Source organism: Strongylocentrotus purpuratus, unplaced genomic scaffold (assembly GCF_000002235.5).
Source record: "Strongylocentrotus purpuratus isolate Spur 01 unplaced genomic scaffold, Spur_5.0 spur5_scaffold_11, whole genome shotgun sequence".
Classification (NCBI taxonomy): domain Eukaryota; kingdom Metazoa; phylum Echinodermata; class Echinoidea; order Camarodonta; family Strongylocentrotidae; genus Strongylocentrotus; species Strongylocentrotus purpuratus.
In genome coordinates this window covers 31684130-31828308 of record NW_022145596.1, presented here as the reverse complement: position 1 = coordinate 31828308, position 144179 = coordinate 31684130, and the positions used below count along the sequence as shown (strand labels likewise).

The following is a 144179-nucleotide window of genomic DNA, read 5'->3' as shown; positions in this document are numbered from 1 at the left end:
GGGTACTGATGTTGCAGACAAAGCACTTGCAAAGTGTAGTCATGCAAGCATATAAATGATTCGATCAGAATCGCATGAATGAGAATTGATAATATTGCACCGAGTTACATTGGATGGTCATGGATGAGAATGAACGTGAATAAATGCTGTTAATAAATATAGCTTACGAAAATGGTAGAAATGAAGTCGAAAGTATGAAGATGATGACGGATGAAACGAAGGAAGGGGCTCATGCGATGATGGCGCGGAGGCTTGATGGCGGAGATGTAGCTTCTTTATCGTGGCCCCGGCCCCCCCACTCAGTGTTATTTAGGGTACGCATATGCTCGTATACCCTTTTTTTGAAAGCACCCCCTATCTGAGGACTGCCAACATTTCCGAACCCCCCTTTCGCGGGCTTTTCGCGTGCTTTTCCTGCCTTGGAGACCCCCCTAAATCAGGAAAAATGCTAAATGTACCCCCCCTAAATTCGGAATAATTTCTCAGGAGTCCAAAGAGATGAGAAAAAAAAAAGAAAAACACCCCCTTTTAAAGAAATCTCCGGGTGAAAAGTCAAATACACCCCTTTTTTTACAATTCTCGGGCCGGACTTTGTCGCACGAAAAGTACCCCTTTACCGGACATTTTGGCAACACGCATGCGGTCATTCCGACCTCTGAGTGGGGGGGGGGGGGGGGGCCGGGATCGTGGCTGAAGAGCCGTAAAGAATCTCAACGCTGACGCTCGTGATGATGATAATGATGATGAAACTCTCAGGCGAGAAGAGAAAAGAAGAAATGGGGCGCTCGACGACGAAACAGTGAGTCGTTCGATGTCAGAGGCCAAGGTAGAAATGTAGACATCAAAGCAGGTGATGATTCATCAGGTGCATGGACCAGAATGTCGTCTGACACAATTAGAATTCCTGATATGCCTTCAATTGTCTGTCTTATGGCATTCTGAAAGACTTCACTCGCTGAACAAATGCCAAAGTTCAGTCTTTTGTAGCGCTTCAGACCCACATGTGTTGCAAATGTCAGTGGCGGATCCAGGGGGGGGGGGGGGGGGGACGGAAAAAAGCATGTAAAAACACGTGATTTTTGGCTTTTTTTGGGGGGGGGATAGGCCCCCCCCTGGCGCTCAAGGGGGGGGGGTGCAAATTTTCAAATTTTCGAGGGCCAAAAAAAAAAAAAAAAGTGCTCCCCATCCCCATTTTTCAGCCTCCTGCCTAAAACGTCTACTGAGCAATATTTTCATTGTCTTGTTGGCTAATTAAGCCGTCTGAACAAGATTGTTTCATAGATGACGTTTCTCTTTGGTATGGAATGAGCATCAAGCGCAGCTTTCGCCTTGTCATAGTCATTATCGTCCCCTACATCTAATAGAGTACCACAGACCTTTTGGAGAAACTCACCTTCCTTGGACTCCATGGAAGAACAGAGCCATAAGTTTAATGGCTTTTTTATCACTCAATCATTGTTATATAAGTCTTGGATTTTGTTATATTGTGTTACTGTTTGTTATGATGATTTTCGAGAAAAAAAAAACCTCCGTAATGTAGCAAAAGGGCACGTTTCCTGCGAGCAACAGTGATGTTAAATCCAATCATTGCCCCCTTCAAATCTCTTCACTCAGCTTTCCCATAAGAGATCTGCAAGTTGATTGGAATTAGTGTATATGACGGTTTTGTTCGTGGTACATGGTGTAGCTCTCCGTATATATGGGGTAATAGTCAGATGCTTCCTCTGCTACTGATGGCAGCATGACATTAGGGATACTACAAAAGTTACCTACACAGTTAAATAGTTTATAGTTTCATAGTTTAATGTAAACTGAAACATTGATTAAGCTCGCTGTGTTAATTGACTGACCACTATGGGCAGGCGCGTACTCAGGTGAGGGGGGGGGGGGGTAACCCCCCGATTTTTGTGTTAGTTAAAAAAGAGAAAAAAAATAGAAGATTTAGGCTAAAGGAGGCCTACTAGAAAAATTGTGCTCACCACCCCTACCCCCCCCCCCCCCCCCCCCCCCCCCCTCGACTGAGCGAAATATCGGTCGGCGCGATTTTCAGATTTTAAAACACCCCCCCCCCCATGAAAAAATCATGCGTACGCCACTGACTATGGGACATGGGTGTCGATCCCGGGGGGGATGGGGGGGGGGATATATCCCCCCCCCCAATATTTCAGGCGGGGGGATGGCCTGTACAATCATCCCCCCAATAATTCACCCTCCAAAAAAAAAAAATTAAGAGAAAAATTTATGATGAGAGCCCGATGAGAGTAGTTAATGGTTATTACTCGCAAGATGACCGTCAATATACACATTTTGTTATCTCATTTTCATAATACATACATATATACGAGGTAAATGAGATGAGACAACCGTATATGAGACAAGAATACATTGAATTCTCGCTCATACGGCTTCATCAGGAATTGATGAATTTATTCATATTGTTCAATCAACAGCATCATAGAAATGTAGTGCGCCAAATGCAAAGACGCAGCGTTAAAAAGCAACGAGCTAAATGTTAAGCGCGAAGTGCAAAAGTAGCAATCTGCAACATCAGACAATCCTGGATACTGTAAACATAGATGAACTCTGTGACAAATTCGCGATGAGAACGGAGACAAGGAGAAAGATTTTCGGACATTAGTATGGCTCATAAGATAGTTCATTAGTTGTTATGTTGTTTCCGTTCACCCTTTTAAAAATTCACGTCATTGTATCTTTATTTTTATTTTTTTTACTCATTTTATTTCCTGATATTTCCTTTAAAAAATTCATTTTTGGAGAACGAATATTATGTCACAACTTACTTTTGTTTTATTGAAAAGCTGATGTAGGCCTATGTAACTGGCGTATTTCATACAAGTGATTTATAAATGTTCGTGATATCACATGATTTTCAACAAAATTCGCGTTTCTCCATTTCAGTTGCAAACTGACACATTCCCAAATAGCCAGGAAGAGCATATAATTATTTTGTATAGTCACTAATGGGCCTAATTAGTGGCCGTTAACACTAACAGTAGCATAAAATTTCTTTCCAGAAGCTATTTTGACAAGCGCTGCCGGGAGATAACATGCTACCCACCATTCGGGCTGTGCATGCAAAGATTTGAAAACGAACGTTCCATACGTACATCATGTGGGGAAACAAAGGTTAATATAGAGAACAGTACAACGAATCGTCTTCTTTCTCTAATAATTTAGTGAAACGGCAAAGCGCGCGGGAGAGGGGCAACTGATTTCAGACTAGGATTAAGAGTTATAATTAAATAATTTAATCAAATTACACGATACAACGAATCATCTTCTTTTTCTTATAATTTAATGAAACGGTAAAGCTTCCGCGCTTAGCGCTGGATGGGCGATACAGACAAGCATTAAGAGTAATAGTTTATTGAAACGTGAAAGCTTCCGCGCTTCGCGCGAGAGGGCAGGGGCGAATTGCACTCAGACAAGGACACGGTACAAGGAATCGTCTTCTTTCTCTAATAATTTAATTCAAAGCTTCCGCGTTTCGCGCGGGAGGGGGGAAACTGAATTCAGACAAGGATTAAGAGTCGAGAATGGTACATCGAATCGTCTTCTTTCTTTAATAATCTAATAAACCGTCAGAGCTTCCGCGCTACGCACGGAGGCAGGGAAACTTGATTCAAACAAGGATTAAGGGTCGAGAACGGTCCAACGAATCGTCTTCTTTCTCTAATAAGTTAATGAAACGCCAAAGCTTCCGCACTTCGCGGGGGAGGGGGAAGCTCCCCCTTCCTTGCACCCAACCCCCTAGCTTTGCGTGCTCACTACCGCCCCCCTAAAATGAAATCCTGGCTACGCCCTTGTGGATGGGTGCAACCTGCCACACGCTTCTACCTCTTGGTTGCTTTGATCCATTGCCGAAAATATTTTGGCACCTATCACCCCCCCCCCCCCCAACCACGGATACAAATCGACACCCTTGCTATGGGAGACTAACTAAATAAAAACACTGTTTACTTCTCAGTTTAATATTCGTTAGCTACAACAATATAAACATAGTCATGGCCCTCTCCCGTTTGACACAAATAGCTGTTTGGTTACGGCAAGCTGGAGGCAGTGAACATCAGATGAACTTTTATAAAGCACTGAAAAGATTTAAAGATGAGTTGACGTTTGCTTACCAAATTAAATAGATACAAATCAGCCATTGTGACATCGGCCCAGTATCGATAAAGAGTCCTTTCTATTTCAACGTAACAGCCCGCGTATTTGCCAACCGAGGTTAGAAAACTATGGAAAGCCATAACTGCAAATCAAAAACAGATAGCCATAGTTTGTAGCAATGTTACCCCCAATTTCTAAAAATAGTGTTGAATTTATTGTAAACAAATAAACCAATCATGGAATCATGTCAATCACTGGCGTACTGGTGGGGGGGGGGGGGGCTTGGGGGGGGGGGGCGCCAGCCCTCCCAAATAAAATTGAACCATGACCAAGTAAAGAAAGAGAAGAGAAGAAAGAAGGAGAAAAAATAGAGGAAGGAGAGGAAAGAAAGGTAAAGAAAGAAAAGAAAGAAAAGAAGAAAGAAAAAAAAGGAGAAAGAAAACAAACAAAACAAAACAAAACAAACGAAAGAGAGGAGAGAGAGAGAGAGGGTGGTATTAAGAGCCTAAGAGAAGAGGGGTGGGAGTAAGAGAGCAAAGGGAATGTTGGGTGGAGTCGCCACGTCGAAGGAGCAAGAAAGATACGCATAGATAAATTATGTTGCTGTGTCGGGTCCGCTGTGTCGGTATTCTTGCTCTATCTAGCTCGTGTACTATATCAAGTTAGAAGTTTGAAGTCGGTGAGATGTTTAATGTCAGTCGGCCGGCAATTTTTCTTCTCCCTACGAACTGTGACTTTTTATCGGACAAAGAAAAGAAAAAATTAATTCTGACAATTTCTCTGATAATTTAATGAAACGTCAAAGCTTCCGCGCATCGCGCGGGAGGGAGGGTAACTAAATTCAGACAAAGTGAGTAGAAATCAGTACAAAGAATCGTCTTCTTTCTCTAATAATTTGATTAAACGTAAAAGCTCTCGCGCTTGGCGCGGGAGGGCGAAAACTGAATTCAGACAAGGGTTAAAGGTAAAGACCAGTATTGTAAACGCCCCAATTTCAAAAAATGAAATGGAAGCTCTCATTACCAATCATGTGAAAGAATATATTTTGACTAATTCAATGATGATAACAAATTTGCCGGTAAACCGCCTACTAATTCATATATTTGGTAAATTTGTTTCTCTCGTGGTCTGTGAGAGATATAGGGTAGTCCCATATACATCTTTCTGTGTATAGTGCTTGTAACTTTACGAAGAATGGGCCAAATTTCTTATCATTTTGATGATTGCAGAACCTTGCAGATGCTAGATGCTAGATGATCAACCTTTTTTGATCGATTCCACAACGTTTCTTTCACAATGCAATCGCATAACTGGTCTTTACCTTTAAGTGTCGAAAACAGTACAACGAATCGTCTTCTTTCTCTAATAATTTAATGACACTTTAAAGCTTCCGCGCTATGCGCGGGAGGGGGAAACTCTATTCAGACAAGGATTAAGAGTAGAAATCAGTACAACGAATCGTCTTCATTCTCTAATAATTTAATTAAACGTCAAAGCTCTCGCGCTTTGCGCGGGAGGGAGGAAACTGAATTCGGATAAGGATTGTAAGTCGAAAACAGTACAACGAATCGACCTCTTTCTCTAATAATTTAATGAAACGTAAAAGCTTCCGCGCTAAGCGCGGGATGGGCGAAAATGAATTCAGGCAAGGATTAAGAGTCGAGAACGGTACAATGAATCGTCTTCTTTCTCTAATAAATAAATGAAACGTCATAGCTTCCGCGCTTCGCGCGGGAGGGGCGAAACAAGAATAAAAAGTCTAGAACGGTACAACGGATCGTATTCTTTCTCTAATAATTTAATGAAGTATCAAAGCTTCCGCGCGCGGGAGGGGGAATACTGAAAAATAACTTCGTTCCTGGCCCCGGGTTTACAGGGTTAAATTTGTAGACATTGGGACATTGGCATTAATATATTTGTCGGTAATTGGTGCCTCGTTTTGAAGGTAATCGGTGGCCTCTCCCCCCTCCCCCACTGAAAAAGATCTAGCAACGCCCCTCATAACAACACAGTTTATACACTCGATACAATTTTTAGTACAACTGGTGAAGTACCGGACCACCGTCTTTGTGCATTGTGCGGCAACGAAGCATTATACAACGTCTCACTTCCAGGAAGTGCCGGTGGACATTATTGCGCAAAATGTGGTTCTCAAATTGCAAAAGATTCCTACTCTTGGAGGGGGTAGGAGAAAGCAATTTTATGTCATATTACTCCAGGAAGTGCCTGAAAAGGCGTCTAATGTGGTTCTAAAATTGCAAATGCTTCCTACTCTGGGAGGGGGTCAAAACCCCCTCCCAGACCCACCCCCGCTTGGTCGTTCCGCTCCCTTGTCGCTAAAACCACGCTCTGTCGCTTCATCAGGTTTTACATGTATTTCACCCCCCATGCCACCCCCGTAAGAAACTCCTGGATCCACCACTGATGCCCATACCCATTGAGCTTCGGGGGCTCCGCCCCTGACCCCCTGATGGGGCTTTGCCCCTAGGCCCCACTTTGAAAAACGTTCAGCGGGGCCTGCATGTTAGAGTGGGGTGATGCGGATTTTTTTTTGTCAGCCCACCAAACGTTTTTGCTCATTACGCCACTGTGCTTAGATTAGCAAGTGTGTGCATGTAAAAAATGACACCTGGCTGGAATGCTCCACAGGGAGTTGAGAATGTACACTGTGTGCGGGAAAGCCTGAATCCGATGACCGGGGTAAAAATATAAATATCTTTAAAGCGGATTGAGAGGGCCTTTGGTCCTGAAAAGTGCTATATTAGAACTAGCTATTTTTTACAAATTATTATCCTTTTTTTTAAAGGACTTGATGACGGTTGCACACGAGGCGTTATTTTCTGACGTAGGCTTGCGTCAGCGTTTGGCGCCATTTTGTTTAAAATGACACTGTACAAAATCTGAATGCAAATGGAAACGGTGAAAAACATTACTGCACTACTTATAGCTACTTGCGCCCTCAATATAACAAACCACTGGCGTAAAATTGAACCATGACTTATTTTCAATTCCATATAAGTGATGTATAAATTTTCGTGATATCACATGATTTTCAACAAAATGCGCGTTTCTCCATTTCTGTTGCGAACTTACACATTCCCAAATGGCCAGGAAGGGCAAATGTTTTTTATAGTCACTAAGGGGCCGTGGCCACTAACAGTAACACTAGTAAAAAAAATCCTTTCCAGAAGCAACTGTGACAAGCACTGCCGGGCGTTCCATACCTACATCATGTAACACTGCACATGTACCTTTAAGGGGCCCATTGGGGGAATTGAATTCAGACAAGATTAAGAGTAGTGAACGGTACAACGAATCGTCTTCTTTCTCTAATAATTTAATGAAACGGCACAGCTTCCGCGCTTCGGGGGGGGGGGGGGGAGGCAACTGAATTCAGACTAGGATTAAGAGTCTAGAATGGTACAACGAATCGTCTTCCTTCTTTAATAATTCAATGAAGTGTCAAAGCTTCCGCGCTTTGCGCGGGAGGGAGGTGAACTGAATTCAGACAAAAACACGATACAACGAATCGTCTTCTTTCTCTGATAATTTAATGAAACGTGAAAGCTTCCGCGCTTCGCGCGGGATGGGCGAATATGAATACAGACAAGAACACGATACAATGAATCGTCTTCTTTCTCTAATAATTTAATGAAACGTGAAAGCTTCCGCGCTTCGCGCGGGATGGGCGAAAATGAATTCAGACAGGGATTAAGAGTAATAATTTATTGAAACGTCAAAACTGCCGCGCTTCGGGCGGGAGGGGGCGGGGGGGGGGGGAACTGGAGCAAAACAAGAATTAAGAGTCGATAACGGTACAACGGATCGTCTTCTTTCTCTAATAATTTAATGAAGTGTTTTCAATACTACTGATGAAGTACCGGACCACCGTCTTTGTGCATTGTGCGGTATCAAAGCATTATACAACGTCTCAAGACGTGACTGATCACTTTTCTCTAACTTCTAACCAATCAGAAGGCCTCGATATTTTCCAGGAAGACATTAATGCACCAAATGTGTTTCTCAAAATGCAAAAGATCCCTACTCTTGGAAGGGGGAGGAGAAAGCAATTTTACGTCATATTACTCCAGGAAGTGCCTGAAAATGCGTCTAATTTGGTTCTAAAATTGCAAATGCTTCTTGCTCTGGGAGGGGGCAAGAACCCCCTCCCAGACCAACCCCCGCTTAGTCGCTCCGCTCCCTCGCCGTTAAAGCCTCGTTCTGTCGCTTCATCGTTTTACACATATTTAACCCCATGCCATTTTGTGCCCCCCCCGGTAAGAAATTCCTGGATCCGCCAGTGATGCCCATACCCCTTGAGCTTCAGGGGCTCCGCCCCTTGGCCCCCGCCGGGGCTTTGCCCCTAGACCCCACTATGCGAAACGTTCAGCGGGGCCTGCATGTTAGAGTGGGATGCTGCGATTTTTTTTTGTCAGCCCCCCCCCCCCCCAAACGTTTTTGGTCATTACGCCACTGATGTCAATCATGACATCTTTGACCGAAAATGTTGAATTTCGGCCGTCCATACCAACCGGCGCACTTTTTTTTTTTTATCAACAATGGCAAGGTCTTATTATAACTCGGATAACCTGCGCTATTCTTAGCTCGGGATTAAACGGTGGATTAAAAAGCACGATATTTCACAAAAATTCCATAAAAGCCTCACATACAACATTTAGGCCTATAACTATCTAAATCAGCCTCTAAACTCTATATAAGGGATAACATCCCCCAAAGTTGCACTCACTCTGCTTTTTGCATAATAAATTTTTAAAAATCTACAAGTGATTGGATCATTCTCGTCTTTTCCCTCAAGTCTTGTGTATTACAAAAACAACCATTATTTTGTGTAAGACATAAATGATGTCATAAACCTACAGTTTAAACTGGCATGTGATAAATGCAGATTCATTCGGCCCAGTAAGTGGCACAACTAGGTGAAGGGAAAAAAAATATAAATTGCAGTGAAATCTCACCAGAAATCTAACAGGGGGTGGGGTGTCAATGACATATTTTTTTCTTCTTCAAACCGGTGGGCGGGGGGGGGGGTGCTATTTAATTTATCTAACCATTTATTTAATGTATATTTTGTCCTAAATTATGGGGGGTGGGGTGGGGAAGGAGGGTGGGGGAGGGGGATTCCGGCCCCTGCCTCCCCCTCTCTTGTTACGCCGCTGATGATGTATTTGAACAAATAAATTTGGTTTTGATTGTAATTGTTCCAACTCTCTCTGTTAAACACTGTTCTTATAGTTTGTACGGAGGGCACCACCAGCCGTGCTTGTAGTTGTATACAGCTTGTATACTCACCTCCTGGTCCTCATTCCAACATGAGTGTCCACTCCCGCCCCTCCCATCCCCCCCCCACACTCAGTGAAGGGCCGGGCCGCCCCCCCCCCCACTCCGTGGTCGGAATGACCGCATGCGTGTTACCAAAATGTCCGGTAAAGGGGTACTTTTCGTGCGACAAAGTCCGGCCCGAGAATTGTAAAAAAGGGGTGTATTTGACTTTTCACCCTGAGATTTCTTTTAAAAGGGGTGTTTTTCTTTTTTTCTCTCATCTCTTTGGACTCCTGAGAAATTATTCCGAATTTAGGGGGGTACATTGAGCATTTTTCCGTATTAAGGGGGGTCTCCAAGGCAGGAAAAGCGCGCTAAAAGCCCGCGAAAGGGGGGTTCGGAAATGTTGGCAGTCCTCAGATAGGGGGTGCTTTCAAAAAGAGGGAACGAGCATACGCGTACCCTAAATAACACTGAGTGGGGGGGGGGGGGGGGCGGGGGCCGGGTGTCCAATACATCACTTCGATCCTTGCTCGATCTGCAGTGGAAACAACAGACAAAACATGATTGAAAGTTTTGCTTATATCAAAATGTGTATCAGTCCAGGGGGTGTTTCACACCCGGTTTCACAAAGAGTTAAGTCCTGCGTAAAGTCCTGCGTAAAGCCCAAAGTCCTACGTAAATGGCTAAGTCATGCGTAGATTCGATGGCCATATTCTGTTTCACAAAGGTTTAGGTCATACGTAACTGCACTAAGTCATGCTTAATGCTTAAATCTACATGGAGAATGGCTGCCATGGTGGAGGAAGCTGTCCGTAGAGGTCTCCGGCGAGAGAGAGTTTTTATGGATAGGGCCAATCCCTTGGATGCCTACTGCGACTCCGAGCTTCAAAAGAGGTATCGGTTCTTAAGTATTCAAGTATGTTTGGTAACTTGTGAACCAACTTGTGAAATGTTAATGGCTGGTCGTTTTATTTGTGTTCCTCTGTTGGGGTAAAAAGAAAAATAGTTTATTTTTTTGCCAGGAACTTATGAAAGACACTTTACTTGCATCCTAAGAAAATGATTTTGATTGACTGCAAATTCTATTTTAATTTGTTTTCCTTTTCATCTTGAAAAAAAAACTTACCCCTTTGAGGGGCACCTACTTATTGTTCACTGAAACAAACGAGCAAATATTGATAGACTGATAAAATTGTGCTTCGTTCGCCCCGTGTTGACCAATCACGACCGTGATCACGCTTCGTTCGCCCAAAAGAACAAACGAACGATTTCTGCGCACAGGGAATTCCACTTTGGATGCTCTTTAGCAGTCTAGCTGATGTGGGGGCGTTAATCACTTTCGAAAACTACAACATTTCTGAAATTGTCGGGTAGGCCTATGACTGACAGTATTATTACAAAATTCATTGATAAACGGCTGTATAGTCACTATATTTTTGTTTATCTTGTTTTGATATAGGTAACTCTTCATAAGTTCATGATCGTTTGATAAACTAATCTAATTTAGTAAGAAAGGCATCATCATGTTGATCATGTCGCTGTCTTGTCACATGCACAGTACATTGTCAGTGTCACCATGGCCACGGTGACATGCATGAAGGAAGGGGTCATGCATGGAGGAAGGAATTTCTTCTTCCATGTTGTCACTGACTGAGTGACACTGTGCACTTGAGGAAAATATCGGGTTTATACAGTGAGTACAGTGTCACTGTCACTGTGTCAGTGCATCATGTGCATGGATTGGATGGAGGTAGGAATAGAGGGCAACAAAGACTGCCCTCTAGCCCACCTTGTTGGGCAGTTATGGCTGTCTTTTATTTAGTTTTTAACATCGGTCTCATTTTTCTTATCATAGAAGAGAGCCAAAAAAGACCGACAAGGTGTGCTATAACTGGCGTTCTACGAAGGCTAGTATTGTTACTTTCAAAGTGAAACACTAGTTCACTGTTAATATGTCTTAATACCATTCCTTCCTCCACACCACATGGCCATGCATAGTGTTACTGAGTTTGTGCCACTATCTCTACTGTCAGTTCAAATTTTGTTACGACTGCACTAAAGTAAAACACTTCCATGTGAAAAAGAAACTCTAGACCTACCACTAGTTAATGATTAAGTGCAAAATAAAGAATCAAAATGTGGTACTAGAGAAATAGAGGAGACAGGAAAAAAGAAGAAGAGAAATAGACATCGAGAGCAGAAAAAAGGACTCTAACACGAGATAGATGAATATACATATATGAATTGACCGTCTTTGTGAGTTTATGTGTGGGCGTGTGTGTGTGTGTGCGTGTGGGTGCGTGTGTGTGAGTTTTTCTACATTATATAGCTCAGTATATTCATCCCTTGTATATACAGTTACGTTACATTCTATTTGTTCACCTTATTGTTAATGTATGTATTTTGTTGACTATATAGGGCCCCGCTCACAAGCTTAGCTTCTAAAGGGGTCCTAAAACCATTCATTTTATGATGTTATCGAGTTAATATTATGATGATTAATGTACTATTACCAGTACCAGAAAAAATGACTTGCATCTACGGACCTGATGGTCTCAGTATATTTGTAAATGTTCATGTAAGGAAGTTGTTTGTCTTATGTTTCATCATAAATTTATCATAATTTCATCATAATTTCATTAAGGAAGAAGGGTACAATATTGTGACTGGGGTAGGGACTAGAGTCAACAATTTTAACATGATTAATTTTTTAGCCATGTCTTTAGCCATCGATCTGCTGGCGGGCAAGCAAACTATGAAACTCTTTAAGAAAAACAGAGGGGTGTGCTGGGTATAAGAGACGATGTGAATTACTTTTGTAAAATTCCGAGTCTGTAGTAAAAAGGGACGATTGAGGGTACCCCCACCTTTCCCGGGTATATGAACATGTCCGTGCAGAAACGCCATATCCCTTGATTTCGCCCCTTCTTTACTTTATGTCTGACTACACCCATCTGCATTGTCCTGAAAATAAATAAATGGCTTAGAACAGCTTAGACCCCAATGGCAAATCATGCATTTTAACTGCATTATTTAAAAACTGTAAAAGTTTGTTAAAATTCTTCCTCCTAACATTCCTAACTTGAATAAAAATATTACGAATACGAATGACAGGTGTTAATTTGAATGGTAGAAATTACGTTTCGACAAGTGAATATTAATTTGAATGCTAGTTGAGCAGTTTCTAAATTGAATGATAGATCTATGAAACCCTTCGACCAAAATTCTAAATTAAATACAAAAACTGGAAAATTGAATGATAATTGGCATGGCAAAGCCGATCAGCGCTAACTTAAATGCAAAGTAAATGAATTCGAATGACAAACACGCGAATGTGGCCGGGAAATCCTATACAGTGTGAGTAAAACAAAAGTTTACACCTAGAAAATTGCTAATTATTTTAAAAATCATCTATGAACAGTAAATTATTATAAATCTTATGAAAGAGTGTTTTATCCCAAACCATTTGGTATCATTTTTGTGTGGTATGTGCTCACGCTTGGATGAACAGGTGGCACTGTTTGCGAGAGCGCAAAAATGGAATTGCGCCAAAGTTGCTTATGTGATGTTCAAATAAAACAATTGGGATTTGGTTATTAAATCGGTTTTTGCAGATCCAAATAACTTTCCTAACAAAATTAATCACGCCACACATATCAAATATCGAATATCAACGAACATTTGTGCGTGTGTGACTTTTCTTCTGCAAAAAGCATATGCAATGCATTTCATTTGATACATTGAATTTATTCTCTCACTCCGCTAATCCTAACATAATACATGCTGTAGGCATCACTTTGGCGCAAGTGATTTTTGCATTCTCGCAAACAATGCCTCCTGTTCATCCAAGCGTGAACACATAGCACACAAAAATGATACCAAATGATTCGGGATAAAACACTCTTTCATAACATTTATTATAATTTACTCTTCATATAGATGATTTTTAAAATAATTAGCAATTTTCAAGGTGTAAACTTTTTTTTGACTCACACGGTATACAATATAGCCTAGTGTTGCCTGTTTCTTGGCAAAACTCACTATGAACATGACTGACAAAGAAAGCGGACAAAATATACAGTTCCTCAGGTAGATAAAGGAACATCCCTTCACTGCTATTATGTAAAAAGGTGAATATGCATGTGACACCTGTTTTACATAATAGCAGTGAAGGGATGTTCCTTTGTCTACCTGAGGAACTGTATATTTTGTCCGCTTTCTTTGTCAGTCATATTCATAGTGACTGTTACGGGTCTCATGGCTTTGGTTTTGGCCCCCTAGAGGGTATTTTCTTATGAATCCGAACACACGTTTAAATATCAGGCTCCCCTCATATTCTGCCCCAATGTAAGATTCATTGTACGTCCATTTTGGCCAACCAAAACAGTTACAATCTCAAATCATCTGCATTATCAGTTCGGAAACATGTGACGCAATGAATAAAAAGTTGTATGTCTGTTCGCACACTTGGGGCTCATTTTTGGTTCGGGCCATACAGAGGAGCGAAACCACGAGTCAAATTAATGACAAAGAGTATAATTTCCGTATGCACCCATCACCTGTTAAGTTTCAAAATCTTCAGACAGTTTACCCACTGCAGGCTCTGAGGAATGTCTCAAGTTATATGACCCTCAACATCAGTAATTGACAAAGGAAACCTCTCTAGCCAATGATCATGATGAATATATATATATATGCTAAAAAAGGCAAATATCTCATGTCAATAGCGCCCTCTAGTGACTTATCGGGTTTAAAAAAATAAATTAGCAGATGTTTCTGCATTTATTGATAAATCAAATATAAAACATTCAAATAACATTATAATATATAATATAATTGATTTACATAAAGAAAGACAACTTAAATACACACATATAAAAATGCATATATATATATAAGAATAGAGTGTCACGTATAAAGATTCTGTTCAGAAAATATCAAAATAAAAGGTGGAAAGAAAGTAATGAAAGAAAGAAAAAATTGCAAGTGTGTGCAAGTGGGTGTGTGCAGGTGAATTAAGTGTTCGATTTGTATTGTTAAAGGAGATATTCATTGATTTTAAAAACTAACTTTATTTTCATTATTGCAAAGTTGAAGCTTTGATTCGACAAGGTTATCAAAATTCAATGCTTGAACACATTCGAAGTAATGATTATTATAAATTACAAAACGCTTAAATACAGCCCCGGCATAGCACCTGAAGAGCTCTCCGAACGCTGCTGAGATGTGTGAGATCACAGTATGGACATGATTTGCACAAGCAGACGATGTCCCATGACATCTCACACATTTTCAGTGCCTGTGTATTCATCTTCTCTTGAGTTCTTTCTCTTACTTCACTACCGTCAGGCTAAATGTATAATCTATTGCCTCACTCTAAACCCCGCGCTTGGTTTATTTTGATGACAAATGCAGCGATACAAAAATAAAGGAATCTGTCGCTTGTAAGCAAAATAAGACGCCATTGTATATTCAGCTGCACACTACGCGGTATGTTCGGCGTTTCAAGAGGGAACAAATGCCGTCCTTAATATCATTCCGGGGGGTTTTCAATTTGAAAGTCTGGTTTCTTTGATTGTTAATTAACCCCTATCTTGTGTATTTACAAGCAAAAGATTTTAGTTATCAGAATCGGGTCATATCCCTTTTGAATGGTTTGACATGCCATTACATTTATATACACTAAACTCATTATAATTTGACAAATAATAGCTTTGCAATTATGTTCATTCTTTATGGGATGTCGTCTGCTTGGGCAGTATTGGTCCATATAGTGACGTCATTAAAACATCGTTATTTTTCCGGCGAATCTCTCGTATATTCCAGCTGCTATGGAGGTGGTTGTATTTGTATTTTTATAATTCACCAGATATGTAGTTGACCTAAAACTTGTACGATGGCCGTCTGTTAGCTTACCAGTTTCTAGTGATACATTAGTTGACATATTTGTGATTTTTTTTTAATTTCACCTTTAATGAACTAGTCATCTAAAATTAATTGAAATGAACAAACAATCAAAATCGCTGAGACCCTTATAATGTTTGTGAATATTTAGATATTCAATATTTCTTCATCGATGCTTTGAATGAAAAAAAAATAATCTTATTACTATTGCCCCAAACTATGTTACAATAAGATATGTATACAAAATGAAGGAAAAGTAAAGCATAAATAGTGACTTTTGTGATAGTTAATATTTTAAATTATATAAAATGCCTATACCTCTCGAGACTAGCATGCAAATGTTGTTAATATGATTATTCCAAGTTAGATTCGAATCAATCATTACACCTAAGAATTTGTAAACTTCTTTTTCAATTATGGGCATGTCATCTCTAAAAATATCATAACGAAGTTTAGAGTGTATGTTTTTGAAATAAATACAATTAGTCTTATTAATATTTAGAGAAATTTTATTGGATTTGAACCAAGATGATAATTTATTTAATTCTAAACTGAGGGTTGTAATGAGAATGCTTAAGTCTTTATGTGAATAGAATACGTCAGTACCTTCTGCGAATAAAACGTATGTTAGAAGTGGCGATGCATTAACAATATCCTTCATATATACTAAAAACAGTAGGGGACCTAAAATAGAGCCTTGTGGTACTCTGCATTATACGGTGGAAATATTAGGTGTTGTAGATTTAAAAATAACATATTCGTGTCTATTACGCAAATAGACTTCACACCAAGAAAGCACAATCCCTCTAACTCCATATGCTTTTAATTTACGTATTAATATACTATGGTTCATGGTATCGAATGCCTTCGATAAGTCCATAAAAACACCTACAGTGTGTTCTTCTTTAGAAAGGGAATCAGTTATTTTGTCACATAGTTGTAGAATTGCATAATCAGTAGAGTGATTCTTTCTAAATCCATATTGATTAAGAATTAATAAGTTATTCACATCTAAGAAAGTATGTAATCGTTTATATACTATTTTCTGTAATATTTTTGAAATGCTTGGTAGTAAAGAAATTGGTCGGAAATTTTGAAATTATAGAGTGATCATCCTTTTTTTTTATATCGGAATTGTTTTTGCAACTTTTACTGCATTTTAATGAATGAACAATTTCTAAAATCTCTTGAATATTAGTTGGATTAAAAAATAAGGATTGATTAACGTTATTATGTAAGTATTTCAAAAAATCATTCTTTTCATTGATTATTTTGGAAGCTAAATCCGGTCCAATGTTATATAGTAAAGTATTTATTGAATGCCTCAGCAACATCATTTGGGTCTATGTGATGCCCATTATCATTAAATTCAATAATATTTGGAGTATCCTTTTTCTTCCACACTTTATTACAATAGTATAATTTGCGTGACAAACGAAAAATTGAAGTCAATTTATAACGGTACTTTTTATATCTATTTTGATTTTCATTTGTACGTGATCGAAGTGAGATTTTACATAAACGAATTGGTCGTTTGTTTTTGTTTTTATTTAATTTAATTCTTATGTCGGCACATTTTTATCATAATGACAAAGAAGTTTGTTTAATTTTTTTTCATATGAGCTGTTCACATCTCTTTCAAAATAAATATCATACCAATCTTCTAGACTCAAGTCTATCTTTAAGGATTCAATGTTACGCTTTGTTTCTTTACGTCTTGTTGTATGTTCTTTATTGGGAATTTTTAATAAGTGTTTATCATTCGGACAAAATATCGTAAATATGGGTAAATGGTCAGATATATCATATTATATTATTCCATGCCCATAATCAATGCGTATGGTCATAACGAGGTGTATACATGTGTATGACATCTCCACTTTGGACCATATCCCCAATCCGTGAGTGTGGAACGGACAAATGTCCCCACAAAGAAGGAGTACGCAAATTCCTTCACTGTGGGGGCCATTTGTCGTTACACATCCATGTCCCCACTTTGGACCATTTACCTGTATGCCCAGCCCCCCCCCCCCCCTCAGTGTTATTTAGGGTACGCATATGCGTGTTCCTAGCACCCCCCTTTTCAGCATATTAAGTCCGGTGTGTAAAGTCAATACGGGTAGATCTTTTTCTTTGTTACGAGCCGGAGATTTTGGGAACACGCATGCGGTCCCTCCGTTCCTGGAGTGGGGGAGGGGGACCCTGTATGTGTGTGTGTGTGTGTGTGTGTGTGTGTTTGAGAGAGAGAGAGTGAGAGTGAGAGAGAGAGAGAGAGAGATCGAGCGAGAGAGCTCAGTATCCACTTAACTGCTATTGGCTTAAAACACGTTCATACCCCCTGTGCTACAGCAATTTTGTACTGTACAAAAACCTGACAAAAACTGTCCACTGTACAAAAAAAGCCAGGTTTTTTTTTGTTGTTGTTGGAAAAGCGCCATCTACTGTTCAAGACCTGTATAACATCATTGCAGTGCTAATTACACAGTGGCTATGTATTATGCAGTGCTACAGTCTTGACAGTGCAATGCTCTAAACACGTACGTACGTGGTGCGCACAGGCAGGTGAGAGCGAGACCCACTGACCTCTATCAGTGGCGAGACCACGTATATATACGTGGCACGCAGCCAAGTGGTTTATGCTATGGTCACATTACCCAAAAGTAGCCTGCTCGGCGGCCGAGCGGCGAGTTTTTAACCAATTCTGCCCGGCGGCTGCCCGGCCACCAAACGGCGGCCGCCCAGGCACCGCTCGTTTTTAGGGCATCGCTCGGTCGCCGCTGAAGTTTTAGCGCGTAGTTAAAATTTGGGCGGCGCCTGCTCACTTTTCACTCGCCGCCCAAAATACACTCGGTGGCTGGGCGGTCGCCGCCCGGGCACCGACCTAATCGCTAGGCGATGCCTAAATTCAGTAGCGACCGAGCAGGCTACTGATCGGTCGGTCGCTGCTCTGATTTGTGACCATAGCTTAAATTGAGTGAAATTAATCAACGATTTAGAAATTTACAACAAAAAGTACATAACACTGCCCATTTTTCCGAATAATGATCAGGAAAATTGCCTGATAACTTATAACTTACATTCATTATCTTACAATTTTTGTTAAAGGTTTCTAGACTTTTGATCAAAACATTATAATTCATCATATCTATCTTACTGTGTAACCTGCCAACTGGGTTGCTGATGTTTCGACGTTTTTATAACTGCTAGAGATAATTTTGATACATGTAATATTCATAGAAAAGAGACTGAACACACCATAAAATTAAACAGTGGAAGTACCCGATAAATCACCTGCAGAGTCGATCAGCTTCAAAAACGTGACTGATCCTGTTAATGCACACAGCGTTCAAGTTCAAAAGTTCCTTAAACCACAACACAAATCAATTTGCATACAATTGCCATGTGGGTGATAAAAACATACCGGACTTCCTTGTGTTTTCAAACCAGACGATGATTGTTAACATCTGGTTGGAAAACACAAGGAAGTCCGGGCTTGCGAACTTCACTATCATTAAAATAAATTGTTGTTAAATCATGCCTTTATTTCACAAAAAAGGAATTCATGTGTATATTCAACCTCTTAAACAGCTAAACAAAGTGTTTTGGTACAAATCAGTTTAGAAAAGGTAACAAAACAAAAATAAAAATTCACTACTACAATCGATACTTTAAAAAAATAACAATCACAATAGTAATTCCTTTGTGCACTTCTTAGTAGAGTGGTAAAGTGGTCTTGTCTGACCAGTCCTCTCCATAGATACAGATTTTTCCTTATATTGTACTGCCTAAGGGTATAGAAATAAACCTGCAACCTGAAAGAATATTGAGTGCTCAACACCCGGATAATTGCCATCATTTGAGACTCTATTCAATTAAAAAAAAAAAAAAAATTGTGTGGTGTTGGAACAAACAACAGAAAAAGGGGAAAAACCCGATAAATCTGCAGAGTCGAACATCTTCAAAAACGTGACTGAAACAGTGTTCAAGTTCAAAGTTCCTTAAACCACAACACAAATCAATTTCAATACAATTGCGATGTGGGTGATAAAAACATACCGGACTTCCTTGTGTTTTCAAACCAGACGATGATTGTTAACATCTGGTTGGAAAACACAAGGAAGTCCGGGTTTGCGAACTTCACTCTCATTAAATAAATTGTTGTTAAATCATGCCTTTATTTCATAAAAAAGGAATAGATGTGTATATTCAACCTCTTTAACAACCAAACCAAGTGTTTTGGTACAAATCAGTTTAGAAAACGTAACAAACAAAAAAAAGAATTTACTACTACAATTGATACTTAAAAAAGTAAGAATCACAATAGTAATTCCTTTTTGCATTTCTTGGTAGAGTGGTCAGTATGTTTCTGTACTTTTTGTACTTATCAACTAGATCCTGTCGATGATTTGATTTAATAACTTTTGAATACATTGTATATTTTACACGTATAGATTTCATGATCCCTCGAGATATTCATGTTTTTTCAGCAGCTTCTCTCTTTCCTGATATTACAAAGGATGGAGAAAGAAATACAAAACATGAGATAAGCTGTGTTGACCTTTTTTAAAGATTTATATTTTGTGTAACAACTAACTTCTATATCGATTTGTTTTGTTTGCTAGACTGCAATTTTGTTTTGTAGCATTCTTTATTGCATTCATTCAAGTACAAATTCTAACGAAAATCATACATCTTCATTGACTTACATAACATATCAAAATGTAAAGAAAATTGAACATTGAATTGATTTGATAATGGTTTTATTGAGAATAAAAGAACAACAATGCATCGCGGCCTAAAAGGCCGAATTGGGCAATGTTTTACAAATGTAAAAAAGAATGTATAAAAACATTCATATCAAATAACATCAACATTAATGAACTGAACTTGAATGAGTAAATTGTTGAGAATAATATTTAACTTTAAAATTATTATTTCTTATTATTTGATCTCCCTAACTCATTTCATATAAAAAGGAGATAAAGAAAAATGAAGAAGAACATGATGGTGGTGTAGAGTAAAGAAAGAAAAGAAAAGAGGATGGTAAGATTAAGAAGAGGATGAAGCGGAAGAAGAAGAGAAAAAGTAGCAGAGAACGAGGAAGAAGAAGATTCAAGTGGGGATAGTAAGATGATAGACAGAGGGTAGTGCGAATAGTAACACTATCATAATGTATCGGTATCAATATGCAAGCAATACACATTATAAAACTACAATTGATAGAGGCGAAGTTATGTAGAAAATAAATACCCACATTATACGAATTAAAAATTTACTCTAGGTAATAGCTACTCTAAGGAAAAGGTTATAACATTTCATCCAGACTATAAAAAAGGAGAACCATTAGAAGAAGCAAAAACACAGAAGGAGAAAGAGGTAAAAGAGGATTGAGAAGGAAGGATAAGGGTGAGATGAAGAAAGGAGGTGGGAAAGTAGAAGTGGTAGAGGAAGAGGAGACAACTGTGACATTGGCCATGGAAGATAATTTCAGTTATTTAAACAATTACAAATAAATGGTTAACACAATTTTAACTTCGGTACAGAAGATGAAGTGATTCTATCATAAAGATACAAAGATTAGACCCCAGTACAAATATAAAAGTGGTATATGTAAATTAAAAAGAAAATAATCTGCATAAAAAAACGATTTCATACATTGTGTGTATAAGTAATTGAAACCATAGTTTGCCTTCATGTATTGCACTTATGGGATTACATCACAACTATAATATCGATAGTATTAAAATCTTCCCTCAGAAATACATAATATAGTTTAATACACAGTACATACTGTCTTTAAAATAATTATACTTTATGAATATTATAGATCAGAAGCCTTACGCACAGACAGACAGACACACCACACACGCTCACATACTCAGACACACATACAATCTTACCTTCCCCCCTCCCCCTTCATTCCCAAAGCTTTCTAAGCTCTACAAATCCCACCTCACTTAGCGAGTACACTCACATCTACACAGTAACTGTTGTTGGAAATCAAGTCTCTTCCTTTTCCTAATGACCAAATTATATAAAAAATGTTTGAGTCTGAGAAAGAAATATTTGCCTCGCCGTCCTTAACTGTGGAAGTTCTTGCTATGTTCTTGAAGATTACAAAAACTGTGAAATGATCGGACACATCAGATTGTATTATACCTGAATGAATTTCAGATATATTGATATTTGAATATATATGATCTATAGTAAAGAAGCGGATTCCTTTGTCACCCTTGTTTCTGATTGAATCAATTGATCCAAGCCCATGCATTGTAATGATATCAGAAACTCTTCTACTGTGTCTTATTCACTCAAAGAATTAATATTGAAGTCATCCGAAAGTACACATTCATGTTTACGCAGCCTAACTTCGGCGTAGTCGGTACGCAACGCTACGCAACTCTACGCAGATCCGGTGTGAAAGGGGCTTGAGTTGCTCTTGTGGAGGCAATGAACTGTCAGAAGAAAGCGAACAGAATCTGATGGTTGCATACATTTTTGGTTTGATTTGATTTATTTATTTTCCACTCAAATATCCACAAATTAAATGACATATATAAACCATACAGTAATACAATATATGATAGAACAAATGAATTATACAAGTAACAAAATATTGACAAGTTCGTAATAGAAGTAGGTAATAGATACCGCCCGCCAAATGTCTTTTTGGTTTCCTTCCTTCAAATTGCTTTTAATCACTCATGCGTGATATATGCGTTATCCGAGTAGCATCACGTGAAAGAGGAGACTCTAAACTTTCCAAATATGTATCATTCATTTTTTATAGTTGTGATTAAGTTATGATAGAACATCGATACTTCTTGGTTTCGTTTTTTCTGGGACGCACTGTATAATTGATTGTTGTAAAGCGCATAGAGAATTTATTATTATGCGCTATATAAAAATTACTTTATTATTATTATTATTACTTGATTGTGTTCTATGCACCCATTTATACCGTAAATAAATGCCTTCTGAACCGATTTATCAACGAAATTGTTCTCTACGAGGTATTCAATTAATCGGTTCGCCAAAATTTGGTGAGATACTTTGCTCACGCATGAAGTGAGTGAGATTATTCTGACATTTTCGATAGGGAAGTATCCCCGTCTTCGTGTATAAGGGAAAAACGAGAGACGGACCAATTTATTATCGGGTGGATCCTTACCTTCTAATATTATACGAGTGTACAATGTAGCTAGACAATGGTGAATACAAGGCACATTACGTAACAACCTCTAAGAGTTTTGGATGATTGGTTTTGGATGATAGGTGTTTTAGAGATATATTGGTGAGAGGTTATTTTTATTAGTTTACAAACCCATACATAAAGCAATCCGGACCAGGGGCAGAAAATGCTTTTTTTTCATCTGAATAACTGATTTAACTTGCTTTGGTGTAATTGGATTGAGATTGAATTCACTTTTGGTGGGTTCATTAATGGATACATGAAACCAGTGTGACTGATTAAAGTCCAATGTAACTTTCTGAGAGTACTTGCCAGGATAATACAAGTCTGCCGTCTCTTTTGTGAAAGAAGGTTTCGCAGTCTCCTTGTCCAGACTTCCATTACATACCGCTTTCGTAAAGCTCCAGAAGTCTCCGCAATACCGTTTTTCCTGGTAATGTGATAAAGGCCTAACCGGACTTCCTTGAGAAGAAAGTCTGAATTTGCGAACTTCACTATCATTATTTTTTCCCGAAAACTACAACATTTCTAAAATTATCGGGTATGACTGACTGTAATGTGATAAAGGCCTAACCGGACTTCCTTGTGAAGAAAGTCTGGGTTTGCGAACTTCACTATCATTATTTTTTCCCGAAAACTACAACATTTTTAAAATTATCGGGTATGACTGACTGTATTATTACATAATACATTGATAACCGTCTGTAATCGCTATATTTTATCTTCTTTTGATGTAGGTAAATCTTCAGTTCATGATGGTAAGAATTTAGTAAGAAAAGCATCATCATGTTGATCATATCACTGCCTTGTCACATGCACAGTACATTGTCAGTGTCACCATGGCCACGGTGACATACATGGAGGAAGGGGTCATGCATGGAGGAAGGAATTTCTTTTTCCGTTGTGTCACTGACTGCATGAGTGTCACTGTGCACTGTAGGAAAATTTGCACACATCTCAAGTGAAGTGTATAGAATACTATGATAATTTAAATATTTGAAAAATTCACTCATCTGCATATTTATGGTAATTTATGGAAATAATGTCATAAAAATCACATTTTTACCCATAAATCATATATTATTCATATTAAAGCATTCTTTTTCACTAACTTTATAAGTAACGTTTTTATTATATTATTATAATTATTATACGGTACTATTAGTTTTCGTGCAATGGCATTCGGTGAAAGATGAGACGCTCTATTCAACTCGGCTGCGTCTCGTTGAATATAGCGTCTCTTATCTTTCACCTCGTGCAAAATCTTGTACCATTGCACTCATGGCCATTCACTATTTGTATAATATTCATTAGCCCATTTGGAATAATAATACGACAAAAAATTTGGAAGAGCCAGCTTATCCCTTATGTTATCTCCTGTTTTGATAATTTCTTATGTATTTCATTGTTTTTTAACTTATGTATTTTATTGTTTTTGTTGTTTTATTTCATTTCTAACTACATTTTTTAACTATTTTGACTTCCTAAACAACCACCTAAACTTTAAACAAGACCCAATAACCAATGTTTGATCTATTTTTAGGAAAAATGAAATTTCCATATGTTCTGTACACAATCACGAAAATGAGCGATTTTCGGGCTGACATGCAAGGACAAAAGGTCACGTGTTCTTGTAGCTGTAGGTCCGATTTTCAAAAAAAATCTTTTAAAAGATGCGCAAGAATCGAAAAAAAAGTCAGCGAGTGGCGGGGCGCCATCCATATGCGTTCCCGAACAATCAGACAAATCGTGGAGGGGGGGGGGGGGGGCATAATGCCCCCGGCCTTATTAGGGTTAAACCACAACAATTTGCATACAATTGCCCTGTACGTAAGAAAAACCTAACCGGACTTCTTTGTGTTTTCCAACCAGACTATGATCGTTATCGTCGGGTTGGAAACCACAAGAAATTTCGGGTTTGCGAACTGCAAACCCGAACAGTAATATCTTATATAAACCCAAGTCAACTTACTTAATTCTCAGTGACCTTAGAAAGTCTGAAGTTCAAGATTACAGATCCAGGTAAGTGTCTTATTCTTATGCTTGTTTGTAACCCTACATTGAATTGCACTACCTGTATAGGCTTAAACACTATCATCTGAAAATCAAATCTAATTTAAAAGTAAGCAAGATTATCCACTACCAATGCAAACTTCGACGTTTAGTTCAACTTACAAGATTAACATTATTTTGCGCCAGTTATGCATTAACGTTTGTTGTCGGCAGGGAACTCGGTAAAAAATACAATGGGAAAATGTGAAAGACATTATTTGTACTTTTCGTTGTATTTTGTTCATAAGAGAAAATCTAAACTTAGGCTATGAATTGATTATTATCGCTTAACATAATATTGTAACAAACTTAATTACAAAGAAAAGAGTTATTTGTAAATGCTTTATCGGACAATCTACATGTGACACCTTTGTTTTAACTGTTACAATATCATATAACCTTTCTCTGTGATCTAACTGCTTCGCGAACCAGTCATGATGAATGATATACAGTGGCATGGCGTAAGCAGACATAATTTCTTCCCAAATAAATGGTTCGACATATAAATTGCCCCCTCCCCCAAAAAATTAAAATATGTAAACAATGTCTTTGCCCTCCCTCCTCCTTCCCTTCCTCCCCCATCATTTCCTGGGGAGGGAGGGCAAAGACATCGTTTACATATATATTTTTTTTTTTTGGGGGGGGGGGGAGGGGGCAATTTATAATTATGTCGAACCATTTATTTGGGAAATGTTTGTTAATTATATCTTACTTGGGCAAAATGGGGAGACAAGGGTTCGGGGAGGGGGAAGACTCGTACCGACCCCGCAGTTACGCCATTGATGACGCATTGCTTAATTTGTTTCATGGGATTGAGTCCTTTGTGAATGTTCAGTTATCTTTTCCTGGTTTTCTTGTTTTATATTTGCTTGTTTAATCTTTGCTTGAAAAGATTAGGTGGACAAGACTGGCAACGATTAAGTTTTGTCACAAAAGGCCAGTTTACAATCCACAATTCACTTGTTTCTTTCACAAGCCATTATTAAGGCACTTGAGTATGCATACTCAAGTGTTATGGTAAATAAGCAATTAACTTCTAGATTTCATATAGAAAGAGGCTGTCGCCAAAGGGATCCCCTCTCTCAATACTTATTTCTGATATGTGTTGACATTTTAGGTTGGTTAATTCGTTATTCATATGAAGTGAAAGGAATTTGTGTTAACTCTAAAGAATTAAAATTCTTCAATATGCAAATGAGTTTTATTTTTATTTATTGATGGCTCAAATACTAGTTTTCAGAATGTTATATATATTTTGAATTCTTTTGGTAACTTCTGTGGACTTAGGATGAATATCCAAAAAACAAAAGCAATTTGGATTGGAGCTTCTGTTCAAAAGATAATATTGAATTAGAAGGATCAAATGTAGAGTTTGTTTATAATGTGTTTTTTTTTAGATATCTTGGAACAGAATTTCATGTTGATATTACCAAGATGCCAGATTATAATTATGATAGAATATTTGATAAAGTGAAACGACAAATGATTTCTTGGATCAAGCGAAATATTACTGTTTTGGGGAGAATAACAATTGTTAAGTCATCATTATTACCATAATTTAATCATTTGTTTATGTCAATTCCAAACCCATCTGTTAAAATAATGAAAAATATAAAGAGACATTACTTTAGGTGCATATGGAAAAATAAGCCATATAAAATAAGCAGAAAACAAGTTGTTTGTTCATATGAAAAAGGTGGCTTAGAAATGGTTGACATAGACTGTTTTAGTAAAGCACTAAAGCTAACATGGGTTAGAAGAATAATTTGGAATATGTGTATAAATGTTGGTCATTTAATGCAGTCATTTTTACAAAAAACATTTATGATCAGTTTTGGTGATAATTTTTTCTTTAAATTATCTCATGTAACTGGCAATCCATTTTGGAAAGAAGTTTTGGAGGGCATGTCTTTGTTAGTTAAAGCATGTAAGAATGAATGGTTATCGGAATCTCTATGGATGAATAGCTCAATTGAGTCTATTTAAAAAAAAATCCTGGTGTGAAAAGGGTATAAGATTTTTTAACGTTTTGATGGATAGTAATGGCAACTTAATGTCTCACAAGAAATCTGAAGAGAAGTTTGATTAGAAGCTTAATTATTAGTCTTAATATTCAGTTTGTCAAGTAATAAAGTGCAGATATAATGAATATTATAAAACATGTCAAACAAACTTGGAATAACCTTTAATTCCTTCCCATTTTAAAACGTTTATTCATGAAAAAAAAAAGGATGTAGATACATTTATAAAGTTCTTTTGGGAGAAACCAGTTGTTTGTCTCTGATAAGTTCAAAGTGGGAACGATATTTGAGTTACAATTTACCAGCTGTATTGATACAAAAATATAACGTTATGATATTTCGTTTTACACCAGTTATTAGTCTGAAATACATCCAGTATAAGTTTTAAACAGAATTTTGTCTTTACATAAACAACTATTTAGGATGAAAATTGTAAACAATCAAAAATGTTCAAAAAAGAAATTGAAGATACAGTACATTTCTTGTATGAATGTGAGATCTGGAATGAAACCTCAAACTGGATTTATGAAAGAACTCAAATAAGAATTTTGTTTACTTTACAAAATATAATTTTTGGCTTTGAAGATAAGAGAAACGATGCCCTAAATTGCATTGTTATATTAATTAAACAACAGATGTTTATTTGTAAACTGAAAAGTATGGTTCCACTATTTGATATATTGAAAAAGAAAGTTCTACAATATCATAAAGATGAGAAATATATTGTATGTCTATCTGGAATGGAAAGACATTTTGCTGTAAAGTGGCAGTTGCTACAATTGTGTATATAGAAAGATTATATTTAATGTGTTTAAACATGCACATATATTTGATTTGTTTATTTGTCTGAAGATTATTAATAAATAGCCCGTGGAGGGCTCAAAAATTGAACAGAAATTATTAAGACTCAGTACACATTTGATAATGACTCTACTTATTTGGTAAGAAGTACAGGAGCTTTGGGTAGTATAACGAATTTTGAGAAACTTTTAACTTCGAAGTACTTCGGTTATGGAAAAATATAACACTTTTCATTTCCCCCCAAGTTTGAGTCTGAGAAGCGTTTCTGTCAGAAATGAAATTGTCACAAGTTAGCTTTATTGTATGTACATGTACCTACATTTACATCGGATAAACACAATCACTAGGCTCCAATGACCAAACGTATGCATTAGGAATTATTAATATACGCTAAAGATATAAACTGCTTTACACGAGAAGAACCGTGTTCTTAAGTTGATAATGTTGACGTTATCTTGATGAATCAGTGTATTTGCATAACCAGCTTTTATTTTGGTACGTGCGTAACGAGGGGGGGGGGGGGGGGGGGTAGGGAAGTCAAAAGAAAACAAAAGAGAGAGAGATAGATAGAGAAGAACAAAAATAGGAAAGAAGAAAAGGGAAAGAAAATGTCTGTTTACGTTACTGATTTTGATCGCAGGTTGTTATATTCTTTATCTTCCATGCAAATTTAACATTATATTAAATGATTAAAATTATTGTTGTTGACTTTTCATATTATGTTGTGATTACCCATCACCCTTTGCTCCCACACAGCTCCTGTAGTTAATATAAAAAGAGGTTCGTGTCAATTCTCTTAATTCTATTTCCAGCAGGACAACTATAGGGTGCCTTTAAAAAAACTTTGTACGCAAGTGTCAACTCTTTCAAGCCTGCAAAGATGAGGATTTCCGTTAGTATCGTTGCTCTTTTGATGGCTGGGGTGCTGGTTGTGCCTTCTGATTGTTCTGAACCATCCTGGTTTGATCGCTACGTCAGTAGCCCCATTCGGACAGCAGGCGACTTTGTCAGTGGAGCCTACCATGGAGCGGGCGACATGTGGCGAAGCTACAGGTGGGTATATTAATATAACCCGAACACCGTATAGGAAGAAATTTAGCTCTTCACGTTCATCCATCATTTTCAGACTTATTCAGAATTATAATAACAGATCAGGCACGTAGGAACCGGGACCCGCGGGGGGCATGGCACCTGCCGAAAACATGCGGGGGGGGGGGGCGTGCCCTCCCGAAACAAATAAAATGGCATGTTCATTTTGAGGGAATAGTACTGCAGTCTGTACGCTCGCAACGTACCATTGGGCACCATTCATCTACCAGTGAAATACCATTCAACCTAATAATAATTTTTTGGACGCTCATTTGCGTAATCACCAATGGTAGATGAATGGTACTATTTACACTATTGAAATTTGAATTTGAAATATGCACATTTTGTAACATTAATCTACCATTCACCATTGGCATGGTAGGCCAATGGTGGATGGTGAATAGTAGGCCAATGGTGGATGGTGAATGGTAGGCCAATGGTGGGTGGTGAATGGTAGGCCAATGGTGGATAGTGAATGGTAGGCCAATGGTGAATATTCAAATTTCAATGGTGTAAATAGTACTATTCATCTACCGTTGGTGATTATGCAAATAAGCGTTCAAAAAGATTATTATTAGGTTGAATGGTATTTTACTGGTAGATGAATGGTGCCCAATGGTACGTTGCGTGCGTAATCTCAATGGTATCCGAATGGTATTTAAATGGTGTTTGTGAACGGTATCCGTATGGTATTTTCAGTGGTACTTCCGAATGGTATACCATTGAAAAAAAATTTGTAAGGGCAGCTTCATTAATAATTGTTAATTGTTTACGATGAGATAAATAACTTGATACAATTTCTAAAGGTGTGCCCCTAATACTATAATATTTCAATTTTTGTAATAAAATGAATGATTTATAAGCTGCTTTAATTAACGATAACGGGCTGTTCATGTAAGCAAATGTATAATAATGTACATCACAGAGTCATATGAGTGGGACCACAGGCACAAAACAGCAGTTACTCACGGTAAAGAGACATATATCAGAACCAAAATTACTCCAAATTGAAGAAAAAAACTAAAGATCCACCATTGTTCCTGAGGACTAGGGTATTATTCCTTGCAGTTTGTCAGCTTTGAAACGTTGATCGTGAAGAAAAATTCGCGAAAAATAAAGCAAAATCACAGAGCAAATTGTAGTTCAAAGTATAAGGGACAACCAGTTTTCTCAAAGTCACTACCAGTGAAACACCATTGACCATACAATTCCACCATTGAAACACCAATGACAATACAATTCCACCATTGAAACACCATTCACCATACAGACTCTACCATTGAAACACCATTCACCATACAATTCCACCATTGAAACACCATTCACCATACAATTCCACCATTGAAACACCATTAACCATACAGACTCTATTATTGAAACACCATTGAATTTTTAACGATTTTTGGGGTAAAAGTCCATAGGCTAACGTACATGTTAGGCTGCTAGACTCTGCCGATAGGAGGCGTTCTCAAATGAGACTAAACGGAGCTATATGAAATCTCTCTTTCTTTCCTAACTGTTTCTATTGTCAACGGAAGTGTGATTGACACCCGCCCCCCTTCCTCCACTCAGTGTTATTTAGGGAACGCGTATGCATGTTCCCTCCTTTAGAAATTATAGCATCCCCTAAGTCCGGTGTACGTGTAAAGTCAATACGGGCCGTTTTTTTAAATGTATTACGAGCCGGTCTTTCTTGCCTGAAAAGTACCCCTTTACCGGAGATTCGGGGAACATGAATGCGGTCCCTCCGTTCCCGTAGTGTGTGTGTGTGTGTGTGTGTGTGTGTGTGTGTGGGGGGGGGGGGTGACATCGGGAACTAAAAGAAAAGAAAAGTCATAACTTTGCCAATACATCTCACGACTTACAAGTCATAATTATGACTTCCAAATCAATATAACTTAATTGGACACCGTCTTCTAATGATGAGATATAAGTCGTAATTATGACTTAATTGATGTCCAAGCCCGTACAAGCTTTTTTTTAAGGGGGGGGGGGTTCTTGGGATTGCCAACTTTGAGCCAGACTGTGAATGTGAGACATTGCAAGCTGGAGCGACCTGAGCGACTAATCCCGAGAAGGGTGGTGATCACTTACTTTTTTTGTTTCGTGAGAACATTATAGCGTCGAATCAGCCGGCGAATAACGGGGGGGGGGGGGGGGGGGGGGGGGGGGGGATAGTGAGGACTATTTTTTAAATTTTTTTTTAAGGGGGGGGGGGGGGTTCCCCGAACCCCTAGTTTGTACGGGGGTAATGTCTCATGGTATTACTGTCTTATATTTTTCTCAATATCCCTTTAATATATCGGCAAGGTTGAAACAAGAAATGAATTTGAAACATTTTTATGAAAACGGACAACTGTATATTGCTTCTTTACAAACTCAATAGTGACATGCGTGAGGCCAACTTTAAGACCCCTGGTACCGATAAGTACTTCCACGCTCGGGGCAACTTCGACGCTGCTCAGCGAGGATCAGGAGGTAGATGGGCTGCCAGAGTTATCAGGTAGGGATCAGAACCAAGATAATCAACCTCGCATATGGCTTAAATTTTTAAAAAAGTAACAAATAGACAAACGTTGCCAATATCTAATGTTCGATTCACAATGCAGGGACACCAATAGGTCCCGCTACAAGATATTTATTTGAAATGCTGTTTTTCCAACCACAGTGGCGTAATTATGGGGGGGGGGGGGGTCGAAGCAGGGTTGTGGGAGGTCTCCCCTGCTCGATCACTACCCCCTTTCAAACCCAATTGGGATCGAACAAAATAATGCACAGACGAATGTTTTGTCTTTACCCCTTCCCCTTTGCCCCTTAAATAAGAATGTCTAGTTAAATACACCATTGGACATATATAATTACATTCTCTATTAGTTGTGTGTAACAACAATGTTCTCTGCTTTGTGGTTATTTTCAGCGATGCCCGCGAAGGATATCAGGGAACACTGAGCGGCCATGGTCCTGAAGATACTCAAGCAGACCAGGAAGCCAACAGATGGGGGCGCAATGGCGGTGACCCCAACCGTTACAGACCCGCTGGCCTCCCAGATAGATATTAAACAATCTTTCTCACAACCAAAATATGGAGACAGTTTCCCAGCCGTAAAGTTTAATGTTAACTGAAACATGGATTCCCCCACTGGAAAGCTTTCGTCGGTTATCGGCCTGTTCAAGCTGACTTAATTTTGATCTTTTATTCTTGTATAGTAAGTTGGAAGCTTGGCGAATAAAAATCAAACCATCAATCAAGCTCGCTGTGTCAATTGATTAACCACTATGGTAGACTAACTAAATAAATGCACTGTTTACTTCTCAATTATTCTTAAGCTACAACAATTTAAACATAGTCATGGCCCTCTCCCGTTTGACACAAATAGCTGTTTGGTTACGGCAAGCTGGAGGCAGTGAACATCATATTTCTTCCTTTATACAACTTAGTCTTATGTATTATTCTTTTTTTGTTTGTATAAACGCATCCTAAAATGAGTACAGAATGTAACATGCTAAATGTAATGATGTATTATACAACATGTGAAATATGAAAATTAACTGAAACTGAACTGAACTGAACTGAACTTTTATAAAGCACTAACAAGATTTTAAGATGAATTACTGAGAAATATTACTGTGACAATCACAATTTGCTTACCAAATCAAATTGACACGAATCAGCCATTGTTGGTCAAGTATCGATAAAAAGACCTTTCTATTTCAACGTAACAGCCCGCATAGTTGCCAACCGATGTTGGAAAACTATGGAAAGCCATAAATGCAAATCAAAAACAGATAGCCATAGTTTGTAGCAATGTTACACAAATTTTCCAAAAATAATGTTGAATTTATTGGAAACAAATCAACCAATCATGGAATCAAGTCAATCATGACTCTTTACCGAAAATGTTGATTTTCGGCCGTCCATGCCAACCGGCGCACCTTGTTTATAAACAATGGCAATGTCTTATTATAACTCGGATAACCTGTGCTATTCTTACCTTGGGATTAAACAGGATGATAATTTACAAAACATTCCATAAAAGCCTCATATACAACATATTTATTTGATAGCACAATTTCGACTTAGTTTTCACTAGTTCTACTTCAATTATTTTACAATGTATGCCCAGAACTATCTAAATCAGCTCCTCACTCAATGTAAGGGGTAACATCCCCAAAAGTTGCACTCACTCTGCTTTTTGCATAATAAATATTTAAAAAATCTACAAGTGATTGGATCATTCTCGTCTTTGTCTTGTGTATTATAAAACAACCATTATTTTGTGTCTGTCAACAAAATAATGATGTCATAAACCTACAGTTTAAACTGGCGTGTGATACATATAGATTCATTGGGCCCAGTCAGTGGCGCAACCAGGGGAGGGGCAAAAACATAAATTAAAGTGACGTCTAACAAGAAATATAACAGGGGATGGGGATGTCAATGACAGATTAAAGTTAAGATTGGGACCGGGGGGGGGGGGTGCTATTTACTTTATCGAACCATTAACTAAATGTGCATTTTGTCCGAACTAATAGGGGTGGGGAAGGGGGGTCTCCGGCCCCTGCCTCCCCCACTCTGGTTACGCCGCTGATAATGTATTTGAAAAAATACGTTTGGTTTTCATTGTAATTGTCCCAACTCTCTCTGTTATACAGTGTGTCCCAGAAAAAGCGAAACCGAGAATTGTCGATGTTTTATCATAACTTAAAGGTAATACAAAGTTTTGGTATGGGGTCATGAATTTGGTTCAAATGAACATATTGGAAGCATATGCGATCCTACAATATTCAGTGATCGTTGTCGCGGTTGAAATCGAGTCAAAAGTTATGAAATTGTTAATAATACACTCTTCATGTTGTATAGCTCCCTCTCAAGGTCAAGATTATAATTAGACTATGAAACAATGTTTCTTGACTAATATCGACCGATTAGCTATTCTCGTTTGGAACCTTTTATTTGCACCTACATATTCTGAGATTTTCATGGTCGCAGCTAGTATTAGAGGGCCGTAGGCGCTATTTGAAAATATATATAAATTTACCGGGAGCACGGGTAAATTTTTTAATTCAATTTTTCTCGAAAGCAGAAGTGTTTTAGGTGCTAAATTTTCTAGTGCTTATAATACATCCACAGGGGCATCCAAATATATCAAAATTGTAAAGAATCACTTTCCACCCAATTTCAAAAAATCCCAAAACTTTGTATTACCTTTAATCACAATTATAATTCATAAATGACACATATTTGGAAAGCTTAGAGCCACTTCTTTCATTTGATGCAACTCACATGATGCATATTTCACGCATGCGTGATTAAAAACAGTTTGAAGAGAGGGTACCGAAAAGTCATTTGGCGGGCGGTATCTGAATTTCAAAGAGAAAATCACATTTCTAGAAAGTTTATTTTTTGCCCTTTCATGTGACACCTTAATCAGGAAAACGAGCCAGGAATAACTAAGTTTTGTTTGTTTAAAGTAATGCTTGGATGTCCATACTTTGATTGCGAATTCGTTTTCACTGGCTGCCTGCCGTACCAACAACCAGAGTTGACAAAAGACTTAACCCGTTTTGTTGACGATCAACCATGCAAAAAGAAGACGAGGGACTTGATGTGTGGCTGATCGTCAACGAAACGGAGTTAAGTCTTTTGTCACCTCTGTTTGTTGCTACGGCAGGCAGCCAGTGAAAACGATATTTTGTTCAGAAATGTATGTTTTCAATAAATGTTTTCTACAAATATATTAAAGGCCATGTAGCGACCCTCTCCTCGTAATATGAATAGCGATCCTTTTCTACTATTATGAATAGTGACCCTCTTCTTCCATTAAATAATGACCCTTATGAATAGTGACCTCCGAATTATGAATAGCGACCCTCTTTTCCTAATATTACAAATATATTGTTAAGTTTCATTGTTTTTACTATGTACAATGCAATCCCATGTACTTATTATTTTGTTGGAAATTGAAATAAATGAAATGAAATGAAATGAATTTATGAATAACGACCCTCTCCCCGTATTATGCATAGCGATCCTTTTCTACTATTATGAATAGCGACCCTCTTCTTCCATCATAAATAATGACCCTTATGAATAACGACCCTCATTCCGCATTATGAATAGTGACCCTCTTGTCGCCTTATGAATACCAACCTGGCTACCTGGCTGCCATCGTCAGTTGCTGGCGATTGGCGACCACAACTGCACATCTTCTTCCGGTCTTTCTCCATTGTTTCTTTCCAATATGAATAGCGACCCTCTAGTCGTCTTATGAAAAGCGACCCTCTTCTCCTTTTATGAATAGCGACCCTTTCCTCGTATTTTGAATAGCGATCCTTTTCTAGTTTTATGAATAGGGAACCTAATAATAGCAACCCTCTTCTCATATAATGAATACTGACCCTCTCTTTGATTATGATTAGCGGTCCCTATAAATAATGACCCGTTTCTCAATTATGAATAGCGGTCCCTATGAATAGCGGCCCATATGAATAGCGGTCCTTATGAATAGCAGTCCCTACGAATAGCGACATTGATCCCTTTATGTCTCTCTTATTTTACTTCCTTTTCTCGTTTACCTTGTGTTCTCCCCCTCACCAGGTTGTTAAGTTAACTATACTAGCCATATTTAACATTCTTTTGGTAACCTTTTAACATCCCAATTCTGTCTTCCGTCTGCCCCGTGTTTTGAGAAGAAAAATGATAACTATGCATGTTTCTCTAACTTCCCATACATGTACCTCTTCCCTCGACGGAGCATTTACACCTTTCTTGTTTAATAATGTTTCCAGTTTTAAAAATCTGAGATGTGTTATTGTACCAAATAAATTTACTTCTAAGACTGTCTTGTACAAAATGGTAATCATGGTCTCTGTCATAAAATAGGGGGAGAGGTATAGAGAAGAGAGAGAGAGAGAGAGATAGAAAGAGAGAGAGAGAGAGAGAGAGGGAGAGAGAGAGGGAGAGAAGAGGGAGTGTGGTAAAGAGGAGGAGATAATACATGTAGAGATGGAAGGGGGAGGACATTATCATGGGAAGAGAGAAAGAAAAAGAGAGAGAGAGAGAGAGAGAAAGAAGAGGGAGTGTGGTAAAGAGGGGGAGATATACATGTAGAGATGGAAGGGGGAGGACATAATCATGGGAAGAGAGAGAGAGAGAGAGAAAGAAGAGGGAGTGTGGTAAAGAGGGGGAGATATACATGTAGAGATGGAAGGGGGAGGACATTATCATGGGGAGAGAGATAGAAAGAGAGAGAGAGAGAGAGAGAGAGAAAGAAGAGGGAGTGTGGTAAAGAGGGGGAGATATACATATAGAGATGGAAGGGGGAGGACATTATCATGGGGAGAGAGATAGAAAGAGAGAGAGAGAGAGAGAGAGAGAGAGAGAAGAGGGAGTGTGGTAAAGAGGGGGAGATATACATGTAGAGATGAAAGGGGGAAGACATTATCATGGGGAGAGAGATAGAAAGAGAGAGAGAGAGAGAGAGAGAGGGAGAGAAGAGGGAGTGTGGTAAAGAGGGGGAGATATACATGTAGAGATGGAAGGGGGAGGACATTATCATGGGGAGAGAGATAGAAAGAGAGAGAGAGAGAGAGAGAGAGAGGGAGAGAAGAGGGAGTGTGGTAAAGAGGGGGAGATATACATGTATAGATGGAAGGGGGAGGACATTATCATGGGGAGAGAGATAGAAAGAGAGAGAGAGAGAGAGAGAGAGAGAAAGAAGAGGGAGTGTGGTAAAGAGGGGGAGATATACATATAGAGATGGAAGGGGGAGGACATTATCATGGGGAGAGAGATAGAAAGAGAGAGAGAGAGAGAGAGAGAGAGGGAGAGAAGAGGGAGTGTGGTAAAGAGGGGGAGATATACATGTAGAGATGGAAGGGGGAGGACATTATCATGGGGAGAGAGATAGAAAGAGAGAGAGAGAGAGAGAGAGAGAGGGAGAGAAGAGGGAGTGTGGTAAAGAGGGGGAGATATACATGTAGAGATGGAAGGGGGAGGACATTATCATGGGGAGAGAGATAGAAAGAGAGAGAGAGAGAGAGAGAGAGAGAAAGAAGAGGGAGTGTGGTAAAGAGGGGGAGATATATTATAGAGATGGAAGGGGGAGGACATTATCATGGGGAGAGAGATAGAAAGAGAGAGAGAGAGAGAGAGAGAGGGAGAGAAGAGGGAGTGTGGTAAAGAGGGGGAGATATACATGTAGAGATGGAAGGGGGAGGACATTATCATGGGAAGAGAGAGAGAGAGAGAGAGAGAAAGAGAGAGTGTGGTAAAGAGGGGGAGATATACATGTAGAGATGGAAGGGGGAGGACATTATCTTGGGAAGAGAGAAAGAGAGGGGGTGTACATCTACTTAATAAATTAATAACTCAATTATATAGTCCTGACATGACAGGCACTTTATTCTTTTGGAAGAGAGGGAAAGAGGAAATTGGGGGGGGGGGGGGGGTTCGGAAGGTAAAACTTGTTCCATCCATAATCTTGTATTTACAGCAGGAATCAATAAGAGAGAGAGAGAGAGAGAGAGAGAGAGAGAGAGAGAGAGAGAGAGAGAGGGAGAGAGAGAGAAGAGAGAGACTTGCTGTTGTTTGTTTTGCCTTATTATTAACTATCTAGGGAGAGGGCGTTGTTGATATCCTGATGAAAGAGAGAGAGAGATAGAGAGGAAGAGGGGAAGAAAAAGAGAGAGGGAGGGAGAAAAGGGAGGGGCAGACAGAGGTAGACATAAAAGCAAATTCAAAGATGAAAGAGAGAGAGAGAGAGAGAGAGAGAGGGGAAACTAATCAATAAAAATCTGGAATTGAAGAATAACAACAAATAATATAAGAATAGACAAAAAAATGTTAAACCAGAGAATATAAAAAACATATATTCTAAACTGCAATGAAACTCGGAGAAAAATCAGATAAGATTTGTTGTAATAATTTTATTAATTCGATGCGGTTCATATCATGGTTTTTAATTTTATTTATGTATATTGGCGCATTATATTTGCATTGAACATTGAACAGAGAAAGAGTTCGAGATCGAAGTATATTTCTAAAACAAGTCATTCTCTGTTTTTAGATGAGGATGTTTCCAGGTGGAGTTCCATGATATTTTTTAAAAACTTTTTTTGCCCACAGGGATTTTATTGATTTTTATTTGCAACAATTTAACAAACATATATTCAAGGTAATTTATAATCAATGATATTTGGTTCAGGTTGAATGTCTATCTGCGATCAGCAGGACCCCGGTAACCACGGCATAAATAGCTTTTATCACTCGATCGTTTAACCGGGTTGGTGCCAGTATCAGAGATAGTATCGCTTTGTCGGCAGCGACTTTCAGAGTTTTTTTGCCGCATTATTTCCCGGGAAGTACAACGGTTTTAATTTGGTGGAGTTTGTATGCAATAAATGAACGTCCGCCGTGTATGGTGCTTACGCAGTAGCCAACTTCATTTTCTTCTTCGTGATGAGTTGGTCTCTCCTGGACCGATAACCCTGGTGTGGCCGACTCCATCTCAATATGAAGACTGGGGGGACGCGATTGGTGGAGGGAATGGGATGGGCTCTGACCTATCTAAGAGATCTTGAGCTCTTTCTATCCAGATCTTCAAGGGATTGCGATCGTCCCATGGAATATCCACCATCGGTAGCAGTAACGGTGGCAGAGGTTGTGGTGGTTGTGGTGGTGGTGCAGCAAGTGGTGCTGATAGTACTGATTGTTGTTGCGCTAGAAGAGGTTCCGATGATGAAGCTGGTGGGACTACTAGTTGTGGTGCCTGTAGTTGTTTTGGTTGTGGCACCGGTAGGACTTTTGGTTTTGGATCCGGTAGTGGATCTGGTGGTGGCCTCGGTGGTGATACTGGTGGTGGATCCAGTGCTGGTTCTAAAGGCGGCACCGGTAGTGCTACTGGTGGTGGAGCCAGTAGTTGTTCTGGTGGTGGTGGTGGTTCCAGTAGTGCTACTGGTGGTGGATCCAGTAGTTGTTCTGGTGGTGGTAGTTCCAGTAGTGCTACTGGTGGTGGATCCACTACTGGTTCTGGTGGTGGTGGTTCCAGTAGTGCTACTGGTGGTGGAACCAGTAGTGGTTCTGGTTCTGGCGACGGTAGTTCAAGTGGTGGTGGATCCGGTAGTTGAGCTGGTAATGGTACTGGTGGTGGAGCCAGTAGTTGTTCTGGTGGTGGTGGTGGTTCCAGTAGTGCTGCTGGTGATGGATCCAGTACTGGTTCTGGAGGTGGTGGTTCCGGTAGTGCTACTGGTGGTGGATCCAGTAGTTGTTCTGGTGGTGGTGGTTCCAGTAGTGCTACTGGTGGTGGATCCAGTAGTTGTTCTGGTGGTGGTGGTTCCAGTAGTGCTACTGGTGGTGGATCCACTACTGGTTCTAGTGGTGGTGGTTCCAGTAGTGCTACTGGTGGTGGATCCAGTAGTTGTTCTGGTGGTGGTGGTTCCAGTAGTGCTACTGGTGGTGGATCCACTACTGGTTCTGGTGGTGGTGGTTCCAGTAGTGCTACTGGTGGTGGATCCAGTAGTTGTTCTGGTGCTAGCGACGGTAGTTTAGGTGGTGGTGGATCCGGTAGTTGAGCTGGTAATGGTACTGGTGGTGTAGTCAGCGGCGATGTTGGCGGTGGTGATGACAGATACTTAGCAGTCACATCCTGGGAAGAGGGGAAAGTAAGATTAACAAATTAACTACTATTTAATCGCATTTTCAAATAAATTTCTTATTCTAATGAATAAAAAAGATAAATACAAAAAAATGTACAAAAGTTTAAATTTCATATCTAGAGTTTAAATTTAAACGTTTTTATTTGTTTATCAAAATCTAAAAAATAATATAAATAAAATAATAAGTGATATAAACTTATAACAAAATGAAACTGATGAAAGGAAACACAGATATTTATGTTGTTCAATGTTTAAAAAATCGTAAAGTTAATGCTTTTAGTAAATACCGAGATGCTTACGGCAAGTATGTCGCTGATGTAAAATTCAACCTCTCGATCAAACCTGGCCTCTCGGACGATAGTCTGAAAACAGAAAACATAATATTATAAAAGTGCTGGTTTACGACAATTAAAAGGAAATTATTTTACGTCATTGATTTTACATTTGTACTTTTGTTTTGGTGTTCGCAGATGCGAAGTTGAGATTCATTCTCAGCCAGAAACCATCAAAGTAAGTCAAACGTTTTTTTTCTGCTTTTGTTACTTCTTTCAAAGTTCAATTATCTTTGAATTCATCGATCAGATATGTTAAATTTTCTTTTCTTTTACTTTTTGGTCCTTTTTTTTTTTTAATCTTAAAATTTTATATCTAATCTTCTTTTCGCACCGAAATTATCATGAAATTCTATAATGCCAAAGCGATCCCTCTTTTGCTAATATCATTATTATTTGCAAACTAAATAAGTGGCTGTAATATTATAAATTGTTGAAGCGAGGTTGCATATTTGTTCTTTTTATTGTTCAATGCCTGCTCTTTGTGTTGATATCCGTGGTTAATTGACCATTATAATATATTTGTGTTTCTTAAGGAAACAGTTTCAGACCCTGAACCAGCAATCAAAGACCTTTTTGGCCTTTATTTGTAATAGTCTTAAATTACCCTGTGCATTTCATTTTCATAAATTACTTCCACCAGCCTCTCTATTGTCATTTGCCAATGACATGAGCTATTATGAAAATTCAGCATTTTCATGTTTTCTTAATGGATTTTATTGAATCTGATTTAAATCATTCAGTATAGTTTAGGACTTGAAATGTCTGTGTTTAAGGCATGATGGTTTTAAATATTTAAATTTATATATATATATATATATATATATATATATATATATAATTATAGGTATGCAGCTGAATTACCTATTTATATTTAAGCCAAAAAGACAACAGGAACTCATTCTTGTGTATAATATTTAGTTTACAAAAACATGAATCAATGGTTTATAACCTATTTCTATGTATGAGCCTTTTATAAAAGAAACGAAATTAAATTGAATGAAATAAAATGATTTTTTTTCTTCCAGACCCTAGTCCATGACTTAGCTTACGAGCAGGAAATTGATACTTTCATCAATGACATCTTTGAAGTAAGACTCTTAACATCTTTGTGATATCATTTAAGTCTTAATCTAAATAGTTGTTATACATGTAGTACCAATAAATCAATCTTGTCTAAAAAAAAAGTATCCAGTTTATTTCGTATAAATACATGTAGGCAATTTCCACACGCTTTCCAATTCATCATTCAATAAATATATAATAAATTTAAAATAAAACTGTTGTATGGTGGAATCCTCATGAAATCGAAATTACAGCGGTACGTCAAGTCAAGCTCCGAGCTCATTCATAATTGTTTTCCACCCAAACACAATTAGCAATAAAGAAGAAATACACATTAAAGTAAAGAACTTTCATTTAAATGTTTTCTTGCTTTTTATTTTAGACTGTGACTGAAGATTTGCTCAAAAAAGAACATGATCAAGTCAAGCTTTACATTGCGGTAGGCTTCTCATTATAATTATATTCCTTATTCTTTTAAATAATTATTATCATTATTATCATCATTATTATAATTTTTAAAATTATTTATAATATTTTGTATCGTCATTGTTATTAGATGTAGTAGTAGTATTAGTAATGGTACATTATTATTTTTAAAATGTGTTATGCTTGGATTTCAATCCAAATTAGCTTCTCCTAAATCATCTTACTGCAGAGGAGTGAAAATCCACTTTTTAAGGTGACTAATAGAGATCGCCTCATTTGGGAGAAGAAATCCACGCTAAAAATATTGGGATCCACTCAAAAGTAGTGATTTGGAGCACTCTTTTGAGAATGGATTCCATTTGTTTTTGAGCCATTGATTTTCACTCCAAAGCAAAGTAATCTCTAATATGCCTCTTGTTCATTGTCATAAGGCTGGTTTGTTATTATTCTCTTTGCTACAGACTATAGTCCAAGAGGCTGTTCTTAAAACAGTTTCAGACCCTGAACCAGTAATCAAAGATGTCTCCCAAGCTCAAGCCGTCAACAAGGTAAAACAACATCTGAATATGAATGAATGCCTTCTTCTGTTATTAAATCAATGTAAAACTGAGACATTTAACAAAGCATATTGGTTGCTTCGTGTTACACATGAAAGTAAAACTAATAAAAACAATTAAGAACTTGAAGCTATATATGAAATAGATTGAATCGGAGACCATTTTGTGGAATAACTTTTTCTTTTATCCCTCAGGATGTTTCTGGAGACTTGAATACATTACTTGATATCAAGCAATGACTGTATCCAGGTATCTTTATACAAATAATTGATTCCTCTTTTGGCCTATTTTTGAAATTTAAATTGCCATGTGCAGTTTATTTTCATAAAGTGCTTCAACCAGTCTTGCTTCTCCGAAATCATCTAAGTGCAGAAGAGTGAAAATCCACTCTTTAAGGTGGCATAATAGAGATCACTTCATTTGGGAGAGGAAATCCACGCTAAAAATATTGGGATCCACTCAAAAGTAGGAATTTGGAGCACTCGTTTTAAGGTGGATTCAACTCCTTTTGAGCTGTAATTTCCACTCCAAATCAAATTGATCTCTAATATCACTCCTAAAAGAGTAGATTTTTGTTCTCACTCTTGTTCATTGCCATAAGGCTGGTTTGTTATTTTCTTTTTTTCTACAGACTATCGTCCAAGACGCGGTTCTTGACCTTGAGATAAACGAGTACCTGAAAGCAATTTGTTCCGTAAGCAAACAAAAATAAACTATTTTGATTTTCATTACAAGATTTTTAAGTTCGAGTATTCAAACAAAGTAAATTACATCGCATTTTGATATATCTTTACTTCCATCTTTTGTGTGATTTTGTATTCAAACTTTATTGCAGGAAGGTCGGGGAGGGGGCAGATATATTGATTTTCATTACTTGAATTATATATTACTCCTCTGAATATTCATGGGTATTGTTGATTACAATCTCTACTTTAAAGCATTATCGACCTTTTTATTTTAATAAATAACCAAATCTGAGTAAATATGGAATTTAGCATATACTGAAACCCCGTCTTCAAATATTAGCTATTATTTTTACAACCAAAAACAGGGACTATTTGATCAAAATTGTTAATTTAGGAATTTAAAGCTCACATCTTGTTCTTACTTTCCCTTAGACTGTGTTCGATGAATTGCTGTGCAAAGAACACCAGATCAAGCCATTTATTGAAGTAGCTACATCCTTATTTTTTTTATTCTCAGTCTTGTATCCCAAACTAAATCAGAATACTCTTTTCTATTTCATTATAATAAACCAGCTTTCCTATATTTCTATTTCTATTTCTGCAGACTATTGCCCAAGATGCATTTCTCGAGCATGACATCAAGGAAAATCTCAATGGAATCTTTTCTGTAAGCAAACAAAAAGATTCAACATTTTCTAATTGATTATAAGATTTTAAGGTCGATTATTTAAACATTAAATTTCCATCGCATTTTGATGGATCTTACTTCCATCTTTAGCGGGATTTTGTGGAGCGAGGAGGCAGATAAATTGCTTTTTATTATTCATCCCTCCCATTACGATTCGCGGAAAGCCTAAAGTACATTCATTTTTGTTGAGCCATGTCGACATAAATGTAAATTATTCATTTTTCTTTAAATTAATTGAAATGACAATATTTTGTATATATAATTTCCATTTCGTTGTCGTAAACCAGCACTTTTATAATATTATGTTTTCTGTTTTCAGACTATCGTCCGAGAGGCCAGGTTTGATCGAGAGGCTGAACTTTACATCAGCGATATTTTTGCCGTAAGCATCTCAGTAGTTTCTAAAAACATTAACTTTACGATTTTTTAAACATTGAACAACATAAATATCTTAGTTGTCCTTCTTTGTTTCCTTTCATCAGTTTCATCTTAATTTTGCTTATTTTCATGGAAATATTTTCATGGTAAATTTACATAACTTTTGTTTTATTCATATTATTTTTTAGATATTGATAAACAAATAATAACATTTAAATTTAAACTCTAGATATGAAATTTAAATTAATATACATTTCTTAATATTTTTTTGTTTTTATTCATCAGGACGAAGTTGCCGACTTGGAGCTCACACTGTCTGCCAAGACCATTGTTCAGGTAAGTCCATATAATATCTGCGTTGTGTGTGTGTTTATTTAACAATGCTGATGAAAACCAGCTGTGAACCACTTTTAGTGTGGTATGCATCATGTGCATTGACTAACTCCCGAATAATTTATCATTTCTCTTCAGACTATTACCCAGAAGGCGGCACTTCATTATCATGTTGATGCCTTTTTTAGCGGTATATTTGAGGTAAGCGTGAAAACAAGATGTATGGAGCACAGTGCTTGGTTGCATTTGAATGAACACAATGCTTTTATAATTCACCATTTAAATCCAATCGCTTTATCATAATTCGTTTTGTAGGTTGATGCGTGCCCCGACCCAAAATAAGTTAAAAACATAAATGGTTTCACTTTCAATTTATTTAAGAAATTTATCGGAAAAAGCGATTGAATAGTAGTTAATTTGTTAATCTTAATTTCCCCTCTTCCCAGGATGTGACTGCTAAATATCTGCCATCACCACCGCCAACATTGCCGCTGACTACAACACCAGTACCACTACCAGCTCAACCACCGGAACCACTACGGGCTCCACTGCCTGTAATAATACCGGCGCCTCCACAAAAACCGCTGGTAGCACCACCACCACCACCACCACCAGTAACACTATCAGCGCCACCATCAGAACCACATCAGACACCAACACCAGTAGCACTTCTGGCACAACCACCAAAATCACTACTGGCACGACCACAAGTAGAACTACCGGCGTCACCACCAGAAGCAGTACTACCGACGCCACCAGAGCAATAATTACCGGCTGCACCATTACAAACACTACCGGTTCCACTACCATTGGCACAACCGGTGACTTCACCAGAACCACTACCGGACCCACCACCACCAGAAATACCATCGCCACCATCAGAACCACTTCTGGTTCCCCCACACGTAGCCTTACTGGAACCACCACCACCAGTAGCACTACCAGCGCCGCCTCTAGACCCAGTACTGGATCCACCACCAGTATCACCACCGAGGCCACCACCAGATCCACTACCGGATCCAAAACCAAAAGCCCTACCGGTGCCACAACTACCGATAGTGGATATTCCTTGGGATGATCGCAATCCCTTGAAGATCTGGATTGAAAGGGCTCAAAATCTCTTAGATAGGTCAGAGCCTATCCCATTCCCTCCACCAACCGCGTCCCCCAGTCTTCACATTGAGATGGAGTCGGCCACACCAGGGTTATCGGTCCAGCAGAGACCAACTCATCATGAACAAAAAAAATGAAATTGGCTACTGCGTAAGCACCGTACACGGCGGACGTTCATTTATTCCTTGGGATGATCGCAATCCCTTGAAGATCTGGATTGAAAGGGCTCAAAATCTCTTAGATAGAAACTCCACCAAAACCATTGTACTTCCCGGGAAAGAAAGCGCCAACAGAACTCTGAAAATCGCTGCCGACAAGGCGATACTACCTTTGGTTCTGGCACCAACCCGGTTAGACGATCGAGTGATGAAAGCTATTTACGCCGTGGTTATCGGGGTCCTGCTAATCGCAGATAGACATTTATTTGAAAATATTTATACAGGATGACAATATCAACCAAGGCTGTTTTCATATTGGTCCTGTATATACATACATGGTAAAATACAAACAATGAAATACAAACTATCAATGAAATACAAATATCATTGAAATATGCAAAACATGAATAGATTACATGGATATTGAATAGTTTAACATTTTATAAAATAACCAGCAACTAGACACATAGATTTACATTCAAAGGTTTACCCAGAATCACAAAAAGAATGATTTGAAACAATGTAAGAAAAAACAGAACTAACAAACTTGTATTTATTAAAGTAGGGTAAAAAAGATATATATACTCACATCCATGAAGATATTGGTTATTTAGAACATTAATGAAAGTACAATCTTTTATAAAGGTATTTAAATGAAGAAATAGATATAGAATTTTGTAAGATAATAGGTAATGAGTTCCAGATAACTCCTCCTGAGTACATAAGAATGTTCTTAAAGCATTCTAGATTAGGTTTTGATAATATTACATTTGTTTTGTCAGCGGCTCTAGTATTTAAGTTATGTCTATCGCAGACCATTTCAATAGCATTACACAGATGTGTTGGTGCAATACCATGTACAGATTTATACATTAAAACAGCTAAAAAATAATTTATCCTTTCGTCAAATGATTGCCATTTCATTAATTTTATTAAATCATCACCTCTAACATTTTCATAGTCATAGTTGGATGTAATTATACGTGCTGCTCTCTTTTGTAACCTTAAGAGTAACTCTTTATTTTGCCTTGAGCAATTTTCCCAGGCTGTGCATGAATAGTCAATACATGGTAAAATAATTGTATTATACATGAGCTTTAAGGATTTGACATCTAAATATTGGGACATATTACGTAATGAGAACAGTTTCATAGAGATCAATCTGGTAAGTCTTTTAACATAAATATCCCAGGTAAAGTGTTCATCAATTTCCACCCCTAAATATTTAAAATTATGAACCTGTTCCATTTTCGTTCCATCCATGTATATATTCAAGTTATATGCTTTACGTGTACTTAAAAGCATAATTTTGGTCTTTTCAGCATTAACTTTTAAATTATTTTGAGTATACCATCTATGTATTGAATGAACATCATTTTGTAACAATATGGTTAGTTCATCAATATTCTTATGAGAAGTGTATATAACAACATCATCAGCAAACATATTACAGGTACATGTCTGCAAAGACTGAGCTATATCATTAATAAAAAGTAAAAATAAAATTGGTCCGAGGATACTCCCTCGAGGGATTCCATTTGATAATGTTTTGAGTTCGAGAGTATACCATGACAGAAAACCATTTGTCTCCTTTCAAACAAATAACTACTAAACCATTGTAACTGTTCATCCTTTATACCATAACATTGTAGTTTCTTAAGTAATAATTTATGGTCAATTGAATCAAAACATTTGGAAATATCTAAAAAGCACGCAGCCACTAATTCTTTTTCATTAAAAGATTCCAGCCAATCATCTATAGTTCTATGAATACATGTATAGGCTGAATGGTTGGGTAGGAAAGCTGATTGATCAATAGAAATCAATTTATTCAAGCGAAGATAAGTCAATAATTGTTTTTGAATGACTTTCTCTAAAATTTTAATTACATGACAGGTTACAGATATTGGTCCATAGTTGGTTGGATCATCTTTTTTCCCCTTACCTTTATAAATCGGTGTTACTTTGGATATTTTCCAATCAGACGGAACTGAGCCATTTCTTAGACTTGCATTATATAGTAAAACCAATGGTTTAGATAAAACTGATGCTCCAATACAAAGCAATTTAGAATCTACATTAAATAGGTCAAGATTACTTACATTTCCTAATTTGCATAACAATTCATAAACAACACTTTCCTTTAGTCTTTGAAATTCAAAACTATAAATACATTCTGGATGTTTCCAGCTAAAATCATCATTTTTTGGCTTATTTATTTTTCCAACTGACGCAAACAAATTGTTCAATTTATCAGCACTTAATTCATTAGGCAATACATCATTTTTACGTTTCCTGCTGGTGATCTTATTCAGCTCACGCCATATTTTTTTTTACTATCTTTCTTTCAATCTCGAATAACATCCTTGGTATAATTCCTCTTAGTATCACGTTTTCTTATGCATTTATAGTCTTTTTTTATTGCTGGGTCGATATCAGATTTCCTCTTTAAAAAATCTCTTTTATAAATCAATTGGACTAATTCTTTTAAAATCCAGGGACAATATCTTTGTTTTATACGCCTATTTTTAAGAGGTGCATGTTTATCACATACCTTAGTAAAAGTTGATTTCCATCTAAGCCATTTTTCATCAATATTATACATATCATCTTCAAAATCAAGATTACTGGTATCAAAACTTCTTTCTAAGTCCTGTAAAAAAACATCTCTATCAAATCCTTGATAATCACGAAATGTAACCTCTTTGTGATTATTATGTTTGGTCATTGAAAAATTTATGCATGTATAGATGAGGTAATGGTTACTTAATGAAATCTTTGCAACATTGGTGACAGCCTGTCTTTCAGGTATCGTAGTTAAAATATGATCTAAACATTTTGAAGAATTGCTTGTAACCCTAGTAGGCTTCAACACTAATTGTGTCATGAGAAATAAGTTTTCAATCAAATTAATTGGATTATTACATAAATTATGATCTAAGATGTAATCATAATTAAGATCACCTAATATTATAAGTTCCTTATTTTCTTGTGACACCTTTTCTAATACATCCAAGAGATTATTAAAATATAATACATCAGCATTTGGTGGTCTATAAATACAAGACATCAATACTTGTTCGTGATTAAAAAACATTTCAAACCAAATACCTTCCAATGAATTACTTATTAGATCATGTCGCAATGTGTATGGAAGAGATTTTAAGATATAAACACAAACACCACCACCTCTTTTCTTGTTCATAGTCTTTGGTCTATCCTTACGAATTATTACATAATTGTCTATAAAAACATCATTATCATTTATCAGATCATGTAGCCATGTCTCTGAAATACATAAAACATCAAACTTTATTTTCATAAGTAATAATCGAATCTCATCTATTTTATCTAATAAACTCCTAACATTTAAATGCCCGACTTTAAGGCCATTATGTTTAGATAATTTAAAGTTACATTTGGAATATTCATTACTACGTTTAAGATTGGTGGTATGATGAACATTATCAAAAATATCATTAGCAGTTATAATGGAAACCCGTTTATCATATTCATTCTCCTCTTGAGCAGTTACAGAGTGACCATGATGTACTGTGGCGCTCTCTTCTTGGCCTAATGTTCATATATAACAGTTTTTTTTATCTTGTGACCATACTCGAGACAGTTTCTGCATTGTGGTTTGGTTCTCCACAGTACTCACATCCTGGTCCTTGAAGTACTGATGCATATGTAGGGCGGGGCATGAGCTCCTTTCCACGACCCAAGTCTGTCGATCTGTGCCAAGGTGCTTGACGTTGATAACTTGGTGGGATGAGCGGATCCACATATGGCGGTCCCATGAATTGATTTTAAGAGGATCCATTGGCATAAGTAGTTCCAGCGTGGTAGGCAGGTCCATTCATGGTGGGGTACATGGGGTCTACGCGCTGTCTTCTCCAAGGTTGACTGAGTGGAGGCTGGCCCAATGGTGGTCGGAATGATTGGTTCAGGGGGGTTTGAGCAGAGGTTCCAGGCAAGTACTGATACGGTGGTCTCCGAAGTTGGCTGGGTGGAAGCCGCGGCTGAGTCAATAATGGTTGGGGTGGTGGGCCTTGATGTGTCTGGACCGATCCAGAGATGGATGGAAATACATTCAACCTTAATCAAATATCATGGATTATAAATTACCTTGAATTATGTTTGTTAATTTGTTGCAAATGAAAATCAATAACATCCCTGTGGGGAAAAAAAGTATTAAAAAATATCATGGATGTCCACCTGGAAACATCCTCATCTAAAAACAGAGAATGACTGGTTTTAGAAATATACTTCAATCTCGACCTTCTTTTCTTTTTAATGTTCAATGCAAAAATAATGATATAATGAGCCAATGAATGAAATAAAAAAACATGATATGAACCGCACCGATTTAATAAAGTAATACAACAAATCTTATCTGATGTTCTCCGAGTTTCATTGAAAGTACAGTCTAGAGTATCATTAATTTCGTGCTACTTCTCAATTTCAGTCTTATTTGTTTCCTATATTCTCTGGTTATTCTTCGATTCCAGGTTTGTATTGATAAGTTTCCTCTCTCTCTCTCTCTCTCTCTCTCTCTCTTGTATCTTTAAATTTGCTTGTATGTCTACCTCTGTCTGTCCCTCCCTTTTCCCTCTCTCAAAAGTGACTGTTTGCCAAGCACTTTTCTTCCAGGACATAGGATTCAGATTATTTACTTTCACTTTTAGTTTCACCACACAATTTCTTATTGGGCTTTCCCCTGGTATTGATATCCTGTTCTTTTGGTTAGGAAATTGTCCTTTGCTCTCACACAGCACCTGTAGTTATTTTAGAAAGAGGTATGTGTCATATCTGTTCATTCTATTTCCAGCAGGACAACTATAGGGTGCCTTTAAAAAAAACTTTGTACGCAAGTGTCAACTCTTTCAAGCCTGCAAATATGAGAATTGCCGGTAGTATCATTGCTCTTTTGATGGCTGGGGTGCTGGTTGTGCCTTCTGATTGTTCTGAACCATCCTGGTTTGATCGCTACGTCAGTAGCCCCATTCGGACAGCAGGCGACTTCGTCAGTGGAGCCTACCATGGAGCGGGCGACATGTGGCGAAGCTACAGGTGGGTATATTAATATAACCCGAACACCGTATAGGAAGAAATTTAGCTCTTCACGTTCATCCATCATTTTCAGACTTATTCAGAATTATAATAACAGATCAGGCACGTAGGAACCGGGACCCGCGGGGGGGGCATGGCACCTGCCGAAAACATGCGGGGGTGGGGGGGGGGGGCGTGCCCTCCCGAAACAAATAAAATGGCATGTCCATTTTGAGGGAATAGTACTGCAGTCTGTACGCTCGCAACGTACCATTGGGCACCATTCATCTACCAGTGAAATACCATTCAACCTAATAATAATTTTTTGGACGCTCATTTGCGTAATCACCAAAGGTAGATGAATGGTACTATTTACACTATTGAAATTTGAATTTGAAATATGCAAATTTTGTAACATTAATCTACCATTCACCATTGGCATGGTAGGCCAATGGTGGATGGTGAATAGTAGGCCAATGGTGGATGGTGAATGGTAGGCCAATGGTGGGTGGTGAATGGTAGGCCAATGGTTAATGGTGAATAGTGGGTGGTGAATGGTAGGCCAATGGTGGATAGTGAATGGTAGGCCAATGGTGAATGGTAGATTAATGGTACAAAATTTGCATATTTCATATACAAATTTCAATGGTGTAAATAGTACCATTCATCTACCGTTGGTGATTATGCAAATAAGCGTCCAAAAAGATTATTATTAGGTTGAATGGTATTTTACTGGTAGATGAATGGTGCCCAATGGTACGTTGCGTGCGTAATCTCAATGGTATCCGAATGGTATTTAAATGGTGTTTGTGAACGGTATCCGTATGGTATTTTCAGTGGTACTTCCGAATGGTATACCATTGAACATTTTTTTGTAAGGGCAGCTTCATTAATAATTGTTAATTGTTTACGATGAGATAAATAACTTGATACAATTTCTAAAGGTGTGCCCCTAATACTATAATATTTCAATTTTTGTAATAAAATGAATGATTTATAAGCTGCTTTAATTAACAATAACAGGCTGTTCATGTAAGCAAATGTATAATAATGTACATCACAGAGTCATATGAGTGGGACCACAGGCACAAAACAGCAGTTACTCACGGTAAAGAGACATATATCAGAACCAAAATTACTCCAAATTGAAGAAAAAAAATAAAGATCCACCATTGTTCCTGAGGACTAGGGTATTATTCCTTGCAGTTTGTCAGCTTTGAAACGTTGATCGTGAAGAAAAATTCGCGAAAAATAAAGCAAAATCACAGAGCAAATTGTAGTTCAAAGTATAAGGGACAACCAGTTTTCTCAAAGTCACTACTACCAGTGAAACACCATTGACCATACAATTCCACCATTGAAACACCAATGACAATACAATTCCACCATTGAAACACCATTCACCATACAGACTCTACCATTGAAACACCATTCACCATACAATTCCACCATTGAAACACCATTCACCATACAATTCCACCATTGAAACACCATTAACCATACAGACTCTATTATTGAAACACCATTGAATTTTTAATGATTTTTTGGGTAAAAGTCCATAGGCTAACGTACATGTTAGGCTGCTAGACTCTGCCGATAGGAGGCGTTCTCAAATGAGACTAAACGGAGCTATATGAAATCTCTCTTTCTTTCCTAACTGTTTCTATTGTCAACGGAAGTGTGATTGACACCCGCCCCCTTCCTCCACTCAGTGTTATTTAGGGAACGCGTATGCATGTTCCCTCCTTTAGAAATTATAGCATCCCCTAAGTCCGGTGTACGTGTAAGTCAATACGGGCCGTTTTTTAAATGTATTACGAGCCGGTCTTTCTTGCCTGAAAAGTACCCCTTTACCGGAGATTCGGGGAACATGAATGCGGTCCCTCCGTTCCCGGAGTGTGTGTGTGTGTGTGTGTGTGTGTGTGTGTGTGTGGGGGGGGGGGGGGGTGACATCGGGAACTAAAAGAAAAGAAAAGTCATAACTTTGCCAATACATCTCACGACTTACAAGTCATAATTATGACTTCCAAATCAATATAACTTAAGTGGACACCGTCTTCTAATGATGAGATATAAGTCGTAATTATGACTTAATTGATGTCCAAGCCCGTACAAGCTTTTTTTAAGGGGGGGGGGGGGTTCTTGGGATTGCCAACTTTGAGCCAGACTGTGAATGTGAGACATTGCGAGCTGGAGCGAAGCGACTAATCCCGAGAAGGGTGGTGATCACTTACTTTTTTTGTTTCGTGAGAACATTATAGCGTCGAATCAGCCGGCGAATAACGGGGGGGGGGGGGGGGGGGGGGGGGGGGGGGGGGGGGGGGGGGGGGGAAGTGAGCACTATTTTTTTTTTTTTTTTTTAAAGGGGGGGGGGGGGGGTTAGTTTGTACGGGGGTAATGTCTCATGGTATTACTGTCTTATATTTTTCTCAATATCCCTTTAATATATCGGCAAGGTTGAAACAAGAAATGAATTTGAAACATTTTTATGAAAACGGACAACTGTATATTGCTTCTTTACAAACTCAATAGTGACTTGCGTGAGGCCAACTTTAAGACCCCTGGTACCGATAAGTACTTCAACGCTCGGGGCAACTTCGACGCTGCTCAGCGAGGATCAGGAGGTAGATGGGCTGCCAGAGTTATCAGGTAGGGATCAGAACCAAGATAATCAACCTCGCATATGGCTTAAATTTTAAAAAAAGTAACAAATAGACAAACGTTGCCAATATCTAATGTTCGATTCACAATGCAGGGACACCAATAGGTCCCGCTACAAGATATTTATTTGAAATGCTGTTTTTCCAACCACAGTGGGGGTAATGTCTCATGGTATTACTGTCTTATATTTTTCTCAATATCCCTTTAATATATCGGCAAGGTTGAAACAAGAAATGAATTTGAAACATTTTTATGAAAACGGACAACTGTATATTGCTTCTTTACAAACTCAATAGTGACTTGCGTGAGGCCAACTTTAAGACCCCTGGTACCGATAAGTACTTCCACGCTCGGGGCAACTTCGACGCTGCTCAGCGAGGATCAGGAGGTAGATGGGCTGCCAGAGTTATCAGGTAGGGATCAGAACCAAGATAATCAACCTCGCATATGGCTTAAATTTTTAAAAAAGTAACAAATAGACAAACGTTGCCAATATCTAATGTTCGATTCACAATGCAGGGACACCAATAGGTCCCGCTACAAGATATTTATTTGAAATGCTGTTTTTCCAACCACAGTGGCGTAATTATGGGGGGGGGTGGGGGTGGGGGGGTCGAAGCAGGGTTGTGGGAGGTCTCCCCTGCTCGATCACTACCCCCTTTCAAACCCAATTGGGATCGAAAAAAATAATGCACAGACGAATGTTTTGTCTTTACCCCTCCCCCTTTGCCCCTTAAATAAGAATGTCTAGTTAAATACACCATTGGACATATATAATTACATTCTCTATTAGTTGTGTGTAACAACAATGTTCTCTGCTTTGTGGTTATTTTCAGCGATGCCCGCGAAGGATATCAGGGAACACTGAGCGGCCATGGTCCTGAAGATACTCAAGCAGACCAGGAAGCCAACAGATGGGGGCGCAATGGCGGTGACCCCAACCGTTACAGACCCGCTGGCCTCCCAGATAGATATTAAACAATCTTTCTCACAACCAAAATATGGAGACAGTTTCCCAGCCGTAAAGTTTAATGTTAACTGAAACATGGATTCCCCCACTGGAAAGCTTTCGTCGGTTATCGGCCTGTTCAAGCTGACTTAATTTTGATCTTTTATTCTTGTATAGTAAGTTGGAAGCTTGGCGAATAAAAATCAAACCATCAATCAAGCTCGCTGTGTCAATTGATTAACCACTATGATAGACTAACTAAATAAATGCACTGTTTACTTCTCAGTTATTCTTAAGCTACAACAATTTAAACATAGTCATGGCCCTCTCCCGTTTGACACAAATAGCTGTTTGGTTACGGCAAGCTGGAGGCAGTGAACATCATATTTCTTCCTTTATACAACTTAGTCTTATGTATTATTCTTTTTTTGTTTGTATAAACGCATCCTAAAATGAGTACAGAATGTAACATGCTAAATGTAATGATGTATTATACAACATGTGAAATATGAAAATAAACTGAAACTGAACTGAACTGAACTTTTATAAAGCACTAACAAGATTTTAAGATGAATTACTGAGACATATTACTGTGACAATCACAATTTGCTTACCAAATCAAATTGACACGAATCAGCCATTGTTGGTCAAGTATCGATAAAGACCTTTCTATTTCAACGTAACAGCCCGCATAGTTGCCAACCGATGTTGGAAAACTATGGAAAGCCATAAATGCAAATCAAAAACAGATAGCCATAGTTTGTAGCAATGTTACACAAATTTTCCAAAAATAATGTTGAATTTATTGGAAACAAATCAACCAATCATGGAATCAAGTCAATCATGACTCTTTACCGAAAATGTTGATTTTCGGCCTTCCATGCCAACCGGCGCACCTTGTTTATAAACAATGGCAATGTCTTATTATAACTCGGATTAGCTATGCTATTCTTACCTTGGGATTAAACAGGATGATAATTTACAAAACATTCCATAAAAGCCTCATATACAACATATTTATTTGATTGCACAATTTCGACTTAGTTTTCACTAGTTCTACTTCAATTATTTTACAATGTATGCCCACAACTATCTAAATCAGCTCCTAACTCAATGTAAGGGTTAACATCCCCAAAAGTTGCACTCACTCTGCTTTTTGCATAATAAATATTTTAAAAATCTACAAGTGATCGGATCATTCTCGTCTTTGTCTTGTGTATTATAAAACAACCATTATTTTGTGTCTGTCAACAAAATAATGATGTCATAAACCTACAGTTTAAACTGGCGTATGATACATACAGACTCATTGGGCCCAGTCAGTGGCGCAACCAGGGGAGGGGCAAAAACATAAATTAAAGTGACGTCTAACAAGAAATATAAAGGGATGGGGATGTCAATGACAGATTAAAGTTAAGATTGGGAGCGGGGGGGGGGGGGGGTGCTATTTACTTTATCGAACCATTAACTAAATGTGCATTTTTTCCGAACTTATAAGGGTGGGGAAGGGGGTCTTTGGCCCCTGCCTCCCCCATCACTCTAGTAACGCCGTTAATAATGTATTTGAAAAAATACGTTTGGTTTTCATTGTAATTGTCCCAACTCTCTCTGTTATACAGTGTGTCCCAGAAAAAGCGAAACCGAGAATTGTCGATGTTTTATCATAACTTAATCACAATTATAATTCATAAATGACACATATTTGGAAAGCTTAGAGCCACTTCTTTCATTTGATGCAACTCACATGATGCATATTTCACACATGCGTGATTAAAAACAGTTTGAAGAGAGGGTACCGAAAAGTCATTTGGCGGGCGGTATCTGAATTTCAAAGAGAAAATCACATTTCTAGAAAGTTTATTTTTTGCCCTTTCATGTGACACCTTAATCAGGAAAATGAGCCGGGAATAACAAAGTTCTGTTTGTTAAAAGTAATGCTTGGATGTCCATACTTTGATTGCGAATTCGTTTTCACTGGCTGCCTGCCGTAGCAAAAAACAGAGTTGACAAAAGACTTAACTCCGTTTTGTTGACGATCAACCATGCACAAAGAAGACGAGGGACTTGATGTGTGGCTGATCGTCAACGAAACGGAGTTAAGTCTTTTGTCACCTCTGTTTGTTGCTACGGCAGGCAGCCAGTGAAAACGATATTTTGTTCAGAAATGTATGTTTTCAATAAATGTTTTCTACAAATATATTAAAGGCCATGTGGCGACAATCATTCCGTATTATGAATAGCGACCTTCATTTTCGATTATGAATAGCGACCCTCTCCTCGTAATATGAATAGCGATCCTTTTCTACTATTATGAATAGTGACCCTCTTCTTCCATTAAATAATGACCCTTATGAATAGTGACCTCCGAATTATGAATAGCGACCCTCTTCTTCGATTATGAATAGCGACCCTCTCGTCGTATTATGAATAGCGACCCTCTTTTCCTAATATTACAAATATATTGTGAAGTTTCATTGTTTTTACTATGTACAATGCAATCCCATGTACTTATTATTTTGTTGGAAATGGAAATAAACGAAATGAAATGAAATGAAATGAAATTATGAATAACGACCCTCTCCACGTATTATGCATAGGGACCCTTTTCTCGTTTTTTTGAATAGCGATCCTCTCCTCGTATTATGAATAGCGATCCTTTTCTATTATTATGAATAGTGACCCTCTTCTTCCATTAAATAATGACCCTTATGAATAGTGACCTCCGAATTATGAATAGCGACCCTCTTCTTCGATTATGAATAGCGACCCTCTCGTCGTATTATGAATAGCGACCCTCTTCTTCAATTATAAACAATCGGACCCCTATAAATAGCGACCCTCATTCCGCATTATGAATAGCTACCCTCTTGTCGTCTCATGTGTAGCAACTATCTTGTCATAGTGTGAGTAGTGACCCTCTTGTCGCCTTATGAATACCTACCTGGCTGCCACCGTCAGTTGCTGGCGATTTGCGACCACAACTGCACATCTTCTTCCGGTCTTTCTCCATTGTTTCTTTCCAATATGAATAGCCACCCTCTAGTCGTCTTATGAAAAGCGACCCTCTTCTCCTTTTATGAATAGCGACCCTTTCCTCGTATTATGAATAGCGACCCTTTTCTAGCTTTATGAATAGGGAACCTTCTTAATAGCGACCCTTTTCTCATATTTTGCATGAATACTGACCCTCTTCTTTGATTATGAATGGCGGTCCTTATGAATAATGACCCTTTTCTCAAATTATGAATAGCCATTCTTATGAATAATGACCCGTTTCTCAAATTATGAATAGCGGTCCTTATGAATAGCGACATTGACCCCTTCTGTCTCTCTCATTTTACTTCCTTTCCTCGTTTTTATAATATTTATGAATTTGTGTTCTCCTCCTCACCAGGTCGTTAAGTTAACTACTAGCCATATTTAAAATTCTTTTGGTAATCTTTCAACATCTCAATTCTGTTTTCTGTCCGCCACCTTTTTTGAGAAGAAAAATCATATGCGTGTTTCTCTATCTTACCATAAATTAACCTCTTCCCTCGATCAAAACGCCTTCTTCTTGCACATTTTAATATATTTTTTTTTTGTATATATATCGCTCATACGCGCTCTCTCTCTTTCTTTCTATGTCTGTCTGTCTGTCTCTCTCTATTTTATTTTATTTATTTATTTATTTCTATTCTTTTGACAGGGTAGCCCATTCACCAACAAGTAGTGGTCTTCCATGGGGCCCTGAATGAACATATTTACATCGTTTATAACATTTATACAGAACGGTTACAAAAACAATACTCGTTTGCAAAATAAACATATATCATTAACCTAGTAAACAGTAATGTCAATAGGAAAATATTAATTAAGTCGCAGTTATGTGAATAAGTCATGTTCATATTACAGAACATGCACGTAGTGTATTCCATTCACAAATTACAATTACTTTGTTTAAACAATCTCTTAAATGAATTGACAGAGGAAGCCGTTCTCAACGAATTATCTAGCTTATTCCATTCAAATATGGAAGAAACAATTGGGCTACACTTATAACAATCAGTGTGAAATCTAGGCACACGTAAACATCCACTGTCTATTTGCCTTGTATGATGCTCATGCACATCATAAGGATTGATTAAGCCTACCTGAAGGTAAGAAGGTGCTAAGTTATGAACGCATTTATATATCATCATAACGCGACTTAACTCAAACCGCTTGTCTAGTGTCATTCATTTCAGACTTGTGAACAAATCAGCCGACGGTGTGTCATATGTCTTGTTCAATATTATTCTTGCGGCCCTCTTTTGAATATTTTGCAGCTTAGTTGTATGAGATTGAAATCTGTTCGACCATACAACAGAGCAGTAATCTAATCGTGGTAACACTAGACTGTTATAAAGTAACTTTAAGGATTTTTGAGGCAAAAAACTCTTTGCTCTCTTTATCATGCTAATGTTTTTCTGGGTAAGTTTACTTACGTTTTCGATTTGTTTAGACCATTTCAATTCTTCATCTATCAAGAGTCCTAAGCATTTGGTGAATTGAACTCTTTTGATCAAATTGGCGTTTAATGAAATGGTGAAAGATTCAATTTTCTTGAGATTAGCAGGAGAGCCTATTAACATGACACAAGTTTTTTCAGTGTTAAGAACAAGACGATTTTCCTTAATCCATGCCATGACTCTGTTTAATGCAACAGTTAATTTTTCTTCCACAACAGTTGCATCATTTGCACTGACGGTAAGTGTCGTATCATCAGCATACATATCTATGATACCTTCAGGAGTACATTCAGGTAGACTATTAACATATATCGAAAATAAAAGGGGACCAAGAATTGAACCTTGTGGCACACCTAATTTGATGGTTGATGGATGCGACTTGGCTCCTTTGAATTGGGTCACTTGTTGTCGATCCCCTGAATATGATTTGAACCAATAAATAGTCCTATTACTACAACCTATACAAGCTAGTTTATGTAGAAGTAGCTCATGGTCAACAGTATCAAAAGCCTTACGAAGATCTATGAAGGCAACTCCAGAAATTTCTTTGTTATCAATATTCAACGACCATTGATTTACAAGTTTTGCAAGGGCAGTAGCTGTTGAATGTTTAGGTCTAAAACCAGACTGATTAGGGTGTAATAATTGATTCTCGTCCAAGAATTCACTGAGTTGTTGGTGGACGGCCCTTTCTATAATTTTACTCACGATAGGTAATATTGAAATGGGGCGGTAATTATTCAAAGAAGAAATATCTCCAAATTTGAATATTGGTACTACCCGAGCCTTTTTCCATTCACGTGGAACAACTCCTGTAGACAGGGATTTGTTAATGATATCACAAAGAGACTCTGCGATAACATTCTTCGTCATCTTTAAAAGTTTACAGCTGATGTGATCTTCACCAGTTGCTTTATCTATACTCAAATTATCAATCTGTTTCAATACAAAATCCTCAGTAATCAAATTCAAATTAAATTGCGAATGAGTTGGACCAATATTATTGTCCTCGTCTACTCTCAGTTGAGACGTATTCCTTCGCAGGTCCTTTGTAATCTTAGTAGCATTAGAAATGAAAAAGTCATTAAAAGCTTCAGCAATATTTGCATTATCTGACACATTAGCATCATCAACATTTATGCTATTGGGAGATATAGGTAATGACTTAGGCACAAGGTTTCTCAAACATCTCCACATTTGCTTACTATTGTTATGATTTTGCGAGATCTGGTCTGCATTATCTATAATTGTGTATAATATCATTTTCTAACTCTCTCTCATTTTGATCCATCGTTCTCTCTCTCTTTCTCTCTTTGTATAAATTACGCGCTATTTATACGTATACACATATTTTCTCTTAATTACTTTCTCTTTCTATCCATCTCTCTATCTCTCTCTGTCTTTCACCTCTCCCCCTCTATTTGCCTCTTTTCTGTATATTAAAGGCATTGTTGAACAATGTTCCAGTGTTATAAATCTGAGATGCATGGCCCTACGTGGTTCAGTGTCATTATGGTGTAATATTGAAGCCCTAACATAAAAAAAAATTGCGCTTCAAAATGATCATGAGCTTCAAAGAAAATTCTTTGAGTGACCGGTTTTCATTTTCCCCAAAAAACTGTAGTGTTGAAATTTTGAACGCCAATCATAAATATTTAATCAAACATGCGATGGCTTGTAAAAGTCATTAAATTCATTTCTGACCTAAAGGCTAATCATATGATTGCAGCATGAGCCAAATCCAGGATTTGTTTAGAATCTGAGGCAAAGTTACCCAATCTCTAAAATGAGAACTAATTGGCATTCTACAGTTGAGGCTATTCCCGTTTTTATTTTTTTCTTGTAGGCCTACTTTCATAATTATATGCTATATTTTCTATTTTGGAAACTTTCATACCTTTTAGACGGTTTGCAATATCTCGTGAGCCTATCATTATTGTATTATCATTGTTGTTGTTATTATCAATATCAATATCATCATTATTATAATTACTAGTAGTAATATCATAACCAACATTAAATCTATCATTATTTTGTTTTACTATTGATGATGTTAGTATCATATTTCCTTCATAATGAACAATCGAGAGGATTATTTTAATCATCCTTTAGAAGTATCACAAGTTTTAGAAGGGATCAAGGGGGGTAAAACCATGAACCTACTACAAATTAGGTCCATTGTATAACCAAGTTATCACCTCTACCCCATTAAAAAAGACCTCCTGTTGTAATACGTTGTAATATACAGGTAACGGTACACTCTTTCTCCTTGTGGACAAAAGCATTTTTCTTTTCTGTTTCGTCCTTTTGACGACACGGTAGGGTATTTCCCCGATTTAGCTGAGGTGCTCGCGAGCAGCTGCCACCTGCAAAGGCACTCGCGCCGCCCCGCGGCAGCCGGGCCAGCTCGACGCCCCGGCTCCTCCCCGGTACGGTGAGTGTATGTGAGGTGTTCTGCTTAGCGAAATAGGACGGAAGGTCGGAATCAGTCTGTTTGACTGTCTTCATATATGCACTGGTGAGGAGAGATAGATACAGACAATGTTATTTTATCCGCAGCAGGTAGATCTAGGTAAACCAACTTAAATATGGATAGATTTTGTCTTATTCTTCATATTCTTCTAACTTCATGTCTTCTACAAATCTTGAAACCTGAGTAGGCCTAGCAGTGAGTAGTGAGTGCAGTGCAGTGACTAGTGACAGTGTCTGTAGCTTGTACTGAGGACTGAGAGATGGGACTGAGAGAGTCAGATGTAGATACATTTACATGTAACTGTTAGAAGAAGAAATGATAATGGCCTATAGACCTAGTATAGTAGAGTAAATCAGTAAGACAGTGAACTGTTAATAATGTTAAAGGGGGTGGTTGGGGGTGGGGAGGAGGTAGACCAAAAACTTCAGTCTCTATATCGTCGGTTGTTCCACTGAAACTACGTCTGGCTCCACTAGACCTCCGGATATGGGGAATATCGACAAATATCAGTTTTATTAAAGAATGACCCATACCAGACGGTTATTTCTGTCTAGGGAGGAGGTAGCCTTAAAGCCTAAACTTTACAGAGACGCCAAGTTCAAAGATCGGCAATGCGTGACATTTTCATAATTCAGCGCGCGAGCGAAACCCTTGAAATGCGTGATGTCACGCCTAATGCGTGATACTTGGTAGCTCTGGCCTAAAGGGACTTGGCAAGATTGTTTGGATGAGAGAAAATGGTGCTAAGGTACTGTCATGTACTAACTTCAATGCTAGATGTTTAACTAAAATTAAAGATAATTTAAAAGTAGGAGTGAAAACACACCATTATTAATGATACAAATTCGGAAGAATTGATATGAATGATCAGTGAAAAAAATACACAGGGGCTCGGGGCGAAATAGCCCCCAAATTGCCCAAAAGAGCCGCCCTAATTCTCTCAACTATAACATTACAAATTAAATTTTAGGTGAATGAAAGTCGTCACAAGGCAATAAATTGGCTTTATATATCCACAAAATTGCTCACTACCCCCCCCCCCCCCCTTCCGTTGAGCAAAATAATTGCATGCGATACGGTACGCTGGTTCATTTGACATGTTTGGCAGGTTTTTTTCTTCATAAACCGGGAGATTGCGTTGCGGGAGTAAGGGCGTAGTCTACATCTAAGGTGGTACTGGACAGGACCAATTGGTATATACGTCCAGATTTCTGTGGCATCGCAAACTGTCAACAACGTCACAACTGATGCAGAGTTCAAAAATCAAAAATAATAAGGTGCTCATAAAAATAGAGTGGGTTGCAGACATCATCTAATTTTTAGATGAAGTAGAGCCACATCGATGCTCTATCCCGCCTGTGTACAGCTGGGCTGTAGTGGTGGGAGGCTCCTGCTACGAGCTGGTGGGACGGTAAGAGAATGAGCGTGGTGGCGTGAGACTCCCTCCAAATGCGGGAGGGTTGACAGCCCTGCTTATGGCCTTGTCACACATAGACGATGCACGGCAGGCACATTGAAAATCAGAAAAAATCGTGAGCCCGACTTTTGTCAGGATTTGGGAGAAGCTAGCGAGCTGACAATGAATGCATATCATGTATGTCTGGCGTGGTCTACCGCACTCCACGCATGTCTGGCGTCCTTTAAGTTCATAAGTTAAGGGGTGTTTGACCACTTTGAACACTTAATGCAATATGCTTGTCAGAAAGAATGCTTGGTTTACATGTATGTGCACTGAATCCCTTGGATTTATTTCAGTTGAAGTTTTTTATTCTACTGTTATAATACAGTATCTCTTTTGCAGCCAACATCAGATTCTGTAAAATTTTGTAGGAATTATGAATATGTCATGTATGTCCTATCCGTGAAACTTAAACGTTAGAAGTGTTCCTAGTATTCAAATTATGCAGACTTCTAGACTTCACTGTGAGACACTACTGAGTGACTGACTGACTTCTTTTTTTATTTGGTAATAATATAAATAAAATGAACTGTAGAGGGTACATGAGAATTTGTCTACATCAATAACCCTCTTCTTGTAATGGCCAAAATTAAACTGATTGAATCTTTGCGCAGCACAAAACATTTGACCAATCGGTACACTGTTCTGAAAATCAGACTATTTAATTAAACGAACATGCTCGCTAGATTCGAATTGACAACTAATGATCATTAATTTCCCCAAAAGAAATTGAGGGAAGTTCTAAATTGCCGCTGGAGTTTAACCTTTTAATTTTTGGCCTGTAAATGGGACCGGCATTGTACCTTTATTGTATATAAATGCTCTTAAGAATAAGCCTCATTAAAAATATATAAAAGCAGTAAATATTTTTGTTTGATCTATGGATAAGAATTAAGAATATGGGCTTTGATGTAGCTTGGAAAGAGAAATTATAGATGTTGAATGTTCGGATTTTACATCAAGACTAAGTCCAGATGTATCCTGCAAGAAACCAAGCGAGTTCTTTGAATTAATTTACCATAACCCCAGCAAAAGTAATGTTTTGTTTGTTATTTGCAGCCACTGCCTCATGCAGCCTGCACATATATATTTGCCATTTATGGTTGATTGTACTGGATTCAATTATTGTAGAGCAAAGATAACTGTTAAAAGCTCAACATATTTAGTCTGTTGTTTTCTGGTACATGTATTTCTAAACATAGCAAGGCTACCTGCCATGGTGTCATCACAGGAAGACATTATAACATGAGTGCCTGCATATAATAGTATATATATTAATTATGCAGGTACTTAAATATTGTTGAAGAGGAAAGACAACTTTTAATTGCAAAGATGAAGAAAAAAAATGTTTTTCATCAGAGAGTATGTACTTTTTAACAAAATTGATTGTTTGGCATCACTTTTCTTCCAGAGCATATGATTCAGATTATTTCATTTTCACTTTGAGTTTCAATCACACAATTTCTTATTGGGGCTTTCCCCTGGTATTGATTTCCTGTTCTCTTTGTTAGGATATTGCTGACATCCTGACTGGATCTTCAAATTGGCCACACTAGATGAATGTGCTGGTAGTGCAGCATGCATGGAGACCTGCAAGACTCCACATTCCTTGGCACAGTAGAGATCTAATAGCACAGTTAAGGAGTTTCAGAAGTAAGGTAAGGAGTTATTCTGATAATTATTATAATAATGTTTTAGAGGGTAATATCCAAATTGGATCATTGTTTTTTTGTGAGTCATCAGTCTAAGAATATTGACCGAGGTATGTATTATTGACATGTCCCACTCCATAGTTAACTTATATTCCTGACAAGCCAAGAGATAATTTGTAAAGTGAGAACTACCATTGTTTGATATTGCTTCATGAATTGAATATAACATGTGTTCATTAATTCAGTGTGCTCCTAAAGAATATTCATGACAAAACAAACCATTGCTTTACACATAGTGTGGGAGTATATTGTTATGTTATCTTTGTTTCAGTTTCTTTTTGAGAGTGGTTTAGAATGGATTTTAAAGCAGGGTTCTATAACAATAATGTCATACTGCCTATCAATTAATAATTTTACAGAATGATCATTTTGAGAAATAAAGGAAACACTTCAAACTTGACGATGAATATTAACCAGTGAATCATTTGCCCTTGTCATTTGGTCATGAAATCAGGAACATCCCTAATCTGAGCATTGCATTTAAAGGAAACCGTACCCCAAAGAATAAGTGTAGACAGATGAAATCTATTCCTGTCTATTGATTATCTTTCTTTATATCTCTCATTCTCTCTCATACACTTTGGTGGGGAATCTATTAATGGACAAGAATGTTAATAAATTTCTATGAATAAATTCAGTTATTTTGTAGGGTGAGGTTTCCTTTAAGACTAAGACTCGATTTGGAGAGTTTCTGCTGTGATTTAGATAAACATTTTATTTCAATTCCAATTATATATTATTGTATCCATATTTTGTAAGAGAAAGAAATGTTCTACAAATTTTGCACCTTTAATTTCCAGAGCATTATGGCCAGTCTGAGATGGGCGTTTAAGTGTAGTTCCTGGCAGCCTGATCAATCCCAATGGTTGCTAGCATCATCCAGTATCCAACCAGAGGAAAAACATAGAATCGGTCAGTTTGTCTTCACAAAAGATGCCAAGTCTTCTATGGTATGTAGCTCATTGCCTTTAAACAAAAATATTTACCTAACACCTTTGGAAAATAAAGACAGTCATGAGCTTATATAATCCATAAGATTGAGAATGTGATCTTTTTTGATGTGTTTTAAAAGCAAGTAATTTTGGAAGTTACACAATTAATTTTTGTTGTTAAAAGCAGAGTAGTTTACTAATATATTACTGGTGTATTCCTTGTTTTTTTTTAGCTGTAGGGTCAGTATATATCATTTGGAAGTAAGTATCCTTAATATGAATGTCGCTATTCATAAGGACCGCCATTCATAAGGACCATTATTCATAAGGACCTGCTATCCATAATGTGTGACGAAATGAATAGTGATCCTTTATGAATAGCGGCCCTCATAAATAGCGAGCAAACCATAGACAATTTACCTCGCTATTCATAAGGACCGCCATTCATAAGGACCACTATTCATAAGGACCACTATTCATAAGAGCTGCTATCCATAATGCGTGACTAAATGAATAGCGGACTTTTATAAATAGCGGTCCTTATAAATAGCAAGTAGACCTCGAATGGAGCTCTGAATATTACCATCTACCAAGTGGGTAGAATACTAGAATGCATGATTTTCCAGTATTTTTGTAATTTGTATGATATATTCCTTATGATTATTAGGCAGGGAGGCTGTTGGCACGCAAGGCAATCCATGAAAGTTTGAAGATATCCTGGACAGATATCAACCTAGTCAGGACAGATAGAGGCAAGCCTTACCTCAAGAACATGGATGATATCGACAAGACAACATATCCAAACTTCAACTTTAATGCATCTCATCACGGCGACTTTGCTGTCTTGGCTACGGAGCCTGCCCTCACGTGTGGGGTGGATGTCATGAAAGTTGTCCGCCCAAGTGAGTTTGTAAAATGTTATCATACAAAAGAATTTAATCCAGTAAACTTTTTAGGTCAGTGGACTGAATGGCTCGATATATTTCCAATCATTTCATCACAAAAAGAACTTACAAAAAAAAAGAGTTTGTAAAGTGTTATCATGGATGTACAGTTAACTCAGCATAACTCAAAGTCACACAAGACAAATTTTAAAATTCAAATTCATTTTTCTCCTGACAATCTTCTCTTACTCCTTTTTGATTCATTGTTGTTTTACTAGGTCTAATAAGAGCATCTAATAAGAGCATTCATTTATTGCTAGTGAATATAACTATGTATCATTGTACTTTATTAGTCTGTGAATCTTTACGTAATTTGAAATGTATCTATGTAAGTGTATTATTTTGAAAATTATGTTTTAAACTTTAAAAGTAGGTTATGTAATTTAATAAATTTGTGTTTCAAATTGTTCTTGTCAGATCAGAAAATGGAGGACTTTTTTCGAAACATGAAGAAGCAATTTACCCCTCACGAATGGAACACCATCATGTCTGCAGAGACTCAATATCAACAACTTCATAGGTTTTATAGATACTGGGTAAGTCAGTATCAACAATTTCAACTAGTTTTTTATATTATAATATAATAATATTTGGTTCTTGTGTAGCGCTCATATCTGTCAGACTTGAAACTCCTGGCGCTCCTGATTATTACCCTGGCTTTAGCACGGCTGCCATTACGGCGCTCTAGCATTTCAAGGAATTAATTCCTGCCAGGAACCCATTTACGTCACCTGGGTTGAGTGTGGCCAATGTAGATCAATGTTTCAAAGGACATTAGTGCCGCGGCGGGACTCGAACCGAGGACCTTGCGATCCACAGTCCGGTGACATATCCACTCGATCACGACACCTCTATGTATATCATGCATATGGACATGAACAATAGTGTGACCTGTTTCTGTGGGTACATGGATGTGTCATAATCAATGATCTCTAATCCAATTCATGATTTATCAACCAATCAGTCTTACATAATATGAACATATTCAGTAGTTAAAAGACTTTCCAATATTATTGCTCTGTGAAAAAAGTAAAGTTATTTAATTTCAGAGTCATGATCGGTTGTCATCTTTGTCCATCTTTACCAGCAATGTTTGACTGATTAATCATACCGTGTTTCATTTCTTTTCTAGTGTCTCAAGGAGAGCTACATCAAAGCTCTTGGTATTGGCCTTGGCTTTGACCTCCAGCGAGCTGAGTTCAGACTGAATACCCTGGAGCTATCTACCTCATCCGTTGCCATAGATACAGAACTCTACCTCCGAGACAGGCAGGATAAGAACTGGGTCTTTCAGGAGATGCTCCTAGATGAGGATCACTATGTAGCAGTAGCACTACAGGTAGGTGGATTATGGGGCGTGGTCATCTTAGGTAGTGAGGTGGTCTATCATACCTGCAAATCCTTCCGAATAATCCAGAATATTCTGATTTTCTGAATTTTTAGGACCTGAAAATTCAGAATATTCTAATTTTTCAAAAAAAAATGAGGGCTCACATATTGCGTGCGTTGAATGCCTGCATGATCGAGCAGCCAATTTGTATTTGCTTTTTTGGTACAGATTTGTCGCGTATTGCCAGTAATGCTGCCGCTGCAAGTGCGATTTCGTATTTTCGAAGGCAAATCGCGCTAAAAATTCCTAATTCTTATTTTCAAATGTTGGCAGGTATGGGTTATCGTCTGGTATAAAAACTGATTCAAGTTTGTAGGCAGTCTGATTGGTCAAATGACACCCATGACTGTGAAACATTCTTTCCTGCCATGCCTACCATGCAGAAAAGTTCCCATAAAAAAGTGATAACCCACTGGATAATGAGCTGGACAATGAACTCGACAAGCATTAATTATGCGATTATAACTTGCCCTACATGCAGTGCATATATACACTACACTGGTAGGATTATTCCTTGAAATGCAGTGTGCTCTGATAACGGCTACCGGAGCTAAAGCTAGGGTATTAATTTCCGAAGCTTTTTGCAAGCGCATAGAGACTTTATATCATAATGTGTTATGCGCTATACAAGAACAGACTATTATTATGATTACACTAATACACTCTTAAACATGAATTATTTGTATATCACACATGAACTTGCCTCTTCTGCCAAAAGTGAAAATGATTGCATGTAAGTCCATCATTAACCCATCGTGTATGGGAACTGGGCAGTCCATGTATGAAGCCTGTGGGAATTAGAGAATCCAGTCCTCATTGGGTTAAATGAAGTACACTGGATTACTCTTCCTGAAAGACAACAATACAAAATCTGTATCCTCCATACATCAATTCAATTCAAATCAATTCAAATAATTTCATTTCTATAACTAAATCAAAAAATGCAAACGCACTTACATGAAATTAATATCAAATAACTATTGCAATATATTATAGAATATGAAACTCTTTTGTAATCATACACTTTTAAATGCTGATAATTAATCAAAGCATTTTAGGATACCAGATATATAAGCATAATATTATCATAAATTAAGTTTATCTGGTTTTGTTTTCCAACAACAGAGTACCATATTTACCGAGATCCGATTTACATCCCTCCTTTGTTTCTCCATGTCTTTGGACACAAACTTCCTGAATTTTTACGAAACACTGATTTACTTGACTACTCAGAAAACAATCTGAAATGATGTTTATACGACTCTTCGTCATTTATAGAGATTTAGGACAGTGCCTTAAAAATCTTTGGAGGGCATTGCATTGATCTAATTTTTGTCATACACTTCTTTTAGGGTATTGTGCCACAGTTTCAAGCAGACTGGATTTTGAGATACAATGTATTCCAATCCCCCCCATCCCCTCTCACTCAATGTGAAGAGATGTCAAATACATAAAGGCCACTTTCATGAATTAGACTGCTTGAATATTTGGAGATGTGATAAATCAGCGGTAGAGCAGTCGTCTCATAACCAGGAGTGCCCGGGTTTGAAACCAAGTCGATGCGCTAGTATCCTTGGGTAAGGAACCAATCCTCATTACCAAGTCCCTCAGAGAGGTCTTTGAATCGTTGGTCCCCCACTTGCATACTTACAAGCAAATACCCATGCTTTCTGAGTAGTGAGGTAAAACGAACCATTAAACGAACCATCCATTAACTTTCTGCCTTCTCTTCTCGATGCATGATATATATTTTTGTGATGATAGCAGTTTAAGTTCCAATGTTTTGCTTTGTTTTATTCCAGCTTGGCCCAGATAGGAGTTCACCTTGCTGCCCATCCTTCACCATACTTACACCAGAGCAGCTTCTCTCCTCAACACACCCCATGCATCCTGAAGACATGGATTACTGGACATCTTTTGCTTCCAAACAAGAGGCACCTAACCTACCAAACAGGAAGCCATTAGAGAAAGACTAGTTGTTTGCTGTCCGTTCTTGAAGCAGAACAGCTTCATCCTCGGCAGTCGACACATGCCATGCATCTTGAAGATATCCTGAAAATTCCTCGGCTTCATTTTCTTCCAAACGATAGAAAACATTAAGAGAAAGGCCTGCTCTCTTTGCAAACTACTCAACTTCCTTGCCTCGAAACAAAGTATCCATCAAAGACATTGATGATTGGACTTCCTTGAAGTCAAGGGGATACTCTTGCAGACATGATGATATTTCTGTTTGATGACATTTTTATGTGTTATCTTTAAAAAAGGGCTCAAATCCATAAATTGTAAAGTTAATTACGAGCTATTTGAAAAATATTTTTTTGGGGACAAAAATTGTTTCCTATTTTGTTCATATTTATTTTTTACTAGGGGAGGACTCCCCTTTATTTTTTTGTAATATTGAGAGCAGTTGTAAAAGCCGGAATACTAATGGGAGTTAAGGTATGTGTGTTACATGTAGACATTGATGATGTGTCCAGGGCTGATTTTATTCAGTATATACATGTAGGTCATTTCATGAGGTTGGGGCAAAACATATGATGATATCCATGTGACATTGGTATGAGATCTTCTGCTACTCGTGGAAGATGAAATCATCTGCTGAAGATTTTAATGCAATTAATTTATATAGTAGTGCATTGCCAGAATCATTCCTGTTTCAGTCCTTTCTTTTTCAAAACTTTGCTTTAAATGAATTTCTTTTTTACCAGCATTACATGGACATCACGTTTACAAAACATTGCATAAACTTTGGGTCTTTAATATACAGATATTTACTGGTAAAGCCTCAGTCACAAATGCCATTACAAACTGCTACGAATGGAAATTCGGAAAGACAATGGAAAAACAGAGATTCGTACGAACGATGCGCTGGTACGAACCTTTGTGACCGTAGCTTAAAGATGAAGTTGAGTTCTGGTCATGCAATTGCATATTGAAAGAAACGGTGTAGAATCGACCAGAAAAGGTTGATCATCTAGCATATAAGAATTTGTGTGTATTGCAAGGTTCTGGAATCATCAAAATGATAAGAAATTTGGCCAAGTCTTGGTAAAGTTACAAACACTGTACACAGAAAGATGTATATGGGACTACACAAACACGTGGCGTAAAAAACCTACCCCCGAGTTTTACGATGTTACATGACATATTTAGAATATGAAGGCATTTGAAGAGCCATGCTTTTCAGGGAACATGTCTTATCTGATGTTCTTCCACACTTGCGTAATAAGAATGATAATGCTCACAAATTATTTTTCACCTTTTCCCAGAACATAACCTTCTCTTTAAGGTGTGCAATAAACATTCTTTGGACTGCTGAAGAGAGATATATATCCCAAGGGCTGCGAAGCTGTGCGCTTATGGAAAATATGATAATGAGGAAAAATATATCTCCATTGTGGTCCAAAAGTGGATATTATTCCCCTATCCAGGTAATGTCTGTTATATTAGACAGTCTTGATTACACATGGTTGCATGTGTATGAAATGCAGGGTGAATGCGATTTTCTTTTCATTCAAGCTGTCTAGCCTTCCACGTCAAAAGCGCGCAGCTGAGAAAATACAAACAGTGGGTACGTGTAACTTGGTATGTGTTAATAGTGCGCGCAGGGTTGCCTTGATACAGTATGATGCGAAAATATACTTATTTGACCGGGTGGTCAACATAACATAGAAAAGTTACGTGGAGTAAAATGTGTTTATTACAATCCTCACTATATATATCACATGATGAGTGTGGACCAATCACAACTCTGCAAGAGCTGTCTAATCTTATTGATTCACCATGAAGCTAGAGTACTTCTAAACATAATGGGCTATGCTTTTTATGCTAAACACAATTTGAGCAAACATTGTTATGGTTGTTGATAGGAGACATAGTTTCTCACTTCTGGTCTGTCACAATAATTGCCCCCCCCCCCCATGAAATGACCAATACATATACAGTCAAACTTGCTTTAGTGACCACCTGTCTACAAAGACCACATGTTTTGTTTCCCTTGAAAATTGTTTCTCATTGAAACATGTACTAAAGGAACCTGTCTACAAAGACCACCTGTCTTCAAAGACCACTTTATGTGTTTCCCTTGGGTGGTCGCTATAGACAGGTCTGACTATATATATATATACTGGTATATATATACATAGTGGGTTAATGCAGACATCGATGGCTCATTAGCAAATGGATTGAAATTCAAAAGACATGTGCTTAAATACATGTATACTGTTGTGAGAACAGGGGGTGTTTCACAAAGATCCTGAGTTGAACTTATCTCTCAGTTGGACTTACTATTATGGAAAGCTGTTAGCATCTATGAAAATATTTTGTAACAGTTATTTTAAAAGGCATCAAAAGGTTGATTTAAATCATTCATATTTTCTATTATCAAGGAGATTTTATGTACTTCGTTGCTGTTTTCACGAAGTGACGGTAGTGAAAAAAAATTGCATTCACTTTGACGATTTTCCTCACTACCGTCACTTCGTGAAAACAAGGACGACTTGATGAGGAATTTATCAAAAGTCTAAAATACTTGAATTTTCTCTTTTGAATATATTTGATTTCAAGACTACAAATAGCTCTCCATAATTTTTAATTTCAACTTAGGATCTTTGTGAAACACCCCCCTGTTGTGCCAATGTTTTGAGAAATTATCAACAGTGCAATATACTTGTGTATCTTTATTTTGCTGTGCCTGTGTATGAATGATTGAATTTGTCATTCATGGGATTCGATAAGAATCATAGTTATTGTATGTGAGATTATGCCGATGTTGTTATAGATTCAGTAAAGTTTTGTTTTTTATTGATCAAACAATTAAAACAGTCAAATTAAAAGAAGGATGATATATATGAAGTGATAGTATCTGTATACTAAATAAATTTGACATTTAAGCAGAATGAATACAAATATCTGTCATGTTTTGATAAACAAGGGATATTTGTCTATTTTTTTTTATATGAACAACAATTGCCTTATTTGTAATTAATTTTTCCTTTTCTTGTCCAGCAAAAGTGGATCATTCATTCCAGAATCCGACTATGCTCATTGAAACCTATTTTTCATGTGAAACATGAAAGAGAGTCGCATTGTGAAGTGGTGTTGCCAGTTTGTTGAAGATCACTTTGTGAAAACTCTTGAGTGATATTAAAATATGAATAAATAATACCAATGGCATTGGGAGTCATCTCAATCATGTCGTGCTTATTATGGCTTTGGCTTTTAGCGTATTATGTTGATGTGCTTTGAGTGAGTGAATTTGTTGACCTCCAAAATTCAGCATGCAGTTACTTTCGCTGCCATATTTTAATCAACTACTCTTTGTGATATAATACTCTTTGTGATATAGAATATAAATGTTTAATTTTTAATAAGCTATGAAAATGATGTCCTTGTGCCACATTGCCAGGCTCATGCGATAGTCATACCGATGGATTCAAGATTGTTTAAAGCCCCACTGTCCTACTTGTAGCTACTTGCTCCCTCTATATAGAAAACTTCCCTAATCGGTGCCTGTTGGTCCCCCATGATCCTCTTTTTGTTATGTTAGTTGAGAGCTGAGTTAGTGAGATAGCCAACTGTCAGTGACCTCGCTGTGTGGTCTAATCCCTTCTGGCCCGGTAGTGTTGACGGACTTTAAAGGTGTCCAGCATAGAATTAATCTATACACATCTTAAAAGGGTTGTCGCAAAGCTACATGTAATTAAGCCTCGCAATGGGTAATTTTGCAAAGCTTTTGTGCTACATAAATCGAATCTGTCAGTTGATGCCTACCATTATGTGAAAATCGATACACATGACAAACGAGCAAACATGTCAATAGGCTCTTATGGCATAGGAAATGTTAATGAGATTGAGCTCAACCATGTTAGTTTCTGATAAGGTACATTATTTTTATGGCAGTGTTTTGCGTGAGTGAATACACATCATCTGTTCAGAGTCGGTTCAGTTTTTTTCTTTGCCTCTCTGCATGGTAGCTCTTTTGCCACATGTGCAATTTTGCAAAAAAAACAATAGGCACCAATTGATGGAAGGTTTACTTTGTGCAACACAATGGCTTTGCAAAATAACCCCTATTTCCTATCTTGATTAGCTCCATGACAATCCTTTTGACATGGGTAGAGATTAATCTTGCACTTGGAACAGTTGAATAATCTTGAATTTAGTCTTTTAGCCTTGGTATGTCTATTCCATGACAAATATAGTGAGGCACAGGGAAATAATATGTGTAGCATAAAAAAAGAGTTAAAGTAAAGATATATATATATATACATGTATATATATATATATATATATATATATATGAGTTAGCAGCCTTCTGTCTAAATCCAAAGTGATATTATGTACCATACATATGATACACATGTATCCTTAAGCATGACAGCTAGGGCTGTTTTTATGACATTTTCTTGAGTTGAGTTTTATGAATTTATTTGTTTAAAACAATATGTCCCACATGGCCATCTAGAATTTTTTCTAAGTTCTTTTATATCATTTTACTACAATTTATTTGATAATGATTCATTGATAGTAATCCATCTTTACACGACCTTTAGCAAAACATATACATAAACACAAAGAAACTTTTCATATTGATGTATTTATCCTTAATTTTAATTTCACTTTATTCACAATTTAAATGTTTCTTTTACAGGGTGTTTTCCAGATAACAATTGAACTCGCCTATAACAAACAAAAACGACAACAACAACAGAGCTATCATTAAATGCTTTCCAATATTTTAATTCTCTAATTTGTAAAATCTGCTTATAGTTTTTTGTTTGTTCACCTCTCATACTGCTCTAACCCGTCCTTGAGTATTAAATGTCGTTTGTTAATCTGAGTAAGGAAAAAGTGCTAAACGTGGCACTGTTAACTTATTTCTTTTATTTCCTTGTTTATATTTCATGTAATACCTATTTATAATAAGATTTTCCCCGGTTAGTATCGCCACGTATCATCATAAATCATAAGAAAGGAGTTCAAAGAGAAAAAAGAAGTACATTATATGGTAGATATAATAAAAACGTCACACTTTCTTTGATTATAATTTTTATTACAAAATAATATTTACAGTATTAATCTTCTTAAATAAATATCATATGTTTTATGTGTCCTCAGGTGTGTGTCTGTGCATTCGATTATTGAATAATAATAATAATACTATTTCTCTTCTAAATATTTTGATATTGCTTGAAACACTCGAATTAAATATAATTCCTGCATTGAACACATCATAACTTTCAATCATTCAGCCCGAATATATAGTATACACGTTGGTCAAATCTTGTTAATATCATATCTTTATCTCTATTTACAATACTGTACAAATATATAAAACGCACTAATCCCCAAACTCTTTGGAAGATATAAACACTCACTTTCCTATCAAGCTTAAATCTATGTTTACAACATCATTATCGCAGATATCAGTTGTAGAATCGAGATTAGTATTTGATGTTTGCTGGTCTAAACAGTAGTATAACTCTGTTTTCGCCTACATGTATATACAAAGAGACACTTAAAGACCGGGTTCAAAATCGACACGCCTCACGGTAAATGTGAGTCTTCAGACATAAACTATTAAGATCTGATTGATATACATCTGTACAAATTCAATTACAGACATATTACATTGGAAGATTAGAAATATATGTGGGGAGAATCCAGGAGCTAGTTTCTCGAAACTGTCAAAGTGTCAATAAGTCAAAGTTTATGAACATCATTTTGAAACGACTGTAAATTCGCTAACGTATGTTTATATCATATGATCAAGAACTTAGGATAGTTTCAAGAAACGCCCCCAGAAGGCTAGTGGGTGCCCATGTTTTTCGAAAGGTCGTTCCCCAATATTTAAATTAAAACTGTCCTCTATGTTTCCGGAAAGTTCACCCTTTTAAACCACAAACCTCTACGTAGTTTTGATTTTGTTTTGGATAGGCATTCACAGTTTTCAAAAAGAAGAACACTAAATTATATCTTCAGGACATGAAAAACCGACTATTATTTCTGAATTTTTGATTAACTTAATATGAGGACAGTAATCAAGGATACATTATTGAAAAACAAGATGCGTGTCAACAATTACCCACCACTATTTAAAATCTACTGTCATCAAGTTAGTGATATTGGCATTTGGATTTTTATAACAACCATGGATATTTCTCTTTCATTTTACATGTAGTGAATCAAAAAAGAAAGTTTCATGGCCTATCTTGTTAGGTTTTGGTTCATATAAGTATTCCATTTTGAATAATCGCGTGTTAATTTGATCAAAGTCACTGCAATAATATTGACCATTCCTGGATATTTAGTTAAAACGAAAAAGTGTAATAGTGTGTAACCTTTGACGTTGATGGTACTTCGTGGACCAGTTCAAACCACACATTGTCTCCCTTGATCAGAGTGATAGATCCAGCAGTTACTGCCTTGACTTCAGCTAGACTATTTATGGTTCAGGTTTAAAAGGGTAATGGAGTGTAACCCTTTAATTTATTTGATGGTACTTCGTGGACAAGTTCAAACCGTAGACTATCTCCCCTGGTCAGCATGATAGATTCAGCGGTTACTGCCTTGACTTCAGCTAGGCTATTTATGGTTCAGGTTTAAAAGGGTAATAGTGTGTAACCCTTTAATTTATTTGATGGTACTTTGTGGACAAGTTCAAACCGTACACTATCTCCTCTGATCAGAATGATATAGATTCAGCAGTTAATGTCTTGACTTGAGCTAGGCTGCATGTTTATGGTTCAGGTTTAGCTTCAGCTGGTTTCCTTGAGAGCAGATAGCATGGGCAGGGTTTAGGCTTGCCTTTCATGTTGATTAGACCTCGGAAATCAAACTGGAAGGTAGGGTCCGCATTCTGTGGCTCCATCAAACAACTAAAACACAACAATATCATAAGAAAATGTGTTATCTAAGGGAAAATATCGTCTTAACGACAAACAGATTGAATCCATGCTTCGCCAAAGAAACTGTTATTAAGGATCAATTACCAAATTTAAATAACATTGCCATCATCATTATGGTGAAAGAAACGCTTTCAACCACTCTGACCACAAATATCCGACAATTTGTGGCTATAAATTCGGTCTGTAAATCCGATTTTGTATCTTTACATGTTAAACTGAGAACAAAGATCATTTGGCCTGAAAAAGCACCGTTCTTGTCAATGGTCAGGTTTTAGGGAGAATATGTATCTTCATCATTTTGGTGTGCAAAACTATCTGTGAGCATTTTACACAAATTAATATTGGCTACTTAATGGTTATGTGGACAGTCTACACACCAATGAAGAAGTTCTCATGCTTATCCTTGTCAAGCTTTGCTTATGATTGCGGTCTCTTGCACTTTTCCAATAGAAAAGTTCGGATAATACTTTAAATTTATGATTATATGTTATGGAAATATTAAGTTTCCTTATTATATACACATATATTATGTAAAAAAAACATTTTGACATGAAGAAATTATTGTTTGTTTATGTTGTATTATACCTTACATTTATAATTATGTTCTTTGTTATTCAGTTATATTTTATATGGAAAAATTGCAGAGATAAAAAAAAAATCAAATCAAGACTCACTCGTATGCAGTATCGGCGATGTTGATCTTGCCCGTGATGCCAGTAGTCTCTGTCCTGGAGGTGAGGTTTACAGTGTTACCAAAGAGACAGTACCTCGGCATACGTTGTCCGACCACTCCTGTCACCACCTCTCCACTGTAGACACCAATGGTGATCTGATCAGAGAGGAAAAGGAGAGGACATTGATCGAGTTATTAAAGACAGTCAATACTACTGGGCCAGAAGGGATTAGACCACACAGCGAGGTCACTGACAGGTGGCTATCTCATTAACTCAGCTCTCAACTAACATAAGAAAAAGAGGATCATGGGGACCAACAGGCACCGTTTGGGGAAGTTTTCTATAAAGAGGGAGCAAGAAGCTACAAGTAGGACAGTGAGGCTTTGAAGGATTAGATTCTGAGAGCGTTTTAGTGTTACAATGGCATATAGGATGCTCTACCAATCCTGCCACTATTTCACTGTAGATAACCAATGGCGATCTGATCTGGGAGAAAGTGGACATATTATATTAGATAGGCAGATAAATAGATCGATAGATAAATAGATACATAGCTAGATAAATTGATCGATATATAGATTGACTGATTGATTAATTTATGAAAGCACAGTGTTACCCTCGCAATCAATGTTATACCATCCTTACTATATTACCAGTCCCCTGAAGTTTTCAGGGATGTCTACATCAGGTGTAGAAAGGACATTGATTAATAAAGGACAAGTCGATCTTGTAAAAACAATGTTGCGAATATTCATAACTATTCATCAATAATTATGTTTAATGTGCAGAAAGGCTTTTTATTGGAATAATGCACGCCAAAAAAGTACATTAAGCAAGGCAACGTTCTTGTAAATATCCTTTATCTCTCACATTTTGTTGACAGGGGTAGATATAATGGTACGTGGAGCCACACAGTCCACAACAAAAGACATATCATCGAATTAAACCATCAAATGTATTATGTTAAACTGAATCGTAAATACAAACAGGATGAAACAATACAAAGACAACTCCAATTTAAATAAAAGACGAAAAAAACAGAGAACTGATTGAGTCCGGCATAGGAAGGAAGAAACTTGTTTTAATATGTGATCTTCCAGAAGATGGCCGTTAAAGAAATATTCTATTCAAGCGGAAAGTTTTTATTTGGATGAGCCCATAATTTAATTCCATCTTTCCCGATGCCAAATACCTTTGGCCACTCGGTATATTTCATCCAAGAATGTACTTCATCGTTGGCAGGGTTCGATATTGGATTATACGAGAAGGTTGGAAGCAGTTTATCAATATATTAAACTCACAAAAGAGAAATTTATATGGATATGATAGAAATTTCCTGAGGCTATCATCATTATCTTCATTCCCAAACATTTCAGAATTTTCAATTTTGTATAGAGATAAAGGAGGTGCATTAACCCTATGGCATTGCAAGAACTATTAAGTTAGATTTGATCCTTTGTACGTATTGTCTCATGAATCTTCTGAAGATTTCATGATAATTCAATTCATTTCAATTCATTTCAATTCAAATTAGATTTTCATTCAAACTCGTCAAAAAGTCCAAAGACTGAAAACGTCTTTTCAAGAAAATGTGAAAGAAATTTATCACACATTTACATATGCATAAAAACGACTTGATCCTGTTTTTTCATTCAAGACATGCCCTGTGTATCATTTAATTGACCTATGTATCACTGCTAATTACTATGGACGAATAATAAGCTTCATAACATTTCTTCAAATATTTTTGGGGGGAGTGCTAGGAGCGTCATGGCGTTACCTGAGCTATACAAACCAATAGAACTACAAAGGTAGAAGCCCTAGTGATTATATCACGTTTGAAAAAGAGCAAGTATAAAAATTGAGACCAATCTTTAATCCGTTTAGCAATGGAAAACTCTATATTTCTAATTCAGTAAAGAAGTATAACTATCAACCAATCGTAAGTTTGGATGCAAACCAGTGTCTTGTATTTTAATGAAACCTACCACTATAGGGTCACCCTCCATGATGACATCTGCAGAGAGTTCTTTCATTTCAAGAGCCATCTTAGCGATGCATTTGGCATGATCAGCACACGGTACGGGTAGACCACTTACTGCCATGTATTTATCACCTACTGTCTCTACCTAAATACGTCAGAGGGAAATAGTGTGATATAAAAAGGTTATGGAAGATAGCAATATCATACTAAAAATTACGAAAACAACTACGACAATAACTACTACTGCTATTACTACTTCTACTACTAATTCTTCTACTACTACTTCTACTACTACTACTACTACTACTACTACTACTACTACTACTACTACTACTACTACTATTACTACTACTACTAGTACCACCACTACTATTACTACTACTACTACTACTACTACTACTACTACTACTACTACCACTACTACTACTAATACCACTTCGACTATTTACTCAGAGTCGTACCCGAAATACTCGAATACCAGTTTGCCCCTGAACCATTATTAAAGTAAGTATACCTTGATGAGTATAGCCGTATGGTATTGGACACAGCGTGGTGTATAGTCTTCCAAACATAACGGTTGCAACTGTGAAATCATTTCTATTTAAACATTTCCCTCTTAAACACATTTGCTGGCATTTTCACTAAATCACAAATCTAAAATAAAAAAGAACTAGTAAATCATACTAATATTTCCCCCACGGAAAACAAGTAAAACGCTGCATTCCTAAAAATTATTCATCAAATCTTTCCGTTCTTGTTAATTAACTTTTATTCTTTATAACCCTTTTTTATAAAGTGTATATCAGTTTAATTGTATGTGCGTTATGATGTCTCAATGTAATATACTGTTTTCATTTTGAAAAAGTCTGTTTATTTTCACGCCGTGTACTATTCTACTATGATATGGCATACGTTATCTATAGTAGTATAGCTTACCATCCCTTATCAAAATATACCACATAATTTATTTACTGTACAATAATGGTATTAAACAAATAAAACATAACAAATATAGAGAAACAAAAATTAAGCGTGTAGTAGGCTCAAAAGAGTTGACATATCATTCGTCTGTATATTGCAAAAAATGGTCACCTTGTAGACGTCTGGGTTATTTTCCATAAGGACGTCAAACTTGGTGTAAACACTGTTGAGAAGGCTGACGATCTTCATAGCGTCGTGTGAGTAGCGACGACAGAAGTCTCCAAACCCAAAGATCCCACTGAACATCAGAGTCACACACTCAAACTTCTTGGCGGGAACAGGTCGATGATGACGTAACTCGTTAGCAACGGATGGAGGGAGGATGGAATAGAGGAGCCTAGAGAGGATGAGTGACAGAACAATGAGAGATATTAGTTGAAGAGGATGCACGGGATTTAATCGAAAACAGAATGTGAAATCTTCACCCTGCAGCACTCCGTCACATAATGTAAAACAGACACGCGAGCATGTTCTTTTTTTTAATCAGCGGTGAATCAACTTTCTTGTACTTCTCTTCACATTTGTTTGACGTTTATGCTTTGATTCCTATGTTGTCATTTGGATTGAGATATAAAGGGCTGTAATCGATTATATAATGCTATATTTAAAGTTCTAGCACACTGAAAATACTTTACTTTACTTTCTACACATAATTCAATTATCAGTCGGGCCTGTTCATAATGTGGGACAATATATTTAGACAAAATCGAAACAGACAATGCATTATTGTAGTTTCCGAAAGGCTCCTGAATGAGTTTAGTGATTATTATTTAGTGCTTATACCTGTCAGTTTTCTTCTTTTCATTCTCGATCTCACGGTAGGTCTGTTGTAGCTTGTCTGTCAGGATCTCTAGCTTCTGGGTGAGTTTGTACTCCTCGTCAAACCTCTCTGAGATCAGTACCAGGTCTCTTGTAGCATCATGCAATGGGATATCACTCAGGTATAGTTCACGTTGCCTCAGCTCATCAAGATTGATGACGTGTGGTGAACAGAGATATAGTAAAACATTGGACTCGGGTACGTGGAGCATCTGGCCTTTGAGCTTGAGTGCTGGGATGGAGCCGTTGCGAGGGTTGTTAGGGTTGACAACACCAGGATTGGTCTTCAGCACGTAAATGGTATTGGCATGACTGAGGATAGACTTGAAGGTGAACTCCATGTGAGGGCGCACGATGTGAAATAAGTCCGTCATTCTGCAGTTAGGATTAATGATGTTAGGTACAATCCTTTGAATGGAGTTACCCGCTTGCTCTACGTGTAAATCAGCATTGAACATGATGTGGAAGGGCAGGATCCTGCACAGTGTTGATGGACTGATTTTGGGTTCCTTGGAGAGAGCCAGTAAGTTCTGTCGAGCCTGCTTCTCAATCTTCGCTGTCTCCACCTTCTCGATGATGGCAAACTGAACATGATCGCAGTCTTCGCCTTTATTCTTGATGATCTCAACATGGACTTCGGAGCCATGGAGGGTCTTTGCTACACTGCGTACCAACCCGATGACGATGTGCTCCAGCCCTGGTCGCTCGGAGTAGTAGTGAAGGACAAGAGCGCCATCACTGTCTCGTGTACTGCATCTGAATGAAGGTGCTCGCATTCCTGGGTAGATTGAGGCAAGATGATCGTGGAGAGCATCTAAGTTCTGCAAGAAGTGACGTGTGGTTGAACCGAGGACGTTCAAGATGTTGTCGTAGCCAGACTCGACGCAAAATTCAAAGAACATCCGACCGAATGCCTCCAACAGATCATTGGCACTTATTTCTGAAGACAAAATAAAATGAAAAGACACGAAAGAGACAAGGAGAGAGAGAGAGAGAGAAAAAAAAAGTGAAAGTGAAAGGAAGAAGAGTATTAGAAATAATGATTGATGTATAGCACATGTCTTATTTGTTTTTTTCTTTAAAATGTTTCTCAATAGTATAACAAATATTCAACAAGTGTTTAGGACCCATTGGAAAACAGCATTGCAGCGTAAAGCGATATATTAAAAGAATATCTATTGTAATCAAATTTTCAATAAACCAACCGACCAACCAAACAATAATAAAAGCACCTCTGTCGGATTATTGTCACAAAATAAGGTGTCATCGCTCTTCTCAATCCGTTGTCACTATATTCTGTCGAGCTGTAAGATAAATGGTCTTCGAGCCATATTGATTTGCGATGTTCATATGTCAACCGCAATGAAGGAGTGGGACATTAGAACGATGACGAGCCTTGGTTAGTGTGAGGAGGGCATCATCTAGGCCTGTCCTCATCAGCTCGAGATTGCCAAATAGCCCGCTATTTCTGATGTGGGAAATAATCTCGAAGTTACAAATCGTGTCCTCATCAGCTCGATACTGAAGCTCGAAACTTGAAACTCGAGCTCGAGCTCGAAAATTTTTGCTCAGAGTTCGCGCAGAGTGCGAGTCTTCCGGCTGGTGAAGACGCACCGGACAAATAGCGGGATATTTTGCCATCTAGCCTAAGATATCTTGGGATGATTATCTCTACCAAATATCCCGCTAATTGCAACTTCGGGCTGATGAAGACTCAAATTAACTGGATAATTTGCAATCGGGATAGTTCATAGCAGGTTATTTGGAAATCTCGAGCTGATGAAAACATGCCTTATTCATCTTCTTGGAGGATAACGGTTAGGCCAACGTCTCCTTCAAGGTAACTTAGTCTTAGCTCCAAGTCTCAAATTATTTTTATTTAAATTTTTAGGGATGGCAGCTATTAAAGGGTTTTCTTTTGGAGCATCGGAACGTTACAGCGATCTGGTAATTTTATTTGCACTTCGTTTGTTTTAAGATTAAATCCAGATCCGTCTTTGTCTGATAAAAACTACTGTTATTGGTATGATGACCTTATTTGTCATATAACCTCCCTTTTTAAATTCAGAGTGGTCTATTATACCCTTTCAAAGATAGAAATTTATTTTAAACACTTTGCATTTGTTCAGTAAGCCTACATAAGAACATAATAACGTATTAACACGAATTGTACAATTGAAGTGGCTTTATCTGTTAAAAGAGTGGAAATTGCATATTAACTTATTGCATTGTATAATTGTATATGATGTTTTGTTGAATAATATTTTGAGAAAGATCTACGATCGATTTTGTACAATATATATCAATTTACTGAGTGACAACCGTTCCCTCCCCTCCGTAACTCAGGAGTATCACACATTTTGATGTGGGCCCTTTGATAAGTTGTGCAATATCTTAATCTTGTCATGAATTGATCTTAAAAAGATGAATTTTCAAATCAACCCAGCTTGCCCATATTATAGGAAAATTTGTTTTAAAATACTTTTTGTTATATTTCATGTTTCAAGTCCTTCATTGTATTGACCTGTGCATTGTTTTTTTTAAAGGACCCCAAGGAAGAACAAAAATGTTCTATACACATTGTTGAATTGTGCTTTCCTCTGATTGTTATCTATGTACATGTATAAATACTTTATTTTGTATATTTTTCTTTGTATAATATATTTATCCGATTTCGAAACAAAAAACAAAAAAACAACTACAACATATAAACTAGAATTATTGTGTGTTCCCCTTTGTTTTTGCACAATAAAGGTGATAATGAAAATAAAATAAAAGAAGGTACATCGTGCCTGATACCATTCTTCTCTCCAACACCAAATGCTTCTTTCAAAATGAGACTACCGTTGATTGAGCACAGCACGACCTATGCGATGATATTTAATTGAAAAGCTCTTTCTGAGATTATTAGAAAGCATCTCTCTAGGACGTCGCTTGACCTCCTCAATATCTCTCACACCACCGATCATTATCTGGCTAAGCTGGGTCTCATCCTTTCTATCCTATTTTTCTTAAAAATCGTTATCAAAATCAGAAACGTATTGGACGATAAAATGATTAATCATTTATGTATTGATAATAAAAAAGCCATTTTTTGATACACTGATTTTTTTAAAAAATATCTTAGATCTGCCTAATTTTGTTTTCAGAGTGTAAACAATATAATTCATTCACAGTATTGACCCGAGTGTGGTAAATTGCTAGCGTAAAAGAAGATACTGTTTTCGGCCTTGACATTGTATTGACAAGCGGGCTTAGGTGTTCCGAGACGAGAGGAACAATATGCAAGACAGCTTTATCTTATTGATGCCATTTTCTTTTCAAGGTGTTCTCTTTCTCATTAAATCCTCAAATCACAAACATAACAGTAAAAAGGATATAGGAGAGTGGTACAGAGTGAAACAGAAAGAAAACGAATTTGGATTGAGAGAGTGAGTATGAGAGAATCAAATAATCATTGTTTCCTCAGGGAATAGAATATAACATTACCGATTCAAGGCATACGTATCTTTAGTTTCTTTTTAAAAGTGTATTATTCGTAATTGATATTGTTCATGTGTGACTACAGAAGGCACGCTCTCATGAAATGGAATACAACATTGACCCCGGGTCATTTATTTGTGTGAAACCCCATATTATGTTACCATTTGATTTATTTTGAGTGGCCGACCAAAAGTGCTGTTATGAACATAATTAAGAGGCATGTTTTACGTGTTTATGCGAGTCGAAGGAAAATAGTAAACAGAACGATTATTAATTATTCAGCCAAAATTGCTGAACGAGATTATTTATGATTGTAAAAGGGAAACAAACAAATAACTTATTAGGCGTAAAACTGACATATTTATAATGACGCATATACAAATCACGAATTTTAAATGTACTGATTTCTCATATATCAAAAATTATAGGCCTATATTAACTTTTCTCAAATGCATTGGGGGATTCTCGCTAACAATTGTGATTTTTAACCGGATGGAATGTAGCTTTCAACAATATTCACTAATTAAAAAAGGTAGGCCTACTGGTGTTTTGAAACTTTATTATTCTGGTTAGCATTCTTGCTTTCTTCGCAAAATAAACTTTCTATATACTACATATATTTGAATATCACGGCTGATAATGAGAAGAGCCTTTCAATTCTACAGAAAACATTATACTTTAATAAGACCCTTCTTATTCTAAACAGGCGATATGACCCAGTGTGTTGGCTCAGTCAGTAGAGCGTCCGCCTCACAACCGGGAGGTCGTGGGTTCGAACCCCGGCAGCGTCATACCAAAAGACGTTATAAGACGGGAGTAGCTGTTACCTTGTTTGGCGTTCAACAATAAGGGAAAAAGAGCAACATCGATCTGGCGCAGCTCAGTGGCTGCCGGGCCCACGATCAATTGGGCAAAAAGAATTTCCATTTTCGGTTTTACTTAATACAATTTGGATTGGACATTAAAAGATTATTTTGATCCTAACTAATCTAAAAGTAATTATGATATCCTTACCGAGTACTTTGACGGCGGCTCCGACTAGATCATAAGATAAGACATCGTCATACACGATTCGGACTAAGAAACTGCCTTCGATCTCCACAGCGGCTTCGCGTCTGGGGAAGAAAAATGGTTTGTACGTTGGTTACAACAGAATAATAAGCATACACAAATTATCGAATTATATAGAAAATACTGTATATACAGAAAACGTTTAGTAAACGTCCATCGGTGAACATTCACCATAACAAAGACTGGAATGGATTCTGTTTGGAGCCAGAAGGGCATCAACTCATATACTTTACCACATAGTTGAGGTCATTCTGGCTCTGAACAGACGTACTGCTTATAATATAATAAAAGGAATGTCCTTTGTCTAAAGTGGCAATCTTATAAGAATCTATATTTGAAAGAGTATACCGCTCAATTCAAATAAATGTGGACCGTCCCTAGTAGTGTCATTACAGCGTAAAACCTTTTTGGTTTTGCGTGTGTGCGTGTGTGCGTGTGTGTGTGTGGTTGAGTGTGGGTGTGTGGGTGAGGATGGTGTCTATGCCTTCAGACTTCTTCCATTACGCAATAAGACATGGTGAAGACAGTGTAATAAGTATTAACTGTTGGATTTGTTTTGAAGCTTTACTCGATATGAGATTTGTTTAATGTGACTGATTTGATCCATATTTGGGCAGTCATTCATATCGAAAAAAATACATATTAACCCCAAGTCCTCTTCTGTCCTCACCCCTCTCTTTCAATTATAAAAAATGGTTTTTCAAGAGGAAAATAGAGAGTAAGTTCAAATTTACCATTGAGATTGATAGCCCTAGTTTTAAAGCAATGTAAAAATGGGTATTGTTTCGTACAACATAATAAATGGATTACTTTTGATATCCCTACCTAGGTTTTAACTAAGATGCTACAGTTTTGTTTAAGGTAAAATGGGTAACATGGAGTAGTCAAATGAGGGTAAGAATTGGGTTATTGAATATCAAGTTTCTGACAGGTTGTATGGCAGAGTTTGCCCTTGTCATTGGCAGTATTTGCTTGTCTAGTACGTGCTTGCCATAAGACGCCGTGATTCCAGCTTCCTCTAATTGCGTTCAGACCCTCTTCCATTCATCCTCGATATAATGAAACCACGACAAGGGTCCTTGTATGCATCTCTTATCCTCCACTCCTCTTCCTCTCTTCCTCTCTCTCTCCCCTCCCACTTCCTCTCTTCCTCTCTCTCTCCCCTCCCACTTCCTCTCTTCCTCTCTCTCTCCCCTCCCACTTCCCCTCTCTGTATGTTTTTCAACTGTCTTTACATTTTCAATTGGAAGCTAGCAACATGCACAGCATGATCGCAAACATCTTCAGAAATATGCATGTTCGCTCTTAGGTATAGTACCTAATTCCACCACTTCAAGCTTGGTTCCGAGCTTATCAATGAATTCACTACTAGCAAGTGGAAACTATCACCATAAATATTCGATCAAAAAGGTTTGTCATAGGTCTTGTATTTTGTTCTGGTTACTTTTCTGTCTATTTTGGGTATTTTTTTCCTTCTATTTCTTTATTTAAGCAAGGATGCTGTAGCCTACTCCCATACTGCAAAATTCCCGTTAGACTATGAATTGTTTAATTATTAATCAACCCTCCATTTCAGATACCAAAACAACTTGCAATGGTTACCTCTGTAGCTTAATCATTCTCGCCATCAATGACGTATATCTGGTAATCTTGATTGAAGAAACGACTCTCAACTCATTTTCATGACGTAAACCTGCTTAGTCTTATAGCACATGACATTATGTATAAATCTCTAAACAAACACTTGGGGAAGTTTGCATTGCTAAAAACTTATCCATGGTAATATACCTAAATGATAACCTTTAGGTATTGCTCGATGTCTTTAACCACTGTACATGAAATCTTCATGAGATGTCCATCAGTGAGGAATTGCGGTGAACATAATATCAATTTAAAGAGAATGGAACCATGTTTTAATACATCTTGCATTATGCCTATAAAGATAAGTTACCTCGAGCGATCTGTTTATAGATGATGTTAATAATAATACTAATGATACATCAGATTTATAAGGCACCAAATCCACTTGACAATCAAATGTTCAAGGCGCAGCTTGCAAAAGATGAAATGTTGAATACCATTCATACTTTATCAGATACTCAAATATATATACCGGACATAGTAGGAATGAATTGCTATTTTTGAAGTTGTGACTTTTACTGATGATTTTGAAAGGGCTGTATTCTTTCTCAAATAAGAATCAATCACATAAATCTCTGAAACGGGAACATCATCGAGGACTCAATAGCAAATTGCCTCTTTAAAATGGGATGGTATAAACATCAATCGCGATTTAGACCTACATACACTATATTGAGCATACTCTAAACTTCCCTCCCTCCCAAGCTCTTCCCCTCCCTAGTTCCCATATCTCTCTTGAAGATACACAAACACACACACCACCTCTCTCTCGCGCGCACACACACACACACACCCGCACATCATCATCAAACACCTTGTTCTCACATTCTTTCGCAGTCATTTTCAAAACCCCTTTTCACCTAATTCCAAATCGTTATAAATTCAATCCATTTCAGCGTTTACATACTACCTCTCTGTCTCTCTCTCTCTCTCACTCACACTCACACACACACATACGCACACACACAGTCACATTCACACACACAACTTTTTTTACCTTGTCATCCCCTCTCACTTTTAAATTATCGCATCATTCTTTTTCTTTCCTTAATTTTCCTCACTGTCTAGCTAAGCATCTTTTCTTGCTTTTCTGTATACATTATTCCGTTTGAGAGATCTAAATGGTAGACGCTTGGTAACAGCACGCCTGGAGAAAAATGAAACAGGAAAGAGAACGGAAGTTTCTACTTTCTGCTTGCGAATAAAAAACAATTTCTCCCACGTGTACGACTGAATGCCTGTCACTTCCACGACGTCTACCTTCCGTTAGGATGCCGTGTTCTAACCCTGATTTATAGAGTCGAACATTGCCTCAGACTTGCCTATCATGAATATTGCATGGACGTAGTTAGTATGGGCGCATGACTGATAAGGGAGAGGGTGCTTTTTAAGGTTCAACACGTATCCCATTCGTTTCGTTTATTGGTACTCGAATATTTAGTGCATTCCTCCTGATATATCGACATTATTAAGATACAATTATACATGTACATGTACCTATTTTCGAAGACCTTCATCATTTCTTTGGAAAAAAGCTTCATTTGTCTTTTTTTTTATTCCGTCAGTGAATTCAAGAATCGTAAATTAAATGGTGAGAACAAAATCAAATAGGTAATGTTGAAAATGTATGATTTATAATGGGTTTCATTACTATTTTGTTCTTTATTAAGAGTTTCACATCAGGAGCTAATTAAATGTCACAACTGTGAAACAAATCTTGATAAAATCATGTTATAAGTCTGATAGATTTGGAAAACGAGGGAGTCTGTTCTTTTCCTTAAATTTATTAAAAGTCCTGATATTCTATATTTTCTTTGAAACATCCTCTTTGTTGCATGATCCCATTAAATCTTATTACAATAATAAAACCGGTAATGGATTTCAGTTAGAATGAATTAGATTATGCATTGAGGATTCTTGTAGTTATATTGTTAGTGTATACTGGGAGTGGGGATGTAAGTTAAGTGGATTCCTAAGATGATGTTAGTAGCCCAGCGTGCAGTTGTTATATTGCCATATTGAGTGTGGATGTGAACAAAGAGATTAATATGAAATGTCAAGTTATGATGAATCTGTTATGCGCTAACGGTTCAGTTGCTTTATTGATGCAAGATAATTCTCTGAGTGTTCGAGTGCGATAGTTTCAGTGTTTTTTCTTCTCGTTTACACATTGTGATTATTTAGGCTATGTTTAGTAAAATATCAACCATGCATTTGCCCTGAATTATTAACAATTTCATTTATTTTTACGATTATATAGAGAATGATATAGCAAATCTAATGAAACTTTATCTAGCGCCTAACTTTAACACACTTCTTATCAACTTAATCATGTTCTACTTTCAAAGGCAGTTCTTGTGTCGGATGCGATCCAAAAAGATGTAAGCAAGAAATATCATCTCTTAATGAAAATCTTTTTATAATTCCATCAGCGTCCTATACGGCTGATGTGATAAGCACACCTATATATAAGTATGCAGTGACTGTCTGTGATAATATCAAATACATGATCAAGCAAGTAGAACTTATTAATAATAACCTTTGACGGAGTAAAAAAGAAAACACAATCTAATATCCAAGTCAGCGTACATTTTTGCATTATTAAACGTTCTTAAACAACATTGTCCTGATTACTAATTCATTGTTAGCTATCAACCTAACATTTTATTGAATGATATTCCACACATGGTTTGATATCGGGGAAAAGTGAGTGGAATGGAGAGAGGTCTGTGAAAGCCGCTTGATATACGTGCTAAAGTAATATACTGAACGCCTGCCGGTGAGAAATATGAAAGTGCGCCATAGGGGTCGTGGAAAGGGAACTTTATTCGTTACGTATTATGTCTCGACGTCATGAAAAAACAATTTTTGCTTTATTTTTAATGTTTATTTATTCAAGATGAATTAAACATTCTAAACGCTGGTTTTAGTTGTTGATAAATTATAATTTTTAATTTAATTCCACAATGTTTTATTAAATACATCATAGCATATGTGCGCATTTCCCATACAAAGCAGCCGAAGCAAGATCAATCATGTTAACATATAATATTGTAATAATTTTTTAAACATTTAAATAGATAAGAACATGTTACTAAAACAAGGATACACAATAAAAAGAATGATTAAAACATGCCATGCTTAGGTAACATGGTAAGAAGAGATATTACACAATGATCTGATTAAGAATGAATTGCATTTGCACTAATTCAAAAAATGATCAATACGGACTTAAATTGGCATAATATATATGCAAGACAAGAAGACTAGTACTATATAGAAAAACAGTTTCATCCTTTTTATGATACAACTAACATAACTATTCAACTCTAATACATAATCAAAAACAAGAAAGAAAAGTCAGAGAGAAAAATAACCTAAAATAGGGCAAATGTTTGAATAAACCTGATGGATCATATTATACTGCATTTCTCATTATAACTGCAATTCTAACAAAAATGAAAACCAAGTAAGCTTGAAAAATATCTATTTATTTAACTGAAAAAAAGATATTGATGAATAATAACGGTTTACAAGAATTAGTAAATAGGTCATAAGAGAGAAATATAAAGAGAAAGAGACACAGAGAGAGAGAGAGAGAGAGAGAGAAGGAAAAGGAAGCAGAAAGACAAAAATTGACGATTACGATAAGCTATAGACTTTGTCGTATGTACATGTAATTAATTTCTTTTCTCAACACGGTATTGTTCGATATCTAAACAATAGAAACCCGATTTCATCGTTTCCCCGAGTACTGAGCTAGAGGCGGGGAAAAATGATAACAAACCAATCTGCATTTTGAATAGGATCGTCCTAATTCTTCCGTATTAATGAAAGTCATTTATATTCGAGATATGGAACGCTTGGTGTATAATTCATTGAGTACAAACCCCAACAAAGGTGGGCGATTGTGTATTTCTTGTTTTTGATTCACGGTTTGGGTTTTAAAGGGATTGCATTCTCCGCATCAGTCTGAATGAAGTCACTTGTTTTTATTATGATTTAAGTGCAAATCATGGTAAAAATAAATATATATTCAAGGATTTCCTTCAAAGACGAAATGAAAACATTCAGAAATAGGCAAATTCATTTAAACATCATACATTATATTGCAGACATTATCATGATTATCAAATAAACACTTTTATTAAAATCCTCCGTGGATAACCACTCATGGTGTGATTACTATTGATACCCTTGCAATTGTTTTCATTACCCATATTGAATACTCATCAAAAAAGCTTATTAATAATTAATAATTGATTTTAAAAACATTGATAATTCATCATGATATATTCATGTTGCAATTGGAAGAACATTAATATTTTCTTTGCAATAAAGCAGTTTACAATATACTCATATAAAATTGTTACTTACAACAATAATGAAATTCATAGCTCGTTTAATATCACCGTGGTAATGTGAACTTAATGAAGCGATACAACCATTATCAAGCAAATTGCATATTTGTTAGCTTTTGTTATTGAATACACAGGGGAAATCAACATGGGAAAAATGAAAACGTTTCGAACAGCCATGTTTAATTACGGACATAACGCAGAAATTACCTAATTAGGCTGTCTCCCTTGCATACAACCAGAATTTATAGGGGACATTGTTAAGTGTATAATATTATAATATCGCGGTTTCTCCACAAAGTGGGGATAAACATGTTATTCCCTTATGACTTGCAGAGAAAGCTGTTTCACGGTCGAACTGAGTCGGATGATACCTTTATAAGATACATCACCTGAAGGGATACCAAGGGACCTGTAATAAGACGGATGCTATCACATATACTTGTCTGAAGGTTGTATATGTTTTGTACTTACTGTGTATACGACGTTATCAAGGATAAGATTGTATGTATTATCATGATAAGAATTTTGCCTTTCTATTCAACATTCACATTTATATGATTACATTTTAATATAAGCTTTCAATTTCATGTTCAATTTTATTTATTAATTTCCTAAACTATAAAGATAAAATATATGATATAATTGTGCCGGGAAAATCATAATGATGAAACAGCACATACATAATTCAAACAAAGCACGAAATGAACCGAAAATCATGAGCACATTGCAAACAGTAAACAAGTAAAAGAAGTATAGACAATCTTGAAATAAATATGTATATATATATATATATATATATATATATATATACATACATTATATAGATAAATTGTTAACGATGGACAAAATTGAAGTGTGAAGCTAGTAGATATCATAAAGGTTTTTTTAAACGTAGATTGGAAGGGATTAAACAAATAACTTGGATCGAAAGGCATAATTATGTATGTGTGTTGATAATGTTGACCTACTCTTATGTAGAATCATATGTACGTACATCACAACCGTACATGTGTAAACATTTACAGCAGTAATATTTACACCACTGTAAAATCAACAAGCAGAGTTTCTACAAAACTAATCACCAAAAGCAAAAGGCATGCACGGTACGTGAGTATTGTATTCTATTTTCTATTCCATTCATATTGTATAAAATCAGATTTAATTTACAGGAAAAAAAATAAATCAGAAAATTAAGTTAATAAGGGGGGGGGGGGGTTCTACGTTCATGCTCAACTTTGGTCAAGGTCGGGGAATTTATGAAAATTGATTTATTACGGAGCTGAAGGCTTTAGGCTACAAGAGTCAATAATTGCATTTTATTCATTTGATTCACTCGTGAAGTCTGCTAAAAGGTCAATACGCCCGACCATTGCCATTTCCCGCACTTTTTACGGGAATATTGCTATTTATTTTTATTTTTAGAAATACATATTAAGTAGATTACAACTTTCAACTAGAATCTTCTATGTGACCACGGCTCATATATTCTGTGGAATAGCCTACCTATTTTAGGGTTAAATAATCTCTTATTCACTGGCACTAGTTTATAGTAACTCCTAAAACACTCACACATGCCCACACACAAACCCACACCATTTAATACATTTGGAGATGTTTAAAACAAAAGGTATCACTGCTTTCTTTATGGATTTATACATTTAAAAACACAACATGACGAGGTCTGGCTTTCAGCTTAGACGGATTTTTTTCTTCAGGTTCACTATCATTTTTCGCTTTATTAGTAATCACGGCACCATTGGAAAATATTTACGTTAGTAGTGGACGTGTAATGTTTCTTTAGCTGAAGATCAAGGTAATAGAGAATATGCCCCAAAGTTCTCATATTTTCTCCCAAGCATTGGTTTCTGCTCAACACCTTCAATGTTTTAGTATACAAAGCTCCCCAGGTGAAATATTTTAAAACTTTCTACGCTATCGATACACTAGTTTTGTTATCCAATCACATTTTGGACATGTTCATCTGACAAGGTACTACACCAACACGGGGTTTCCCCTTTTCTGATGCTCCTGTATGAAGTTACCAACCATCTTCAATCATGTGGTTTTCTATTGAGTTGCCTGCTTCCGCCTTGGGCGTTTCCTTAAAATGTATTCAGTGCATTGTTATACAGTGCTTGGTCACACTAGGAACTTGCGTCAGTATCCTCATATGAAATATGAATGGGCATGATTCATTGATCACGCACACATAAAATCAATTGGATTATAGTGGTAAAGTAGAAATCTAAACGAAGCAAGAATAATGGTTTCATTATAATATATACAGGGCACGGCTTTGTGATGAGGCTGGTCTAGAAGATATAACGCCACGAAGATGGAATTCACCATTGAACTCCACCAGGTTACTCCCAAGCTTCGTCAGCGCGGACATCATCTGATATCGTAATCATTTTGTTCTTGATGTTGTTGTTGTTGCTGTTTACTTATTTGGTTTTATTTGGTGATATTGCTTGATTCATGTTCGGGGAAGATACATGTTCCTAAAGTATCATTCAGTTGGAAATAATTCCTGAATAATACATCCGCGGTGTTGTTGATGTAGTAACCGCAGTCAATGACGTTTCCGTTGTTTTCGCTGATAGCCACACTCGAGTATGATGGGAGTTTAATAATGATTGCCTCTTGAATGAAAATGTAAATGTAATAGAGAAAAGGGCATGATGGAATCTTTTACAAGGATATTTGATGGTAAAAACAGCGTTGTCGTTATTAATAATAAGGTTGATGACCAAATATTTGCAGGTTTTCTTGGAGTGTATGGATAAATAATGATGACGTAGGTTAGAGGTATATTCCAAAGTGTACAAACAATAAATTACGGAACGACATTCTTTATATTTCATGTGAATATATGTTTGTAAACATAAACTTAAATCAAAATCTGAGTATGTCGATATTTCATGACGAGCTGACTGTGATGATGAAGAATTGAATTATCGGGGTGACGATTAAATGAAATAAGAAACAATTGAGAAGGAGCGAAAGTGGGGAAAGAAACGAAAGAGGGAGAGACAATATTTAAGCAAAGTTGAAAGTGAGATAATGGGTTATATCAGATAGAGAGAGAGAGAGAGAGAAGATATAGATAGATATACATATACAGATATATATATAAGGAGAGAGAGAGAGAGAGAGAGAGAGAGTGATGAGAAAGAGAAAAAAACAGATAGGCTTATAATAAGAAGGCGAAAAATATGAAAAAGACAATAACTTACTTGATTTCTTCCCATTTGTCTTGGCCATGTTCTCGAAGAACCAGCAGCTCCAAAGCGTGATTAACGAACCCATACTGCAAGAAAAAAAAAACAGGATACAAAATATAAGAGGACAATGATTTAGAAACAAACAAAATAATAGTAATAAGAGTAAACATACGTTACAGGCCAGTAAATGACCTGTCGATATGCACATTCCCAAGGAGACACACGATGCAAACATTGGATCATTACTGTACCGCACCTGTGCTAGACATATTAAAAGTGCAGTCTAGAAGGTAAGTGCGACAATAATCGCCGAACTTCTTTTATTGTTGAGCAGAAGGCATGCTATACTATGATCTAACATTCACACATTCACTGACGATGATGACGTCATTGAGCTCTCTTAGGAATAAGAGATTATCTACCCCCTCCTCCCCCCCCCCCTTCGTGACTGTGGAAGTACAAATCAATATGAACATGACTGAATGGAGGGTGTAAAGTCAGGTATGTCTCGTACAAGCGAGATCATGTGTGCAATATGTGAACTGCCTGAGGCACGATTGATGAATGATGCCTCTCACTACTAATTGCGATGTCTCATGTCCTTCTAACTTACAACACGAGATACTGGTGTGAAAATCATATCAGTGAATCTGGTTAGCAATCATTCTCAAAAGAAGTATTTGATTTCACCATTCATCTATTTTCCTGATGATTTTTCGTCGTCTGCTTTATAGCTTTAGGTTCTTACATGATTCATATTGAGACATAAGTACTGGCCATGCAGTACAATACCAAATCTTTTGACAGACATAGATAGAACTTCTAGAGATTCATCTAGCATATCTGGCGAAAGAACTATCAATTTATTTTTTTAGCTTGCTTTCCTTTTAAAATATTGACAATTTAACTGTGAGATAACCAAGAAATCACGTGTATAAGTGATATGAGAGGGCCCTTTAACCCCAGGGTGAGATCATTTAGTGCATTTCTTTCTAATGTACTTTTTAATAATTTAAAGGCACTTAAAAAAAATTAAAAAAATATATATATAATAACAAATTCATATTAATATAGCAAAATATACACTACAGAGGATGACAATATTAGAATGTTCCCGATCTAATTTCTATATTCATCATTGCTATCTTATTGCAATATATATGCCCTATAATATCGTTCTCACACAACAAATACACATTTATATTTTTGATGCCAATCCCATAATTATTTAGAAATAAGGTCGAGTAAAGCAAGGCATGAATGCGATCCAGTGAAAAACGATGTATGGGTCATCAAACCCAGCAACAATATAGTACAGTATATGACGTCACAATTAGATGGTAGAGCTCACCATTCACAACCGCTATTTATTTTCTAATTTAGAGAGGATGAAGACGTGATTGAGGTTTATGGTGGAGAATCCAAATATTACAGACTATAGTTATGGGCTGAAATCACATTTGATAACAGAAAATTGCTGGTAAGAGCTGTGGTGCAGATGAGCATATTCCATTTATCGTTTAGAGCACTATACAAACGATGTCCATCTACCATTTCATAAATATATATATCTTACAGAAAAATCAAGTACGTATTTCAATTTAGATATATTGATAGGAAAATGAACCCACTTAATAAATTCGCCATTGTAATAAACGTCACAATTCCTTTAATATTTAATTAATAGGATTTGAGAGTGACAACAATGCCTTTCTATCCTTTAAGCTTTATTGAATATCCTAATAATTGCAGAATTTGTATTGGCACGAGCGCCTACGCTGTTATTGTCAATTTTATTGGCATTGAATCACGTTAATGAAGGGTAGAATCTGATGTTTAAGACATCAGAAACCTTCAATTAATTTTAAGATAATGGAGATAAGAATCATTTGAGTATATCATATTTGGATGTGCTTCACTGCTACAATTCTCAGAAATTCTCGATCTTCCACTATTGTAATGAGGTCTAAAAAACGCTAGATTCTTTTTTTTTAGCACGTTGTTTTGGGAAAGGATAGAAAGAAGAAGTGGGAGGGACGGGGAAAAGTAAAACATTGCATAACTTTTTATATCAATATTTTGAGTGTGTATAGCAGAGGAAGGGAGAGAGAGAGAGAGAGAGAGAGAGAGGGAGAGGGGGAGAGAGAGAGAGTCATAAAACGGGCAATGGGGACAAAGAATAAAATAATGATTATAGTTTATAAACATTTATAACAATTACGATCATGCATCGTTTTTTATGATTTATGTAAATGGAAGGGAAAAACGAAAGAGAAAGAAAAGGAAATGGAAGGAGAGGAAGAGAGAGAAAGAGAAAAGGGAGAAAAGAGATAGAGAGATATAAATACAGAAGGAAAGAGAGAGAGAGAGAGTGAGAGAGAGAGGGATAGGAAAATCACCTAGATATTTTCGGAAAATCATGTCAGCTTTTCAATATTCCAATGTTATGAGCACTTATATACTGCATGAAACCTTTATGCATTAAATGAATGAAGTAGTCATGCATTGCTCATGGTGCAGTATCCCTTCAATGCTAAACACAGCTACTAAATTCATCTCGCACAAGTTTAACTCTCTTTTGTCTCTTTTTTCCCTTTCTCTCTATTGGATTGCACATGTACGGTTCGTGATTACTATGCAGAAGACATGGGTATGCCCAGCAGAGATTGATAACAATCTGAATGTCGAAAGCAAAATGGAAATACAACTCTGGGCTTTGTTTGCCACGGTGTACGGCCAAACAGCTTTATAGTGTGGACTCTCGATACAGAGAGTGCATAGCTACCTATCTTATCACTCTAAATAACCCCAAGACTGTGGTATCATTACTTCGTGGCGTATTTACGAAAGCGCGGACCGGTAAAATGGCGCCTGAAGGCAGTTTAATATCACTTCATCTTTACACAGTGCAAGGACACAAGGGGATCATTCCCATGCATGCACTTGGATTCCGACGCAGAGATTTCCCTGTTTGGAAAAGTGGGAAAGCTCAAGAGAATAGGTGCACGGATAACGGAGCATTATTTAAACTGACAAAACTTTACAACGCTTGATACCAATAGGAATGAAAAAGGTTGGCAATGTGAACAGATCAATGGAAAGAGGGGGAGGAAGAAAAAGTCTGTGTGATGCTGGACTAGGAAATCTCTGATTAGGGCATGAAAACACACGTTTAGAGTGAGGTGTTTCCACCAGTTCCTTTTCTCTTTACTCAATATTTCCACCAATCGAACCCTTGCGGCAAAATACAAAATATGGGATCGTCGGTTGATAATCGGCTTGCGAGAAAGAAAGTAGGAATCGTAAAAATTAGGATTGCAGAGGCGTTCACATCTTCTCAGAGTCCCGTATAGACATTCGTGTAATAATACAATTGGAACATAGAAGGAGAATGAACTGGGGTATGCGTAGCACAAAGTCCCTTATGGGTTAATCTTTCTAAGGTTTTTGTGTGACGTCTGGGGGCAACCATAGCCATATTGTGAAGCATTTTCAAACACATGTTATGACATGATTTTTGTTGAGTATGAATAATAAGCTGTAGCTGATTGTGAAACCTGTACAATCAAAATTCAAACATGTCGCTGTTACGAGTTGAAACCCCTGTGGACTACCCTATATACATTTGTAAGTAACGTTGCACACATCAGAGTGGTTTATCTACTTTGAAATATTTACCGGTCTCCAAGGTAGATAACTGAATGATTTATATCTTATCTTCTACAGGTTCAATTGTTCAACCTGAAAGCAGTGATAATTGAATTCCCCGGAGATATAAGGTAAGGACATGCCATATCCTCTGCCTGACAATTTCCACGTATTTATCACTGGGTTCAGTGTAACGCACTCACTCAGGTTAGTTTCTACAGAATCAATGATTGCATACACAAGGTGTAATTTTATATTTTCTGACTATTATTAGGATTAGTAGTTACTATTTTATCGTTATTTGTTTCGTGTGATGTCAATCCCACTGTGCACGTCGATCTAAATGTTTGAAAGAGAGAAACATTTTCCCACTCTATAACTTTTTTGATTTGTTACATGAAAAAGGGCTCAACAGAAAACAAAACTTTACTACTATTTGATGAAAATAAAATCAGAGAAAAGATAAAAGCTTATCTGAGAAGATTTTAGAGCAACACTGACGACACGTATAGAAATAAGAAGAACAAAAGCGAAAGCGATTCGTTTCTAAACGTAACGTCATCACTTACCAATCTTGTAAATGAAGTGTATCGATATGCCATTAACTATTTCCCCAACGACTTTTAAAAACCATGCCTCGTTATTCCTCGCTTCCACCATCGCTGAAAGTATAGTCATTTAAAAGATGGCTAGATGAGTCAAGATTTTAATGGGAATTTATTTATGCACGGTAAAAATGTCTATCGACGCAAAATGTGTCTTTAAAAATACCAGACACATTCCCTGTGGTAGATTTCTAAGCTTATTCTTTTTGCCTTCTGCTTACGATCCCTTGGGCATTCTAATATAAACCCTTCCTCCTGGGTAATTCTTCCGTATTACATTAAGAGGCTTGGCATTTTCACTTTCAAAAGCTGTTTCACAGACAATTTGAACATTATTCACAGAGTTTTACTGGGTTGATCGGAGCCAGAAGCTAAACAGGTATTTTTAACACTGATGTCGAAAGGTTCCAAAATGTCCGTTCAGATATGGCGCGGTTAACCACAGCAACAAACACGTAGATGGATGGCGACTGCATGAATCAAAGAACTTGCGCGTATTCACACTTAGCTCTTTGTTCTAAATTACAGAAATGTGAAACATATTACATTTTTGATTGCCTTTTCTCATTATATTTATATAGAGAGAAAGTGAGTGAGCTCTCTAAATTTACTAAAAGGGCAGAGTATGAAACTTATTAGCCTGACAGTGAGAGTCAGGTCTACAGAGGTCGAAACAACATCTTGCAAAGCAGGTGCTTCTTATTTCAACATGAACAGAGTGAAATGATGAATTGATTATGTTTATTATGGTTGAACAAATGATATACAAATCTAAATAATACTCATGAGGTAACGGAATGTTACTTTTGATTGTCGACCATCTTTTTCTGTTAATTCTAAAACATAAAAGCGTAATGAACATGCGTGTTTTTGTGGTTTTTTTAAGGGGGTAAATTGTTGAAAGATATTGTCCGTCTATCCAAATTAAATAAATTCTTGTTCAGAAATATTCCGTAATACATCTCAAAAACTCTCTATAATTATATTGGAAATTCATACCGGCAATGAAATGTGTACTACTATTTAAATAGTATTTTAGAGAAACATCAGTTCGTATAAATGTATCAAATCTGATGACATTGTGTAGTTCTGACTTATTATCAGTCACATAGTTTCTTTTCTAAAATATGGAACATGGCAAATAACGGACTTTGTGAATTTACAAGAATCATCTACCATACTCTAAATGTGCTGTTGACTATAATAATGCAATGTCTAGTTTATTCCCTCTGATGGGTTTTAGAAAATGAGGTGCGCAAAAAAATTGTTGGGAATGAGATGGATGATATATAGAGAGTGGTCGAGACAGCGAGGTGGGAGAATTAAAAGAGAGAGAGAGAGAGAGAGAGAGAGAGAGAGAGAGGAGAAAGAGAGAGAGAGAGAGAGAGAGAGAGTGGTGGTGGTGTGTGTGTGTGTTTTTTTTTGTTTGGGGGGGGGGGAATGACAGAGCATGCAGAGTGAGGAAGAAAAAAAGAATAGGGATGTATAGAGGAAGCGAATGGCAGTTCTAATTCATATGCAAACAAGAGCGCAAATTTGGCATTTAGTTAGATCGAATTGCATTAAGTGGAAATGCTAACAGAAATCCGTCGTTATAATGTCTCCAATGTTTGATGAACGTTTATCGATCATGTTCTAAAACGGTGCACTTTTGTCCCTCCATCTCAAGGCATACCACGCAATGTATTAGGGGCATATCAAAATATATTGGACTTAGATTTAAAGTATTTCTCTACCTCTCAACATGGATGTAATTTGGTAATCATTTTCTGATGATGATTTTTTTTCTTAAAGACGAGTACATAATCCGTGGGAGCCAGGTTTTCGCAGAAACAAGGGAGAAGAACAAAAAAAAAAGAAATAAAGAGAAAGAAAGAGAGAGAGAGAGAGAGAGAGAGAAAGAGAGAGATGGGAGTAGAAAACAATATTGCTATCAAAATAGTCACGTGTTCTTCAGCACTAACTTAACATAGCGGCAGGATTAACAAAATGGTTCTTTAGAGACATTTTAAGCATATTTAATTTGTTTCAATTAATACAAAGTTTCTAATTAAGAGAAAAACTATTCCAATTAATTGCGCTATATTACTTGTATTCTTTGAATAATCCATATGGCATTCACCATCAGTAAGATGGTGATTATTGTCAGGTGTTAGATGATGATCTTTGTGGCCCTGTCTAGTGTGACTTGAGGAAGAAGTGTGAGAATCATTTAATGTCACTTTGTGAAAAACATATCGTTTTTCTTTTTTCAGCTTGTCATCTATATCCCTCCAACTCAAATGGATTCATATTGTGCATGTATGCAGATGCGCATTTGATCCTGACGATATCCGAAACGTCAATATCTGCACAATTAACCTGTATCATTTACATTTTGATTTGGGAAGAAAACATGAGTGAGGAGAAGACATGATGAAGAAATCACCTAAAAATCACCACTCAAGTGCTTTCCTTTTAGCCATGCAGCTTGTATATATTTTGTGATAAATTTTGTATCAATTTTCTTATTATTTTCTTGCTGAAACAATCGGATAGTTTCTTAAGTATTTAAAGAGTCTCAACTGTAAACATGTACTTCCTCCCAGACTTCGAAACCTATATGTGTACTTTTTATCATTGTTTGTTATATGCTTCAAACAAAACTGAACAAACTAGATGCCGTTTATTTGAAGTTTGTTACGATTTGAACTCATCAGTTATATTCCATTTCATTCCCACCACAAAAGTCTTAAATTGATTCATTAACCCTTTGCCTACTGGAACCGGGTGGTTCCTGTGTTAAGTCAATGGGAATGAGAGAATTCAGTTACCAACGGGTTAACATTAATTACAGATTTATCTTGGAAATTAGATATATACGGGCCATTGTCACCTCGTATTTGGACGGTGATGTTGTCCAAAATAAAAAATTCTGCATTATTATTTATTATACTTCAAAGCAATGCGACCAGGCACCATGTTTTCAAGCGCACTCGTGGCAATTCAAAAACATTAACATTCTCATCCTGGATGGAAAGTGGCAAAAGTATATTAATGTCTTGCTAAACGACATTAGTGCTCTGATGGGACTCGAACCGCAAACCATTTACACCACAGTCGGGTGATGCATCTACTACACCGCGACACGTCCAATGTGCCCGTACACCTGCGCTGGCTAGATTCAATTGGAGAGATGTTGTGTAAGCATGAGTTCACAAGTGACCTCCCGTACAATCTGGCACAGTGAGTGATATCTACTGGGGTGTTTTAACTGTCAGTACGAGTGCTGATGATGTGGTTACTTTACAGACATAGATACATCGCAGTCAGCTCATCTCACATGTATTTCATGACCCAAAATCAGTAAGGTTAGAAGTTATTTTAAGAAACCTTTTCATAAACATCGTCGTTCAAAATTATTGCCGTCCCCTTAGGATCGTGTGTCATAAAATATGTAATCTAAATGATGCGTCGCTTAAAGGGAACAGGGTTGATCTCCTGTCTTTGTATGTGCGATCTCTCAATACCCTCACAGGCATCTTCATTATCTTTGACATATTCATTATAGGTTCATCATTTCTATGTCAAATAGCAGGTATGTAAGGAGAACCATTCGGTATACGATTATATCAACCACATTTAATGCACACCATATCCTGATTAAAAAACAGTTTATGAATGTTTGGAATATAATAATGTTAAATAAATTTTCTGAATCCATTAAAAGTAACATTAAACGACTACTAGACACATACGTTATCATTGCCAATTCATCATTACGTATACTATTACACTTAAAGTAATGCAAGTGGAAGGGCAGTATAGCTCGAGTATTTTTTTCTTTTTGAATGTTGACTCGCAGCTAGTCGACCTGATTTAGCTACGTCAATGCTATATATCTAGCGTGTCATTAAAAAGGTAAGACCATATGTGCACCTCATCAAGGTCAATTATTCCTAGCTCTGCTCGAACCATCTCTCCTCTCCAACCAGGAGATATCGAACGGGTGCTCTATGACTATCAAATCTAACTCACACACCAGCTCTAATGGCAAGACATCACTTTGATTAGTTTTGCTATCTGCGATGAAAATAGAATTGAAAGCAATAAGGAATGTGCGAGATGGAATGGATATTGGGTGTATGGAAAACATATCTGAATTTTCTTTGATTATAGAAAAATGTGAGAGGCACATAGTTGGAATCACTTTTCGTTATTGCTATCAAATTTTTGTGTATTCATTTCTTACAATAGTTTGTTAATTCATTTATGTGTGAGTGCGTGTGCGTTTGTGTGTACGAGGGTGTGTGTGTGTGTGTGTGTGTGTGTTTATGTCTAGAAAAGGTCTTGAACAGCCTTGGTTTGAGTAGTGACCCATTATAAGCCCTAATTGAAGAAGACCATTGTACCATTTTATCCTTAATGCACCTGTAATTGTTTAAGTGGTAAATGTTTAATGTATCCTAGACATGTAAGAGCAATATGTCAAAAAATGAAGACGAAAGAAATGAGGACAAATTTATACAACGACAAAAGACAAATAGATTTGGCATTTCTTAAGATATTTGGTCGGCATTACTCACGCTTAAGGGGAGCTCGAAATAGAAGAAAAAACACCGTATGTCATATTTTTAGCCTAAAGTGCATTTGCACACACATGCTTTTCTTGTGGGAATATGACAGGAAGCTTCTCTAGAGGGGTCGATTTCATTTCCAGACAGTCATTTGAAATTCACCTAATGTTAAAGGGGTTAGTCACTTATAGGTTTCATATTTGACCTAACTTAAAATTGCTAGTTTATTCCAAATCAGTGCGATTTACAGATCCATCTAATCAATGGACAGAGTTTACCTGGTGTATTTTGATGACATATCACGTGATCTATACTCATTAATGGTGAAATTATATTCATTTTTCAAAGTGACTGAATAACTGGATCAAGTATATTATTACTCAGCTAGTTTAGGAATTCGTATTTTTGTTTAAAGAGAAATAAATATATAATAATTACAAAAACTAAACTAAAACGGAAGACAAGACAATAAAACATACACACAAGTTAACGAGATATCCATTTACGCTGTTCACTTTCCAACGAATGCCGTGCTTTTAACTTCATCTACCTCATTCACAGTAACCAATTTGTCGTGCCATCTATTTATTAATATATAATAATTACAAAAACTAAACTAAAACGAAACACAAGACAATACAACATACAAACAACTTAACGAGATATCCATTTACGCTGTTCACTTTCCAACGAATGCCGTGCTTTTAACTTCATCTACCTCATTCACAGTAACCAATTTGTCGTGCCATCTATTTATTAATATATATTTCTTTCTAGTGGGATTATGATCTTTTAATGCATTCTTTACATTGCCCATATACGACCTTAATCTAATTTATAACTAAAGCCTTTTTTAATTTCGAAAACAATGTTAGTGGTTCTGAAGTATGGGTCTTATTAACTCACAAATCATTTCCTTCATTTCCTTCAGAGACAAGGAGAACAATATTCCATTCAAGATGTTATTCACTATGGGATAAAATTGTATGTGTTATCATTAACATTAAATTAATTATATGCTTGGAATGGTCCCTCATTAAGTCATGCATATCCCCCCTCTCTCTCTCTCTCTTTCCTTCCCCCTCTCTCTCTCTCACACACAAACACACACCCACACAACCACACATACACACATATATCCCCCATGTCTTTCCTTCCCCCTCTCTCTCTCTCTCTCTCTCTGTCTCTCTCACACAAACACACATACATACGCACACACTCATACACACCTATCTTATCTATCTCTTTCCTTCCCCTCTCTCTCTCTGTCTCTCTCTCACACAAACACACATACACACACGCGCACACACACCCACTCACATATACTCTCTCTCTTTCCTCCCCATCTCTCTCTCACACACACTCACTCACCCACTCACACACATACGCATGTCATCTCTTTATTTCTTTCCTCATCTCTTTCTCTTTCTCTCTCTCTCTCTCTCCCCATTGCTGTTCCAGGTGTCACGAGGCCAGAGATATTCTCCTTAGTGAGAGGAAATGAAGTGAGAATATAATAGTCGCTTCGATGACCTTCGTGGTTTAGTGGCTTTTGTATAAACACACTTTCAATAACATAAATATACATTTCACTTAAACAAAGAAAAAGAAAAACGTCGATGGAAAATCTGATTTTATGCTGAATGTTAAAGCATCTTCAGTCTCGTTTCATTTTCGAAGCTCAATGTACAGTACTTGAACATTATGCCTAAAAAGTATGATAAGTAACCTGATAAACTTAATACTGCTTATGCCGAAAGTTGTTCCACACACTCTTATGTATAATAATAACCCATACAAATATTCAACAGAGAGGGATTAAAAAACGTCAAAAAGAAACGAATAGGGAGAAACAAAAATCCATACAATATAAATGTTAAATCTGTTGATTGCAACCACAGTCTGTCAAAATGAAACCATATATGTGCGGCTGAGTGAGGTTGTGAGATATCTACTCGGAGAATATGAATTAAATGGATCAATAAGACGCTAAAAACGAACACAAAAGCACTCTTGTATATGGAAGCGACTCTTGCCTTTGGCGTCTTAATGAATGTGCTATTCAAAGATAGATATTGCTGATGGAAAATGATTTCCTGAGGTGCATAGAGAAAACCATGAAGGTAATATGAATCTAGGACGCTGAACGGTATTTTTGTTTATAAATTAGAAATCAAAGTTCAGAAAGTCCACTCGAATGTTGATTTAAATGTAAAGGGAGTTTAAAATTATGTTATTGGAATTTGTTCTATTTCGAGTCATATGATATTTTATATACTAGGTAACTGATATTCGGGAATATACTTCAGCTCCCATTCTAACCCTATGCCTGTGTTTCCTCCATTAACATGTTTATTGCATTCATGTTAAAACATAGTGTCTGACATCATTTATGCAGGAGTCTAAACATAACGAGCAAACTGATCTGCAGTACGTATTTTCCTTTAAAAACAACCTCAATGGCGGTTCATTCATCATAATAAATATTTCCTTTAAGAACATGTTTGATACGTAAACACGCTTTTTCATTCACATACCATTTCGATGGTTCTTCATTTGAGCACAAACGGCATTTCATAATAAGAATTTTGTTGAGTTCTCAACCTTTATTGCTTTTGACCGTTCAGCGCGAAACAAAGGCATTGTGACTGCAAGATTGCCATTGATTATGGTAACTATGGTATAAAATTGATATTTCGTTTTCGCTCATATCTTCAATTTCTTAAAGGTTAATCATGTTAAAGTTAAAACTCATCTTCGAAGAGTATGAAGTGTGAATATTGTCCACTGAATATCAAAAATAGCACACAATCGACGAAAGATGTTAAAAATTATGACATGCAATTCTGTGTTACTGTTTTATATATACTTTCAATCAAACTTAAAAAACAAAACTATTGTGTAATTATCTCTAAATACCATTCATTATCCAAGTTTGTAGCGGGAATAGCCTATCGACTTCTGTAAATGTCTCTTTCAGTTCCAACAGCAGAAAAATGGCAACATTGCCCTTCGAAACAAAAAGTTTTTTCAGCATATGCCTGGAAAAACAATGTCATTCTACGCCATATGCGATAAGTGATCTACAATCAGCTTAAGAATCACAACAACAACAACATCAGCAACAAAAACCACAATCACCTGGAAACACACGAATTGTTAGAGTGAACTCTGTGGTCCAGATTTTGCAGATTGCGCCATTCCAATATTCCATATCTGAACTCTTAACTATATTCTCCCCCTCTCTCTCATTTACCATAGTTATATTTACAACATTTTCCTTTCTTATACTTTGTGTCCATCCCTCTCCTTTTCCATCTCCCTAACCATCTCTGTAGTTTACAGCAACCTATATGTCCTGTTTCTTTGAACCCCTTGCGCTCCATTAGATTTTCTCTTCGCCCCACAAAGAACCCCCTTTACATACAAATTTATGAGATAGCTTTATGTATAAAATGATGTGTTCTTTAGGGAAATGCAGAAGCAAACGATGCATCAAAGTCGACATCTAAGGTTTTATATTTTGATGTTATTCGTTTACGGTTGGACACCTTCGCAGAAGTTTTGATGGTGATAATGTGACAGTTATTGAGTATTCTGTAATCATTTAAACTTTCTCTTCCACACAAATACGTCAGTTCGAAAGGAAAGTATGATTCTGGATATCAACGCATTGAGTTTGGAAAGAGTAAGTGTAAAATGAAATGAGCAAAGAATGCCTTTTGATATCAGTACTATTGCATGTATTATTTAAATCGGTGTATTATCATACCAAACATTGAACAAGCAACCCAAGTGCTGAAAATATGCAATTTACAAAATAAAATGCAAAACATATACAACTCAAGATGATCAAAAAGATGTACCAATTATCAATCGTTATTCCGAAATAAAGCCAATAAAGTGCATCAATCATGTAACATTGAACTAAATAATTCGTTGAATACCACGAGTAACATTTCAAAAGCTTGACTTTCTATCATCAGAAGTAAGACAAAAAGGATGGTAGAAGAAAAAAAAGGAAGAGGGTAGATTGGCAAAGAATTTGGATGAATAAATATATATTTATGGAAATACACCATTGAAGTGAAATAATAGACATTGCAGTGTGGGTTCACACTCTTATTGTACATTGGGTATAACTTGATACCTATACTAAAATATGGAGAAATGGAATTGTGAACGAAATTGCGATGGAGCTAATTTTGACAGCATCAATGCAGAAGGGATATCAGGTTACAATGAGAAAGTTAGGGAGTCAATTTGTGAAAGATGGCGAAGATAAATTGAGAGCATCCGGGCATTACGGCCAAATATCAGGTTGCTAGGTAAAAGGTATACTTAAGGGTCTCTAGCTAATTTAGCATCAAATCCCTCAGCTCCGAACACATACATGTGCCCCTACATAGTAAAGCAGGTTGGAAGGCGGGAAAGGGAACTTTATCTTAGGGTAATCAAAATATGGATGCATAATGTTCGAATTAAGAAGTACCCTTTGGGTGGGGAGCGCATGAGGAACAAAAAAGAGGCAAATAAATAATTAGACTCTGGATAAAAAATTAGTAGGAAAACAGTAAACATTAACGTAGCAATCTAATCAACGATCGGGGCAATATCACAGATTGGAGATTAAAGCGTTATATGCCTACTCGGGATTAAAAAGAGGGTTATGTTGTGACTATCAATTTGCTGCTATATGTGTCGGGTAGGATGCAAACGAGAAACAATTAGAAATTGAATGGGAAAAGAAGAAGAAAAAAATGTAGAAAAAAATGAAAATGACAGATTGTAGATATTTATCTTTATGACAATAGCGATGAGATAAGGAAGAATCAAGGAAAAAGAGCAGTGTGGCAGACAAAGAAAAACGGTAAGGGAATAAGAGGACAACTTTGCATAATAAGATGAAGAATATCAAGTAGATAGAGAGATAAAAAGAAAGAGAGAGAGAGAGAGAGAAAGAGGGAGAAATAGAGAGATATTGAGATAGAGAGAAAGAGAAAGAGAGAGGAGCAAGATAAAATGGATGTGAAACGCCGTTATAAAGGGGAAGTTATTCGATGCATCAAAGTCTGTTTGCACTCTGATCTAACCATAATGTTTCTCTCTCGTGTATAATCATTTTGTAATGGTATAATGAGGAAGAGCCTTATCATGTCATTGACTAACAACCATATACATATAAGTTCAGTGAGATGGGTCCAATGCACCATGATCGCTGCGATATTACCCTGAATGAATAATTTTTCTTCCTAAATTGTTCTTCCACGGTGACTTGAGAAATTCATTATCCTCCCATGTTGAGGGTTAATAAACGTGTCCCATCACACAGAAAACATAATATGGTATCCATTGCTTGAATTTAATGGGTGGTAATTTGAAAGTATGAAAGTACATCGGAGAAGCCAACGGTTAACTGCTTATTAAAGGGGTAGTTGAGTTCTGTTTTCAGACCGCAAATGCCTTCAAAGTGCATGGTTATTGCTCTTTTAGAACTTAAAATTGCTATGAAGGTAATTTTAGACCCCAAAATGTGTGAAATTTAACTAATACGAGCATACCAATTCAGCTCCACTTTCAAAAAAACATTGTGACCGTTAATTAATTATTTAATTAAAAATAACAATACATGGGCCGGCTGGTTGTGCGTAATAAAAGCAACATGAAAATGCCCCCAAAACCACCAACATCGGCATTGGCTGAAATACGACGTAAAAGGCCTTATTTCGTTTTTTTCAACGGTTTTTTCATTTTTTTTAAAATATCTAATATTTCTGGTGGTACACAAGTATTAGATATCGTTATATTTCAGCCGTCTTTGAACCGATTTTGATCAAACAAAGATGATTTTGTCATTTCAATATTATGTTCTTTCAAATTTGACACTCAGTTTTTTCATTATCTCAAAAAAAAAATTATTTTGTGTAGCGCCCTATGCACCAGAACTCAACTATCCCTTTAAGCTAAAGAATAATAATAATAATAATAATAGCTGGTTCTTATATAGCGCTTTTCAGGACCGAAGGCCCTCTCAAAGCGCTTTACAGATATATATATATTATTACCCCGGTCATAGGAAGAAGATCCCTTTAATTAAAAGAAATAGAATAATGCCGTTGGTGCACAGTATGAACTGAACTGAACTGAAAGTTATGTTGAATTAATTGCAGCCCTTGCAGGATACTAATAAATGTAGATTGTTTTATAATGGTTTTTATTAATCAATCGCTTTTGTATTTTCTTAAAAGAGAATATTTATCATCATACACTATGAACATGACGGACAAAGAAAGCGGACAAAATATACAGTTCCTCAAGTAGACAAAGGAACATCCCTTCACTGCTATTATGTAAAAAGTGAATATGCATGTGACACCTGTTCTATACATTTTCACATAATAGCAGTGAAGGGATGTTCCTTTGTCTACCTGAGGAACTGTATATTTTGTCCGCTTTCTTTGTTAGTCATGTTCATAGTGATACCAACTACTGATAGAAATCGACTTTTATAGATGACTACATAGCCTTTATATCGTATGAACTTTTAAGGCCACATGGTAGAGCTTTATAGAAGCAATACATTAATTCCTCTTTGAATGCTTAGAAAGTTCAACATGATCAATAAGAATTTTATCCTTGAATCGGATCGAAATCTTTTTGGACAAATACTTGAAAACTCTGTTAAAATTCTGACTATTGTGAAACCTTATAAACACGAAAATACTTATATCCAAATATCCTACTTTATCGATTTATTTAATAGCTACTTTACAGTTTATTTCAAAATGTAATTCAACTACTAACAATCCACATAAGATTCTAACGAATACTAAATAAAGAACAAGTTTTCCTCTTTCAGAACCAGCTATTCCAGTCTCCTTTAATACCGCGTAAGTATGCACATATTATACCCCTAGATCTTAGCATCTCACGACACATCTCCTGTAATATCGTGTAAGCATGCACATATTATACCCCTAGACCTTAGCATGTCACGACACATGGGAATTCTGGTCGAATGTAATAGAACGGAGCAAGGTCCTATATTGAATTTCACCTGTCCAATCAGATTCAGCTCGCTTTAATCAGCCACAAAATATGATTCGGCCTGGCCTTGCATGCTTTTTGATTCTGTACCATACCTCCCGGCCAGTTACCCAATAGAAGCGGGCTTTCCAATAAGCCACTCGCCGTAGAATGTCAGGACAGGTCACATATTAGCTGCCAGCCTCAGATTCATAACGCTAAATCGGTTTTTATGAGAAGCAAAATATGGAAGCCAAATTATCCCACTTTCGACCAACATTTTCTGGTGGAAAACACGCCGTGTTGGTAGACTTAAGGGAGAGCTAGAGTGCATGAGGTTATTGGTATTAGTATGTGTCCCATGCGTGGTCTATAGGGCAGAGCATGATTGTGCGTGTACCTTTTCTGGGCTAATGATCCAACGAGAAATTCAATCAAAACAAGGATTGTGACGTGACTGTTAATGGAACGGTAATACCATAATAACATTGATATAGACGGGTATTACATTAACCTTTCTGTTCATCTGTTCATCTCACATAATATAGGGAATGACGAATTCTATGAGTATGTTTCTTCATATATCAACGAGTTTGATAGGTTAATATTTCTTTTTTAATCAATAATCTTCAGTTTAAAACTGCGCAAAATCTTAAATTATCCCTTTGGAGTCGGAAGTGCCTTAACATCGTGTGAAAGTATACGAGTTATCTCCCTTCCGGCTCCAAACATATATATATATATATATATATATATATATATATATATATATATATATATATGTTTTACCAATATCTTTTGAAACAAACGTTTTATGCTAAATATGTCTCAATACATTTCCTTGACAGAAAGTAGACATCTGAGACTTTATTTCATCAATAAGCACACCCGTTTTAACAGAAGACTGATGTTAAAAAGGTAGAATCGTTCTGCATTGATTCGCAAAATGATGGAAGGCGTAGCCCTGGTAACATTTCGAATCTAATCAAAAGCAACGTTCTCAGTTTTCCAGAGTGAAAAGCAATCTTAAATATTTGTTTGGAATTTTCTGTATTGTTGCCACTCAAGGTCTTTATTTCTGTCTGTCTCTCTCTCTCTCTTTCTCTCTCACTGACTCACCCTCTCTCACTCTCTCTCTCTCTCTCCCCTCTCTCTCTCTCTCTCTCTCCCTCTGTCCCTCGTCTCCCATCTGTCTTCCATCTTCTCAACCTCTTTCTCACCCTCCCCTCTCTCCATCTCAGTTAACCCCCTTCTGACTCCCAACATGTATATGTTTTGTTTACCAATATCGTTCATAACAAACATTTTATGCCAAAAAATGTCTCAATATATTTCTTGGAAAGAAAGTAGACAGTTTACTAACGATTCATCGATTCATCAGTGTACACCAGTTTTAACAGAAGACTGGTGTTGAAAAGGTAGAATCGTTCTGCATTGATTTGCAAAGTGATGGAAGGCGTATCCCTGGTAACGTTTCGAATTTAATAAAAAAGTAACGTTCTCAGTTTTCCAGAGTGTATATCAATCTTAAATACTTTATTCGAATTTTCTGTAATTTTCTGTATTGTTGCCACTGAATCTTGAATCTTGAAGGTCTGTATTTCTGTATATCTCTCTCTCCCTCTTTCTCGCTCACTGTCTCACCCTCTCTCACCCTCTCTCTCTCCCCCTCTCTCTCTCTCTCTCCCTCTGTCCCTCGTCTCACCTCTGTCTTCCATCTTCTCATCCTCTTTCTCACCCTCCCCTCTCTCCATCTCAGTTAACCCCCTTCTGACTCCCAACATTTATAATTTTTGTTTACTAATATCGTTCATAACAAATATTTTATGCCAAAAATGTCTCAATATATTTCCTGGGAAGAAAATAGACATTTTACTTACGATTCATCGATTCATCAGTGTACACCAGTTTTAACAGAAGGCTAATGTTGAAAAGGTAGAATCGTTTTGCATTGATTCGCAAACTGATGGAAGGCGTAGCCCTGGTAACATTTCGAATCTAATCAAAAGCAACGTTCTCAGTTTTCCAGAGTGAAAAGCAATCTTAAATACTTTATTCGAAATTTTTGCATTGTTGCCACTCAAGGTCTGTATTTCTGTCTGTCTCTCTCTCTGTCTCTCTCTGTCTCTCTCTCTCTTTCTCGCTCACTGTCTCGCCCTCCCCCTCTCTCTCTTTCTCTCTCTTTGTGTCCCTCGTCTCCCCTCTGTCTTCCATCTTCTCACCCTCTTTCTCACCCACCCTCCCCTCTCTCCATCTCACTTTACCTCTATCTCTAATGAAAAGTGAGAAGAATGCGGACTGGCACATGGGCAACATAAAACCCAAAGGATGGCGGCACGTGAGATGATGGAAGCAAGAACTGACAACTGTATTCAGTGTTTGGCGGGAAGGTGAGAGTAGATGATGAAATGTGGCAAGGAAGTGGTTACAACTGATCGATAAGATTGCATCCATTCTAAAAGCTTGGCTAGGCACTCATTCTCTCAGGTGAAAGCATACTCTCTCTTTTGGGAAATCATGTACAATACACTCATCGCCTGTCATCTCACATAAAGGAAAGGAGAGAGGAGCTATAATAGAGAAAACAAAGAAGGACAACATTAGGGAGGGGAAAATAGAGGTAGAACAAGGGAAAAAGAGAAATAGCTACAGGGTAAACTATAAAAGCAAATTGTACGCCAAAAGGGAATAGTGAGAGAGACACACATAAACACTCATGCAGGAGAGACAGAGAGAAACAAAGAGAATTTAAGTACAGAGGCAGTGAGAGCGAGATAGAGAAAGAGAGTGTAAATGAGAGAGAGAGAGAGAGAGAGAGAGAGAGAGAGACGGAGAGAGAGAGAGAGAGAGAGAACGACGTACGAAGGAGTGAGATAAGTAGAAAAAGACCTAGAGATAAAGCATGTGTGTGTGTGTGTGTGCGTGTGTGCGTGTGTGTGTTTATGTGTATGGTAAGAGACAGACAGAGAGAGAGAGAGAGAGAGAGAGAAAGAAAGAAAAGAAGAGGGGGAGGGATGCACGGAGGCAGAATTATGAACAACGAGAGTAACCAAGCTAGCAAACATTAAATCATGAATATTCGTAATAGATACAACATACCTCGACCAAACCTCCTACCCCAAAGGGAATCAGAAATGAATACTAGCAGATATGTTAACATGTAAAGACACCACATTAACAATTTTCAAAAACGGAACGATGGAGAAGGTAAGAAGAAAGGGAGAGAGAGAATCAAAGAGAAAGGCAGATCAATACAAAATAATAAAAGGAGAAATAGAGAGAGAAAAATAAATAAAAGAGAAATATACATCGAGTGCAGAAAAACCGACAAAACAAGAGATAAATAAAAAGATAGCCAGCAAAATTTTTAGATTGACCGTCTGTGTGTGTTTGTGTGTGTGTATGTGTGTGAGCGAAAGAGAGAGAAAAAGAGAGAGAAAGAGAGCTCAATATTTTTTCGACCTTGATAATTGCTAAAGATAATTTTGATACATGTAATATTCTTAGAAAAGAGTCTCAGATACATGGTATTGTAATTAAGCCGGACATATTAGAATGCATATTATGAATTCAAAGTAATTATCTCATAACCGAACTGGCCACCAACAGAATATTATGAATTCAAAGTTATTTATGTCGTAAACGAAATGAAAACCATCAATTTCCACTTCTTACAACCCTGACGCTTCATTACCAGGCCTGGAAGCCTATAAATGATGAGAATACAAACTATAATACCTTGCACTAAAGAATGTATAACCTAATCGGAATGAGGTTTTGTGGTAAACTGTAACGAGTTGTGTTCACTGTGAAGAAAGAGGTATCTTAAAGTACGATTATTATATTGCGGTTATTTCCAAGAAATGTAGGTTCGTGTAACTGAATGCATAAATACATGAATAAAATACCGTATAAAATTCATTTTATTTCATGGGCTGCTAGCGTTAGAGGAAATGGAAAACTGCACATGTTTCTTGATATATTTTCTAATATTTTTTTATTTATTTATTCATGATTTCTTTCAACAGGGTAGTTTCATTCAGTTCCACTGGAAGCCATTGGATCTGCTTTTCAAGAAAGCTCTGCATAATACAATGACAGTATAAAAACATAAGTATAATAATACAACAATTAAAAGTTGTATATACAATGTCAATAATACATAGTATTTTGACCCAATGTCTGTTCGTTTAACCTCGATGTTAATATTGGCAGCAAGCCCGAGTCTTAAATCCTGATAATTGACGATTTCGAACTCCGAATCACATTTGATAAGAGGTTACAATCTAGCATTAAATTGAATTGTTCATTTATGAAGAAGGTAACTTTTGAAACGCATCATGGATATTAAAATGGGAATGTGATAAAGCAACCCATATCTGTAACCCTTCCATTGATTTACAATAGCAAAAATGGACACTATAATACAGTGTATTCGACGGTTGAGTAAAAGGAGGGGGTCGGACTCATTCACAATTTGACACCAATGCAGGTGTCTCATGCGCATCTTCTTTCAAACTATGTGCATATTATACAGTAGGCTTGCGGGTGCACCGAAACGTCGAAACTCATCCTCTCCAAGCGCTATAGTTCTCCTTAGAACTATAAGCTAAGAAAGATAACGATCCTTTTCAGGACTACACACCCCCAAGAAAGATTACCAAGTCAGAGTCCTTTTGAGGACTCCTAAACCCTCTCTCTTTCTCTCACATGGTGCACCCGCAAGCCTACTGTATATCTACATCACAATGCAAGCTGACACTTACAAGCAGTTTGTGCATATTGTAAGTTTATCACCTAAAATACTTATAGCAAGCAGGGGCATATTGCTAGGATATATCCTATTATCAGTTGAAGTCACATGGTTGTGTCATACATGTTCTTACCTGGTTCATTATGTATAGAAATGCATCTCTGCCTCTCTCCTTTCCTCTCTAACAGGTCTATTCTCCCTCTCTCTCTCTCTCTCTCTCTCTCTCTCTCGCTCTCTTTCTCTCTTTCTGTCTCTCTCTTCTTACCTACTTTCTTTGATTTCGTAATATTTATGTCCTTGCCTTCGCCCCCTCACCAGGTTATTAAGTTATCTACCTGTTATATTTAACATTCTTTTGGTAACCTTTCAACATCACAATTCTGTCTTCTGGCTACTACCTTTTTGAGAAGAAAAATCATATGCATGTTTCTCTAACTTACCATAGATGTACCTCTTCCCTCGATCGAAACGCCTTCTCATTGCATATCTCGATCCTTTCTATTTACCTCTCATGCTCTCTCTCTCTCTCTCTTTCTTTGTATGTCTGTCTGTCTCTATCTCATGTGTATATGCACTATTTGTACGCATAAACATCTTTTTCTTACTCTCTCTCTCTCTCTCTCTCTCTCTCTCTTTGATCCATCGTTCCTTCTCTCTCTCTCTGTATAAATTATGCGCTATTTATACGTATACACATATATTTCTCTTACTTGCTTTCTCTTCATATCCATCCATCTCTCTCTCTCTCTCTCTCTGCCTTTCACCCCCTCTCTGCTGCATACTCCCATCCGTGCAGGTGCTGTGTCTCTGGCCATGGATGGCATGGAAGCAGGATGCGAGCCAGCACACGACGGATCGATAAGACATCAAAGTTACAGGCAGGCCAATTCCCTGAGGTGTGTTTGGAGTGAAACCCAGACCTTATTAGCATGCTAGCTAGAAGGAATGAGCCAACGGTTCTCTCTATCCTGGACCCACCCGCTAGTGTGACCCAATTAACAGTCAACATTGATCTTAGGTCCCGTGGCCGCCTCTATTCCCAGCTACATTTACCTTACTAAAGATCAGCACAGCCATATAATCCACCATATTAATTATTTTCAAGGGTCGCTTTTTATATTAAGAATCATTCTAGTGTCAACGGCAAAGTCATACTTGCTGAGGCGTAGCTCCCGTAGTCCCTTCTAAAATTGAAACACCTACAAGTAAAATTGCAGGTATTATTTCAAATAGAAGCGGAGTGCGGCAATTTTGATTTGTATCCAAACGTTGCTTCTTCGGTATCCTTTTGATGTGAAGTAGATTCGAAGCGCCCTCAGCGAATAAAAGCTGTTTTCTTAGGAGGTATTTCACCTTTTAGTGTTTTTAAAAGGAAGACTCTATTCTCAACATTGGTATAATAATACATTATTTATTACTATCATGTTTTGTTTTAGTTTGTATTCATCTAATAAACTAAAATTAAATATGTAAATATATCAATATGAATATCAATGTAGATACTACCAATATCGAAGGTCATGTGATTATATTAGGAAATAAATGAATAGAAAGTTTCCTTGAAATGATTACGGATAGTAAACCATTATTACCATTGAGTTTATCTATATTATTTGTGATAATACATAACATATAATCTGGCTACCAGTGCTTTATGAGCATGTCTATATTGATATCTATTTTATCTATCAGTAGTTTTGTTTCTATCTATCTCTCTCTATACATCGTAAACTAAGTAAGGATTTTGATATATATATATATATATATATATACATGTAGTAGTCTCAAGGCAGACTTCTTTGTGTCTCATATAAGTTTTCCACAAAATATTTTCTTGGCTTCTGTAGTCGATGTATCAAATACGTTCCAGAGTTTATACTTAGTAACTTTTTTGCGGATTTCCTCAAAATTCCATGCAGGTGTTATATATTTCATCGAGATCCTGAGCCGATGCTGAAATATCGGTCTTCTGGATTTTTGTTCCTCGAGAAAAACAATTAAAACGTTGTATGAATCAAGGATATACATGTAAAAGGTAATACACAATGAGGATACCTACATTATCACGCATGGCCTCTTCAATTACATTACTTACCAATGTTCTCAATTAATCTGCCTCCTGCCCCACACGCGCGCAGCTGAGACACTACAAAACAACGGATCAGCGAAGCGATAAGGCATAAATAGTCATTTATTTCTATAATACCGAATCAAATGTCAGATCAACAACAACAACAACAACAACAACAACAACAAGAACAACAACAAGAACAACAACAAAAAGCGTGGATGCGCCCTCTCCTCTCGTGTATTATTATTATTATATAGATCACATGGAGGATGCTTTCTTATAACCATGAGTTATTGTTTTTTAAATTTCAGCCGGCCATTAAAGAAATTCACGGGTGAGGGGGGGGGGGGGGGGCAGAGCCCTCATATCTCACATAACGCCGCTAGAATTACGCGAATGAATATCTTAAACTCTCTAGAAGATGTAGAAGGTAAACAACGTCTCTTTATTTCCCCCCTTTTCTCAAACCCTGAATGGCCTGTCTCAAAATGTACAATCCCTATTAAAAGGTTGTGCGTGTGCGTGCGTGCGTGTGGTGTGTGTGTGTGCGTGTGTGTGTGCGTGCGTGTGTGTATGTGTGTGCATGGTTACATCTACTTAACATGAGAACCAGGTATTTCATTTTTCAACATTCGATATAGCTGCATTATCATAATGGGAGAAAATGCAGGCCGTAATCTTGAACTGGATTATTGTTTTCATCGTGGATATCACTCACAGTATCAATCATTTTTCAGTGACAAGGGAAACAGCTTTATTGGTGTATGACGTCTTTGAAAAAGTTATTGCATTCCTAATCTTGTTTTTTTTGGTTCGATATTTATGAGTTCAATAATGCACTGTGATCTGTAAAAGCTTTTAATAAATTACGAATTCATGTCGTCCATAGATATTAAATCATGAATTTCGGTCGATACAATTGCAGTATTCATGAACTGCCTACGGGAAAAAGAAGTCTTTTTTGTATAAGACCAGACACACCGTATTTCTGCATATCATTTGAAGTGCACGTATAAGCCGAGGTATCACATTGAGGTAAAACCCCTAACACAACTGTATCATCTAACTTATTATCATAGACTTTGATCGATTGGCATCATTTCCATCTCATGGACCAAATTATGGACATATCTTTATCCGCCATTTAATTGAATTTCATTCACCTGACAGTCTGACACCGATATTATGCAGCCTATCTTCATTGGATATTCATCAGTAGAGGTTGGTTATTGCCGCTCTCTATTGCACCGTCTGCCCGCGTCTCTCTGCCCTTCAATCGAGCTCGCGATGCCGCTTGTATACCCCAGACGCGAGATCAACTGTCTTGCACTCCTTGCAAACCAGGGAGCTCTTCAAACTTCTACTACTAACCTTTTCCCCTTTCGCGCCTATTACGCGTGATTAACATTCTAAACGCCTCCTGCCATCCTTCTTTCTTTCATCCCTCTAAACATCAACTTAATATTCACGTGAACGCATCGTCGAAGAACGCGCCGCTCAAATAATGGCCCAAAATACCAATGCGAAAAATCATGCAATTTGCCACGTTTTTAAAATTTGATAACATGGTTCGTCCTTCAGAGAATATCACATTCTTGTGACATTCCATTTATCGAATCTGTTAATCAGCAGACGCGTATATATTTCACCAGCACTTACGACAAACACAGCCTTCTAGTCCACACTTAACACAGTCGAAAGTTCAAAGCGCATATTATTTCACATAGGCCTATCTGGAATCCACTATAGAGATTATAATTCAACGTTGCTGATTGATATTATTCACACCAATGCGCTTAGAACTTTTTTAATGCAACAATGAATATGATGCTTTTCCTTTACTTAATCAAAGCTATTATTCACACATGTAAAACAGACAGAAATTCTTAAAAAATATTCGACTATACGATAGTAGTACTTACCATTTTTGGTTGCCTTTTTTGTCTTTCCTTAGTACGCTACTCAAGGTGCCACAACTTCCAAGAACACAATCAGAATGCACCCCTTTTGTCGAGAGTTTAATTGAACACTGAATTCCAATTTTCTGTTTTGTTCTGTTGCAATGGACAGATGAAATCTCACTTTTTGCAAAACCGACCGCTCACCTCTCTTCGTTGAGTGGTGACGCTTACACGAGTATGTGTTATATGCACGGAGTTAGAGAACGGTCGTTGTGAGACAAAATATTCTCCGTGAGCAAAAGTCAGAAAAAACAGATGACACTCTGACAGCTTGCGAACGATGGGGGCTCACTCTTGGAGACCGTTAAGTTTGCGAAAAATTGGTCTTTAGTTTGCACGTCGGGTCGGAGAGAGTGGAGCAGTGCGGGGGGAACGCGGCGCTTCCTTTCTCGCTCGCTTTGTAGTCTGCCGTGAAAGCTGGAAACCCAGCAATCATGGCGCCAACTCTGGGGAAAATGTAATCATGTAGGTAAGACTCGTTTTCTGAGACGGCTGTTATTATTACACCAGGGATGGGCTATAAATAGGAATAGAGCAAACCTATTTTAGTGGATAGTCAACACAGTAGAGAGTCGTTACACTGGAGAATGACTTCATCGAGGGGTCTGTATAGTTTTAAAGATATAATGCCATTTCATTATTACTTCATTGTGCATAGTCATCTTTCATATCACACCTTAGCCCTTCTCTTATATCCCCTCATTCCTGTCTGTCGCTCCTTCTCTCCCTCCCGCTCTCTCTCTCTCTCTCTAGTTTGGTTCCCTCTCCTATCCTCCACTTCTACAAGATCACTAACTATGTGTACCTATTTCTCTCTCTCTATCTCTCTTCCAATTTGATCTTTCCTCTTCATTTTTTCTGCCGGGATTTTTCTCTCTCCACCTCTTACTCTCTCTCACTCTATTTTTCTCTCTCTACCTCTAACTCTTACCCCCATTGTCGGCCTTCCTCTACTTTTCTCTCCATCTCCCCTCTCTCTCTCCCCCTCTCTTCCTCTTTCTCATTCTATCTCTCTATCTCTCTCTCTCACTTTCTATCAATATATTTCCTCTCGTCTCTCGTTACACCCAGCTCCAATCATCCACACATCCCCTTCCTATCCAGTCATCTACCTATTCAAGCATCATCTTCCTTTTTCAGTTTGTGATATGAATAAATTGCTCATTGATTGCCTTTTCTTCCCTTGAATAACTCATCTCTTACCAGCCCTAATAGGTTTGATTGTGGATGTAATTTCATCCAAGCACTAAGATCTTGTCTTCTATAAATCAATCTTAAACAGTTCTAAGCACTCGTGAAGCGAAACCAATGCGTATTATTAATTCACATTCTAGTAGTATCGATGGATGTCTCTGGGGAACATGAATATACAAGACGCCATAGATCAGGGGGCGTTTCACAAAACTTGTCACCAGTGACAAATGGCCGTTTTTGTTATAAGCTACTGAAATCCTTGCTTCTGATTGGTTATCAGCAGATTTGTCACCGATTTTAGTCATTTGTCATTGAAAAAAAGGCTTCGTGAAACGTGTCCCTGGTCTACCTAGAACCATCTGATGTATCATGGCCATGCTATCCTCGATTGAAGAGACTACATACCAAGACTCATGTTGATTACTACTACCGTGACGCTCTGACTCTCACTACATCAGTCGATTGCTGGCTAATAATATAGTAGACCAAGTCACGTGATCCCTTATTCTAACATTGCCGACTATCTTAATCCCTACATAACATATTGTGTTCCGTAATGTTTTCCCGAAATGGCTGTTTCCCTTATTATTAAATGTCACACAGCTGTCCAGATAGTATTTATCATTTTTTTACCCTGTGAGGGTGATTGTCCAGCAAAAACTATCAGGCCGTTTTCTGTCTAGTTATTGTCCAGTATGGGTCATGTACAGGAATAGTTGTCCAGATGGTACTGAATGAGTGATTGTCCTGTGTTGGTTAATCTGCAGGATAAGTTGTCCAGGTAAATTAGTAATAGCTCTATACATAGGAGATTGCCCGGGAGTAGTAGTCATTGTGGTATCTGTGTAGATGATGTTTGTCCTGTTCATGTGATTTTACGGGAGAAAGTGTTCGGGTGGTTCTAGTCCTACATATACATAAAATCCGGTGGTATCTGTCCTAGACGAGTTATTGTCTCGTAAGGCGATTATCTGGTGTAGTTGGCTAGGTGGTATATGTTCTCGATAAAGATTGTCCTGTATATGTGATCGTCCAGGAGAAAATGTCTGGGTGATACTAGTCCTACATAAAATATTATGCTGTATGGTGAATATCCGGTGTAGTTGTCTGGATGGCAGTTATCTTAGACGGGTAATCGTCGGATGGAATAGTCAGGGGCTCGTTGATATGCTCAGTAACAGGGTCACTGCAATACACCTCAAAGTGTGAAGTACATTCTCTTGTTTGTCGGCAAAACATATAATTTAATTATTGCTTGAAAGTCCGAATATGCACATATTTTTTTCGATTGTTTTAATTACAATTACCTGCATTGGCATATTCTATGCAAGTATGCATAGGAATAGTTTGGTATATTGATGCTATTGTTAGATACATACAGTGAACAATCCTCTGCTCCGTGTTTCAGAATAATGATTTTTTTTTTCCATCTCCATTATTGATATAAAAAACCATGATGAACGTTTGTATTCATAATATTTCGTCATGTTTTTTTGTGTTTTTTAATTTATGCACAAATCTGAAAACTATATTTTTTTGCTTTGAAATCGTTTGATTGAGGGCAAGTTGAAAGGATGTATTCTCCGTTGCATTCATCATTCATGGTGCATTGGACAACTCGAATGAATCAAGAACTAGAGCAGGTTTTAAACGTTATTGGCTTCGAGTTATTAAAGGAAACAATGATGTGTTCCAATATATACTACATGTACAAAGTAATCAAACCGTTATTAACTGATTAGAAATTTCTCTGACCTTCATCTCCTTTGTTATGAGTCTTGATAAAAAAAACTCCTCTTTAATGACGTGTAATTATTAAAGTGCTTCTATTCCTTTCAGTTGGACAGGGGCATTGATTAGGTTTTCAGTGTTCTGAGGAAGGCTTAGTCAAGAAGAAGAAGGAGGAAATTGGTTCACGCAAAATCTATATACATTTTCATTTATTTTAGAAATAACATACGCCACGACTGCACGTTTTCATGAAATTTTATGGCAACAAATTATATAAACAAATCAAAAGAAACAAATTGAAAGGTTTAAAATATTGGCTTTGTTGGTTAAGTTCCATTTTAAAATGTAGTTGGCAAAAGACCACGATATGTTCTTGTGTCATTTTCGTCGCTTCCGTCTTGAGACATCTTACACTTTCAAATAGAAATGGCGTTGAAAAACCTGTCATTATTAGTTTATATATATATTTAAAATAATAATATCAACAACAACCACACAAAAATTATAATAACAATTATAATAACAATTATGATAATAATTATAATTATCATCATCATCATCATCATAATAATAATAAAAATCTGTAAAGCGCTTTGAGAGGGCCTTTAGTCCTGAAAAGCGCTATATAAGAACTAGCTAATATTATTATTATTATAATAATTATATATATATATATATATATATATATATATATATATATATATAAGAAATGACATTTTTAAGCTGATCAAGAGTGATGACAATAATTTAGAAAAACCTACTTTTCTTTGCGTTTCTGTAAGACAGCACCACTTTTCGCATGCTAACCACGCGAGAATTGAATTACAAAATTTGGTGGTTGTAACACAAAAATTCTTTATGTAGACACTCGGTTGCATTAGTGATGTGCATGGAAGAAAGTGTGGTCTGTAACTTGACATGGAGAGACACTGTCTGTTCGCCTGGGGTTATCCCAAGGATATACGATTCATTTTACAACCAGATCATATTGCATGTTATTGGCAAGGCGTTAGTCCCAACCGATTTCTGTGTCTCTAGAAAAGCAATCCTACACGATGAGCTGATGTCCACTCATTTGATTAGCATGTTGAAATGAAATTCATCGTAGAAATTTCAGATCATATAATAGTTTGTAAAATTATATTATATTAATCATGATCGACTGAATAGATGATGTGGAATGTCCACATTTTAGCATCCCCCTTTTGCAAAACAATGATAGATGACTTTCCACTAGGCCCTACATTTCGACACAGCGTAAGAACACAGCATTATGTCTGAAAATAAAGTTCCATTGCAATCTGAATGTAAGCTAGCTCAGCTTTGTAGAGCTAAGCTTGTATTTTAGTAGAACCAAGGTGACCATAATAACTCGGTTCAACTGCCTACACTCCGAATATCTCTTATGTGTTGTAACAATCCTTACCTAGCATAATTTTAACAACTAAAATCTGCCTTTTAAGAGAATGCTTTTTATGAGCTTTTAAGGTTACCTATTAACAGCTTATTACTTAGTGTATGTTTAAAAGTTCTTTGATGAGTGCTTGTTCTTCAGCTCGCACGATAAAAAGAACGAAGAAACGAGTCAAAATTCTTGTGGATCAAAAAGGTTGTCAAATATGGACATAATCCCACTAACCCAGCTCTTTTTTTTTAGAGAGTACGCTTGAAATTTTAATGTTTATTATACAAACAGAAGGATCTAAGAACTATACAGATGGATATAATTGTTATTTTAAATTTTAATCATGTACATAAAATAATTATTTGTTTTAATTCGATGTGGTTTATCAAAAATACAAAATAGTAGTACAAGGTCAAATTGCACAATGTTTGAAATGTAAAAATGGTCCTAAAAATATGATCATCGATTAAAACAAAAAAGAAAATTAAAAAGAAGTTAAAGGATATAATCTATACAAATCATAATCCTACACTTTCAAATAAGTATAAAGCTTTGGAAAAAACGTTCATCATTATACAAACCGAAGCAAAAGATCACTCGAATAATAGGCTGAAAATTAGGTGACGTGTCATTTAATGCAGTATAAAAGACTTTATTTCAGATTAATCATTTCGAAATACATAATATGTGAATCAAAACGCAATGTTGGGTTTATAACAAAGAAGACAGAAACTGCATCTTCTCTTATCCAAACACAATGAAACTTGTGACATTTAAGAGTACATGACCAATTCGTAGTAAAACAAATTATATACTTACGATCTTTTTATATTTAGATTTGTGCTTCAAATGATATTGATATGTACATTTAATTAATACCAATGTGAGATCGTAAAACAAAGACTTTATGTTCTTTTTGGGGGTATAACAATAGTTAAGTTATAATTATAATTAAAGTTAAATTAAATTCAAACCCAAAGTGTTTACTAATTTTGGATAACTCTTTCTCCCAATTTTTGCTTACTATGTCCCCTTATTTCGTCGGAACAAAGCACATCTTTCCACGTTTATAAAAATGTCTTTCACAATTGGTTCTTACTGCTTTAAACTAACTTCCCTCTCCTTTTGGTTATCATTTAGGCTATTTAAAAGGAGCAGGGAGAATGGAAAGAAGATATGGAGAAAAAGAAGGCAGGCTTGGAGAAAATGAACAGAGAGAGAGAGAGAGAGAGAGAGAAGCGGGGAGAGGGGGGGGGGGGGGGGTTGAAGCGAGAGGGGAAAAATTCCAATAAGGAACCCGATGCAATCTGAAAATTCGGGACAAAAAATCCTACCAATAAATAGATTGAGAGGGAGAGAGTAAAGAAGATAGGGGAGAGGGAATGGATTTATATAAATACATGGATAAATGGATGAATAAATAGAAAGGGAGACTCTGGACAGGGAAGTAAAATGCATCTTTTTGTTTGTTTATGACAAACAGTTGAACATACGTAATTATTCATGCGTACACTTGCTAAAGTAGGAGGCTTACTTTGGAAAACCCAGAAACAAATAAGCCGCTCAAAGAATTTCATTATTTATCATGTTTATAGCCTTTCCCTTGCGTAGTAGAATTTAGGGTTTTGAAAAGGGAATAGAGACAGAGAGGGAGAGAGAGAGAGAGAGAGAGATAGAGTGGGAGAGAGAGAGAGAGAGAGAGGGGATAGACTGTAAATAGACCGAGGAGGGCAGACTTTATTCTTCTGTCACCGAACCCTCATTTAAGCGTATCGGGCTTGGGTAGGATGAGAGTATTACCCTCACACCTCACAACCTGTGTCTAGAATGTGTTTGCTGAGGCTAAGAGCATGGTGCGAATGATGGGTGAGGAGTCAGAGGCGAGGAGCAGGAGGAGGGGGTAGGGTAACAAACTTATACCCCCATCTACACTGAGGAACTATTACAAACGCTCAAATAGATGATATAAATGGCGGATAGAAACGTAGTAGTGGTTGAGGAGAGATGACAATAAAGTGTAAGCATTTGCTATATTCAAATGTAGAGTAATGGAAAGGAGGTAGAAGTTAAGGAAGAAATATTAGGGTACCCGAAAAAACAGAGTATTTCTCAATGTCGAAAAGAGAAAAAGAGAGAAAGAGAGAGAGAGAGAGAGAGAGGGAGAGAAAGAGAGAGAGAGAGAGAGAGAGAGAGATGGGGGGAAATATATGGGGGGGGGGGGTAGAGAAAAAAAAGGGAAGGAGGCAACAACATGTCTTTTTTCTGTAGTCTATTTTTATCGTTGATAAAGGGGTTGAGGAGTTGGTATTGCGGAGATGCAGGGACTGATTGCTCGTTGGTGAATAGAGGTTGTTTGTTTAGATTAGAAGCAACGTGAAAGCAAGGTAATAGATATTGACGCATATCCCAACCAACCAACCAACCAACCGAATGCTGAATGTGTTTCTACACTGTCCTGGAGGGCAAATGTACAGTTCTTCAAGGCAGTTTTCATGGCAATTGACGCTAAGTTCAAGCAGTGTTTTGACGAAAGAATGTCGAGTAGAAGATTTACAGGTATGCCATACGGGCCAAGGAAGGGCTGTTATTAAGCTGGTCCCGTTAAATACTCATTCCTTCAATATTGTAATCCAGCCTATAATAGCATCATGATCATTTAACTATATATTTAAATAAAGAAATGTGCTAAATCCATCTGATACAATCGTTGATCAATAATGTCAACAAGAGTTTTACAGTTTGGTTAGATCTGTTATGCAAAATAATGTACTCTGATAGGAATCGTTTCATATCTACGGTAGATCGGCTGCTCCGGCTGCATCTGGTTAATCCCCCTATCTCACTCAATTAACCCACCCCAGTTCTCTGTCGCACCCACACTATAATTTTAAAGGCCTATAAAGAAGATAGGTCTCTCTGCATCTGGTTAATCCTTCCTATATCACTCCCCTACCCTACCCACACTTCTATATCTCACCCACACCATAGTCTTATATATAGATGATAGGTCTGTCTGCATCTGGTTAATCCCCTCTATCTCACTCCCCTATCCCACCCCACTTCTATATCTCACCCACACCATAGTCTTATATATAGATGATAGGTCTGTCTGCATCTGGTTAATCCCCTCTATCTCATTCCCTATCCCACCCCCACTTCTATATCTCACCCACACTATAGTCTTATATATAGAAGATAGGTCTGTCTGCATCTGGTTAATCCTTCCTTTCTCACTCCCCTATCCCACCCCACTTCTATATCTCACCCACACCAAAGTCTTATATATATATAGATGATAGGTCTGTCTTCATCTGGTTAATCCCCTCTATCTCACTCCCCTGCCCCACCCCCACTTCTATATCTCACCCACACTATAGTCTTATATATAGATGATAGGTCTGTCTGCATCAGGTTAATCCCCTCTATCTCACCCCCTACCCCTCTCCCACTTCTATATCTCACCCACACTATAGTCTTATATATAGAAGATAGGTCTGTCTGCATCTGGTTAATCCCTTCTATCTCACCCCCTATCCCACCCACACTTCTATATCTCACCTACACCATAGTCTTATATATAGATGATAGGTCTGTATGCATCTGGTTAATCCCCTCTATCTCACCCCCTATCCCACCCACACTTCTATATCTCACCTACACCATAGTCTTATATATAGATGATAGGTCTGTATGCATCTGGTTAATCCCCTCTATCTCACCCCTACCCCTCCCCCACTGCTATGTCTCATCCACACCATAGTCTTATATATAGATGATTGGTCTGTCTGCATCTGTTTAATCCCCTCTATCCCAGTCACCGGTCCCACCCCTACTTCTAGATGTCTCCCTCATCAAGGACCTACCTCAGCGCTCTCCTCTAGTATGAGACTATCATCGTCAGAGCGCGACAATCACGAACGTGAATCCACATATCAAATGACGCTGTTTTCACCACCCTCGGCTACCAGACTCACCCATGCATAACGGTGACGTCATGTCAACCGCCTTCCATCTTTATGCACTGTGATCGATCACACTTCGGAGAATTGACTGACGGATCTCTATGCGATGTCCAGATGGAGGAAGAATCGCCTCATCAAAAATGTGAGAAGAGACTCTGTTTTCTTGCAACATTTAAAGAGGTTGCTCTCACATTCATATTCCTTTATAGATATATCAGCGAAAGTGACCTGAGTCTGTTAAAGGTCAAAACGCTCAATTCTATACTGTGCAAAAAAACTTGGTTTGATTTGGTTTGGTATGGATCGTTTGTTTAACTTGAATGCGAGAAAAGCATTATGTATAATCATTGTTTCATTTGATATTTTTATGGAACAACAGCATTATATAGATGACTGTTGTATAGACTTACTTGTTATCGTATTTCGCACAATATTTCCCCGCAAGAACGTCATTTTCCGTATGAAACACCAACAATATAGACTGTTGTGTATAGGCTTGCTTGTATTCGTATCACTCACATTCTTATAGGCTTTTCTCCACGTAAGAACTAAATCAAAGCGCTTCTAGCTTCTCGAGAATCTCCGTTTCCTGGAGAGCTCTTGATGGAATGCATTGAAGCAGGATTTGAAGTAAGACCTGGTTGATACGTCAAGTCCGGTTCGGGGGCTGGAGAGAGAGAGAGAGAAAATAAAAAGAGAGGAAAGAGAGAGAGAGAGAGAGAGAGAGAAAAGGAAAAGACAAAGCAAACGAATAACACTGAAAAGATGGTATTAAATACAGACAAATAGCAGGAAAAGAGAGATAAGGAAAAGAGAGAGAGAGAGAGAGAAAGTGAGAGGAGAAAAAGAGAAAGGAAGAGAGGAAGAGAAGGGCTGCGCATCATCGAAAATGGTGGAGTAAATCTTAGTGACATGACGGGGTGAGACGAACTAGAGACAGGTGTGAGATGATCTTATTAGATGAGGCAAGAGGTGACAGCAGGGAGGGATTATGAGAGTCAGGGGGCGAACGAGAAAAATACAGAGAGATATGTAGAGAGAGAGAGAGAGAGAGAGAGAGAAAGAGAGAGAGAGAGAGAAAAGAGGAGAAGGCAGGAGTAAGTTAGATAAATAGATAATTATATAATATATAGAGATAGATATATACATATATATATATATATATATAGAGAGAGAGAGAGAGAGAGAGAGAGGAAGATGAGAAGGGAGGAGTAAGTTATAGATAAATGGTATAATTATAAAATATATATAGAGAGGGAGAGAGAGAGAGAGAGAGAGAGAGAGAGAGAGGGGAAGATGAGAAGGGAGGAGTAAGTTATAGATAAATGGTATAATTATAAAATATATATAGAGAGGAGAGAGAGAGAGAGAGAGAGAGAGAGAGAGAGAGGGGAAGATGAGAAGGGAGGAGTAAGTTAGATAAATGGTATAATTATACAATATATATAGAGAGAGGTAGAGGTAGAGGGAGAGGGAGAGGGTTAGAGAGAGAGAGAGAGAGGGGAGAGAGAGAGAGCGGGGGGGGGGGGGGGGGAGGGTAGATTTAGAGACGCCCGAAGATGTTGACAGACATTGTGAACGGGAGATTAATGATATACATTAAGGTATGTGGGGGTAACTCGTGTTCCCATTAAACGGGTTGGAAATAAAGAAAGCGAGAATGTGTTTGATTAAAGATTGAGAAGAGAAACCTCTTGCAAATGTGGTTAAGAAAAAAATTAGAGAAGGGTACATTAAAAGAGATTCATAGAAAGAGAAAGATTTGGTAGGAGAAAAAATTAATTTGAAAATATAAAATGAAATGATAAAAAAAAGGGAAACTGGGAGTACAGAAGGAAAAAATCTTAGAGTAGATAGTAAGAACAATGAGTAAGGATGAACAAATTGTTATGATAGTGTGTGAAAATATGAATAAATAAGGGGAAGACAGTGATATTAAGGTTGAAATGAGATAAGAAAATAAGAAATAATGGAGTAAGTGAGCAAATTGTGCTGGGAGGAGAAAGAAAAAGTGTCATCAGATAAGAAGGTGACGGATAGCTGGAACATAGAAGGGTAGGGTGAGAGAGGGAGAGAGAGAGATAGAGAGAGAGAGAGAGAGAGAGAGAGTGTGTGTGTGTGTGTGAGAGAGAGAGAGAGAGAGAGAGAGAGAGAGAGAGAGAGAGAGAGAGAGAGATGGATCCCACCTAATGACAGAGTAGGAATCTGAGCTATGGATCTGGCATGAGGATACAACTCATCGTCTCTTCAATTCTCTGCATCTGTTTTTTGGCGGGTCAGAATTTATAACGTGTCTCAACAAAAAGAAAAATTGAAACATGTCACCTTTACTGATCAAACTTATCTTCTTGCGATTCACATCATTAACATGCTGACTGAATTACAATCCTTGAAGTCGAATGAATGCTTAATTTCTTTATTTCCTTTTTAAGTTTACACGATTACGCAGACTTTCGAAAAATCACCATTATCTGATTTTTCGAAAGTCTTTACGATCATATTATTTTATGTCTGTTTTCAATCTGTAATTGGAATGTAGCTCACTTGTCTTATGAAGTCCCTGACCATTCCTTAAAGATGAGTCATTCCACGAAGACCCCAAACACACATCACTGTTTTGTATATATTTTTTATTACACACACTGTAGTAGCCTGCGTGTATCACATTCTTAATTTCTCGACGTCGATCATCGTTTGCGATTCCGAGCTTACTCCTTATCTGTTAGTGATTTTACAGAAATCGTTGAAAAATGAAATCTGTCTGGATCATATGGTTACATGATCACTCTATAGCCGACATGTAGTCTGATCTAAGGTAGATGTTAAGTTATTTCTTTGGTTGAATAATGATTCTAAGTGTGAATACTTCCTCTTTGTGTACATTGGATGGTATAAAGTATAGTTTAAACGCCTCTCGTTAATCTTAACCATATACTTAGATTAATATCGTTTCCACAGAAATCCCCCCCCTCTCTCTCCCCCCCCCCCTCTCTCTGTCTCGTGTACTATCACATTGTCTCTCGCTCCCTCTCGTTTATTCCCTTTTTTCCTAGCACTTTCCCTCTTTATTTTTCTCTCCATATCTCCAACTTGTCTTCTATCCCACAGTCTACCTCACTTTCCACTTTCTTTTCTCATCACTCCATCAACACATTCTCTCTCCTTTTCTCTTTGATCCATCAATCCAACCTATCCACATCTTTATCCTATTCTTGATCACCCACCCCCTTCTTTTCTGTTTCTTCTCCAAATTGTCTTTTTACCTTTCGACATATTTTGAATTTGTCAAACCATACCATAATCCCTATCCCTCTCTCCTAACATACCATCCTCTATATGCCTGATCTCAGGCTGAGCTTTGTTTGAACTCACTCAGCCATTGTCAGTTTCGTCATAGATTTTTGAGCATCTAGTCAGCAAGCGAACCAAATCTCAAGTTCAAAGGTAATGCACTATCATTTCCGTTGAGCCAGAAGGGCATTAGCTTCTATCATTTTCCTTATCGCAATCGCCCTTCTGGCTCCAAAGAGAGGATATGCGAAGACTCGAAGATTGTTGGACCGTGCGTGGTTATACTCACATTCTCTTCTCCGTTGGATGAGAAAGCTTGAGGTGGAAGGGATTAAGTTCGGCAATGATCGTGTTAAGAACTGGGTCTTCCTACATGCAGGGATTGAATATGGACGCCATGACTAGTGGATCTGCTCGTCTACAAACAGATACAATAGGGAACGGATGATATCAAGATTCCTGGCGCAAAGCAGGGCATTTAACGAGGAGATAACTGATATTCCATAGCAAACACTCGACGAGCTGACCCGTACAAGCCTAGCATGGATTGAGGAGGTGTACTGCCCGACACGTCCACCATGTGTCATTGTACTATTCCAACCAAAGAATTTCAGACACCATTTCACATACAAAATATAAACACCAGCGCCCTACTGTGTTGTCTATTAAGTGCATTTGAGATGAAAAATCTAAATTTGTATTATTTATTGGATGTTTATAATAATCTCTATTATAATTTGGAAAAATACAAATGATTAACATTTGAAATATACATGTATTACATAAAAGATACTCTAATGATAGTTCGTAAAGATTCTTAAGAATTATGAAAATTAGAGGAAGAAAAAGGGGAATATATTAAAGTTACTATGGTTACAAAAAAGTAACAGACTGCGTCGCTATCACTATCTTTACTGTGGCTGTACCTATATATAAAACCATGTGATTCTGACGATTTAGAAATGTAGCAATCTGCAACCAAATGTACTAATAAAATATATAGAGCGAATGTTGGAGTAATGTATTAACCATGACCTAGTTATTATCCATCGCTCTTTCCCCGATTAAAAGGGTTTCTTAGCCATTTCTCCCCTTGAATTGCAATTAAAGGTGAAAACTCAGGCTTTTTTACTCTTTATCACGCCATTCACACTTTTTAGAGCTGCTCCTCCTCCTTGTGAGTCTAATTCAATTCCATGTTCATTGGAGGCAAATGCCGGGCAAATGGATAGGATACCTACCTTTTATCGTAGTATTTCCCGCGTAAAAATGCATCATCTGAAGCTATCCTCGTGTTCATACGTACATATCACGTGTGCTACAATCTCTTAATGCAAAAACTCACTCGTTCGGAATGGAAACTTACTTGCTTGCGTCGCTAGTTTTGCTCGTTATGGATTCTCGCTTTCGTCATGAATATTACATATCTCTATGGTCTATTGCTTTGGATAATTGAATTATCATGGAGCAAGTCATTGCTGTATTCTATCAAAAGAAAAGAGAGAGAAAAAGGGAGAGAGAGAGAGAGAGAGAGAGAAGGGAATCTTGTGTGTATTATCATCGCGTAACGGGAGTATGTACACCACATGAGTGCGGTCGTTCGCTAATTTGTCCACGGTTTAGGTTTCAGAGTCAGTCTGGAAAAGTAGCTCAAATTACAATTCAATCATTTTGTTACTACACGTATTCTGCAAGTGGGCGGTAAAATACTTTGGTTTGAGAGAGAAAAAAAAATGTCTGTGGATTCTTCTTATTGGTTTGAGGGGTTCCTCGACTCTAAACCCATAGAATAACTTTAACATTTAACAAAGTATATGAGTACAAGAACATTATTTTCCTGTAGTCATTCTAATTGTATGTTTATCATTTTTCCCTTACCGGTAAAGAATAATTATAATCATTTTGCTGTTTCTCATGTAGACGAATTAAAAAAAAAAAATAGAGCAATATTGATAGATGAACGAAGAGAGAGAAGTAGGGCCAATGGACGAGGGGAAAGAGACGGAGAGAGAAAGAGAGAAAGAGAGAAAGAGAGAGAGAGAGAGAGAGAAACAAATAGGGAGAGAGAGAGAGAGAGAGGAAATGGGACATTATAGTTGATCAACCAAGGTCTATATTCTAAAATAAGAGAAAATATCGTAAAACTTGATGGTTTTGAGTATGTGTGTTGTTTGAACTTTTTTTTATGCCATGCAGGTCATAGGAAAGTTATGAATTATATCTGCGTTTAAAGTGTCACAAACACGAAAAAGGAAGAAAGCAATTGGAGTATTGGTCAATGGTTTTGCTATAATGCATGTCATACCAAGTAATTTTTTTTACTAGATCCACAACTGGTTATTTTTTTAGGAGTTGGCCGTATAATTCATACTTCGCGCGATGGAAAAGCAATTTTAAATCGTTATAGAATCAGCTGACTGGAAGCCTTTGGTTCGTTATGCAATATGGCTAATCGCAGCGATGACGGAGAATGAAGTCAAAGTCACTTAGACTAATCTACCAGGGAGAAAATAGATTCCTATCTTTTGAGAGAAATGTATGTACTATGTTTGAATGAATGCACGATGAGCCATGGATGTGGGGTTAGTAAAGCTTGATCGAAATGTTCACATGAATAGGTGAATTTCGCTATAAGTGCCTTAAAGCGGGATTCGGGTATTATCATTATCATTATTATTATTATTATTACTATGGTTATTATTGTTACTTTTATTATATGAGAACCAATTGGAATTCGATAAATGCGTCATTCCCAAAACGCTAAAATGCGTCATTAACATGAAATGTTTATGGAAGTTTTGATTTTAAATGCTACTATTTAAATTTACTCAGTAGGCCTACCTTGCCCTCGCTTTTAATATACCATCACTCCTTAATATTATCCTTATAATTTTATAATCTACCCTTCATCACACTCTTACTTCTTATCTTATCTTGTCTGAGCTAGCTGTTGTTTTCTTCCTGCATCCCACTCATCACATCGTCTGACGGCTTATAAGGTATCCTGTTTTGACATTCAATATTGAGTAAAGATTAACTGGGTGTTTTGGCGCGCGTGCTTCGTAATTTATGTAAAAAAGCTTGATTAGCCGGTCAGTGCAGGCGTGTATTATGTCACAAAATAAACTTCAATTATAATGAAAAGCGCGAGATCGTATATGGCACTGCGGCTATTTGCCTTCTTGCACACACTGTTAGTTTTTGCCTAACAATATAAGCGTTTGTACAGGGTGACTAAGAAAGACAGGACTTCAATTGCTATATGCAGGGGCGGTTTTTAAATGAACCTTTTCACTTGTCATTAATAAAATTGCATATCCTACTACGAGATAAAACACTAATTGAGTGCATGTAGTATCATCTTTTTAAGGGATGAACAGGTTTATCGATATTTTTTTAAATTTGATTCATGGGATTAAGAATGAAACCGCTATGTTAGGCTTGGTAATTTCGTATTCAACTTTAGAGAACTTAAAGATAAACTTTAGTTATTGTCATGCGATAGCATTGTGAAAGAAACGGTGTGGAATCGATTTGAAGAAGTTGTTCATGTAGCGTATAAGTATTGGTGTGTACTGCAAGGTTTTGGAGTCATCAAAATTATTTGACCCAGTCTTGGTAAAGTAACGAGCACTGTACACAGAAAGATGTATATGGGACTACACAAACATGTGGCAAAAAACATTGGGCCTCATTTTTAAGATGTTACTTGTTATATTTAGAATATGAAGACATTTGAAGAGCCATGCTTTCAGGGAGCATTTTTTCTCTGATGGTCTTCCACACTTGCATAATAACAATGATAACGCTCACAAATTAATTTTCACCTCTCCCCAAAACTCAACCTTCTCTTTAAGTTGGGCTCTATCCTTTGTTGGATACGACTCCATGTCTTCAGATAATTGTAAAGGACACTATATTGTTTATAATAAAATAGATGACATATAGTGATTATTCCTGTGAAACGGTCTGAACGTAAATAACATATTATATTGGCTATAGGGAATATGTGTGAGGGCGTGTGTGTGTGTGCCTGTGTGTGTATGTGGGGGGGGGGCATTGTAATCTTGCAAAGTAACTAGAAAATGTCAAGTTATGTTTAACACTAGCACGAACTTAAGACGTTTTCATGATTAATCCATTTAATTTTGCGAGGTATTATATGATTCTTTGTTAGATTCCAGAGTTATTTAATGTGTAAAGTAATTTTTGTTTTGATATCAACATGTTATCTACGTATACACGTTTTGCAATAAGGTTTGGGATGTGTTTAAGATTATAACTACATGTTCGCGTTTACAGTTTAGAAATTAAAATCACACTAATTAGACTTACTAATTATTAACTATTTTTTTTTGTATTTCTCAACGTCATCTAATATCATTTTATTTGTTCATGCTCCCTTTGGATATGATTCAATATTTCTCTCTGTCCATTTCTCTTTTAGGCTAGTCTCTCTCTCTCTCATTCAATCTATTCTTCGCCCTCATTGCAATCTTAAGTGTCTTACCTTTTTAATTTCCTTTTCAGCAAAGATGATAGACGAAGGAACTATCGCGGCCTCCTTTCTCCCTTATTTCCTCCGACCGGCCTCCCATCCATCTGTTACCATATGTGTTTCAAGATGATTCGATTCTATTTTTTGAGGCACCTTATACCCGTTTCTAGATTCAAAGTAGATCTCGAAGAATGTAATTAAGGAGCCTAATTCTAACTGGGTGAGAGCTCCAGCTATGCCGGTATCCCGCAGGGTGTGAACACTTTTCATAGTTACCTACGGACGTTAAACTCGCTTTTATCCCAGCACCACACAACGCTGGAGCAATACCGGAGAGGCTTACCGTCAGTGCCGTGCCCAAGGCTGGCTCGAGCTAGCTAGCATCTTAGAAAGCACAGCGGGATAATCAATTGTAGCCACTTTCTAGCCTACTATCTTTTTTCATGGGTGGCTAAACCAAGGAGGGAGGAGGGGGGGGGGGGGGGGTTGGATGGAGAAAGAGGCATTGACCTCAATAAAATTTCTTTAAAAAAATATAGAAAAACCCTGTCTTGATAAAAAGGTGACCCGGTAGCAAAAGGAAAGATGAGCAAACTTAAAAAACTAAATTTTCCGTTTTGAACTTGATCGTGACTCGCTCAAAAATTCCCAATTTTCTATCATTTATTACAATGATAGGTGCCCCCTATTCTACCCATTAAAACATTTTTTTTGTACGTGCCCATTACCAGGTTTCAGTGCTTATATGCAAACATCCGACAAAAGATTTTCCCATCGAAGCTATGTCTATTTGAGTGTTTTAACAAATCTCGGTTCTGTTTTAAAAAAAATACTTACAATGCACCAATTTTTATTAAAAATATGAATCGGTAACATTTAATTCTTCTTTCTTTTCTCATTACCCACCCGTCTTCTTAGAAGTCATATAATCATTTTTAGTTTCTATGTTTTAATACGTTTAACCGCTAAGAACAAGCCAGACTTTCCATGATTCCCGGTGATCATATTATGGTATCATCTTAATGCCTTAATCTATCCCTCATTCCCTTTCACGTTACCATAATAACTGTATCAGTCATGACATCCCAGGCTCTTGTCAAATCCAAAAGAGCATTATAATCACACGTGCGTTTCATCTCTCTCTCTACTTAAAACATGCATTTGAATCATGTAGTAATTTTATACGAAATGAAATCAACAAACGTGATTAAAATTTAAATTGCACTGTTTTCTTGGTCTATATGGAAATGAGACAATAGAAACGTGGAAATATTATTTAAAATAGAATTATAAACGAAAAGAGAAAGGAAAATATGAAGTATCTACAGAGCGATGAATTACAATCCATTTACTCCATCACTATTCACTCTTTCCTTTTCGCTTCTCTATCATTTCTCATTTCTCTCTCTCTCTCATTCCTTCTTCTTCTTAAATTAGCTGGTTAATGATCCATCTACTGCCTGACAAAATATTCAGAACTTCAAGCCATTTTCCCATCGGAATAGAGCTCTGTTGTCACAGTTTGAGATTTCACTTTAAGTTTAAGAACACACCTTTAAAAGTATGAAAAGTGCTAGCGTATCAAAATGTACCATATCGGGTTTATTACTGCATTATGTAAGTATTGCTATACATGGGATCATCTAAAGACAAACTTGTAGTTTTTGTATATTGTAGTGTGGGGTGATAGTGTGTGTGTGTGTGTGTGTGTGTGCGTGTGCGTGTGTATGTGCGTGTGTGTGCGTGTTGTGAGAATATGTGTTGTGTACAGATACAAAAGACGAGAGAGAGAGGGAGAAAAGGGGATCAAGAAAAGGGAAAGAGAAGTTGATAAAGTAATAAAAAGGTTTATGTTGTTGTTTTATTCTTCATACAAAATGTATCTCATTAATACTCTGATAAATTGATCATACCATCCCGACTTGAAATAAAAACACAAGAGTTAAATCAGTTGATGCAAACAGTAATATAATTTATTTAAGATCCAAACGGGTTCTGACATCAAGAGTGTGTTAGATAAATATGTTATGGTACATTGCATTATTCAATATACATTAATGTACATGATGTTCTACATGCTATTAATCCATACGAACCTTTGAAAAATCATGTATACGCAGAAGAAAAAAAAAAGATAATGGGAAATAAAAGAAGTAACAAAACTACTGCAAAAATGTTTGACAATACATGTATATCTCCTTTTAGTGGAGAAGTAGTTATGGTTTCCTAATCACAATATATAGACTATTCAGGGCACACTCTTGAATAATGATGACAGACAGAGAAGAAAAAATATATATATACAAGACATATTGAGATCATCGATGGTATGTTTCTTTCGCGTAAACCACTATACATTTATCATCGCATACAGTTATATAATACGAGCAGACTCGTAGCACATTATGAGGTATTTATTATAACACTCTTTTATTAATACTATTGCATCTATATTCCTTTTCCTAATATTTCTATGCTAGCACGATGATGCTACCAAATAGACAAAATCTCACAATTTCATCAATTTTTGAAATCAAACATAAGCCCTTCATTTGAAATGATTTTTTTTTTATAGCTGAAAACAAATAATTTGTTTTGATTAAGACCAGGAAAAATTATAAAATAATGATTTTTGTTGTTTTTGCTATATAGGAAGAGTTTTTCAAATAACAAAATGTTTGAATTGAACACTCAATATGTATCATTTGATAAACCACCAACATTTATATCTACATGGTGTTGTAAATACATTGCTCTGAAATCGGTGTCTGCTGGACTAGGCCTACCGAGATTTCTAAAAATATTGCTCAATATATCACACATCTTTCAGACCCTTTTCAATATCAGCATTGATACGTTAATATTCCAATAAAAAAAATCAGGCAAGATATCTGCATTGTCACAGAAAACGAAGGTACAATAATGACCACCCGCAACACACATGACCAAAGAATGATAAAGGAATCACTAAACTATGGATTCACTAGGTCCATGAGAATATGTACAATCTTGAAACCAGAAATAAATAAATGTTAACAAATTATGGATTGGGAAACATTCATTCATGAAGAGTTCTTTGAGTTGGCTTAAGAGCTTTTTCCAAAGTCACCAAAAAAGTCACGGAAAAAAGAACACTAAAAGATGTATGGTATGAAGTTACATGAGGAGGTGGAATTGGTAGCACTACGTAATAAAATTAAATCATACAACTTTTAAAACTACTGTGTAAAAACAACAACTTTACGATTTGTCGTGCTAATATTATGAAGGGATCTTGAAACTAGTAATGCGAGAAAATCAATGTTTAATTCGCTCTACTACTCGAGTCAAAACGCTGGAGCAAAATAGGAGAAGAAGAAAATGAAAGAGAAGCACGAAAAGGAGCCCACATGACTTTGTGTTCTTTCGGTCAACAGTGATTATTTTTGTAATTCTTGCGTTTCAAAGAAATATACCGTGTTTGATGAAAATGGTTCCTATCCAATTGCGAACATACATTTTGGTTGTGGAGGAAAAGTGAAAAGAAGATGGCTAAAGGATCGAAATACAAACGTCTATGCTAAATACCAACTCCCTTGCAGCTTTGCGCACCTGGTGTTTCCCTTTCAAATATCCACGAATTGACTTTTCTAACAAAAAGTGAATATTAGTAATTGTGTTGAGGAGAAAATAAGTGAGCATGTTAGCGATGGTTGGTGGAGGGAGGTGTTCAGTGGTCATCTACATGAGATGTGAACTTAGAGAAGTGTTGAGGAGGAGAACAGGGCCCCATTTCTCAAAACTTTTCATCAGTGACAAATAACATATTTTGTTATAAGCTACTGAAATCCTTGCTTCTGATTGGTTATCCTCAGATTTGTCACTGATTTTTGTCATTTGTCATTGAAAAATGGCTTTGTGAAACGGGTCCCAGGCAAGTCAAACAGGCCGGATTGGTTGGACTCTTACAATTTAGCAGAGGTCTTCCACCTAGGAAGCGGGCGTGTAGGAGAAGGTAGTACGGGAAAGCGATCAAGTTACTCCGATTGCCCTCATTTATTGGCGTATTGCTTGTCGGATTTCAAGCTCTGCCTTGTGTGTCTGTTTGGGAGGCACTGTTCTCTCTTCCTCCCGTTTGCTTGTTTGTTCATGATGTAGGAATGCGATCTGGTCGCCACCATGCTGCTATTGGATTCGTCCCGGGGAACCCCTGAGTGTATGGTGTCATATACCCGCTCCGTATGGGTAAAGAAAGAACAGCCAGCGTCCGTTCAACCGCAGCTGGTCACGTAGCTTGGTCATATTCAACTTGACCAGGGTCATTTGGGATGGGGTCAAGCTAGTCTGCAAGTACAGACAACAACTTGCCACTTTAGAGGCCGGGACGGGGTCTCTATAGCCAAGCCTATGGTTGTATTCGTAGCAGGATATGCTACAGTAGAGGACCTCATGTATGGCTTGTTTAATTGATAGACCCTGACCATGCGTTCCGACTTATAAAGCTTTGTGCCTGAAAAGGGCCAAACTGACGATTCATTTTTTGTCTCGGGCATGTTTCGATAAATCCTTAGTAACATTGGTATTTTTTTAATTGTTTACTTTCTTGCGATTTCAATAGAAAAAATAGCACACAACAAAGTACTTTTAGAAAGATTCAGTTACAGAGCCGCGTCATAGACTGCCGTCGTTCGTGTAAACATGTCTCCGAAATGGAAAAAATCGGACTAGAGGCAGCTATGAAAGCATTAGATTGACTGTTTAATGCTAAAAATAAGGTTTGCTTGCATTCGCGCCACTTTCTCAAATGACCTCTTTCTCAAAAGAGAGTGATGTAAAACGCTGCCTGGTACCGTGCGTAATTTCCACTCGCTACAGACGCGCGCGCGCAGATCCGTCGTGTCATTCTAAATCCGATGTAGTCTGGAATCGATACGCTGCTTATTGGTGAATCGATAAGCTGAAGGGGGCTTGGAATGGGAACTCGTCGACTCTAGTAGCGGTGCCTGACATGGTACACGACGCTGCTGCTTGCAGTACCTCACCCTGTTCGAGTTACTAGTGGAGCTAGAGACACGCCCGAAGGATATCGGTACTTGACTTTGAACTCATGGAGTGGGTGGGTGGGTGTCAAACCCACCGCGCACCTTATACGATCCGATTTTGGAAGAATTTGTTATAGCATTCCACATGAACATAATTAAGATCTTAATATTCGAGGTTTAGAATGGCTATGTGATTACTAGAACAACATTTTGGGGGAACTACAGGCTTCCTTGAAGGAGGAAAACCTTTATTATCTTTCAGCCTATTTCGCTTTAACGCTGACTAGAAGGCTTAGTTAAATGTACTAACATTTCCATTGTAGTATACATATCACCAATCAGAACCTCAATTAGGAAATTTATATTCTTTAAACTTCCATATCCAATGCAACTGCGATTTCTTGAACGTCAGATCGCAAAAGGATCGTGTGATGTGTTCAGTGGGCTTTAAGAAATACATCCGCTTCTGATTAAATTTGGCAATATAGCTTCCTTTTTAATTCATATAGGCCTACTTTCTTATTATTTTTCTCATCACTATCACAATTACAGCAATTACACAAGAAATCGTGTTATTATGTTTACTCTAAGAGCTATTGATCAGCATGGAAATGACATAAAATCAATCGAAATTTCTAGGAAATCTGTCTTGGATTATAAAATAAGGACACTAAGATGCTTGAGTAAGAGCGAAAAAGGGAACGATTATGTAAGTTCTCTTTATGCTGAATTGACATCATTTTAAAACCACTCATCATTGACGTACAAGCTTACGTAGCGTTTTGCTGACAATAATATTTTATGTAAAATTAATTGGTATATCGAAGCTGGCATATCCTGAAATATCTTTTCATTGCGCTACAACTAAACCCATAGAGAATTTCTTTAGAAATCATAGTGTCAGAATTAGTGGTGCAAGTTTTCAGTGCACTCAGTGCAGGTTTTTCCCTTGTGCTAAATGCAACACTTAAGATGATTAGTTGTGTTCTGGACCCTCTCCGACCATCAAGATGTATTTCCGTACCCCATACACAGGGGATGTCCCTGTAGCATGTATCCGATTGCGCCAGGTAATTAACAGAGATCCTCTTCATAATTATTCCTATTTCCTATGTGTTCATTTTTGTTTTTAATATAGATTTCTTCATTTCATAGGTGTCTTTTAATCATACTCTTGGAAATGTATTAAAGAATCAAAGACTTTTTCAGGACTTATCATGATTCATCATTTCGTAATTCTCGGGCGTACACGATGAAAAATAACTTGGGATGGAATTACATGTGACCCATTAATGTCTAACCTATCTACGTAACTACATGTATGACGCAACGAGAAGTAAATACCGACCACTTCTGTAGCAATATGCTGCTTTTTCCTATTCACTGACTATTTGTTTGATTGGTGTGAAACTAAGTTTATGATTAGCATCTGCGCCTCAAATTAACAAAAATTACTTGATCTCGTTCTGGTATTACCTCCTGAATTACATTTCAATCTCCGTTGAGAGGCATCCGGCGTTCGAAATTGTGGCCTTCCAAAATGTACGTCTTTTTCGCCAATATAAGATTTTGCCTTCCAAACGCCTTATTCAAAGTGTTTGAGGATATGTTTTCTTACGATGGTTATGATCATTCATGTAGATGCAGCTCTTTACCTCGAGAGATCGAAGCAACTGTTTCTGGTCACGCGGCTGTTGGAACTTGGAACGCCATTAATTAGAACATTCATGAAACAGGATTTTTAACAAAGATTGAAATCGTTCTTGTATCAATGATACTTTGAATCGTCTAATCGTTATTTCGAAAACACAAAATACATTGCCTACGGCATCATATTTATCCTTTCGAGAAACGATGAGCCTTGAACTATGATTTAAGAAACACACACGATAAAAGCGATCCTAGATAGGATCCATGTCAGAAGATGAATGGCTCTGAACAGATATTTTCAACCCATACAAATTCATTGATATAATAAAGGGATGAAGGAACAGAATGTGAGTATCACATTTACCTTCAAGTTTTTTATAGCCCCTTTGAGAAAAAAACATGGAGCTGTGTAAACTATGACGTTAACTTTTGTAATACCGCACCAAATCAATTAACGTTATGTTACTAGATCTCGATAATAATAATGCACATTAAACAAATACATATTACCATTCACCCATATCTTTTGCTTCACTTCTCCAATTGTTAGTAATAAAATGTATTTCAAATGATACGACATATTCTGAATAAGTATCATATTTGTAAAAATATCATGTATAATAATTTCTTTTTAATTGAACACAAAAATCGAAAAGATTTCTTTTTTACAATAGCTATATCTCGCATGAGGGAGTTTATCTTGACGTCTCAAGTTTGTATTATATACATTGTTCTTTTTATGAATGAATTTTTCTTCGAATTACCACATGAAAATAAGAAAATAACCCGACAATATCACTCATTTCGTCTATAAAAGATATTTCATATTTGTCAATCGGTAATTGGTGTAACACAGAATAATGATGATAACAGAGATAGTTTTTGATCCACTTCAAATGTACCACGTCCGCCCTAATGAAACGACACTTACGAAAGAGAAAACTACATGTAAAAAAGAACAACCTTAATGAAAATGATATAAAAACAGACATCTTACAATACGCAAAATGTATAGATTCGTAATAATATTACCTGTAAGTGACGATATAAAGTGATGTGCAGATAATAGAAAACTGACTTTTGAGATGTTAGCTATTGTACTTTTGTGGAAAATATACTACCGGGGACCAGTCACATACAATTAATTGCTCTGAATGCTTTAGGCTCCACAGCATTATGCTTTTACTGAAGTATTATTGTGAACTAGAATCTCTTTAGAAGAACGATTTTGATACCAAATTCTCTTTAAATAAGTTTAAAAGCGATATTTGAGTAGACTAATCGACGCGTCCTTACACGCTCTAATACGCAAGGAGCCAAGGTAGCAGGTGGGTTTCGAGCCAAGAGGCCATCTGATTTTTTTTTTATCCTTTACTTTTTCATACTTCTGATCCTTTATCCAAAGAATTTCTGGTAATTCTTATTTATAAACTTTTTAATTCATCTATTCATCAATTATTATTACTTTTATCATTATTAATATTATTATTATCATCATCATGATCAATATTATCGAATTATCATTAATACTAGTTTTATTATTATTATTTTTGTCGGGGGGGGGGGGGGGTTGGGGAGAAAAAAGACTACTTTATTCGCATATGCACAAGTTATATTTTAGGTGAATGGTCCCAAACGCATAGAACATTTTTTTCACAGTACAACACGATATCTTTTCCCAGGTAAGATACCTACATCTATTTTGAAGAGAAAGTAATAAGGAATACATCCAGTCTGTATTCAAAATGTTCAATACAAAAATGAACTGACGCCTATCTTATATCTTAGGAAAAAATAAAAACAGTAGACTAAATAATGTTGCCTGCACAAAAGATATTAGATCTAATGCACACGAAAGTAAAATGATAAAAGTGTTAGGTAAAATATGAAATCGCCTTACTGAGCTCATTTTTCCATGACGTCTACAATTGTGTTTAAACAATGGTTTCTTTGATCATTCGGCATAATAACATAGACATCATCTGTTTATTTTAAGTTCATGCAATAGCTAAACATATTCATAACGACAACATCCTTTTCCCGATTGTTTGACACGGTATATAGGCATAACCCAAATGTAGGTACCAAAAGTCTATAATTACTTACACCTTTTAAAATGAACTGTCATGAAATATTGCGTAAATAAAGTTTTCCTGGTCACATGTTGGTGGATTTAAAAACCACCCTTCACCATTCATCCTAGAACGGAGGCAGTGTTCCCCTCCGACCCCCTCATTTAAAGACCCACGGGGAGAAAGGTAATATCATATGTTACCCAGACACATTACACCCCTGCCTGTCTGGAAGTACCCCCATCTGTTATGAGTCTCTAAATGTAATATTTATTACCAGGTATGGCATTCAACACGTTGAGAAGATTACATCCTATCACTTTAAAACAGGAGACAATGTGTATATCAGCCCTCTTTGAATAATGAATACACACACGTAAGTCCCAACATACCTTTATTGCATTTATAACGAACAACATGCAGACTTCTTACTACATTTCAATCGTTTCGGTGTCTTTAGATTCATGATCATACAGTGTATCTTCATGATCTTAGTATTCACATCATTTAACCATTCAGTGGAAACATAAGTAATTACAGTTGGTGGGAGACGTGATCTTCTATCTACCCATTACCATAGTCAATATTTGATCGATTACGAACAAATCCTGGTCATGCATAGACAAACCATCTCATTACAGCTCAAAATGACACTTCATTTATA

General features: G+C 37.0%; 6 protein-coding genes across 11 annotated transcripts; 4 read left to right on the top strand and 2 right to left on the bottom strand.

Moving 5' to 3' along the window:
• Positions 1 to 24373: 24373 nt before the first annotated feature.
• Positions 24374 to 32696, top strand: LOC115922336 (serum amyloid A-5 protein-like). Of its 2 annotated transcripts, none has more exons than XM_030981178.1 (4): positions 24374 to 24529; positions 28197 to 28434; positions 30857 to 30973; positions 31388 to 32696. In XM_030981178.1, the coding sequence occupies exons 2-4, from the start codon at positions 28262 to 28264 to the stop codon at positions 31527 to 31529; spliced, it is 432 nt and encodes a 143-aa protein (XP_030837038.1). In that variant the 5' UTR covers positions 24374 to 24529; positions 28197 to 28261; the 3' UTR covers positions 31530 to 32696. The 2 variants fall into 2 exon arrangements, with proteins under 2 accessions (XP_030837038.1, XP_030837037.1); XM_030981177.1 differs by having other exon boundaries at positions 28194 to 28434.
• Positions 32697 to 37979: 5283 nt separating this feature from the next.
• On the bottom strand, positions 37980 to 40116 carry LOC105447317 (leucine-rich repeat extensin-like protein 3). Its single transcript, XM_030980230.1, has 3 exons — positions 40093 to 40116; positions 39426 to 39488; positions 37980 to 39116 (listed from the first exon to the last, which is right to left on the bottom strand). Exons 1-3 carry the CDS (start codon positions 40114 to 40116, stop codon positions 37980 to 37982), a joined length of 1224 nt encoding a protein of 407 aa, XP_030836090.1.
• Positions 40117 to 41356: 1240 nt separating this feature from the next.
• On the top strand, positions 41357 to 44358 carry LOC105447316 (protein diaphanous homolog 2-like). The gene is made up of 6 exons (XM_011685192.2): positions 41357 to 41497; positions 42138 to 42200; positions 42797 to 42859; positions 43200 to 43262; positions 43544 to 43594; positions 44038 to 44358. Exons 1-6 carry the CDS (start codon positions 41357 to 41359, stop codon positions 44356 to 44358), a joined length of 702 nt encoding a protein of 233 aa, XP_011683494.1.
• Positions 44359 to 49680: 5322 nt separating this feature from the next.
• LOC100889502 (serum amyloid A-5 protein) lies at positions 49681 to 54305 on the top strand. Of its 2 annotated transcripts, none has more exons than XM_030981176.1 (3): positions 49681 to 49935; positions 52872 to 52988; positions 53412 to 54305. In XM_030981176.1, exons 1-3 carry the CDS (start codon positions 49763 to 49765, stop codon positions 53551 to 53553), a joined length of 432 nt encoding a protein of 143 aa, XP_030837036.1. In that variant the 5' UTR covers positions 49681 to 49762; the 3' UTR covers positions 53554 to 54305. The 2 variants fall into 2 exon arrangements, with proteins under 2 accessions (XP_030837036.1, XP_030837035.1); XM_030981175.1 differs by lacking the exon at positions 52872 to 52988 and adding an exon at positions 52447 to 52563.
• A 6019-nt stretch (positions 54306 to 60324) lies between these two features.
• Positions 60325 to 69569, top strand: LOC581654 (L-aminoadipate-semialdehyde dehydrogenase-phosphopantetheinyl transferase). Of its 4 annotated transcripts, none has more exons than XM_030981173.1 (7): positions 60325 to 60448; positions 63458 to 63604; positions 64459 to 64608; positions 65258 to 65492; positions 65952 to 66070; positions 66667 to 66873; positions 68727 to 69569. In XM_030981173.1, the coding sequence occupies exons 2-7, from the start codon at positions 63503 to 63505 to the stop codon at positions 68898 to 68900; spliced, it is 987 nt and encodes a 328-aa protein (XP_030837033.1). In that variant the 5' UTR covers positions 60325 to 60448; positions 63458 to 63502; the 3' UTR covers positions 68901 to 69569. The 4 variants fall into 4 exon arrangements, with proteins under 4 accessions (XP_030837033.1, XP_030837034.1, XP_030837032.1 ...); XM_030981174.1 differs by having other exon boundaries at positions 60329 to 60443; XM_030981172.1 differs by having other exon boundaries at positions 60329 to 60532.
• Positions 69570 to 73712: 4143 nt separating this feature from the next.
• LOC581605 (guanylate cyclase soluble subunit beta-1) lies at positions 73713 to 119548 on the bottom strand. Its single transcript, XM_781593.5, has 8 exons — positions 118653 to 119548; positions 94084 to 94157; positions 84789 to 84889; positions 80256 to 81231; positions 79584 to 79809; positions 78496 to 78636; positions 76508 to 76662; positions 73713 to 75803 (listed from the first exon to the last, which is right to left on the bottom strand). The coding sequence occupies exons 1-8, from the start codon at positions 118653 to 118655 to the stop codon at positions 75665 to 75667; spliced, it is 1815 nt and encodes a 604-aa protein (XP_786686.3). The 5' UTR covers positions 118656 to 119548; the 3' UTR covers positions 73713 to 75664.
• Between the last annotated feature and the right edge of the window lie 24631 nt (positions 119549 to 144179).

Excerpts from the sequence above, each read along its gene's own strand:
- LOC105447316 (XM_011685192.2), top strand. The coding sequence starts at position 41,357 with ATGCCTCTTGTTCATTGTCATAAGGCTGGTTTGTTATTATTCTCTTTG. Across the intron at positions 41,498-42,137 it reads AAGCTCAAGCCGTCAACAAG|ACTATCGTCCAAGACGCGGT; the intron begins GTAAAACAACAT and ends TTTTTTCTACAG. Across the intron at positions 43,263-43,543 it reads ACATCAGCGATATTTTTGCC|GACGAAGTTGCCGACTTGGA; the intron begins GTAAGCATCTCA and ends TTTATTCATCAG.
- LOC100889502 (XM_030981176.1), top strand. The coding sequence starts at position 49,763 with ATGAGAATTGCCGGTAGTATCATTGCTCTTTTGATGGCTGGGGTGCTG. Across the intron at positions 49,936-52,871 it reads GACATGTGGCGAAGCTACAG|TGACTTGCGTGAGGCCAACT; the intron begins GTGGGTATATTA and ends CAAACTCAATAG. Across the intron at positions 52,989-53,411 it reads TGGGCTGCCAGAGTTATCAG|CGATGCCCGCGAAGGATATC; the intron begins GTAGGGATCAGA and ends GGTTATTTTCAG.
- LOC105447317 (XM_030980230.1), bottom strand. The coding sequence starts at position 40,116 with ATGACAATAGAGAGGCTGGTGGAA. Across the intron at positions 39,489-40,092 it reads CAATAGAGAGGCTGGTGGAA|ACTATCGTCCGAGAGGCCAG; the intron begins GTAATTTATGAA and ends TTCTGTTTTCAG. Across the intron at positions 39,117-39,425 it reads ACATCAGCGACATACTTGCC|GATGTGACTGCTAAGTATCT; the intron begins GTAAGCATCTCG and ends CCCTCTTCCCAG.
- LOC581605 (XM_781593.5), bottom strand. Across the intron at positions 81,232-84,788 it reads AGCCGCCGTCAAAGTACTCG|AAATAAGTGCCAATGATCTG; the intron begins GTAAGGATATCA and ends TTTTGTCTTCAG. Across the intron at positions 78,637-79,583 it reads ATAACCCAGACGTCTACAAG|GTAGAGACAGTAGGTGATAA; the intron begins GTGACCATTTTT and ends TGACGTATTTAG.
- LOC115922336 (XM_030981178.1), top strand. The coding sequence starts at position 28,262 with ATGAGGATTTCCGTTAGTATCGTTGCTCTTTTGATGGCTGGGGTGCTG. Across the intron at positions 28,435-30,856 it reads GACATGTGGCGAAGCTACAG|TGACATGCGTGAGGCCAACT; the intron begins GTGGGTATATTA and ends CAAACTCAATAG. Across the intron at positions 30,974-31,387 it reads TGGGCTGCCAGAGTTATCAG|CGATGCCCGCGAAGGATATC; the intron begins GTAGGGATCAGA and ends GGTTATTTTCAG.
- LOC581654 (XM_030981173.1), top strand. The coding sequence starts at position 63,503 with ATGAATGTGCTGGTAGTGCAGCATGCATGGAGACCTGCAAGACTCCAC. Across the intron at positions 63,605-64,458 it reads TAAGGAGTTTCAGAAGTAAG|AGCATTATGGCCAGTCTGAG; the intron begins GTAAGGAGTTAT and ends TTTAATTTCCAG. Across the intron at positions 66,874-68,726 it reads ATGTAGCAGTAGCACTACAG|CTTGGCCCAGATAGGAGTTC; the intron begins GTAGGTGGATTA and ends GTTTTATTCCAG.